Genomic DNA, 144,179 nt, shown 5'->3' with positions numbered 1-144,179 from the left:
TATTGTGTAGAGGTCTTATTCTGTGAATAATAAGCACTGAGACAAACGCTAAAATGGTGTCCTAACTTATTGCAGTATGTACAGACTGTGTTGAATTGTGGGCATGCATAACGATTTGAGCAATACATACCACAGCCATGGCATTTCTGTTGGAGGTGAGGTGGCACTGGTAGTCGTGGTCGCCGTGGATACTGTGTCTGAGGGTGTGGGTACTGTTGGCTCTGGAATGCAGGTCGAGGCAGCTGCGTGGACAGGTTCATTGGAGGAGCAGCCATCGGCGGTGGACTGACTGACTGAGTTTAGTTTTACGCCGCTTTTAGCAATATTCCAGCAATATCACGGCGGGGGGACACCAGAAATGGGCTTAACACATTGTGCCCATGTGGGGAATCGAACCAGGGTATTCGGCGTGACGAGCAAACGCTTTAACCACTAGGCTACCCCACCGCCCCCCCATCGGCGGTGGAGGCTGGTTGGGAGGCAGCAGTTGCTGCAGCTGTTGTTGTGGAGGCTGTCTTCGTCTCTGCACTGGAGGTCTGTGGAAATCTTGCTGTCCAGTAGCTGCTGTGACTGCGTCAGCCTGCAGAGGTGCAAGCCGTTGCCTTGGTTATCAAGGTGGCAACCAAATTCGTGAGCTGGTCCACCTTTGCTGCAATATTGACATCAGCTGAATTAGCTGTCAAGGATTTTTCAGCCAATGTTGCCTGATGCCTTACTTCCTGTAAGGTGGTCGGTTCTTTATTGTAGACAATCTGTCGTATTTCCGAACGAAGCCCATTTACTGCTATTGCCACGACAACGGAGGTAGGGAGGCTGAGGTGTGTCGTAGCAGCTTGAACTTTGGTAACGTAGCTACTGACAGTCTCGTTAGTAGCTTGGGCCATCTGCAGCACACTCACGTCAAACGCAGTTTGAGAGGAGAAGCGTTGGTCAAATGACGCCTTTATTCGAGGGAGGTTATTTCGATCTCCGTCAGGTAGCTCACGATACCAGAGTTTAGCTTCTCCTTCAAGATAAAATGGTAACAGTTGGCATTTCCGTTCATCATTGAAGGAGTAAAAGTTTGAAAAGTTTAGAAAGTACTGCCACCAATTCTGGCCATTTGCAGTTCCAGAGAACCCCTCGAGTTTCACATGTGGCATACTTGCCATAATTGTGTTGACAGGCGGATTTATTGTTGCTCTTGTTGTTGATGGTGCCGACGTAGCTGCAGGTGTCGACGAAGTTGCTGCGGTCGTTGGGATGACAGCTGGAGACACGAGGATAGGTGATGATTGTGAAACCGAAACGGGACTGAGCAGGCTGGTCAGCAAGGACCTTGGCTCTGGCCTCTCAGCTTCTGTCTGTAGTTACTGGGTGTTGCGCCGGTCATCTAGGATTTCCTCCACCATTTATAATAACCTGGGTCTTATAGCAACCTTTTTAGGGTTTATATTTGGTCTAGGATAATTATAATACCTAGAATTTGTTGTCGGGCAATTAGCTTGGGACCGCAACACCTTCATATAACCAAGAGAAGCATCGATTAGTGGCCAGTGTTTATTTGGTGCAATTCATGAGTCTAATACCCCGAATAAAGGCCGTTATATATAACAACGATGCTCTCAGAGTTCGTGATATGGTCGCGCGTTCAATGGTCACTTCTTTAAACAATACTTACAAATGCTGCTAATCTACACTGCTGACTATCTAAATCTTAAGATTACCTCGTAGCTTTGAAAGACTTGAGAGTGCAGAAATGACCAAAATTACCTAACAGTTTTCTCGGAGAGCGTGTTATCATAGAGTAATGTTTACTTCTCTCTCCGGACATGTCGTCTTAACATTTAGTACATAAGGCTTATCAAGAAAACTTGGGAATGGAGACAAGCGTATATCGATACTGACAGATTATAGACTTGGGCCGGACCATGCACGTAGTCTTAAAGCTTAAGACATAATGTTAATTATCTTACAACTTGGAAAATGAAGATCAACACTAACTGAGACAGCGTTTAGTATTCTCGTTATTGAATAAAATATACAAAATGTCCTGTTTAGTCCTATTTTATAAAGTCACAATTATTTATATAAGATTGAGGAAAATATGACGTATTTTAGAACTATGATAGAAGCTTCAGTAAGTGACCTGCTGCGTCCAGGAACTGAATAGGTGATCTTCTTCCACTTTGAAGTTGTTGTCTCAGTTGGTTGAGACGCTGGTCAAGATCTCTGTAAGCTCGTGACTGTGGCCGAGTTGTTGCACTGGTCAATCTGAAGGCGAGTGATCTTGTTGGTGGATTCAATCTTCTTGATAGCTGTTATGAATTCATAAATGTTCGGATGGTGCTTTCTCACAAGTTTTTTCAGACCATTATGGAAGCCTTCCAGGTGATTGTTTGTTCTGGGACCAGTGTTGTTGTGTTGATTCCAGAGACATGGTGGAAATCTTGCATCAAAGTCAACCCAGGTGCTGCTGACGTAGTCGTTAAACTGTGTGATGCCAACTGCTTCTGGACTCTGGTTCAGTACATTTACCCAGACATCTTGCACTTGGTCGAGGGGGAGGAGGGGGAAGGGTTGCTGCTCTTCGGACATGTGACTGGACTGCTGGAATTGTCTTGTAGGAAGGAGCTAGACCTCTTCCAGATACCTGACGCCAAAGAGCTTGTGTGAAGTGGAAGAAACATCCACGGACATCTGCATTGGGGAACACTGTCTCAACAGCACCAATAGCAGCTACTTCAAAGTCGGTCTGGATAACCTCAGGTGACAAGTTCACTCCCAGTGTAGTAGCAACTAAGTCCTTCAGGTGTGTGAAGAGCCTGGTGTAGGTTACTCTGGTCTTGTTTGGCAGAAGGGAAATCGCCATGGGGTACATCTTGCCTTCTACCATGCTGTGGATAACATATACCTGGTGACATAGAGAGGGACTGCTTCAGCAATAATGTCCAACATCTCAGTTGTGAACAGGAGAAGTATGTCATCAATGCCGTCAGCCACCATTAGGAACTGCCTGCCATCTGCTGTCTCAGTCCTTTTGTCCGCCAGGTCAACCTCAAAAAGTGTCTTTGGGATGGAAGGAAGAACCTTGGAGCGCTGACGGTAAAGTCCGGACTTGACACTGTTGAAAGGTGATGTAGTTGCTGCAGCTCCTTCCATAGACTGTATCTCATCATTGTAGATCTGCTGGACTGGGTCAATCTTCTCTCGTAATAATTAATATTTGTTTATAATCACAAACTGTTGTAAGTATGTCACTGCTACTTTTGATCTTCATAACCTTAATCCTTCAGCCAATTGTTTATATAAACACTGGTTATAAGCTGACTCCGTTTAAAGACAATGATATATTTATCTTGTTACTCATACATTGTGAAACTGACCTTCCTGATCCTTGTGATCTTCATAGCCTTAATCCTTCATCCAATTGCTTAAATAAAAACTGATTATAAGCGGACTCCATTTAAAGACAATGATATACTCATACAAAATGAAACTGACCTTCCTGAATTCCACTCTGTCAAGTCCATTCTCTCAGTAGGGGTGCATTTTCTATTCCCTATTCGCCTACATGTTTTCTGTAGGCGAAATGGGATGTAGGCGAAATGGGACTCAACCCCTAAGCGCACGTAAAATCTCTAATTCATCGTCATCGGTTGTATGGTCACTTATAGCTTGATAACGGTGTAAGAATCTTTGCAATAAACAAGAATTTGTTATGCAAAAGTTGTATGCTCCATCAATAACCGACTCGCCAGCTTCTAGAATGCCCAACAAACAATGAATCTGAGGAACAAGGATAGAGAACCAATACACAATGCTGAGCAAGTGTACTCCCAAATATAACATGTGTTAAATGGACAGAGAAACCGGATATTCAAACGAGGTGAGCTGGGGTGAAATTGGGTTTAACGTCGTGCTTGAGAATATTTCCCTCATATGACGACGTTCATGCATGTGTATGTGTATGTGCGGCTGCCTGTACTAGCCCAGACTTAATGTATATGTCAGGGTAGAGACTGCGATCTGGTAGAATCGAAGATTCTACCAGTAGAGATTGCGATCGGAGTCTCTACCAGTAGAGATTGCGATCAGAGTCTCTACTGGTAGAATCTCCGATCCTACTAGTAGAAATTGCAATCGTAGTCTCTACTGGTAGAGACTACAATTATATGGAATAACCTATGCAAAGAAGTGCAAGCTTATGCAAGCAAGTATAATAAGTGGGGATAATGTTTTCCTATTATTTGCGAGTTATAATTGAACTTATTTATTGTTATCTTGTTAACTTTATTTGTTAAGTTTGTTTTGGAGTAAGGTATTTTGTTTTGGTTTTTTGAGTGGAGTCCAAATTTGGCAGCTTGGTCTCATGATGTAACTAGTGTTACAAACCATTTTTATTTTTAGGGCTCCTTTGCCTTTAGGCAGGAGACCTATTGTATTCGTTCGTGTTTTTATTATTATTATTATTATTATTATTTATTCTTCCGCCGTATTTTGTAACAGAGCTACAGAGAGCACCGCTGGACAGAATGCCTTGAAAAAAATCACCCAGATGCCCACCGAGGTGTACATATCGCGCTTTAAAATCTGTAGGCTGTAGGCCCAATAGCAAAGGGCAGATAATTCAAAATTAATTCAAAAATTTCAAACGCAAATGCAAATATCTCCAAAACTAATGCTCCAATGTTTGCCAAAGTTCTGGAGCAGATGCGCAATCAAAATGCCTACAATTTCGCCTGGACGGCTCAAGTCGCTAAAATGCACCGTTTGGACGCTATTTGGGATTTAAGTTTTTGGTGATGTTTTTCAGCAAAATCCTGACTGCATACCTCCCAAAATGTGCTGCACTAAAACTACAAGGGCTACGGCTTTCAAACGTTGCATACTTTGTGTCTATGCATGTTTCTACACAGTAGCATCGTCAAATGTGCCTATGTTTATATGATGGCCGCCATATTGGACGCTACTTTTCGGCAAAAGTTGTCTTCAAAAACTTTCACAGGCTTCTTTGCCATTTTGTGCCAAACCAAACTTAGCACATACAACATTTTAAGCGCTTGTTCTGAAGTGGCCTTTGGTTGTTGAACATTTTCTGTTCTTGGTCCTATGTCAAAAGTCACGTGATGCGGCGGCCATATTGGATTGAAGATGTTTCTCGGAAATGTGCAGATTTTGTAGGGTAGGCATTTTTCGCAAGCCATAACTCTAAACGTATGAACTGCAGAACGCTGTAAATGTGCAGATATACAACATATACCTCAATTATTAATGCCCATAAGCTATGTTGCGATATCTTGATTAGTTACGGATATCTAGATGTTTGCTTCTGTTGTTTATTTTGTACTAAAATGTATTTTCAAAAAATCGCAGCAACATTACTATTTCACCTATGCAGCTAGCATCTGGCAGTACGTAGTAACTTGGTATGTTGAACATTTTTTGTTCTTGGGTTCATGTCAAAATGTGCATTGCTTGGCGGCCATATTGGATTTCGTCAGATTCTGATGATACTACATTATAAACAGCATAGCTGCTCGAGTTCTGCACAGAAGGCAGTAAAACCTGGCAGTATGCATCAACATAAGATGCTTAACAGTTCGTGTTCTTACATGCATGTACAAAATTGGATCGTTTGTCGGCCATAAGGCATTGAAAATTGCACAAATGCATTATGTGTCCTACAATCAAAATGCCTACCATTTCGCCTGGACGGCTCAAGTCGCTAAAATGCACCGTTTGGACACTTGAGACGGTGCGTCTGATAGCTGAAGGCCTGACGATTCCAGAACACTAATTGTTTTGAACGTAGACCCAAGGACAACGGAGCTACAGCCTGCCAAAGAGCGAACTATTCCTTCTCCGGAACTTCTTAAAAGGTACATGACCCCGCGCCGACCAGGGGTCAAGTTTTCCTGTCCGCGGAGCTCATGTTTTCCAGCTTTAATCACCCGTATCTCGGAAACCAACCCTCCGATTTCGACCAAAATTGGGATGTGCATTTATGCCGCCGGTGTCAGTTGTGGGTACCAGTTGCAGCAACATAGCTTCAAAGACAACGGAGGGACAAGTAATATTCTATTTTCCTCACCACAGTTGCTAATCTTGATTGGTTCTCTACTGTGGGCTATGGAAATTGTCAGTGTATATGTCTATGGTTTGCTGATCATTTTTTATTCTAAGGTACATGTTAAAAATATCACCGTTTCGTGGTTAGAGGCAGCCCTGAAAATCCTACAAATCCACTCACTCGCTCGCCGACTTTGTGATGTCTGGAATGTGTCATAACTTTCTCGGAGATTTACGACACGGCAGATTGCCCGTGCAAAGCATGCGACAGTCTGAAGGAAAGCGCAGGGACGATATCTGCTATAAAGAGACTACCACTGCAAAGCGTGGTCCACGTGCGGATATGGGAGACGATGTCAATTTCAATTGACAATGACAAGAGCTAGCGCTACACAACATTAAAATACACTGCAGTAGAGGTGCTTTTAGCTGGAAATTGTATCTACACTCACCCGAAAATAAACGTGCAATTACCCATACCATACAACACAATCCTTTGTTTCTAACCCTGAAAACATAAGAATTCAAAGTTTACCACTGAAGTATTTTTCATTACTGACAATGATATGATCCATATCAGCTATAACCTTTACTGCTTTCGACATCAGGTACCAAATGTTTAGAAATTATCCAAGCCAAGGAGCCCTCAAGGTTGCCCGCAACTTTAATTTATTTTGATATTGTTTACAGTGAGGTGTTAAATGTTTGTTATCAAAGTCTCAGTTAAAATTAGGAAGTTCATTCAGATGTATTTTAAAACTTATGATCAGTAATTGTATTAAAAAAAACTGCTTTCCAACGAGGTGGGGAAATGACCAGGTGGGGATATGGCAGATGGGGTAATGACCTGCTGGGGAATTGCCCTACACCTATCCTCCCAAAATGCCGACATGCCAAGACACCTAAAACTACTAAGTTTAATGTTTGCCAGGTAACTGCTCAGTTGATCTTGCTTGTAATCAGTTTGTAATGTACATATATGTATATATTGTAATATGATCTCTCAAGTCACATTTGTATTTTTAGTCCTTAATATATCTGTAGAAGCGGAAACAGTCTAGTGTTATATCTGAATAAAATGCATAGTACTGTTCAGAAAAAGTGTCTTTGTTGTTTACCCACAGATCACTCAGAGTTTCTACCAGTTGAAGACGATTGCAGCCTCTACTAGTAGGATCGGAGTTTCTACCAGGTGAATTGGAAAATGTACTGGTAGAATCTCCGATTCAACCAGTAGAGACTACGATTACAATCTCTACTAGTAGGATCGGAGATTCTACCAGTAGAGACTCCGATCGCAGTCTCTACTGGTAGAGACTCCATTCGCAATCTCTACTGGTAGAATCTCCGATTCTACCAGATCGCAGTCTCTACCCTGACATATACGCGACTATAAAGAGTAACACTATCGCTCAACATCATATTATGCACTCGAACAAACTACATCGTATCTCTTCAGAGAGTTCAGGTAAACGAAGAGGTGGTAACAAACTTGTTAACTATAACGTGAAACCTAACACAGCGTATCACTGGGCCCGATGATGTACCATTTACGCTGTATTTTCTGTTTTATATGCAGAAGTTAAGATTACCGTGTGTATTTTTTATTAAAGTAAGCCGGAAACGCACGTTTTTCTTCCATGATTGAATCGATTAAAAGATATCCCATAATATAAATCAAACGATTTTTATATAATTATTGGATTAAACTGTTACTTGATCAGAAACAATATATACCAATACCGAGATATTTTAAGTGCAGCTTTTAGTAACACGTTGAAACAACTGACTGTTATTGAATGAAAAGAAAAAAGAAAACCGACAGAAGATATATGTACTATATCAGGCAGTTACCTTGTTCGGGGAATGTAGACGTCAATATCATCATAAAGGAACACTATCTCAAACATCTGGAGCTATGCCACGTAGGGCTGCGACGGGTAGCTCGGATATCCGGGACGGGTGGGTACAGTTGGACCCGGGTACCCGTTTCAATACCCTGACCCGTTATGATCATGTGACTAAGATATTTAACAATGTAATGTTATTCTTTCATGATTAATAGGTGGCATTATCTTTGAAGATTTAGACGTAATTGTGCAGTCACCTGTTTTGAATATACTACATGGTTAAGATATTGAAAAATGGAACTCGAAATTGTAGCCTTCGAGCTGAAGAATATATTGCCATTTCTTACACATTTGATGTCAGGAATTAACATAACGGGTATCTGGGTAGGGTAGGGTAAGAGGGTGTGGGGTACCCGTGTAGAAAATTTGGACTCGTCCCAGCCCCAATGCCATGCACCGTGTTCGATGTCAGGTTTCTATGCAACTGTACATATGCATATATGTTGTAACAACACATATCACGCCAAAATACGGGTCTATTCATTCTGCTTGAATATATCTGAACTCTGCGTTTCACAAAGCCACCGTGCAAGATGGCAAAGAGTCGGTACCAAAGCGTCACCAATCAGCATATTTTCGGTTAATCCTTTGATCGATGCTTCTCAACAGACCATTTCTCTGTACCAGTAGCCTATTAAATTCATTAACTGAACACCAAGCGAATATACGGGGGCGCGGTGGGCGAATATTGACAGAATAAATCTCCTTGCTATTGTAACATCATCCTCAAAATTGCCTGACATACCAAATCTCCCCAAAGATGCATATTCTTCCTTGACATGTTACAAGAGTTTGCTGTAAACAGTGGATTTTCCAACTTTGTAGAAGCTGCTAGTTGTGTCACAGCCAGTTAGTGTGTGAGCTGCAGGCAAACTCTGACAGACATCATATGTCCCACTGTTACAGCTATGGTACTGATGGTAACGTACCTCCGTCTGTTGGTGGACTGTGTGTTGTGTCCAGCTTCCATATATACAGATGATCTAAGCATGGCATTATTTGTATAGTACAGGAGAAGTACCATGACATCTGTGTCGTCACTTCGAATATCGATACGGTCATATCGCTCTGAAAAGTGAATTGCATGCAGCACCATCCTTGTATCGGCTTCCTCGTGGGGAACTGAATAGGTCCGTGAGATCGGACACACTGTTTTCATTGATACATTTTGAAATACAACCATCAACAAATCCACCAGCAATGATGAGTTCCTGTCCTCTGAGAAGAAATTCTTTTCTTAGCAGAATATATTCTGAAACAAAAACTGCTAAGCTTGCCTTGTTAGCAGAATTCTTTAGGAATTTTCTGTAGTTTGGAACTGTACGGCCACCTTTTACATCAAACGTGGCTCCTGACTCATCTCCACGTCTTTGTCGCTCCAACTGTTTGAGTCAATTTGGGCTGTCATATCTATCAAACACAATGGCAATGGTGCCAACACCAAGACTGCTATCAAGAATTACCTTCAACCGTCGAAGAATGCAATGTCCTAAGTCATCAAAGGTTGTGAACTGTGTGTCTTTCAAGGTTTGCAAGAGTGCCATGCCATCAACTACATAAGCTGTGCTGGGACCTGTGTTCAAGCTGTGAACTTCATCACATGTAGCTTCAAGTTTCTTTGCTAGATCAGATTTGGTGCATTTCCTCATCGTGCCATCATCATGGAAAAGGGAAGGTGGGACTGCTGCAAGTTCATGTTTAAGGACAGATTCCAAACTGACATCTCTCTGCTTCGATACAACCAGCAGTCAACGAAAAAGCACCTCAGAATCCACCATAAACCTGTCAGTCTTCTTAGTTGGCAAGCCTTTGCGTATCTCTGAAAATGTCAGTACTTTCATGCGAGGTTCCGGATCCCAGAAACTCTTGTTCTTAGTTTCTTTAACGAGGCACTTTGCTGGGATATCCTGGTGTTTCTTCTTGCCTTTATCCAAGAAGCCATTCAAACTTTTACTTACCTCAACTGAGGCAACCTGTCCAGTGGCAATAATGATCAATTCTGAAGGCACAGTCAGTAGGTCAAATGGATTTTGATATTGAGAAGCAGCCTCCATGATCTTGGTAACATCCTGTTCATCCCTGACAAGCCTTGCATTTCCAAGTTCCTCATGTGGCTTATCAGTCCTGCTCCGATCACTACACAGAGACTTAAACGATTCAGCGTATTCTGCAGTGATATGCCTTGTCTTTAACCATCGGATAAGAGCACCTTTGCGTAGTGTCAGACCAATAACTCCTCCTTTGCTTTTGCCATCCCTGTTGATGGTTTGTTCCAGGGCTTGATCTGTTGCCACACTATTGAAGCTGTGCCTTGAAGATCTTCGTATGACAAACCCACCTCCATCCAAGTGTCTGTAGGCTGGCAGATCATTGTCTTTCAAGTTGTTCATGTCTGCTACATACGTTGGAACAAACTTGGCATATGTGTGTCTACCTGCAGCCACCAACCAGGGAATAGTTTCACATACAATATTCAGATGAAGACTGAAGTTTGCTTCACGCTCTGCCCTAAGTAAGCGCAGAAGTATATCTCCTCCATCCAAGAAAGTGTCCCAGTAGGAGAACTAGGAAAATAGTTTTGATGAGTGTATCAAGGTGTTGATACTGAAGTTCATTTGATATCTTGATTGCTGAATCATGATCTTTTGTAGCAAATGCACCTTGCAGTTCCTTCAATTTTTGGGCAAGAATGGAAGCCTCTAAAGTGCGTCCTTGTTCTTGAAGCCATGACTCCATTGCCACAAGCAACATACGGAATAGAGCTTCATGTACCAACTTCAAGACTCGAAGTCCTCTTGCATATTCCTTTCCCTGCAGCATCTTACGGGCTGTGTTGCCTGCATAGACATCAAAGTCTGTCAATAAAGACAGAAGGCCTCCATCACAATAGAGATGGCCGAGGCTAACAATAAAAGCCATTGTGAGATGCATGCCTCCAACTCTCATGGTTACTAGTACTTTTTTGTACAAGGCAGGAGGTTTTGCCCACAGGATTTCCTGTGCCTTCGAGTAGATGGCCATGTCAACAGTTACAAGTATATGGCCTTGGCCTAGTTTCTCAGCCAGCTAAACTAACTTCAGTAGTACAGTGTATATTGTGGAGAGATCTGTAGGAGATGCCTGAATAAAGGGAAGATATCTCACGGATGCAACAGGTGAACTTTCCTCTGATATAAAAGAATTGAACCCGGTCCAGGATGGAATATGCTGAGATTGCCCTTCTTCTTTTCTCACACGAGCTAGCTTCCATATCATGTCCTTGTTCTGGGCACTAGCATAGGCAGTGGAAGTCGAATAAGCCTCAGTAGTAGAATTGTCAGCCACTGGATTGGGCTGAGGACGTTGTGCTGGTTTGGTATACCTGAAACAAAGTAAGAAAATTCATTTACCTTAGATAATGCTACTCATGTATCTACGTCAGTGCAGTATGTCTACTACTGGGCTCATCTTTGGTCCTACTTAGAACTGAATACAGACTCTCATGAACCAGTATAGTTGGTTGACAATATTACTCCAAACAATGTTGTTTCTTGTTCATATCACATTGTATTTATGAAATTTACATTGCATGTAACTGATAGTTACATGATCAGATTGAAAAGAGTACATGATACTTACCACAATGTATACAACTAAATTTATTTATTTATTTTGGTTTCTATTCCCAAATAATTCATAACATACCTTGCCAATGGAACTTCATTGTCATCATGCTGGATGGACTTTTGAGTGACACGAGGAATTGGAGATTCCACTAATATTCCTGTTTCTCCCCTCTGAAACACTACCGCAGCCATGGCATGGGTGGTTGATTTTCCATCAAGGGTCTCTTAATTTTGATCAAAGTTATCAATTGCTGCATCAATTTGAAGGTTATGATCACTTGACAACTGGAGACCTCTAGGCACATACATAGTTTGATCCTGTTGATCAAGAGCGACCGAGGTAAGAAATCGCCGAACTTCATCATAGGATACACAGTGACCCAGTGAATGGAGTTTATTTATGAGCAGCTTACTCCCAAATTCATGATGTACGTACACACCAATGCCCAAAGTCATAGGTGTTCTTACATGCCTAGATTTTGAGATGATGTCATGACAAATTGCAAGTGCTGCAAGATCATTCTTTGAAACATTTGCATCACCACAATCTGAAATGTGTTTGTATGATTTTCCGTTGGTAACCCACATTACAAAATCATATAGTAAATTGGGAACAAATTTGGCACATGACAACATATTTAGTTGAGTACATGGTTCATAATACAAATTTGAGTCACAAATGCTTGACATCTGGTATCTCAATAACTTGGCTGCAGAATGAAGGATCTGTCTTTCATCAATCTCAGATAGTCCATATGTTGGTGTAAGATCACAAAGATCTTCAGCATCATCAATGAAATACTGTTCTTGCGATTAAGATGCTTTTCGTAGAGCATCACCCACAGAGACTGTACTGGAGACCAATAAGTCTGAATGTCCATGGCGTTCAATGAAAACAAGTTTTTCTCCAAAATATAGACTTAATTTCTCTGTCAGTTTCCATGAATACACCTCAACTTGCATTCCCAAATTAGACAAATTATTTTCAAATTCCATCCTTACTTGAGATAATGTTTTTACAGATTTACTCCTGGAAAGTATTGTTTCTTGAATGTTAGACACAAGTTGCTAAAGGCCTTGTCATATTCTGAGTCTCCCTTGTCATGGTCAAACTTTCTCCTTGCTGCTGTAATGTTTCGTTCTGAGATGTATGCAGCATAACAAGAACGGTGGTACTTTGCATCGAAGGCAAACAAGTCAGAATAGGTTGTCATACGTAGAATATCCGTTTCATCATTTCTAGCAATAGCTGCAGCCAATACCTTTTCATGTGTACTCTGCCCTGTTCCTGTGGCAATCTGTGTTAGTTTCTCAGCTTTTTTTCCACCCTTTGCTACAAATGAAGCAATGTTGCCGGATGTTAAAGGTCACATAAACCCTAGGGGGTAAAAATACATAAATCACTAACTGGCATCGTTATAAATGAAACCCCGTCATTAAAACTACTCATTTCGACCTTTAATTGACTTAAATCGACCTTTTTGACAACAATGCACAATTCACACCCGCGAACGAAATTTCAACCAATCAGAGCGGCGCGCCTCTGTGACGTCATATGAGGAATAGCTTTGAGGGCCGATGCAGAATTCATCTACATTTTAGGGGGTAAATTATCTTGTTTACAGGCTTGTATAAACCTGAAATCGAAACAATTGTTGTGGAAATGAAAGCTATATGTTCTCACAATCTACTGTCATTTAATTTTGTCTCCTGCTTTGCCTAGTTTCCGAGTTACAACTTGTTTTCATAGACGATTCTGTCAAAATCGATTGGTGTCGTTAGGCCCTATTTGTATAATGACTGATCCAAATTGATCCCATTTCTGTGTTTTTTTACCTCGATATTTGATCATGTCATGTAAAAATCTGTTTGTATTCTCAAAACAGTGTCGGCCCATAAGTTTTCACATGCAATACAGCAATTAATACTCCCTTGTTGTAATCCGTGTTAGGTGGTATAAACCTACAAATGTTATTTGTCAACATTCACTTGATGGTCAGTTAATGAATTTATAACAGGTATAATTAGTGGTAACACACTTAGATTACCCGACAAAGATTCCCATTTGGCATTTCTTGTGTCTGGAGTAAATATTCAACATTATAAACATCGATCAAAGGATTAACCGATAACACGCTGATTGATTAATTACTTTGATCTTACACATCGGAATTGTCAAAAGGTACTGTTTATGTATGTAGATTTACTAATCTATACTGAATACACTCTGTCGTGTCGGTGTCTGCGTAAAAACAACGTCCTTCTTTCAAAGGATTAACCGGCAATACGGGAAGGGGAGGCGATGACGGAAAAGAGGAGTTAACCACGCTATGACGTCACAGTGTCTGACATAGGAAAAAAGGCGCTGACTCACCATCTCTGTGACATCACACACAAATGGCGACCATAAGAATCCGAGTGCGTCCGTCAAATAATCTCCACCTCACCGTTAGCGTGTCATTAAATTTTGAAGGAGGCTAGGGAATGTCGTACAGTCTATGTAAAGCTCTCTACAATACTAGACCGCAAGACATACCTAGACACTCTTAATCACGCGTCTGTGTAAAGCTCTCTACAATACAAGATGGTGATATTCTACATAAAAACAAATCTGTGAGGTAGAAAAAGCATTACGGAGTGTTACGTTCTTTACCTCATATAGTAAATCCCAAACAGGGAACAATTTTTGAAAAAGAGGTCTGTAAATGTCGTGCTGTCGATGTAAAGCTCTCTACAATACAAGACATCAAAACAAATGCATCAAGACGCTCAATAACACGCCCTCCGGTTTATGTAAAGCTCCCTACAATACATCACGGGAAGGCGGTTATATTCTACCATCGAGTCGGACAGTCTATGTAAAGCTCTCTACAATACAAGACCGTAAGAACATCGTATTCTTCATTGTTTAAAACCATCCCCACCAAAAATGTATCCACGAGGTAGACATCGTCAACACTTTTCTTTTATAAAACACAACAGAGACAAGTAAACAACATTTCACAAATTTTATTCCTAAATATGCTTAGATTACATTGTATTACTCACAATTCAGCTCTCAGTTCACAAATAAGTCCTCGTATCACTGTCGAATTTGAAGGGACACGTAATTTTCAGGAATGAGCACAATGGGTTAAACCTGTGATGTTCAAAGTCGATATCATCCTCGGCACACCATTTCCACAATCGTAATCCACACCAGGCACACGCGACCTTGTCCGAAACACCGGTATAATAAAACCCTCTCCGGGCTAGCTGTCTACCCTTCTGAACCAGCTGTTTGGGCCAGTCCTTAAAAGTAGCCATTCTGTCGTAGCCACATAACATCGTTTCATGGCAGTAGTTCTGACTTAAATCGATCAGCAGCTTTCTGTGCACCACCGATGGTTGTTTCCCACAGGTGTCGTGCCCACGTTGAAGATGATACTTACCATCCAGAGTTACACCGTCTTCGTATACATAGTCCGATAAAGTCACGGGCTGCTTCCTCGCGTCTGTATCATCCTCATAGCAATTGGACAATTGACCCCTTTCTCCATCCTTCTGGTATTTAAGAGTATCGTAGTACTGAGACATTGTTGCTATGGTGAGTGGACACAACCTCACTCTTCGGCTGTTGGGCTCTAACTGACTATCTCGCGGTCAGTCAGTCAGGGGTAGCGACATGTGTGACCCCCGATGGTTGTTTCCCACAGGTGTAGTGCCCACGTTGTAGATGATATTTACCATCCAGCGATACACTGTCTTCGTATACATAGTCCGATAAAGTCACTGGCTGCTTCCTCGCGTCGGTATCATCATCATAGCAATCGGGCAATTGACCCCTTTCTCCATCCTTCTGGTGCTTAAGGGTATCGTAGCACTGAGACATCTTTGCTATAGTGAGTGGACACTCGAAAATATACAACCTCGCTCTCCGGCTGTCGGGCTCTAACTGACTTCGTGCTTGACATATCTGGGAGGTCAGTCAGTCAGGGGTAACGACGTGCGTGACATCATCGTCAGCCCCCCGAGGGCACACGTTGCTCCACATCAAGGCGATAAACACCCGTACACTATCGTCAAAGCCTCGGGGCGTATCTCGCCACTCTCTCTCTCAAACAACCACAAACAAAATGTTTACAAACACATACAATTTAATATATATATATATATATATATATATATATATATGTCCATTACCACACAGGTGGGGACTCGTCGTCCCACCTCTGGGAGTTCTCGTGGAACCTGGGGTGGTCATCCTCCGTGTCCACGTAGAGTGGCGGTGGCGAATCTGGGAGGGTGGAGGCTCTTACATCGTCAGGGGTGGTGGACAATCGCATGGACACCATAGGATCGTTGGGACACCGTCTGGCGTAGTGTCCCTTTTCCCCGCACTTGTAACACACTGCCCCAGGGCAGTTAGGGGACCAATGATCGGCGCTCCCACATCTGAAACACTGGCCATAGCTGGGGGTGGTGGAATTGCCGGGTGTACGTGGGATGATGGCGGTGGGCGCTTTAGCGTCGACGGTCCTCGCAGGGCTGGTCATCACCCCGCCGCCTAGTGTGGGGCAGTTTCTTTGATAATGCCCCTTCATATTGCATACCGTACAGGGTTGGGGACACTGCATCCCCCAATGTCCTGAACCCCCGCACCTGTTCCCGCACACCGTCTTCGGGCAGTGCTCAAAAAGATGGTCGCTGGATCCCGGACATTTCCAGCAATGCTTACGCGCACCAACACACGGAGTAGGAACAGCACTAGCAGTGGTGTTCATAATGTTGGAAGCCATGTCGAGTGGTAGAGACAGGGAGTGAGTCTGTTAAAAAAAGATGTGTTGTCAATCCACGTGCGAACAGCAAGCAGAACTATTCTGTACGGGGTACGTGTGCTTATATACCCGTATACGCAGAAGAGGGGAGGATTATCTCGTACGTGGTAGTCAGAAAACACGAGAGTCGTCACCTAGTTGACGCGTTAAGTGATGAGAAAACTGCTGTAATGTTTCGTTCTGAGATGTATGCAGCATAACAAGAACGGTGGTACTTTGCATCGAAGGCAAGCAAGTCAGAATAGGTTGTCATACGTAGAATATCCGTTTCATCATTTCTAGCAATAGCTGCAGCCAATACCTTTTCATGTGTACTCTGCCCTGTTCCTGTGGCAATCTGTGTTAGTTTCTCAGCTTTTTTCCACCCTTTGCTACAAATGAAGCAATGTTGCCGGATGCTAAAGGTCACATAAACCCTAGGGGTTAAAAATACATAAATCACTAACTGGCATCGTTATAAATGAAACCCCGTCATTAAAACTACTCATTTCGACCTTTAATTGACTTAAATCGACCTTTTTGACAACAATGCACAATTCACACCCGCGAACGAAATTTCAACCAATCAGAGCGGCGCGCCTCTGTGACGTCATATGAGGAATAGCTTTGAGGGCCGATGCAGAATTCATCTACATTTTAGGGGGTAAATTATCTTGTTTACAGGCTTGTATAAACCTGAAATCGAAACAATTGTTGTGGAAAATGAAAGCTATATGTTCTCACAATCTACTGTCATTTAATTTTGTCTCCTGCTTTGCCTAGTTTCCGAGTTACAACTTGTTTTCATAGACGATTCTGTCAAAATCGATTGGTGTCGTTAGGCCCTATTTGTATAATGACTGATCCAAATTGATCCCATTTCTGTGTTTTTTTACCTCGATATTTGATCATGTCATGTAAAAATCTGTTTGTATTCTCAAAACAGTGTCGGCCCATAAGTTTTCACATGCAATACAGCAATTAATACTCCCTTGTTGTAATCCGTGTTAGGTGGTATAAACCTACAAATGTTATTTGTCAACATTCACTTGATGGTCAGTTAATGAATTTATAACAGGTATAATATAGTGGTAACACACTTAGATTACCCGACAAAGATTCCCATTTGGCATTTCTTGTGTCTGGAGTAAATATTCAACATTATAAACATCGATCAAAGGATTAACCGATAACACGCTGATTGATTAATTACTTTGATCTTACACATCGGAATTGTCAAAAGGTACTGTTTATGTATGTAGATTTACTAATCTATACTGAATACACTCTGTCGTGTCGGTGTCTGCGTAAAAACAACGTCCTTCTTTCAAAGGATTAACCGCAATATCTGGAAGGGGAGGCGATGACGGAAAAGAGGAGTTAACTGACGCTATGACGCCACAGTGTCTGGCGTAGGAAAAAGGCGCTGACTCACCATCTCTGTGACATCACACACAAATGGCGCACCATAAGAACTGAAAAGGCCCGTCAAATAATCTCCACCTCACCGTTAGCGTGTCATTAAATTTTGAAGGAGGCTAGGAATGTCGTACAGTCTATGTAAAGCTCTCTACAATACTAGACCAAGAAGACATGCCTAGACACTCTTAATCACGCGTCTGTGTAAAGCTCTCTACAATACAAGATGGTGATATTCTACATAAAAACAAATCTGTGAGGTAGAAAAAGCATTACGGAGTGTTACGTTCTTTACCTCATATAGTAAATCCCAAACAGGGAACAATTTTTGAAAAAGAGGTCTGTAAATGTCATGCTGTCGATGTAAAGCTCTCTACAATACAAGACATCAAAACAAATGCATCAAGACGCTCAATAACACGCCCTCCGGTTTATGTAAAGCTCCCTACAATACATCACGGGAAGGCGGTTATATTCTACCATCGAATGTCGGACAGTCTATGTAAAGCTCTCTACAATACAAGACCGTAAGAACATCGTATTCTTCATTGTTTAAAACCATCCCCCCAAAAAATGTATCCACGAGGTAGACATCGTCAACACTTTTCTTTTATAAAACACAACAGAGACAAGTAAACAACATTTCACAAATTTTATTCCTAAATATGCTTAGATTACATTGTATTACTCACAATTCAGCTCTCAGTTCACAAATAAGTCCTCGTATCACTGTCGAATTTGAAGGGACACGTAATTTTCAGGAATGAGCACGATGGTCTAAACCTGTGATGTTCAAAGTCTATGTCATCCTCGGCACACCATTTCCACAATCGTAATCCACACCAGGCACACGCGACAGCACCACCACACGCTCGACGCACATTTACTATCTATCGTCATGTCTCGACAGCCGAGCGGTGGGGTGTACCAGGACGACGACGACATGTTTCAAATCAATTACGCCCTCACTAACGCCCTGTCGCACGTCATGGTAGCCCTCCGACACAGCATGGGCTCCTCCAAACCAACCCCTCAACGACAACACGAAAGAGACGCCACACCCCAGACAGACCGTTCCATGAACGGAGAACCCGCCACCACCACCACCAACAACACCCACCAACACCGGCACGAAAACCCACCGGCACCCACCACCACCACCACCACCAACACCATGGCCGACCACCCAGACTCGAAGCGATCGACACCCACGTGTCGCGAGAAGAAAAGGAAGAAGACGAACGGCGGCATAACGACAGCTGCCAACGAGAAGAAAACACCCTCGAAGAAACAAAAGACGGCGCCTTCTTCTCCTCCTGAAGAAGAAGAAGAAACAACTGTCGAACTCGACGGTGAATTACAGAGGCTCGTGGCTGAGCTGATGGGGGGTAGCGACGAGTGACAGCGCATCCTCCCCATGACGAAATAAACGAACGGACCGTGTGGTCCGTGGAAATGTAAAACCCATTATTTCTGTCGTTATTTTCACACGTCTCTCTCTCTCTCTCTGTTTTAACGCAGGGAAAAACAACAACAAACAAACAGCTATGGACTCGTTATAAAAGCATCACAGAAGCGCTTTTATACTCTAAATGTCTTCGGTTCATTGACGCCATTCTTCTGTGGAAATAGATATATCTAAAATTGTCGCTTTGCCGGCTAGAAATTGTCTAAGATCAATTATAGGTAGGTTTTCTTTCATACAAACGGAAACACGTTTTGTTGCCGAAAGGCGTAGCTGATTCCGCATACACCCAGTATCCGTTAGGTTCGCACCCGTCGCGTTTACGATTGTCTCGAGGGGTACCGTTCTGGACGAATGTGGTAAAGTTACCGAAACCAACGCGCAGCACATGATAACTAGAGTAGTCGCCAATAGCACGAGGACAGAGACGCACTCACGCTTTAATGGCGATTTTCGTCTCAGCGTGGAAGTTTCCCGTTTTTATCCATGGTCTTCATTCTCGAATAAACGCGATGAGAGTTTGTAGCAGCGGTTAGCAGGATTGTTTGGACACAACACTAATACGCGTTCAACGACACTACGCGAATCGTTCCAAACACTGACCATTCACACTTCCTTCCCCCCCTCTATATATATGCACGCACCCCCTGCGTAGAGAGAGAGAGAGCGTTGTCACGTCCTCCGCCCTATAGACATGGCTGGCTATCGCGCACCAGGACAGGAACGGTTAGTAGACAGAACTCATTTCCAGTTCCCTAAGATATTCCGACTCTTAATAGGAGGTCCTAGAGGGCCGGGTAAAACCACATTCGTAAAGCACATGCTAGAAAACGATATATCGATGGTCCGTGGCCCTTACTACAAAAGCTACCCGACATCGTAGTGTGGGTGTATAGCGAAATGCAGCCTATATACGACGCTATAAAAAACATGGGCGAGGGGAGGTATTGAAATTCATTTCGTCAAGAAGATTAGCGATGACGTACAAGGCTACGTAGGCGCTTCCAAGCATAACTGGCTAGTGATTGACGACGCTATGGTGATTTGACCCGGAGGACAAAAAAGAGCTACTTAGATGGTTCGTTAAAAGGTCCCACCACGGACAGACCAGCATTCTATACTTACAACAGAACATTTTTGCGCGGACACCGTTCCACAGAACAATCAGCTTAAATTGCAAGCACGTGGTTGTGTACAAGAACCCTCGGGATAGAAGCCAGATAGAACATTTAGCTAGACAGATATTCCCGGGTCAATCGGGATTTATAAGAGATGTCTACGCCCATGCTACGTCACAACCCCACACCTATATAATGCTGGATTTAACGCCGAGCACACCCGACGAGTTTAGAGTGCGTGGTCACCAGTTTAACAGGGAACACGGGGAAATAGACGTATACCAGCCTAAGCAAAAGTGAATAATATGGATTGCCTCAATGATAAGGGTTGCGTGTCGGGGAAAGAAATGCTCCGCGGACGACGGGAGGTTGTCGCCACGAACACCGCAGACGAAGACAGTAGTAGTAGTAGTAGTAGTGGTAGTAGTAGTAGCAGCTATGACGACTATTCTTCGACATCTCCCGACGGATACAGCGACGGCTCTAGTATGACCGATGACGATGCGACGACCAGTTCTTCTTCTTCTTCTTCTGCATCGTCTGGGGACGACGAGGATATTGACACGCTATGGTATTGCCACGACGATGTAGGCGCTTACAACGACGGCGAGAGTAGCAGCGACGATACCGGGGATGATGTACCAGCCACGAGAAGTCGAGGGGGACTCCCTTCTGTCACGTTCACCTCGAACAAGGGTGGACGACGTGATGACACTACGGGCTCTGTTATCCCTCCGATACCGCCACCCGAGCGTATTTTGAAAAGGAAATAAATAATCATAAATATAACGGTCATGCGTTTTAGTCGTGATTTGGCGGATATCCCCCAGCGTAGTGCGACATCCCCTCGGGCAAAATTGATGGACAATAAGAGAGGACGGTAAGCCGACCCGACGGAGGACGACGGCTATTAAGAGAAACGGTATTGCCAAAGACGATTCGTCCAACAGGGTAAAAGCTAACGCGGACATTCTACATTACTTATGTAGGGTTTCAAGCGCTGTCAGATCGCGGTTAGTTCAGTGCTTACCCAGAGAAGTCATCGACGCGTTTAGCGAGACTGCCGTTAACGTGTATTCCGGCAATCTGCCTATGACTGATGACCAGAGGCGCCGATTAAATTGTAAGAAAAGAGCTCTTCATACCCTATGTCAGAGACACAGGGTTTCGCAGGCTGGTAAGAGGAAAATACTGGCGCAAAAGGGTGGTATATTACCTCTGTTATTACCCCTTTTAGCACCAGTCGTAACAAAGCTTGTATCGAGCGTGGTAGGGTCTTTTACCGGCTCTAAATACCATACCATGCCTTCCTCCTTTACCAAAATGGTCGTGTTACCACAGACAGCGATTCCGCCAGCGTAGATTCCTCTCTCGACACGCATCGACTGAGTCTCGGACGGAATACTCTCCTCTTCGGGAAACGCTCTTTACTGAATGAAAGGCGGGAAAATTTAGACGACTTGAGAAATGTGGCGTCGACACCGAAAATCCCGATGATAGGACGTTATCGGTACCGATTAAACTACACGAGAAAATGGCGCTATAATGCTCTATTGGAAGACGCTCTAGATTTACAATCGAGAGCCCGCCGCGGAGGGTTTAGTCAAGAGTGGAGGAGACCATGCGCTTTTCCCCGAGGACGGATAAATGATAACGGGACTAGCACCGCTGACGACCGTGGTTCGCTACAGAAGTAAAACCGCCGGGTTTAGATGCAACGCTTAAGGTTTTGTTCGATTTACCTAAAAAGTACAGACAAGATGCTAAACATATTACCGACTTCATTAAAAGTGATAATGATCTGGAAGTGTCTGACGAGGGAACTTTGAGCTATAAGGGATCGTCTCTGGGGATGATTCGTTGCGCGACGTATTACACGAATTGACTAAAAGAAAAGGTAGCGGGAGCAAATACAACGAAGTAGCGGGTTTCCTGTTGTCGAGAATGGCGGAATCTGGAGCGAGCACTACTGGTATAAAAAACGCGATGTAACGCGCCGAAGGGAGCAATAGTACCGGAGGTCACGAAAGAAGAAATGGGGTAATGAGGAAAGTAAGAGCTCGAACGATCTCGCTGGGAGGAAAAGAGGGTCGGTGCGAAAGGGGGCACCGACCGACAGCGAGTGGGAAACCTATTAAACCTTACTGGTTGAAATGGTTGAAACGTGTTTATTACAATGTGACGAGAGGTTTTGATTCGTGCTTGGGTCTCTTAAGAAAATTGTCAGAGGCTAAGGAGCGTAAGGGTACCGTCAAACCTACCCCGCGCGGGTAACCGCTTTGGTTAAAGAGACAACCCGCGTACAGTCTACATAGACCCCACCCCACCAAGCGCTTTCCCAGAACACCTTATTCTGCCACCGTGTGTAGAAAAGATGAATTGTGGCAGGCTGACTTGTCGGACGTGTCACGTATCAGTAAAGTCAACGATGGTTACAAATTCATATTATGCGTGATTGACGTGTTTAGCAGATATGCGTTTGCCGGACCGCTCGAGGATAAAAAAGCTAAAACCGTGACGGATGGTTTCAAAAGGGTCTTGGCCCGGGCTAAGCTTCGTATGTTTCTTAGCTTAATGACTGATAAAGGTAGCGAATTTGTCAACAGTACTTTTAGACATCACGTTGAGAAGGTTCCGAGGAAATCGTTTTATACTAGTCAAAAGGACGACGTGAAATGCGCTGTCGTGGAAAGATTTCAGAGAACCCTAAAGACCCACTTATGGAGATATTTTACCACGGTATCGCAACCTCGGTACGTGGGGGTGTTGCCTAAAATATTGAAAAAGCTTACAATAACGCTTACTACACTACCATCGGATGTAAGCCTAGCGACGTGGTAACCATCCGTGACGAGCTCGGGGTGTGGGATCACGCGCGCAGACAACAGCCACGGGCAAAATACTCTGAACGCAAAACGTTATCTTCATCCGAACGCGAACAATACCTACTGCCAGATACACCCGTGAGGATTTCTACGAGAAAAGGGAATTTAGATAAAGGGTATGAGAGAAATATTTTACGTTGTCAACAAAGTTAGACATAGGAAACCGCCAGCCTATAAAATACGCGACTACAATAGAAATGCTATAAAAGGAACATTTTATTGGGACGAGTTACAAGTCGTATCAGAGCCGGAGGCGTACGAAGTAGATAGTGTAGTGAAGAGAAGGATCAATAAGGCTACCGGTAAAAGAGAGCTGTTAATTCGATGGAAGGGATACCCGGCCAAAGAATTCGACCAATGGCTACCAGAAAGTAACGTGGTAAGGACATCTTCAAAAAGGGCTTGACGCGCGTGAGGAAGCTACCACTACACACCATTCTGTTATGCGTACTGGTCGTATGCTACTTGTCTCTGAGAGGTACTACCCCGCCCGATCTAGCTGAGGATATAAAGAAGGTGGAGGAACCGTTGTTTGAATTACTTAAAATATCGCTGTCTACGCGCACGGTTCATACTTCACCGAACGTCAGCGTATGGGAGAACGACACTGTACATTATGAGTAATGGTGCGAAACCGTCAGATTTTTACCTTACCCTACCTAGCGATGCCAGCCCAGAAACTCGACCGGATAATGTGCAGCACACGTACACCGTAGATTTACCATACCCTCTGAAGGTCCCCGTCCCCGTGCGTGAGAGAGTGTATAAGAAGGGTAGGGTGGTCAAGGATAAATGCGGTTTAGAAACCAAATTTCTGGGACAGATAATGCTACCGCAAAGGAATTATACGATGGCGAGACTCTTAGATACCATGAATAGCTCCATCAACGAGCGGTTGCAAGCGTGGCGTGAAGAATATCATAAACATACTAATGCAGGGGGTGGTGTGGAAATCGACATAGAATTGACGCCTAAAGAGACCTGTAAATATTTGTACTCCCGAGACGATTTAGTTTACATGGCCTTGGGCTTTGAGGAGAGCGATTTCGTGGGGGTCGATGTTGACGAGGTGAGACATGTTTTAGGTAAATGTGGTCCTTGATTCGACGTGTCGCCCTACCTGGCTTCTATGTTGGGTTTCACTACCACCGTGCCCGAGGCTGTGGGCGACGACCGTGTATGCATACTGGACCCCAGAACGACTCCCGTAGCCGATACGTGCTCCAATTTCTCCAAAGAACAGCTTTTCCATAACATGTACGTCTATTCGGACATTATCGACGACCAGATCGTCGGTCACACGTTGACACCTCTGCTGACGTTGATACCCGTCAAAAAGAAAATGATGAAAGATGTAGTATACGTCAGTGAAATAAATCCTATACAATATTTGTCTTTAAAATTTGACGAGATTCGTTCTGTGACTATTCTTATAAGAGACGATCGCGGACGACCCGTGTCATTTGTTGGCGGTCGGTCGGTGGTGATACTCCATTTTAAAAGCGAGGGGTGACATACTAACGATGTACGGTAGTCATGGGAGTCACATACCGGTGTACGTCGGTAGACATTACGGACAGGGTGGTGCTGGTCTCGGAAATATATTAGGCGCTATAGGTAGAATAGGAATGCCTCTGCTAAAGTCGATGGGTAAAGTATTACTGAGGGAGGGTGCCAAAGCTGCCGCGGGTGTTGTGGGCGACGTCGTCACGGGTAGTGCAAAAGCGTCAGAAAGTATAAGACGGCGTGGTAGTAGGGCTTAAAAAGCACAATGTCGGGCGTTTTGGGACCATTCCCGACAGGGACGCCGAACAGTAAGCGCGAGGCCCGAATTAGCACGGGTACTCAGACACCGATAAAACGTAGGAAAAAACAGAGGATTTCTACGGGTTGGCGTGGGACGTGGCGCCTTGTTGAAAAGAAAGAAGCGAGGGAGAAAGGTTAAGAGAAGCTTGGTATTCTAGTAGAGATTTAACGTGGTTTCAGATTATGATGTCGGGAATATGGATCACGTGCAATGTGGTAAAAGTGAGCTGGATTTATTTTCGCTACCGGGCATGGTTTCCACGATGACAGATTCACACTGGACCAAATATAGTCCCGTTACGGGTCTCGGACAATTGGACGGTACCATAAGGTTTGATATCAATAACCCTATAAACAGCTACGTAGACCTGGCCGAATGTTACCTGAGAATTGTATGCGAATTTAAGACGGCGGATGGTCGCGCTACCGTCGCTGACAATGTGGTGGGCGAGGATGGTCAGATGGTGACTAGACACAGAGACGTGTGCACACCAGTGACAAACACTCAACATTCTCTATTTCGTGAGGTAAGGGTGATAGCTGGGACTAACGAGTTAGAATTAACGGACAGCCTTGGTACATACCCGTACAGAGCGTTTATCGAGACCCTACTGAGTTGCGATCAATCGCAAATAGACAGCAACCTGGTAGCGCAGAATTTCATTAAAGATAAGGCGGGTCGTTTCAATAACTTCACTCTAGGACAGGGGAATTCTAACCCGGGTTTCGAGGAACGACGACGCAAATGCGTCCCCAGTAGACCCGTGAGAGCTTCGCCGGAAATTACACTCTGATTTGGTTATGCAGCATAGATATCTCATAGATGGTATTGCCTTTAAAATTGAACTGATAGGTAGTCCGCGATAATTTCTACATGCTACACGGTAGCACAGACCAGGCTGGTACTGCGCATACCCGGCTATGCTTGCCACATACTATCGGCCGAAGTTTCATGTGAGACAGGTAAATGTAGCACCCGCCATTAGAGACAGTCATATCAGGGTTTGACGCATGGTAGCACTGTAAAGTATCCTATAGCCCAAGTGAAAACCACGGCACACCTAAATCCCTCAAGGCTTGAGAGAATATAATTCTGAACACTTAATAATGGGTCATATCCCTAAAAGAATAGTACTCGGTCTCGTCGACAATCTAATCCTTTGGCGGGGTTTCAATAAAAATCCTTTTAATTTCCAACCTTTGCATTGACTGAAATAAGCGTAAAGTGAACGGTCAGGAGGTAGGTAAAGATGTCATACCGTCAATTTCGAGCCCGACTCTACGCGAATGTATCAGACATACCTGGAGCTGTTTAGAAATATGGGTGGCCTTGGGAGAAATTCCACGCACACAGTGACTCTGGAAGAATTTTTAGACGGTACTACGTTGTTTGTGTTCGATTTAACGCACGATTTGGGTGCCGACATGTCACACGTGTATCCGAAGAGCTCTGGTAAGGTTGGCATAGAATTGAAATTTTCACAGCCAACGCCCCGAGCCTTGACGCTGGTGTGCTATAGAGAGCTGGACAGTATCATAGAATTTGACCACTTTAGAAATGCTACTATACACTGATGTAGACGAGGGACGGGTTACACATCCTTCTAAAATGTTGTACGGACGAGATTTACAATGGTTTGGACATAACGACCCTTTTCTTAAAAACTACTACAGTGGTATCAGCAGTAGGGATACTTTGGAAGAGGTGTGTGGTAATAAAATACGCAATATTATGCTTAGCGGGGTGAAAAGATTGAAATATCCCATCCTGTCTATTTGCAACACGGACAAGAAGAGTGAGCCGGGCAGTCACTGGTTCCCGTTAAGTATAGAAGCACCCGGTAGATTACACATACACGACTCGTACGGGATAGATTACACGCGAATTTGGGTCGAATTTCACGATTTTGTGTCAAAATATGGTCGTTTGCAATATACCTACAATAGAGTCCGCGTGCAGAGTCTATCGTCTGTAGCTTGCGGACACCATAGCCTATATTTCAGTAGCTGTCGTTCTAGGGGTATTTCCAACGACGAGATAGTGAAACATTACAGTCAAAAGAACACGCTTAAGAACGACTCGATGGTTTTCAGATGGTACGATGATAGTGTGAAACGTATGCTCGAAACATTCTAAATAGGCGCGGGAGTAAGGTTGTGTATTCTTAGTGGATTCTGTTTTGATTAACGGTGGCAGAGACCCGCGCGTGTTTGCTCCGACACGCTCGTATAACGAAGCGTGGTGTACGGGTCCTTAGTGCCTCGGGGTGTGGATTGGCGTGTGCCCCCCGGGGATTGACGATGCTGTCACCCCACCGTCGCTAACCTGACAGCTCGGCCTCCCACGGAGGGATTGACGATGATGTCACGCACGTCGTTACCCCATGACTGACTGACCTGTCCACAACCATCGGTAGTGCATAGAAAGCTGCTGGTCGATTTAAGTCAGAACTACTGTCACCAAACGATGTTATGTGGCTACGACAGAATGGCTACTTTTCAGCTGGTTCAGAAGGGTAGACAGCTAGCCCGGAGAGGGTTTTATTATACCGGTGTTTCGGACAAGGTCGCGTGTGCCTGGTGTGGATTACGATTGTGGAAATGGTGTGCCGAGGATGATATCGACTTTGAACATCACAGGTTTAGACCATCGTGCTCATTCCTGAAAATTACGTGTCCCTTCAAATTCGACAGTGATACGAGGACTTATTTGTGAACTGAGAGCTGAATTGTGAGTTATACAATGTAATCTAAGCATATTTAGGAATAAAATTTGTGAAATGTTGTTTACTTGTCTCTGTTGTGTTTTATAAAAGAAAAGTGTTGACGATGTGTACCTCGTGGGTACATTTTTTGGGGGGATGGTTTTAAACAATGAAGAATACGATGCTCGTGCGGTCTTGTATTGTAGAGAGCTTAACATAGACTGTCCGACTCGATGGTAGAATATAACCGCCTTCCCGTGATGTATTGTAGACAGCTTTGCATAAACCGTAGGGTGTGTTATTGAGCGTCTTGATACATTTGTTTTGCTGCCTTGTATTGTAGAGAGCTTTACACCGACAGCACGACATTTACAGACCTCTTTTTCAAAAATTGTTCCCTGTTTGGGGTTTACTATACGAGGTAAAGAACGTAACACTCCGTAATGCTTTTTCTACCTCACAGATTTGTTTTTATGTAGAATATCACCGTCTTGTATTGTAGAGAGCTTTACACAGACGCGTGATTAAGAGTGTCTAGGTATGTCTTGCGGTCTAGTATTGTAGAGAGCTTTACACAGACGCGTGATTAAGAGTGTCTAGGTATGTCTTGTGGTCTAGTATTGTAGAGAGCTTTATATAGACTGTACGACATTCCCTAGCCACCTTCAAAATTTAATGGTATGCTAACGGTGAGGTGGAGATTATTTGACGGACGCACTCGGATTCTTATGGTCGCCATTTGTGTGTGTGTGATGTCACAGAGATTGTGAGTCAGCGCCTTTTTTCCTACGTCAGACACTGTGACGTCATAGCGTGGTTAGCTCCTCTTTTCCGTCATCGCCTCCCCGTGACGTCATGATGGTGGGTCTTTTTCCTACGTCACGGGATGGTCAACGTCATAGTGGTGGCGAGTCTTTTTTCCGACGTCACGGGGCGGTCAACGTGACGTCATGGTGGTGGCGAGTCTTTTTCCGACGTCACGAGGAGGTCAACACCTCCCCGTGACGTTATGGTGGTGGCGAGTCTTTTTCCGACGTCACGGGGAGGTCAACACCTCCCCGTGACGTCATGGTGTTGGGCCAGCGCTTCCCCGAGGGCATATTACGTCACCTCGGAAAAGCGCTGGCCCCTTACTACTACCATCGCCCGACCCCTAGGAGCAATTGACGACAAAGCAACGATTCGGCATGTCGTCGTTGATGTCGAGAAATCATCAAAATGATGAGCGTGCTACACATTTTTTATACAACTAACTGAACATCGTTCCTCATATGACGTCACTGCAGTGCTCTGGCGACAGAGTTACGTAACCTGTGTGTGGTTTCGTTGGCGGGCGAGAGGGAAGCAGGCGACTTTTTGGCCACTTTTAATCGCTCGGTATTAATTAACCACAAGTTTTTAAAGAATAAATTTGGTGTTCCGCATAAGACTAAAGTACTGTCGGAAATGCTAGAAAAATGCTTTTTGACTTTTATTTAAAATTCAGATGTATTACAGTTACTTAAATAACAAATATCACTTCAAGAAACATCTACCTAATGTAGACCGAGAGAATAAATTTTGAGACATGCCCTAAAATGTGTTTTTACTGATGAAAATACCAAAAACTTAGATAAATAAGGGGTAGTGGGACGTTATTTGATACAAACATTAATTGCCTGTGTTACGTCATCAGCATCCACGGTATCAACAGGTGAGCACACGCTCGTACGAGGGGTCATCTCAATAGATGTTTTCTGCAAAATGTTGAATATGTGTACGTATAGTATACGTATCGGTTAAGTAAGGGATCATTTGTGTATGTGTGTTTGTTTTGAAATAAAAGTACGAATTACTGTACATTGGAAAGAGTCCAATCACTAGTGTTATCTTATCGATTGATTGTAGAAATGTGCAACGTTTTAATAAATGTTTTGCATGTCAACAGTATATTTCATTGAAAACATATGGATGTAATTCGGTCAGTTTAATCTAGTTGTGAACATTGGCCAAAGATTTAACGAAGTCACTGGTGTAGCTTCTTTAGAATATGTATATTTTTCTTCTCATAAAGTTTGTAGACCGCCCGTCTAAGCACTCCGTTGTCAAAGTTGTCAAGGATGGTTTTACGTCCCGGTTTTGCATTTGAGACGGTCCCTGTCTTGTCTGATTTGTTTACAATATTGTAACTTGTTGGTAAGACATGCCAACGGCTCTACAAGTTCTGTAATAAACCCTTTCTAAACTAATGAAAGGTTTACCTCTGTCTTTTTTAAGCAGAAAAAAAACTATAAACCTTTGCAACAATCGACTGTAAATCGTTGGCCATAGTGGACGCTGTGATAAAGATATGCATGCATGACGGGAAACTTATTTATCAAGACTTAACATTTCTGATAATATTTCTTCAATAAAGAAACGATGATTAAGTAAAGTAACACAAACATTGAATATTTATGTATTTAGGAAAAACGTTAATTCATATTTTTACACCACCTGTATTATTAGCATAAATGTAAAGACTATTTCAGATTTCTGTTGTTGAAAATATTAAGTTGCTGTTTTGGTACCAAATTCTCTCCTGTAAAGTGCCCTTTAAATGCATGGGAATGTTAAATCGATTGAAATAAAATTTAGGTAGACAATAGACGAGTTGATATATTGACAACATAGTACATTTATTACCTTTATAAAGATATTACGGCTAAAAAGCATTTTTCTAGCATTTCCGACAGTACTTTAACCACAAATCTTTCATATGTAATGGTTAAAAGAGTAACAAAAAACAAAGTTTATTGGTTCTTTAAATGATGATGTGTCATTTCTGCTTAAGCGGGTGTTGTTGTATATGGATTCATCAGACTGTGTGTTGTCAGATATTTGACTGTTGTCTACATGTTCATGCTTCAAATTGGATTTGCTGGAATACGATGCTCGACAAGACTTGTGAAAAGCAACTTCAATAGTCCCTGTTAAAATATCATCTTTGAATGGCAATAGATGATGATAGGCTTCATCCAGACGTACTTCAGAAGCTGTAAACAATGCTTGCAGTCCATCTACTGTGGGTTTTCTTACAATATTTGATGCCTCTTTCCCTTTTTCAGCAAGCTGTCTATGACAGAGAATACAATGTCCTATATCTGGTGGGACTGGGCGGATTCTTTTGGTAGGTGGTGCCAAATCCATCCTTATATTGTTTACACAATAATGAGCATCATAGTCCAACTTACATTGATGACTCTCAACAAACATTGCCAAATTTAGTAATAATGAAGCGCCCATAAAATCTTGGGTGAAACTTTATGAATGGACAGTGTTTTTGCGAATGGTTGTTTGACCTAGTCACAGTTGGTAATGGTAACATACCTTCAAATGAATTAATGCCCTCTACATGTGCTATCATATGAGTGTAAACAGGGGTTTCTGTGTCATTCTGAAAATTATTTATGATAAATGAAGGGGCGGTGACCGGGTGTAAAAACCTTGGAGTCAACTTTGTGTGCAGACTCTTTCAGTGTTGTCACATCCTTGTGCACTTAAAAGAACCCACGAATCCGTTGGTATATGACCAGATGGTGGCCACATGAATACGTGCAAACACCTAGTTACGGGTACAGCAACGTGCAGTAAACTTGGACAAAGTACTGTGACTATGTGTCCCAGTCCACCCAGCTGTGAATGGGTACCTCGTTAGGAGGAGAAAACCACAATAACTCGGTGCGCCTAGTTGCAGCAAGAGTTGTATACACCCCAGGGAGTTGAGATTCATAATGCGATGTGCCGTTGAAATTGACATCCAATGACCGAGGGAAAAATACCAGCGCGTTGAGCATGCACCAGTTGCGTGGATATGTGCGCTATATAAATATACTATATTAATAATAATATAATAATATAGTTACAAGTGAGTACACAGAAGTTAGGTATATATACCAGGAGGGAGTAGTAGTAATAGTTGTACTGTATGCAATTTGCCTGAAAGATACAATCTTTGTACGAACAAATCTGTGGCGATTTTTTTTAACGCAAAATAATTATGTTTGCAAAATATTTTTCATATTTTAATTGGAAATGTAATATTCTACATCTCTGCGTAATTTCAGTAGGTAGATCCAGTGCTGCGTGATCACTTTTTTTTACTACGTTTACAGTACTGTTCAGCACTGTTATAAATGTGCGTCAGAAAAATGACTCGGCACGCAGAGGGTTAATTGATTTCTTGAACACGGAAGTTGAACGTACACGAAGCCGTATGGCTACAAGCTAGTGAACATTAACTGAGTAGTCGCGAAGAGCTATGACAGTGTCAACGGGAGATCAGGCTGGGATCATAATCTGTATCGTGATGGGTATGTACCATTCATTTGGAGATACTGGGAACAGACTAATCAATCACCGTTTCAGTCAAAACGGAGCCGACGATTTGTCCTATATATGTACTGTGCTCAGTAGGCGATTAGCAAAACGCACCAATGACTGACTGACTGACAGTCAAAGTTATCTGTCAGGTTAACAACACATATTAAAATCTACAGTAGCTACTCTCATAGCACCACATCATGCTCTGAAGGTGAGATTTGTGAACATGTAAACAAACAACTGATTTGCTACATGTCAAAATCAGAACAATGCTCCCCAACTTTTGCTTTTGTCTGAAATTTCCTCTTTGTTGACTAGAACTGGAAATATAATTTCTGGCAGGTGTCTAGACAAAAATTCCAAGCTGGATGATTTGTAAATCTATTAAGTTTCAAACTTATTTGATATAGCTAATTGAAACATGGTTAAAAGAGACAGATCTGAGTGATTTTAACAGATACTCAAAGGATGGTGGGGAAACTTTTGTTAAGTGGACCCAAGTTTTGGATAGTGGTATTTAATTTACTAGAAAAACTTCATAAGGTTTCACAGAAAGACCTGTTACATTCATGTGTATATATTCATCCAAAGTCATCAACCTGGTATGATAACCTTTTAAATCAATGTGAAAACAGTATATTACTGTTACAAGAAGGTATGTTGTATATTCCATCTAACTGTGAGGGCTTGAGTCTTATCATCGGGGGTAATTTTAACTCAAGAACTGATATGCTACCTTATTTTGTTGAAGTATAATCCTTGATTAAACCACTAGGGAAAGTTATGTCCATTGTTCTTGGAAGTGTTTTATTAGCAGAAACGAATAACTGCACTAGGACAATTATTTCTATTCAAAAACATTAAAATTGTACTCATTTTGATAATCTTCATCATGCCTAATACATTACACGTGTATTAAATAAGTATGCCCTCATGGTGTAAGCCGTTAATTACCCTCACTATGGTAGTTATTTAAAAATACTCTGCTTGGGCTATAGCCCTCGCAGAGTTTATTTAAACAACTACCTTGTAAGGGTGATTAACCTATACATATTTGAAATATGGGATTTCTGTGGATTCCACTATAATCTGTATTATGCTGTATTCTTGACATTCATGGTATGAATGGAAGATACATATCATGTGTTGGGGATTTTATAGGACATCAAGGTGCTAATGTGATTGATTATATAATATGTTCATCTGAGTTATTTGATTCTGTAGTAGTTTAGACATACACCTATGCTCTGAGTATTCACATTTTCCTCTCAAAATGGAATTACATACATTACAAGAACAGATTGAAAGTGGTCAAATTATTAAACTATAACTTTGGATGTAACTTATTATCAGGTAAAGTATTTATTTGCTTGAAATGGTAGCAGATACTGAACTCATTACCATAGATTTAATTAGCTTTATTACTAAAGCCTAATGTAAGGCAGCATCAGATATGATGAGAAACAAAGCATATCATCAGTGGTATGATAGTTGCAGTGAGTTATTAAAACAAATAAAGATGTTTGGTGTTTAAATATATTTAAAAGGAAACAAGACTTGGTTTCATTAAAGATTATCAGTGGACCCAGAATCAGTAGACTGACACATGTAGAATAAAGAATGCTGAATATATTTTAAGAATAAACAACAACACAAATTCTTGAGAAAAACATGAATAATTCAAAAGTATTTTGATCAACTCATAAAAAGCTCTACTTGTACATAGTGAGAATGATAGGAGTATTGAAAATTGGTCTTAACAAATTATCATCATTTTGTTTTAAATTTTGAAATGTGAGTAACTTTTTTCTATTTTAGAGACAAACGATATGAAACCTTTTTCCAGAGTTGTTCTGATGTTTTCATTACATTCTGCTTTGAAATAAATGTTGAATGTTTCATCATGAACCGATTTGGAGTTAGATTGCAATTGATTGGTATCATTTTGACCCAAACAGACTGTATAGTCTATGATCAACAATGATAGACTAACTGGCCATCTTCTTTTTAACATTAGCTTTATTCTTGTGATTATGGCATTATGTTTCAAGATAAAACAATATGTAAAATCAGATGCCAGAAAATTCAGTGTGAAACAAAGAAACAACGAAATGTTGTTATTTATAGCACAACCCCTTTCACAAACCACTTAGTTTTTAATATTGTTTTATCTGCTGTCATAACATAGGTGTCTCACAATAAAGACTGGCACATCAGATCTGATTCCTCATTTAACATATGACTTTATCTGCGGATCAGTCTGTCAATACATCTTTCCAGAATATTGTATATGTTGCTAAAATGCCACAGAAATCATGACCATTTGCTGGATAGCAAGAGCTGCCCTTGCCCAATGTACACAATGTTTGTGTATTTAACAAACTAACAAACAGTTTATTTCTTTTTACTGGCTGTGTTGTGAACATTTTTCCAGAAAGTGTATTTCAGTGCCTGCATCCTCAAGCATATCCAAACTAACATGGCTGAACAGCGGCGACAGATATGGCGCGAGATGCAGCACTTTCAAAATGCACATTTGTCTTTAAAGGTCACATGCAACATAACACACAACTTTGCAGATTCTGATACTTTTCGATATGGAATTACAGATACAAATCATCAAAACAGCAAATTCAACGTATAAAGTTGAAAAAAAAGCTCGATGAAACACCCACACACACACACACCCACACCCGAAATCGGAGTTCAAACAATACACTAAATTCACCCTGAATTTGGGGGGAAAAAGTGGTATCAACAGCGCTGGGCTGCGCTCATAGCGAATGCACAGTGAATAGATTTGCTCAGCTTGGAAGCAGGATGTCTGGTTCTTCTTACCTAGTCACTTTCTTAGTTCGATACTTAAAAGCAATGTCATTATTTAGCATTGACAGAATTTCTAACTGTGATAAAGATATGTCTTTGTCACAGACAAAACTCAATGTGTGTTTTATTGACACCTATGTGTCTGCCTGCCTGTCTGCTAATGATAATATGCAACTTCGATCACTGACCACATGCAATTTGAACTTAACACCAATCAGGCTATACACCATAAACAAAACACATTGATTTATGGCTCGTGCACTTGAGTTCTGTCTTTGTCACATTATGTAATTACACAGACAGGCAGGCGTGATACTTGTACACATGACAAGTTATGTCTGTTGATTGCAAAATGTTATAAACAAAAAATTGCATGTATTTACAACACCCAACATCTCTACATGTACACACACAATGAGCCGTGAGGGCATCGGAAAATGAACCAGCCAGTGAAAGTGTTCGTTACACTTGAGAGCACACCCACCCGCTCTAACTGGGTTCGGTATCCCGGGAGCTTCGTTTCAAGTACAAAATATTGCACTTTTGATTTGCGATTTTACGCTTATAATTTTGTTTATACGTTTTTTCATAATCGGCAAATTATATTATATGTCATGAATAAGTGATAATTGTGTTTTAATTATGTTTGATTTTTGGTTACATGTGACCTTTAAGTAAATGACCTTTGCCAACAAGAGGAATTGTTTGTTTCTCTTTTCAGCCAATGTGGCACTGATGCTCTTCTCAGTTTGAATCCTGTAGGTTCATTTTCAAGACAAAGGAACTATGCCCATACGTATGCAGCTGAAAGGAAATGTGTTTGATGTCATGGGGCTTTGTTATAGATATATAGCATTTGGGGATATTACACGAGTAGGTCATGTTTGTTTTTTAAACAGGTCACATACGTTCATTTCAGAGTTTCAGATAGGCATAAAGCAAAAAAAATAGAAAAACAAATCCATTAGTTAGATTACAATGAGCAATCAATTTGTCTTTTTTTTTACCAGCTAATCCTTTGAACAAAGTATGTTGTTTTTAGATATGCACTTCAGACCATGGTGTATTCTGTCTCCTTGTATAAACCAACATATATAAAAATCCTCTGTGCATGACAACAGTGAATTATATCAATCAACATATATCAGTTAATTCTTTCATCAACCTCTTGGTCTTTTATTGTTAAAAAGCCTTGGCATCGAAAAAAACATCTGAAGTTATATTAGATAACAATACATGCCTATGTATCAAGAATCTTTTCTTATGTAAAAGTGAGTGAGTTAAAATTTTACATCGCATCGGCAATATTACAGCCATATAGCGATGAAAACAAGGTAATCAATTTAAATAGCTGTCGACAAAGGACAGTAAAACAACTAGAATATCACAGATATAAATGTAAAACTAGTAATTAAATCTAAAACATTTTAACTATAGAGGACAATACAATATATAAATAGGCTATAGATCGCCAACAACTGAAGGTAGATCACCATACTAGGGCCCATGGGGACTTACAGTACCTTTGCTACCTGCATGGACCCTAGTTGGATTTACACCATCCCTTCAGCCGCTGGCGATTGTAGGAAATGTTTAGCCAACTTTAAAAGAACATAAATACTACGTTTTAAAAATCAGGTAAATTTAAATTTACTTTGAAAGTTTCGGGACTTACGTACCCTCTCAGGAGGACAATAATTTTACAGTACTTTAACCCCCTTTGAGGGTACAGCCACTCACAATCTAAGTTACTAATATATACTACCAACCTTTACAATATAGCTATTTACAAAATACGTTACTCAAAATTCATCAAATAAATCAATCAATCTTTTAAAAAAACAATAATTAAATGAAAATTAACATTTGTAAAAAGATCCTTCATTGTTTTTACATTGAAATATTTATCCCTTATGATGGAGAATTCAACACAGTCAAGCAGGACATGCTTGAATGTGGTTCTCTCATCACAAGGGATACAAAACGGAGGATCTTCACCTTTTACAGGTATTTATGAGTATAACGCATATGACCAATGCGACATCGTCGCATAATGACCTCCTCAAATCTGGACTGACAACCCAAGTAGGTGTAACCAATATAAGGTTTTATTTCATGTAATTTATTGATTCCTGCCTGGGTGTCCCACTTCTTCTGCATCACATCACGGATGTAGGTTCTAATGCTAGCTTTGCAATCAGAGTATGGAATAAGAAGTGGTGTCACAGATTTATTGAGTGCAGCCTTGGCAGCAAGATCGGCCAGTGTGTTCCCGGAAATGCCTACGTGGCAGGGTAACCAACAGAAGACGATGTCGTATTAGCCAGTAGCAAGATCATTATATAATTCAATAATTTCGAGTAAAAGAGGATGTTTGGAAGAAATTTTTTTAATAGCCTGAAGGCAAGAAAGAGAATCAGAAAAGATTATGTATCGTTTATATTTAGGGTGCTTATTGATATATCTTAAGGCTGTTAATATGGCGTCAGCTTCTGCTGTGAAAATAGAACTGTTATCAGGCAATCGAGAAGATACTGTTTTGGAGCCAATGACAGTGGCACAAGCTACTGCGCCACCATCTTTGGACCCATCGGTAAATAAGGATTTGTATGTGGTATATTTATTTCTTAATTGACTAAATTCTTGTTTATACTGTAATTCATTAGTTTCTGATTTTTTTAAATGTGGTTAATGTTAGGCCAACGTGTGGTCTAACCAATTGCCAAGGAGGAGAAGAAAGCAAACGGGAAGGAGATATGTTTTCTAGCTCAATGCCAGCAGCAGAAAGGCAAGGTTTGACTCTTAGTCACATAGGCGAAATGAGAGAAGACTTTTTAGTGTATAGATCCTCATAAAGAGGATTAAAAACACAGTTAAATGCAGGGTTTGACTCATTAGAATACAGTATTGTTACATACTGTAAGGATAATTTTATACGTCTTTGTGTAAGAGATGGCTCATCAGCCTCGACGTAGAGACTGTCAACAGGAGAGGTTCTAAAGGACCCAAGACAAAGTCTTAGATCTTGGTGGATAGAATCTAATAGTTTTAGGTTGCTCTTGCAGGCTCCACCATAAACGATGGAATCATAATCAAGTTTGGAATGGACCAGTGATCGATATAGATGTGATTCAGGTGTCATCATTGCTTTTGCAGACTCCACCATAAACGATGGAATCATAATCAAGTTTGGAACGGACCAGTGATCGATATAGATGTAGGAGGGTAGCTTGATCCCCTCCCCACTTAGAATTGGAAACGATTTTCAACAGGCATTCAGGCACCTTCAGGCATTTAGTTTTAAGGGATTTAATATGTGGTAGAAACGTTAAGTGTGAGTAAAAAATAATACCCAAGAACTGGGCCTCCTTCAGAACTTTGATGGGCGTGCCATTTAGAGATAGTTCAGGGTCTTTATGCGGTTTGTATTTACCACAGAAATGTATACAATTAGTTTTGGATTTAGAAAATTTAAAGCCGTTTTCATGACACCATTTATTTATTTATTTTGTTTAAACACAACTGCAGTTGCCATTCAACAGTATGCATATTTAAGTCGATTATTTATCATGCGTTCCATGGTTTTGCAAACGCAGCTAGTTAGTGAAATCGGCCTATAATTGGAAGGATCAGTATGATCACGTCCAGGTTTAGTTATGGGCACAATTATAGCATCATGCCACGACGAAGGAAAGTGTCCAGATTTCCAAATATCATTAAAAAATATGTAAGAGCGTCTCTAAACATGATTCTGGTAAATGCTTCAGGAGTTGATAATGTATGTTATCAGCTCCTGAAGCAGTATCATGAGCCTGGTCAAGAGCAGAATGAAGCTTGTGTTTCGAAAGGATTTCGTTGTAATCTTCCCCATTATCTGAATTGAAATTAATAGATTTCTTTTCTTGCTGTTTTTGATATTTTTGGAATGCAGGTACATAATTAGAAGAGGAAGAATGTTTGGCCATCGTCACCAAGTTTATTTGCAATATCTGATTTATTGGTTAATAATTGGTTCCCATCTTTTAGATGGTGAATGATAGATTTAGTGCCCTTACCTTTGATTTTCTGGATCATATTCCACACCTTTGATATCGGTGTGTGCGAATTAATTTTTGATACATAATTTCGCTAAGATTGGCGTTACTTTGCTTGAAAGTACGTCATGATTTGGCGTTTAAAATTTTAAATTTGTCCACATTGTGGACCATAGGATGGCGATGGAAATAGCCTTTTCAAAATTCCATCGTGATGATGGAGGAACATCAGATGGATTCACAGGTTTCAGTATTGTTGGGAAATGGTCACTTCCACAGAGGCCGTCGTGGACTGACCATTCGAATTCACTCTGTAGGATTGAGTCAGTAATAGACAAATCAAGAACTGAATATGTTCCTGTGCCAGGATGTAAATACGTAGTTGAGCCGTCATTATAAATGCATAAATCATTATTTGAAATGAAATCCTCCAGGAATTAACCTTTGGTGTTTGTATTAGTGCCACCCCAGAGCGGGTTATGGCCATTTAAATCATCCATGATTAAACAGGGTGTAGGTAGTTGATCATAAAGAGCTTGTATATCAGAAAGTTGAACAGCTGATGATCCATGTCCTCAAGGGAGCCAAACGTATTATAAAGTTTGACCTGGTTATTCGACCCCTTTGGGGCTCTGTTACTTTGATTTTTTTTGTTTTCATAGTTTGGTTTGGATTGATTTTTCACTGTTACTTTCACACTTTTGTCAGATAATTTAGATGGTTGCTTCTGAGATGAGGATGTGTCTTTCTCAGAAGGTGCCTTGGACTGGATGATGGTTTAGGAAGGCATGGTTTGTGCACTTGAAGTCACCGTTTGAGGTCTCGCTTGAATTTCAGCATCTACCAAGGTTGGAGCAGAAGTCCTAGCCCATGTATAGTCGGTTTGGCAACCTACTGAAGTATATGAAACATGTTTTGATGTAGAGGCCTGAACCGAAGCAGAAACAGTGGCAGCATAACTTGGACCTGAATGTTCTTGAGCAAGAACAATCTGTTTTGCTTCAAAGAATGACACGTTTCGCTCATGCTTCACTCGCGAAATTTTTGATTGCAACCCGCGCAGTTGACACAAACAGGTGTTTTGTCACAAAGGTTACTGTCTGCCCATGTTCCAGCACATCGATGACATGCAGCCATTTGTTTGCAAGACTTGGCCCTGTGACCATACTTCTGACAAGTATAACATCTTAAAGGATTTGGAATAAAAGTATCCACCCTCAAGTTGCAATAACCTGCTTTAAGTGATTGTGGGTGAACTGGCAGATAAAAAGTGAATAAATAGGTATTTGTTTTGAAGGTTTCATTATTCTTTTTTAGCCGTGAATCGTTTGACATGAGTTACTCCTTGAGAGTGCAATTCGGTAACGATTTCAATTTCGCTCATGTCTGATGTGCAACGTCCATTATCACGGACGATGCTTTTGCTGCTATTTAATGTCCTGTGAGGGGACACCTCCACAGGAACATTTGCTAAAGATGTTGTTTTCAGAAGAATGTTGGATTGTATTTGTTTCCTGCATTCGATTAGCAGGGAGCCAGATCGCAACTTTTTTATTTCTTTAACGTCTCTGGCCAAACCTTCGATGCCCTTCGCAACAGCAAAGGGATTCAATTTAACAGAGCCACCATTGGGGGCACACATAACTACAACACGAGGCCAATTGTCACGGTTGATGATATTTTCTTGAGCTTCATCCTCTGAAGACAACGAATCAGATGATTCGTGTGAGCGTTTTTTGAGTGGGGGTGCCATGGTTAAAGTATATATAATTCACCCTCCTAGCTTGCCACCCACCATGGAGTGTCAACAAGGGACGATGCCTTATGTCTGTGGGTCTCCAGCAGACGGCACCAAGGATACTAGGAGGGTATACTCAAGCAGAACATATCTTGAAAAGATAAATTCTACCAGATTGGCCCATAAGCCACCGCCTTCTGGGCATAAGACTCTAGGCAAATGAAATAGGTCATATGTCAAAATCAAGTAATGTATTATAGACAAAAAGCACCGAGACCTAAAGTCAATAAATACAGTTCAAAAGAGAATTTGTACAAATACAAAGAATGCACAGGGCTCGACATGACCAGCCGATTGATTGAATCGGGCCCATTCAACCACCCGTCTAGGTGAAGTAAGGGGCGAAGTGGTGTGTTGGGCAGAGGAACACTGTTCCATGAACCAGTGCCCTCAACCACAAGACTCCTGTCCTTCACCGACACAGGGGTGCAACCCACGGCAAACAGGGTGCCCAATTCGCCCTAAGGCCAGCAATGGGGTGCTGTGGACCAAATATACCTCCGGGTCCATACGGGGGGTTGAAGAGCGCATAGCGTTACCCAGCACCCACCACAAGGAGGTGGCTCTTCATGGGTGCCTCTTATGTAAAAAAAGGATTAAAAACAACAACAAACTATTATTTTCAGTTAACAGATAATGATTAAAGACTAAAAGTAATTAAGAAATGGGAAGAAGAGATCTTAATCAATATAAACTGGCTTAATATATTTATTAAACCAATCAAAACCACATTAGACCCCAAGCTAAGATGGATGCAATTCAGGCTGCTTCAGTTTTTTGATCAAAATGAATATTGTTAAAACCAATATATGTACTTTCTGTGGGGCAGAACCTGAATCATTACTTCATCTGTTCTGGAATTGTAGAGCAAGCAAAAACTTTAGGCAAAAATTCTCATATTGGCTGAAGCTGAACTGTGTACTCACAGGTACTTAATATCTTCACTGTGAGTTGATCCATATTTGGTGTTCTATAACCAGGATATTTAGAGTTGAAAACATTATATACATTTCATAAAGATTTAGGGAAATTTTGAAGTCAAGTTAAGAAGGGTCAATGCACTGGGAAAGTGCAATGACCAAGCTAACCAAATTCTTATTGATTCACTTTTCTTTGGGAATAACAATTTCTCTGAATTGACCTAAATGAGGAGGAAAGGTTCAATCTCGTGTCTCTGCACAATAAGGTGGATGGACATTCGGGATTTACATGGTCAGTTTGTCGATAAAGGGGCATGCATAGGATCTGAAATGATTTGATTAAGTATCTTCTGGCGCCTACCAGTCTGAAATATTAGTTAGATATTTGTTAGATATGTCAATGTTTGGTTGATGGATGGCTTAAAGCTAATTACCGGTAACAATGTCATTTTATGACTGGAAGAATTTGATGGTACCAAATAAAGTCTCGGAAAGGGACTAATGAAAGTAACTAATTATTAAGATGGGATACGAGTCATTTTTGTATGACGTTGGACATTATTTCGGGGGGAGGAGCCAAAATTGTCAGACATTCAATTTTGTCACAAGTCGAGGGAGCAGAGCGCAATTCTTGGCCCCACCGTTGACTAGCGAGGTTCTCTCTGTATATTGAGAGAATAGCTCAGATGAATTGATAGTATTAAGAGTTCTAACAGAAACCAACAAGTTCTTCCAGGAAGTTTGTGAACAAATGTTGTGTGTAATCCAGGAGAACTAGGTAGTTTCTGAGGACCTTTGTGCAAGAATTCATTCAAAAATAAACAGGACTTGAACACCATATTGGACTTGTATTTGACTATTCATATGAGCTACATCATCCCCGGAACAAGAGTAGATAGACAGATTGCCTAGGGAGAAGGGTATAACACCCTCAGGTAACACAAGACTCATGATGAAAGCAAGGAATTCCACATCTATTTTAAGCATGCCAAGGTTGTTGGACAGAATCTGAAATTTGAGGTTGACTTTGCTGATGGCAATATACTGCTGGACGGTACAGTGATGGAAGTAAACCAGGTGAAGTCCTTCACCAAGTATGCCCAGAGTCGGTCTTTTGTGGAGAAGCTTTCTGAGAAGCCATTGCATTGTGTGTACATGCAGTGTGTGGAACAGAATAGCAATCCCACCGACTCCTTCGCCTGGATGAAGTTAGCTGGTCTTAAATGTGAAACTGAGGGCTTCCTTTTTGCTATTCAGGACCAGTCATTTCCCACTCGTAATCGCCAAAATGTGATTCTTAAAGAAAAGAAAATATCAGTATGAAATGTCGACTATGTAATGAATGTACAGAGACTGTCCAACACCTTGTCAATGGATGCCCTTCCTTGTCACAAACAGCATATCTGAAACGACATGATGGCATGGCTCGATGCTTCTTTTTTTCTCCGCCATGTCTGTGGCTTTGACTCCGAGGTCCATCCATGGTATGACCCTGAACATGTCCAGGAAATGATGCTTTCAAACTTTTATGGAATAGGCCCATATACAGCCTCAGAAGAATTCCCGCCAACAAACCTGCTCTTATCCTTTTTGATAAAGCCAATGAATATATTTATATCATTGAATTTTCTGTCCCTTTTTGACAGCAATGTGATTAGCAAGATTCAGGAAATCATGACTAGTATGCGGACCTTGCCTCTGAAATGTCTCGCTTGCATCCCAAGTACACTGTCGTCAGGCTCCCCATTGTTCTTGGTGCCCTTGGTTTGGTACCTCCTGATCTCTTGGCGCAGATCAGGAGGGTGCCCGGGGTTCCCCACCAGGAGCACAGCCCTTCAGACACTCTGGGTAATGCAGAAGGCTGCTGTGTTGGGGAGCCTTCATATTCTCCAGAAAGTTCTTGGTGGGTTCGACCAGGCACTGTTTCCTGGGAGAAGTCCCATTCGCTGTCTGGGCTGCGTGTAGAGGGGGCGAGGGCCCTGAGCTGAAGATGCCAGGATCATCTTTAATCCGTAAAGCACAGCAATAGTTTATGTAGTGTAGTAGATTATGTTCGGGCGTTTCTGTGTCGTTGTAATGTGTACATTTGTCTGTTTTTTATTTTATTTTATGTAGTTTTGAATTTAATTTTGTGTCTTTGTAGGTTATCAAATTTTTTTTATAACCATTTGGAATTTTGATATGTTGACAGTAATTAGGTGGTGGGTATAGTTTTGCTTGATTAGCCCTTGGGAATTAGGCTGAATACAGAGGTAATGTTCACGTAGTTGTCATTTACAAATTTCTTATGGCAATAACTGTGTGAGCATGGCATTGTCTTATTGAAATGATATTCTGTTGGAGGAATTGTAGTACAACAGTTCACAAAACCTCATCAATGTCAATAACTTCTGAGCTGTGAGATTCCTATTAATAAAACCCAGATCAGATCCCTACAATTGCCTCCCCCAAATCCCCATCTCCACTTCCTGAATGCAACGATGTGTGTATGTTCACCATGCCTCCTATGGACCCATCACGTTTGATGAGCTGAAACTTGTTTTCTTCACTGAAGAGTATCCATTGCCAATTTCGCTGATGCCACTGACGAAAAGTCCTGCAACACAGAAATGTTGATGTTCAAGTTTCAGTGTCATGTCCTTGAATGACCAGGAGGCTAGAGTTGTCTGGACAATGTAATTCTGGTGATTGGATGACCAAGCCTGTTTGTGGTGGATGAAGTCACTAAAAAATGATTATTTTCCTCTGGGGTTGGGACCTTTTGTGTGTCTGCTGTTTGGCCAGTCTGGCAATAGTGCACTTCACACATCCGATATTTCATGCAATATCATAATGTGTTGCCCAAAGTCTTGGTCAAAAGGATGGTAGTGTAGAAATGTTTTTTATACTTGATTATCATATTGGTAGTTTTCTGTACACCTTGTAAGTTTTAGTGAATAAATAAATAGTGAAGTTCATTTGATAAAAGCATAACACATGGTTTTCTTCTCAGTTGTGTAAATCATAATATGTGTTGATGAGCATATGGTGGTGAATGCATATAGATAAAAATGTGGGTGGTGCTTCTTTTGCCCATGAGTTTACAACACTCTAAATGACTCACTAAATAATAAATAAAATACAAACAAACAATTACAAGAACTTAGATGTGAAATCCCCCGAGAACTAAGATGAGCACAGTTAACCATAAACTTCTTGGCATCAAACCTCCTCAAAACCCATAATCAAACCATCATAAGACCAAACTTCAAGCAATTTTAACCCCAATATTGCCATGCCTGATAAACATGTTTAAACACAACCTAAAACAAAACACCAACCCATCCAATTCACACTTGAACTAAAAGCCCCTCAGACTCAGCTCAGATTAGGAACACTATCCGTGTCCGTGAGACACTTTGCTGATTCAGCATTCCACCTGTTGCATTTGGGTTAAAATCTGTACATCAATCTCTGTGAAAAAAATGTGCTATATGTATCATGAACGTGCATCAGATATGCGATGTATTTATTAAAAATGCCACGTATTTACTTATGTGAATCATGTAAAAAAACTGTCAACTGAGTTTGTTGATGAGTGCTTCAAATATGGAAATAAATTGATAAAAAATATAAACTGTTGTCGTCTTCTCATTAGGTGTCCTCTCATCCGCATAATCCGGATTATGCTTTACTAACAACTCGTTCATCCTTCATTGTCCTCGTAATCCCTTATTATTGGCAAAATCAAACTAGTCTCAGCGCCCAGATATTTTTTTTCCACTCAACCGTAAAGTTTGGTCCAAGCAACTGAAACAAAAACATAAACAATCCACCTAAACTAATAAACCAAGTTAACTGTTTGGCAGAAAACATGCAGACCAAACAGCCAAAGCAGCAATGGTCACTAGAAATTTCAATCCGAAACACACTAAACAGCCTTGAACTTGTAGTCAAATTGTGGAAGGCTGGAGTCAATACCATGAGCAGATTGTGGACCAAACAAATTTGCAATAAGTACAATGTCTGATCTTTCATTTAGGTCACGCTGAAAACATTAGCACAGACTGAACAGCCCTTTTAAACAAGGCACTATATTCTATTTTCCTTCCAGGTCATGGTAAAAGGTGGGGTAACTGTGGTCTGAGGCCACCTCTTGTACAAATGGTATGCAGTTATACCCAGATTTACTTGAATTATTTGTGGACGATGTTGTTCTTTTCCTCTTATTCAGTAACTGGTCTTCAAGAAAAAATTGATATTTTCGAATGCTATTGTGACTCTTGGTCACTATTAGTTAACATACAAAAAACAAAGATAATAGTTTTTAAAAATGGTAGAAAACTTTCAAAAATGGAAACACTTGTCTATAAACGCTCCTTAACGCAAAATACTGCCTCATACAATTATTTACGTCTGTCATTCACAAGATGCCTTTTTTAGCAAGGATCTGTAGACAATCTAGCTTTTAAGATCAAGAAAATACTAATGTCTGTCCAAAGACGTCTCTTAAGCTTTGAATCTCTATCTAATGATATGTACTTTAAAGTATTTGATAATAAAATATTACCTATACATGTATTCATGTTAAGCCATGAAATATGAGGGCCTTGTCTATTTAGTTGTATAGAAAATGTATATTTTTTTGCATTAAAACGTTTTCTTGATGAAAGAAAATCAGTACCAACTAATTTTGTCTGAGGGGAATGAGGCAGATTTCCAATGTTTGTATAGTTAAGCATTCTATTTCTCATTGGTTAAAAGTTTTACCCATGCAATCATGTCGCATCGAAATCATATAAAATGCTACATACTGGTAACCTTGATTAAAATGCTAGTGAAACTAGAAACAAAAGTAACTGGGCTAATCTGTTAAAACTCACACTTAATAAATTAGGACTTGGTTCTGCATGGATTGAACAAGGGGTTGGAAACAAAGCCATATTCCTATCACTTGTACATCAGAGATGTAAAAACTGTTTCCAACATAACTAGAGCGCCTACTTAAAACTAAGTTTATGAGAACATCATTAGCCCAGTTCAATTGTTATTATGATTTTGTTTTACAAATTTCATGAATGTGAAAATAAAAATACTGTAGTGGTATTGTTGCTGAACATGAATATCACGTTCATTTGGTATGTGATATATTATTAAAGTTGGGGTGGTGGGGTAGCCTAGGGGTTAAAGTGTGCACTTGTCACACTGAAGACCCAGGTTTGATTTCCCACACGGATACTGAACCGTTTGTATTTTGTCAATGCCAACCAGACAGGAACCTATTATGTAACAAAGCTTTGGTCATTGACCATGCAGTACAGAAAAATAATACAGGAACAGGAAAAGGATTATATTCTCATAAATCATACAAAATGATATAGAGACCATACATATATTTTGATACAATGCAATACCCTGTGGTGTCTGAGTGGGAACAAATCCTGTCTCCTTTAACAATGAACTGTTATTGACAGGAAACATCTCACATATAAATATAAATGTATAACTAGAACAGGGATAGTACAATTTTCCTTAAACTGGACAGTTTCTGTATCAAAGGATGATAGTTAGATTTCATAGGGGAAATATATTTTGCAATCTGAGGGTTAGTACAAAAAATAGTAGGGAGTTACTCTCTCTTACATCATCAAGAGCTGTACACGATAAAATACGGAATTTGTTCCATTTAACATGATGGAACCAAATTTTACATATCTTTTTACGTCTATACTAGACCATCTGCCGGTTTCAACTGGTAATCAATGATTGCATGATTTGTCAACCAAATATGTTGTTTCAATGGGAGGCTGATTAAATAAGGTTCTAAGTTGCTTTTGCCATTAAATAAAAATTCCCAAGTATAAATATTCTCATACAACTTCAATTTCCTCATCAAAAAGATTAAAACTACATTTGTTTTTTAACATAGCCTTTTGGCAAGATTACAAGGTAGGTTTTTTCTAAGTTAACTTTAAGTTTCCACAATGTACAGTATGTTGAGAATTTGTCTAAACTTAATTGTAAATCTTCCGATAATAAAACTGTCATCTGCATACAATAGTGCTAATACAGGCCAAACTGTTACTCAATAAAACAATTTACAATACCAAGTCCATTCATATTATGTTCACATAAAAAGTTTCAAGGTCATTAATACAAAGAGCAAGTAAAAAAGGGATAAATGTTCTTCCTGTCTAATGCCAATATTACAGTGGGAGAGAGGCAAAGTAGAATTACCCTGCTTTACACAGGATTTAAATTGTTGATACATGTTGTAATTTATATGAAAACACTTGCTGATCATATTACATTTAAAGGTCACATGCAACGTAAAAGACAACTTTGCAGATTCTGATCCCTTTCGGTATGGACTTACCGAAACAAATCGTCAAAAATGCAAATTCAACTTATAAAGTTGAAAAATAACGCGATGAAAAAAACCGCGCGAAATCGGAGTTCAAACGTTTCACTAATTTTCCCCCGACTTTTCTGGGGTTTCAACAGCTGGGCTGCGCTCATAGCACGTGCGCAGTGAAATAGGTTCGCACAGCTTGGAAGCGGGTTGTCGGGTGAATACTCGGTGAAGGCTTTGGTGTGAGCTATTTTTCTAATGTTTTGTTGATATCTCACAGGCGCGAGCTTTTTATATGTTATGACAGTAAATTAACTGTTTATATCATTTCATTTGTCTATTTCACCACACTTTCTTCTTACCGAGTCACTTTCTCAGTTCGATACTTAAAAGCAATGTCATTATTTAGCGTTGTACAGAATTTCTAACTGTGATATAGATATGTCGTTGTCACAGACAAAACTCAACGTCTTGTTTTATTGACACCTGTGTATCTGCCTGCCTGTCTGACAATATTCAATACACAGCTGCTATCACTGACCACATGCAACTTGAACTTAACACCAATCAGGCTATACACCATAAACAAAATGCATTGATTTATGGCCCGAGTTCGGTCTCTGTCACATTATGTAATTACACAGACAGGCAGGTGTGATACTTGAACACATGACATGTTATGATGTCTGTTGATTGCAAAATGTTATACACAAAAAATGAGCATGTATTTACAAAACCCAACATCTCTATATATACACACACAATGACCCGTGAAGGCATCTGCAAATGAACCAGCCGTTACACTTGAGTGCACACCCACCCGCTCTGACTGGGTTCGGTATCCCGGCTGCTTCATTTCTTGGGAAGTAAACCGAAGTACACAATTTTGCACTTTTGATTTGCGATTGTATGCTTATAATTTTGTTTATATGTTTTTTCATTACCAGCAATGTATATTATATGTCATGAATAAGTGATAATTGTGTTTTAATTATGTTGATTTTTTGGTTGCATGTGACCTTTAATCATTTCAACTTATGAACCATTTCTCCAGATAGTTTCAAAGGCCAGACTAAAATCTATGAGGTGAGGTGAAATGTGACAATATTTCGCTCATAAGATGATGTGCATGTGTGTGCATGTTTGACTGCTTAGCTGGTTTTATAGTGCTAGCTCACTGCGATACCATGCCGCAGTTAAGCATGAATACCCCACTCACACACATTATACTGACTCCGAGACGACCAGTCCATTAATGCCGAGTGCCAGGCCGGGACCAACAAATACCAAATCTTAACGTCTTTTTGTATGACGTGGATGGGGATCAAACCCACGACCTTCCGCTCTACAGGTGGACGCTCTAACCACTACACCATGGAGGCAGTTGTAAAATCTATAAAAGCACAGCACAGTTTTTTTTAATGAAGACTTATTGAGATTGGTATCAATGGATTATGTGGAATTATATCCTGTTTTTAATAGTAGAAAAATACAAGGGTTTCAAGGTTTGGGTGTTATTTAGTGGGCTTAGGAGTTCTTATAGTGTTGGGTTGTTTTTGGTTTGTTGTTTAGTATACATATAAATAAGAGATTTCAGTAAATTAACATGAACAAAACACATATACAACTTAAGCAAACCATAATCTGAGAACAAAATCAAATGATTATAAAAAAAATCCTTCAAAAGTGGCAAATTAACAACCAAAATTCAAATTTTAATGTAAAAACATCTACTCCAAAAGTCACTTAAGAAGCTAAAAATAGACCATAAATATAAAACTATAGACAAGCGATAACAAAATTACAAACAGGTTTCAGAGAATTAACAAACATGTCCTGCTACACTGCACACACACTACAAGCAACACAGAATACATCACATCCCAATTGCGTAGATCAATGCTCATACTGTTTATCACTGGATTGTTTACATAACTGACTTTTGAGACAGTGAGGCAGCTGCAGTATCAAGAACAGAAAGCAACCATTTTACATGCAGCTGAACAAGGCTGAAGGCAAGAGCTGAAATTGGTTTTGGAGTCTCAATTACATGTATTAGAAGTGGTCTTATGCTTACTGTAAAAGGCAACTAACTGGATTGATTGGTCACCTCCCTGACTTGGTTGACAAATGTCATTGTATCAAAATTGTGTAGATCAATGCTCATGGTGTTGATCAGTTGATTTTCTGGTCCAAACTCGACTATAACAGACCGCTGCCATATAGCTGGAATATTGCTGAGTGAGGCGTAATACAACAAACAAACAAACTTTATCCTGCAAACTGAACTGGCCATAGTCTTGTTAAAACATTCAGTGGATATTTGTCTGTTTGATTCAACATGAGCAGGATGAATTGCAGTGGGATAAAACTAAAAATCGGGAATAGTCTATTGAATGCCAATACAGTACATGGCAGTCTATATTGTGTATCTGCTGTCTGTTAACGTTTTATACCTATCACTGGAAGAAAGTTTGTATGCAGATAGCATGTTGTTATGTGTCCATGTTGACACTTTAACCGAGGAAGGCACAATGGCCACAATACAACAAAAGAGACACTTCTTGTTTTACATTAACACTTGTTGACTGTTATGGCTGCCTTATTCACAGCTTCGAAACTTAAGCAAAATGTAATGTTTGGAATAATATTACATGTTGTTTAAAGGCTAGGTTGCACCTGAATTATTCTGCTATGGTTAGTTTTATTTGTGTGTCAGTATAAAGAGCTTGTCATTATTATCATGTACATTGGTATTATGAAATACCATGCAGACAGTCTTATTATGTTGTAACTGTTTTGGTTTTAGAGACTAATAGTGTATATTTAGTGTGGTCATGACTACAATTTGTTTGGTTTTTCCCTGATGTAATCATAATATTTTGCAGAATTGTTTCTAGTCAGGAAATGTGCAGCAGTATTTTGCATTTTGTGTACTAGTTTGGAATAATATCTTTATTTGACCAGTAGGTAAGTTCTCTGACTGTAGATACATCGTAGTAGTGGCTTAAGTCGCTGACATTTGATACAATAGATGCTCCCTGGCTGTTAAAAGTTTACTGCGAAGCGGCATGAGGACCCGATGGTCAAAAAGGAGTTTGTTGAGAGCAAATATATATTGAATGTTGAAGTATCCGAGACGGTCGAGATGCACTCTTCAGGTACAAATGTCACTCTTATAATATATCCATGTTTGTATGTGTATTATACTATTTTCAGAGTATTTTTGCAATTACAGGAATGTTCAATTATTTGGTCACGCAAAACTGTATCCTATTTTCGTGGTAATGGTGCTACTCTGATACATTGTGTTTTGTAACTATATAGCAGATTTCTGTTATAATGTCAGGATTTTAGAGTCAGTTTGTAGTTTTAGAATCAATATTAAGTCAACATGTTCAGTGTTAATTATGGAATTTACTATCTGTAGTTTTGCTAGACTTTTTCAAAGTTTCGTGAAACTTGGGAGCAGTCATTGCATGACAGTGTCATGTATTGTGAACTTATTGCTGTAGTTTCATTATAATGGGATATTCACAAATGTTGTTTCATGAAAATAAGTGCTAAATATAAGTTGCTACATTGTATCATTCTGTTATTTCAGAACCTGGAAGTAAACATCCTTGTTAGAGGAATATCTCGACCAGTGTTTTATGGTTCTTTCTATATGATTCCTACCATGTAAGAACCCAACTTTAAAAGATCTGTTAATCCAGAAATAGACAAATTCTTCTAAACACAGTTTTATTTAATGCAGGTATAGTATCAGGTGAGTAATGTTCGGTCCTGTATCATGAATGACACTCTATATAACTAGATATATGCTCTCCACATCGTTAGTTACTTCTCTCTACAGGTGTTGTATCAGGTGCACCCAGTGCCAGTCCAGTGTTGTCTGCAGTGTCTGACACAGCCAGGTTCAGCTGGGAGATTCCACAGGGAGGTCTGGAGACAGGCCGTATTTTCTTTGCTGTCAGTCCTGCTGGTACTGCTGCGTTCATAGTGTTTGAAGATGGGTCATTCGAGATAGTCCCCAGTTACAGCGACAGACTGGTGTACCAGGGGAACAGAGCAGACAGGAATGTCACGTTCACCCTCAGCAACATCCAGACATCAGATGCAGGGACATACACGTGTGGGAATGGAGCGACCACTGATGTGATACAGGACTGTGGACAGGAGCTTGTTGTCCTGGGTGAGTGGCTACTTGATCAGTTGTTATATGAATTAAGTTTATTCCTGTTTATATTTCACACACATATTCAGATGAAAAATATATAAGTATACCTCAACAGGAATTTCTTTCAATAAAAAAGCCTCCAGACTAATTTTATTGAAGTATAGCTATTTGTCCAGGACTTTAAACCATTAGCAACAAACACAGACAAATAACTTTAGGGTTAAGTGACTTTATAGGAACACATCCTCTTCAAAGTGACAGGGATACCTGGGGATCTTCAGTCATTGTGACTGTAGTGTTCTTCAGACTAATTTGTGTGACTAGTTCTGCAAGCTGCATTTTACTCTATGCTGTCCTTACATTTAGCAGTTTGATCTTCAATCTCAGTGCAATCAGCTCAGCAGATCATCTGTAACCAGGGATGATTAAAGTGACCACAACCCAATCTTAGGGGGTAAATACATGTACACTAAATTTGATGGAAGTAAAGTATACTTGGTGATGACCAAAGCACTTTTCTGAATCTTGCAAGAGTCACCTAATCTCCTGTAGAATTTTCACTGTTTCTAACCTCAATGAATGGTCAGTCCACAATGACCTTTGTGGGTTTTTAGTACCATTTCACAACTATCATTTCAAAAGTAAAACTAAACTCCTGGACCCAGTTGTATCAACGCGTAATTATGTAATCATCAATTAAACACTAATCATTGATTAAATTCTTAATGTTTGATTAGTTAATGAAGTGTTTATATACGGTTGTATAAACCCTTATTTAAACACCCATTAACTAAGTATGCCTCTAACAAAGGTCCCGTCATTAAACCATGATTAACTTAGGGGAATCCCCTAATTATTATCCATGATGCATTGCAGGTAAACACTCATCTATAGTCTGCAGGGCGGTGGGGTAGCCTAGTGGTTAAAGCGTTGGCTCGTCACGCCGAAGACCCGGGTTCGATTCCCCACATGGGCACAATGTGTTAAGCCCATTTCTGGTGTCCCCAGCCGTGATATTGCTGGAATATTGCTAAAAGCGGCGTAAAACTAAACTCAATCAATCAATCAGTCTGCATAATGGCTGCCATCAGAAATCGCAGTAAAACTTTGAAAGTTGTGAAATACAGGCCTAGTTGAAGATCATATCAGTGTGTTAAACAGCAAACTGACTAACTCCATTACTAATGACAAAAAGAAGCAGATATGGGACAAAATAATGTCTGAGCTCAATAGCATTGGGGTAAGTGATAGAACGTCCAAAGAAATCAATATAAAATGGAACAACATGTTTCAAAATGCAAATAAAAAGTGTTTTCAGACAGAATATGGTCTACTACACTAAGTGTGTCAATTTCTTATGTAAATATTATTCAAACAATCAAAAACTTTCAAAGAATATAGAATGTATACCCTATATCCACGTATGATATGATATTGAACAAAACTAAATGTAGATACTGAAGTCAGTTTCATGAAAAAGTATCTGAACTATAATGCATAAAATACATCATCATAATACTGACAGTGTAATCAGAAGGATAGGGGCGATTGTGTTTACTCTTGTTCAGCCGACCTTCACCTCAAAGAAATTGCCTAATATGTGCAACAAGGTTGACGTATGACATCACTACCGCTGACCGATTTCTTACAAAATGGCGACTTCGCTGACAAGGGTACACAGGATTTAGGGATGACTCTTCCCTTGATTCAGGGATCATTTGTACATAAATATGTGATGTAAGTAATCAGAATTATTCTGACTCTCTGTGTATAGTTATATGTTTTTATAGTTTTCATTGGATAAATAAGAGAAAAAGCCAGAAATGCTGAAAATTACCGTTGTCGTTCTGCGTTATTTTGCATCAGTCATGGCGTCACGCTGCACGGAAACCTTGATAAATTCTTATGAATTATCAAATCTTTGCATTGTATCTGTTTTTAATTTCCTATTTAATAATAATAATAGTGAATTTATATAGCGCATTAATCCATGCTCAATGCATGCTCTAAGCGCACAAATGTTATTATGAGTCATTCTAGAAAAGCACTATTAAATAAGTAGGTCTTTAGCTCAGATTGGAAGGAGGCAAGAGATGAAGACTGTCTGAGATTGACTGGGAGATCGTTCCATTCCTTTGCTGCACTGAAAGCAAAGGAACGTTGTCCATAGTTCACAGATTTGACAGATGGAACTTGCAACAGGAGCTTGTTTTCTGACCGCAGTGATCGAGCTGGTTTGTACTCTGTGATCAAATCACACAGATATTGTGGAGCATCTTCAGACAGGCATCGATACACATGACACAAGATCTTATAGCTGATTCTCTGTTGGATGGGCAGCCAGTGTAGGTCATGTAAGATGGGGGTGATATGGTCGTACTTCCTGCAGCTGGAGACTACCGTATCCGAGCAGCTGTATTCTGGATGTGCTGTAGTTTGTTGGTAACAGACTTGGGTGCACCGGCAAGGAGGCTGTTACAGTAATCAATCCTAGATGTTACCAGGGTGAGAATCAGGATGATAAGAGGTTCTTGGGTCAGGTACTTTCTGATGTTGCTGATATTCCTCAGCTGGAAAGAGCAAACTCGGGAGATGTGGCTGACATGTTGCTTCATGGACAGTTCTGAGTCCAAAACAACACCCAAGTTCTTCACAGAACGAGTGACATCAATACTTGAGCTTCCGATCTGAACTACGGTGAGACCTCACTGGGTACATCTTGCAGATGGGCCTATTAGCATGCACTCTGTCTTGTCATCGTTAAGCTTGAGTTTATTGATGTTCATCCATTTCTTGGCACGATACCCTTTCCATGCATATTCTAAAGATATTGAGCCATTGCAAGCAAAGAATGGACGGCTGGGTGTCGGACAATTCCAGAAAATGCTACGAAGTGTAAAATTGGATTTTATCTTTGTTTACATTTCAAACAAGTGCAATCTTTCGAGTACAATGTTTGTTTTCACCCCAATATCTTTCGTTTCAATTCATCTAGGCAGTTGGTATTGGTGACAAAGACCATTTGTAATTTCATTCCAAAATTTATAGGGAATTCAGTGGTGTATTTCTCGCAGCTGAATATGAAATATACGTGATGTAATTGGTGTCTCAATACCGCCTTCGCGAAACGTGATTTTGTAAACAGTATCCAATATATGGAAAACGACTTCATCGCGCTTGTGTAAGTGTATTTTCAAAACATCCCAACCGATTCTAGGTTCATCGGCAACGCTTTCAGAATTATCATTAGTGATTTTATGAAAACTGATATCAGTGATCATTACTATGCTATTTTTGAAATTCTATATTCCCAGTATTTGTCAAATTTTCACATTTCAAAACTTACAGCAAATAACTCTGTGAATCGCGATTACATATTGTGTAAAAATGGCTACCTGCTCGAATTTCTATCTATTTTGAAAGATTATTTTAAGCACTTTAGTTTTGTCTGATTTAATAGTGGATGGTATCAAGAAACAGGGAATTTCCTGCAGAATTCAAAACTGTGAAGTAAATTTGTATATAAATATGTGATATATTTAGAATTTTATTGAACTTCAAAGTGAGGGTTAAAGAGGAAGGACATATATGTCCCTGTGGCACCCGGTGGGGGTTAATTAATCCGTTCACGAAAATGTTTCTCTTTTCTCCGACGTCCAAGTTGATGGAACATTATGTCGTCTGCCATGTTGATACAGCTAATGACGAGTTAATGATACCCCTAATCATAGTTTAATTAACAATTAAAGCTTTATTAAAGTTTGATACAACCGGGTCCTGAGCATCTTTGTTTAAGATTTGGCACAGGGATGAAAGGGAGAGGCTCCAAATATGGTGTTCTGGTGAGACATTCTTAACTGATAAATCTGATATGGGAAATATGCTAGGAGAAACCTTTGCTAAACATTCTTCCTCATCAATTTATACACAAAAAGTTGAAAAATATACCTGATTGTTTCTTAGAAACACTGTTTATTAGGTTTTATCATTTCCGGACAACAGGAAATTTCCTTTCATCAAGGCGAAATGCTCACACTTTCAATTATGGATAAATATCACTTACTAGCTGTGTTTTTAAGACAATGGAAAGAATGGTCAATAACAGATTAACATGGTACTTAGAAGCTAATAAACCGACCATTTGGTTAGATTGGAGACGCTTGATAAGACACTGTATCATGATAATTTTTACAAATCCTCCACCTCCATTACATCATTGCCGACATTGCCTTCAATTCTTTTAGGCTGCATTCACACTAAGAACTGAACTTTAAGATTTTCAACAGAATTTTTTTCACTTTCATTACAGGTCATTAGATTCTAGAAATAAAAAGGTCTTTCCTCTTTGTGGTACGGTCAGCATCCTCCATATAGCTATTCCCCTCTGTCATGTGGTTGAGTAGTTTGTTCTCAGGTAATAGAAGTACATGTAGTATATTTTGGTTGTACATGTCATTACTTATTGGGATTCAGTGTTTATGGTGAGTTTTCCTGTCTACTCCTCTTTATCCATGTTAGTAGCATAGTACCTGGACATCCTCGTGCATTCTGTAGAAAATGCAGAGATGTCATCAATACAAAGGACACATACTCCTGTTAGGGGACCTCTGTTGTTCTTCTCTGACAACTGGACACCTATTATGTCCGATCAGTGAATTGTGGACATTGTTTCACACTGGTGCAATAGTCTATGCACTTCAGGGCTGGAAGGAACATCCACTCAATTCCTCTGACCCCAGTGAGAACACCACAGTGTCAGAAACCTTCACTGATGATGGAAATCTCTGGGTTAATTGCCTTGAAAGTGAAATATATTCATGTGAACTTAAAGGGGAAATCATGTTTTTTTCATGGAATTTTTTAATCAGTTGATATCAATGTTTGAAAACATACACTTCATTTTTCTTACAGTGAAAGTAGTCCAGTTTAGGCAGTATGAGCGTTTTGTATATGTTGATAAGTGTGTGTTTGTCGGCACCCCAGTTTGTGCCGCTGATGGCTCTCATTAAGTTGAGATCTTTTTGACAAGAATTGACCAGGTTGTGAATGTGGGGTGTCCATGTCATATGTTGGTCAAACGTTATTCCTAGGAATTTTGCTTCCTTTTTTAATTCAATTTTTTGGTTATTTAGGTGCAGTTTGGGTGTAAAATTTTGCATTCGTTGTGTTTTGAAGAGTATGCCCACGTTTTTTTTAACGTTAATGAGAAACCCCCACTGTTGGGCATTTTGTAGAGACTTGTTTGATAGAAGTGGAGGAAGTCCAGAAAGAAATATCGTCGGCAAATTTTGCTTTTGAAATTTCAGGCCATTTATCTGGGAATATGTCGTTGATCATGAAATTAAAAAGTGTTGGTGATAATATGCTGCCCTGGGGGGTCCCATGTTCTAGGGGATGGGGGTCCGAGAGGGTGTTGTGAGATTTGAGGATTATCTGTCTATTATTAAGGAAAGAGTGAATGAAATTTAGAATTCTGCCATTAATGGCATATTTTTGGAGTTTTTGTATGAGGCCGTTTTGCCAAACCATATCAAATGCTTTACTAAAGTCGATGAAGATGGCCATAGTGTATTGTTTTTGTGCATGGGCTACCTTGATGTCTTGTTCCAAATGTAAAATATGGTCTAAAGTTTGACTGTTTGGAGTAAAGCTGCTCTGGTCCTCCTTAATTAGATTTTTAGTATATATGAGGTGTTTGAGCCTGTTGTTAATAATGCTTTCTAAAGTTTTACATAGATGAGAGGTGAGGGAGATAGGGCGATAAGAATCAGGCTCATTTCTAGGTTTCCCTGGTTTGAGAACTGGCACCACCTTGGCTGTTTTCCGTGTGTTTGGGATAGTACCTGAGGTCCAGATATGATTAAAGAGGGAAAGTGTTAAGTTTTGCATGTTAGGTGTTAATTTGTTGAGTATAGTGTATGTAATGGTATCTGGACCCGGGGCTGACACTGTCTGTTTGTTTCTGAGAGCAGACTGGAGTTCGTGTATATTTATTGTTTTGTTTATAGGTAGATCTGTGTGTGGTGGTTGTGGGGTGTATGGGGGCTGTATGGGGGCTGCTTTTTCATGGTGTTTTGAAAAGAAGGTGGGTAGTTGGTGGAGCTACTGACGGCCGAGAGGTGGGCAGCATTAGCTCTGTCTTTATTTGTGGCTAGGTCTGGAAGGTTTGGGTAAATAGTTTTTTAGGAAATGCCCTTAATGGCATTAAATTTTTTCCACATAGTTCTAGAGTTTCGATTTGTTAGCTTAAGGGTGGAACAGAATTGTTTCCAATGGTCATTTTTTGCTGCCTCCATTAATTTCTTAGTTTTATTTCTGAGTTGTTTTGCCAAATGTAATTTCGAACGGTCCCTCTTGGATTGATTAAGGGCCTTTTTTCTTGCCTTTCTGGCGTTGATGATTTCTGTTCTCCACCAAGGGACTGTTTTTGGTGCAGGGTTATATCGAAAAGTTGGAATGCATTTTTCTGAGATGTCAATTATGGTACTAGTGAGGTTTGTGTTGAAAGTGTTTATGTCTGTGTTGAAAATGGCTGTGGTGTCTATTTGTTTACAAAGTGTTGAGAATTTGTTCCATTTTGCTTTTTTAATGTTGAATCTTAGTTCTGTGGGTGGTTGTGGTGGGTGTGGTGTGGGTGGGTATGTGTGATGTGATTGTGATTTTGATGGGGCAGTGGTCACTGCCCCAGGTGTCATTGTGGACCTCCCATATACAAGATTGTGTAAGTTTAGGTGTAGTGAGTGTAATATCTATTGCTGTGGGTGAATGTAGGTGGGAGAGTGGGTATCTTGTAGGTTGGTTGTTGTTTAGTGTGCTTAGGTTGTGTTTGTCTAGCCAGTCAGAAAGACGAGTCCCATTAGTGTCGGTGAAAGGTCTTGTGCCCCACAATGGATGGTGAGCGTTGAAGTCTCCGAGGATGATGGTATATGGGCTTATGAATTTGGATAGTATTTCTAAATCAGTAGTAGGGATTTTGTGGGTGGGTCTTCTATATACGTTTATGATGGTAAATTCTTTATTATTAAGTTTTGTTTTAATAGCCAGGACTTCTAGATCTTGGGTGGGGATGTCGAAAGTGGTATAATTTAATTGCTCTGTTATAAAGAAGCCCAGGCCTCCGGCAGGGGGGCCTGGGATATTTACTGGCCGAGGTCTATCTTTCCAAATGAAAATATAGCCTGGTATTTTGAAGGCATTTTTAGGTGATAGTTTGGTTTCTTGCAGAGCGATTATTTGGGGGGAGATTTTATTTTGGGCGATGAGTGCCTTAAGCTCATGCCCGTGTACTCGGAGTCCATTGCAGTTCCACTGTAATATAGCCATGGTTGCAGTAATTTGTAGCAGTAGATTACCGGTAATAAAGGCCATGGGTTGGGGCATAATTTGCAATAGGTTGTTAGTGGTTGGAGAGGTTTAAGAAAGGTTTTTGATGGCGATAAGGAGGCTGGCTAGACCCTTGTGGTAGAGTTTGAGTTTGTGGGCGAGGGTATGTAGTTTCTTAGCTGTGGGATCTTTGAGTAGAATGGCTGCAGATATGAATTCTATGAGCTTGTTGAGGTTTGGATTTAATTTTTGTGGTGTGAGCGTTAGGTTGGGTTTGTGTGGGGGAGCAGTGTGTTTTCTGGCTGTGTGGAGGTGAGGTTGGATAGCTTGGGTGGTGGGTGGTTTGTGGGCTTGGGGGTGGGTGGGGCAGTGTTAGGGGGGGTTTGGGGATGGGGTGGGTGTGGGTAGGAGTGGTTGTTTAGGTTTGGTGGGTTTTGTGCATGGTTGGGTGGGTGCAGGGGGTTAGTTTTTGTGGGTGTGGTGGGTGGGTAGGTTTGGAGGGGGTAGGATGGAACGTGGTTTGGGGGGTTTAGAGGGGGAGGGGCTGAGGATGGAGCTGGATGTGGTATTAGCAGATGGAGTGGAGGAAGACACTGAGAGGAGAGAGTGATATGCAAGTGGTATGCGTGCTGGTTTCGGCAGGTCGGTGTGTTTTATGTGTTTGTTTAGTTTGAGGATGTGGTTTTGCTTGATGGGGCATGTATTTTGTGTTGAAGTGTGTCCGTATGTGTCACAGTGAATGCAGTATTTTTGCCTTGAACATTCTTCTACTGTGTGGCTGTCCGACCCGCATTTGGGACATAACATTGGTGATTTGCAAGTGTTGGTTGTGTGTGTATAAGAGAAACAGTATCTGCATTGTTGTGGGTTTTTCCTGATGGGATGTACTTTGTATGATAGCGCTCCAAATGTGATATGAGTGGGTAGTGTGGTGGTGTCGAAGGTTAGGAAGGTTGTTTGGGTGTTTGAGTTGTACATGGTGTGTTGCTTGTTATTGATTGTGCGGTATTGGGTGATTTTAGGTTGTGTTGGGATAGTGTTTGCAATGTCTATGTAGTTTTCTATATCTGTTTGTGATTCCCTGGCATCAATGTGGATTACCCCCTGTATAGATGATTGCCATCATGGCAGCTGCCAGCTTATTTGTTTGCCATCGATGAGTGAGTGTTTGGTGGTGTTAGTGAGGGATTGTTTATCTGGAAATGTAATTTTGAACCCCCGGCCACAATTGTTAATGTATTTGTATTGGATATGTTGTTGTTGGAGGCATAGAGCGAATTTGTTGATGGAGTAGGTGTGGTTAAGAGGTGTGTGTGAGTTGATGGCGAAAGCTAAGAGAATGTGTTTGATAGGTTGGGGTTGGGGGGGTGTTTCTTGGGCACATTGTTTTTTGTTAGATTGGGTGTTTTCGTTTGGTGAGATATGTGGTCTTTTGGCTGTTTTGGAGGGTTTGGTTTGAGTGTTTGGAGATTGGGGGGGTGTGTGTGGCAGGGATTGGTTGTGGTTTGGAGGTCAGGAAGGATAGTTTCTAGGTCGATTCCGAAGTTTATTGGTATTGGGTCAACTGAGTGGGGGGATGTAAGTGGCGGGAAATCTTTGGTAGGGGTTGAGAAAAGGATGAGTTGGGGTAGGGGAGGCCATGATGCGTGGCGGGGGTGGGGGGAGATAGGGGTGTAAAGTTGGTTTGTGGGCTGTGGTGGGTGGTTTGGGTATGTACACAATATATAGGTATGATGTACACAATATGATAGGGTGGCCGCGGCCAGCGGCCGGTGGGGTAAGGGTGACCGGTCGCTTTGCTGATGTGGGTGTCTGAGGTTGAGAGGAGGAGGGTAGATTGGGTGTAGGCTTGATGAGTTTGGATGAAGGGTATCGATGATCAGTGTGGGGCGTAGGCGAGACCAGTAAGTCCAGCTCCAATGACATATGATAAGTGAATGTGGACATCGCAAACAACATTTCACATCCCTTATATACTGTACATTAAAACAACAGTACACAGAGAAGAGAACATAACAAAATTGCACATTGAACAGGAAGCCTGAGAGTAGCCACTTATTAAGGCTTTGTTAAAACAACAAATCTTATCAACATAGATATAAAGTGACTTTGATCTCAAACCTATTACAGTAATTTGCATTATTAAGCAACAAACCACTTTAATTAATAAAATAACAAAACAAAATAGTGAACATATTCTTTTGACGACACTGAGCAGGAAATGTGGGCCATCCCATTCACTGAATGAGGGGTGGATGAGTTGCCATCCTCAATTACTGTAGGCGAAATGGGATGTAGGCGAAATGGGAACATCCCTTTCAGGGTGGTGGCAAAACGAGGATAAACCAAATTATCTCACAGGAGATACAAGCCTGGCTCCTCAGCTGTTCCTAGATCTTGGAGACTGTCACTCTCCTTTATCAATGATACGTTTGGGACAAGTTTGACCAATGGAGAAGACAAAGAAGATTAGGAGATACCTATCTTTATTGCTTCAGAAGTAATCCTATCCATGAGAGGTGCTGAGCAGTAGAGAACTTCGGGAAACACCTCTCATAATAAATTCGGTGGCTGCTTATGCTAGCAATCAGCATTGCCATCTAGAGGATAAAACATGATGTAAGTAATACCCATGGTCAAATGCAGCTTGTTATTTGACAGGAAAACCCACACCACCTGACCTTACAGTGTCAACTACACCTGTCTACAACCAGCGAGTGACCTTGACCTGCAGCTCCCCCCTCTACTACTGTCCCAGCTGACCATGGCCTGACCATGACCTACAGCTGGCAGCGTGACAACTATGACATCACAGTTACCTCCCCCTGGTTCCACCTACACCTTCACAGTGAGTTCCCGGGACAGTCACAGTTACAGATGTAGAGCGAGAGAAAGTCAGGGTCTGGAGTCCGAGTGGAGCCAGGTGTACAACATGGAGCCACAATGTGAGTACAGCAAATTTATTGTTTTGTTTTGTAGGAAAAAAATGAAGATTTTGAAAATTGTACGAGACATAAGTATCTGGTAAAAGTTGTATTAGAATAATGAAAGAATTGTGAAGAGTGTACAGTCAGTACTTCAGTATGACAGTAGGTGCTATAACTAACTCCATGCTTCTGTTTGTCAATTGCCACTACTGGCTTCCATTGTATGTACTTTATAGCTCTCTGCTCCCTAGTTTTCATTCACCTGAGGAAAGAGTAAGGGTCTATTCCAAAATGTTGTATTTTTCCTTATCCTGACTTTATCCCCCCTTTCCCTCCAATGGCTCAGTGGAAACATCTGTCCATCTGTTCCAACAGTCAAAATGTACACATCCAAACAGGGCCCTTGCCTCCATTTCCAAACAAACTTAACTTGGGTCAAAAGCGATTCTCCACAGCTTTTGTACCCTGCAATGTCTTCTCAAACTACAGACTCATTTCCTGTTATGTCTGAAAAGCAGTCAGCGTCATCTTCTGATCATAAATCTCAGTCGGGTTCAAAGTCTCAATTGTCATCTACTATTCAACAAACTGGTAAAGCCAAAAATAAACCTAAGCCTGATTCCTCAAAAGCACAAAGTGGAGGACCCCCAAAGGGTCAGAAAACAGAATTCAGTTATACAACAAATATGGATCTCTTGATGATATGGGCTTGACTGAAACCGTCCATTCTAGGGCACACAGCTTGTCGCCCACCAAACAAGTGCGGGACAGATAAACCATAAATCCCCCCAAGAGATAGATTATCAGAATAATACATGTATCATACAGTGGAATTGCAGGGGACTAAAGACTAATTTCAATGAATTGCAACTATTAGTCCAGGATTTTACACCGTCAGCAATCTGTCTACAGGAGACATATTTAAAACAGACGGATACTTTTGACCTACGCCATTTCAATGCGTATCATTATTTTTCACCTCCGGGTGATTGGGCCACTGGCGGACCTTCCATCCTTATCAAACAGAATATTATCCATAGCCCTGTTACACTTAATACTGGTCTACAGGCTATTGCTGTTCGACTCACTTTTCATGTGTATACTCACATTATGCTCTTTGTATATCTCACCGTCTTCAGGTCGTCAGAAGAGTGAACTTCAAAATCTATATGACCAAATCCCAAAACCCGGTATTAAATGATTTAAATGGCCACAACCCACTCTGGGGTGGTGCAAATACTAATGCTAAAGGTAAACTATTGGATGAGTTCTGTTCAGATAATGATTTATGCTTATATAATGACGGTTCCAACACCTATTTACATCCTGGCACGGTAACTTATTCAGCTCTAGATCTATGAATTACAGACCCAGACCTATTGAATGAATTTGAATGGTCAATCCACAATGATCTCTGTGGAAGTGACCATTTCCCAACAGTATTAAAGCCTGTGAAGCCATCTGATAATACCCCATCCTCAAGATGGAACTTTAAAAAAGCTAACTGGAATTTATATCAAACTCTATGTTGTAACAGACTTAAACCTTCAAGCAAAATAAACGTCAATCCTGGCGAAATTATGTATCAAAAGCAAAATAAACGTCAATCCTGGCGAAATTATGTATCAAAAGCAAAATAAACGTCAATCCTGGCGAAATTATGTATCAAAAATAAATCATGAATGCTGATATCAAAGGTATGGAATATGATCCAGAAAAAAAAGGTAAGGGTGCTCAATCTAGCATTAAGCATCTTAAAGATGGAGACGAATTAATTAACTAGTAAATCTGATATAACAAATAAACTTCGAGAAACTTTGGCCAAACACTCTTCCTCATCGAATTATCTACCTCAATTCCAAAAATATAAAAAACAACAGGAAAAGAAAACTATTAATTTCAATTCAGATAATGGGGAAGATTTACAATGAACTATTTTCTATTCATGAGCTTCATACTGCTCTTGACCAGGCTCATGATACTGCTATAGGGGCTGATAACATACATTATCAGCGGTATGGATAACATACATTATCAGCTTCTGAAGCACTTACTGGAATCATGTTTAGAGATCCTCTTAAACATTTTTTGATGATATTTGTACATTTGGAAAATTTCCTGCTTCTTGACACGATGCTATTATTGTTCCCATCCCTAAACCTGGACATGATACTGATCCTTCCAAATATCGACTGATCTCACTAACTAGCTGCGTTTGCAAGACCATGGAACGCATGATAAATAATTGACTTGTTTGGTACTTGGAAACCATGTATATACTACTTGGTATTTTGCTTGGGGGGTAACATTGTGCCGTACGGCACGATCAATAATTCCACTCTAACAAACCCTCTCCCTGGCCCATCTCTCAAGTAGTACAAGTTAGGCTCGTCGGCTTTCATGTCCACTTTATCTATGTTGTAAGTTTTGACTGACCATATAGGATCGGTGGCTCGCTTACGGCTATCACCCTCGTGTTCCCCCCGGCTGGTATAGATACCTAACTAGGGCCCTATCTGGTATCTGTTTCTCCTTCCCACGCAATGGAGCAGCCGACTCTGCCACTATTGATTTTAGTTTGATAGCGTCTACCGGTTTCTTGCCGGTGAGACGGGTGGCTTCATGGTTGATTGCTGACACCACCTTGGGTAACCTCGCTACCCATTCAGTTGATCGTTTTCCCGGGGTTGCCATCTCCCTCGCATACTGATGGCCGAATAAACGCTCAGCCAAAGTCCTATTGAATCTCTCAACTATGGCTTGGCTGCGATGGGCTCCAGCCGTGCCACGCCTGACCTTTGTATCGTGTTTGTCTAACAGGTGTGACACGACACCCATGAACTCCCGCCCGGGGTCAACTTGCAGCTCTGTTGGCCACGTCAGCGGGCTGCGTTTGTATATGCGTTCGAATCCTCTGGCTACCTGGGCCGAATCTTTCGCAGTCAAGGGTTCGGCTTCCTTGTAGCGACTGGCTACATCCACTACGGTTAAGGCATACTTGTACCTCTTGTCGTGGGGTAGGAATAGGAGGTCTGCCTGGTGAAGGCTATTGGGAATGTTAATACCAAACTTCCTTCTAGGCACGTAGCGTGGTGGCGGCAAATAGATCTGCCAAAGTGCTTGTTTTTCAAGCCACGCTTTGGCCTCCTCCGGCGGTACTCGCGCCATTTTAGCCAGTTTATCTACAGCGCTAGCTCCTTTCCAGTACCCACACAGACTATAGTAAATAGCCTCAAACTTTCTCTGATTCCGTGACATGTCGCCCCGACAGGGTATTTATATATACATCTATGTTCTTGGTTCAATTTTCTCATGCCCGTACGCGTACGTGTTTATCCCATCAATAGCTATCCAACGTTTAGTGTCCATCGGTGACCGGGACGTCTTGTTTATAGTCAGTCCGTATATCCTATGGCCATCACTTCTAAGTGTGTTCATTTTATGTCTAAAGGTACGGGTCTTGAACAGGGCTTCCTTGAATCTGGCGTGTTTGATGTGTTGTTTAACCACGTGCTTCTTAACACCCTTAGCCTTCGGATCTCACCATTGTCGGCCTTCAGTATGGAATACATCTTAGGCCTCAAACCTATGTACTTTCGGCTATGGGCGTGCCAGCACACTCGTCCTTCATCTTACCTAGGACCTTTTTATTTACTGTGCTGTGTATGGCATGGTCCTTGGGGTAGTCGCTGGTGTCGCACAAATCGAGGTGTTTTTCATGTCCTCATTACCGTCCTCGGTTGAATCTCCATCAGCAGGGAATCCGTGTCAGTGTACAGCACTTCACACCTGTCGTCGTTACTGTTTCTTAAGCTCGTTGTAGTAAAAGTCGTACATCAGGTGTTTGGATAAATCGAGGATGCTCATCCCCACGTAAACAGGCCGGTTGAATTTTATGTGGCTTTTCTTCATGTGTAGGGCAACTAGGTCATCGGTGAATATCTTGCTACGGTTGAATGCCGGACTGGCTATCAGTCTCCTGAGCTTGTCTTCCTCATTCGACCGAACCAGCTTCACGGTCACGGGTTTCCTCAGGTTCTCCATAGTCTTACCAAACACCCAGTTGTTCATGAGCTTGTAGAGATTTTTCTCAAAGTCACTGGTGGCCAACTTTCGGAGGTCTATGTTCATTCTGATGTAGGGCTCCATCCATGGGCTCTGGTTGAACACGAGCACCCTGTGTATTTTAGTCAGCCTCATACCCAACGACAGGTACAGCTGTAGGTTGCGATAGTGAACGATGTACTTGGTCTTATTCATTAAGTTGGGCACGAGTTTTTCAACGTCTGCCACCCGCCCACCTAATAAGTTATGTTGGTACTCAGACATCCAGTCTGGGTTAACCCTCATACGTTCGGGGGCCAGGGGGTAACTGTTGTGTGATATGTGTAATGCCTTGGGGTATTCTAAGTCAACCTCGAGGATATAACCTTTGTTTGAATCTGGTGCGATGCTCATAACATCAATGGGTGACGCCCATTCAAACCCCCCTGTGGGTAGATACTGGCTCATGACCCAGCCGTACAGGTTGTTGGCGTCGAGGTAGAGAATATGATTGGTTGGCTTGCTCGGGTCGTAGCCCTTCACGTATTGATTATTTGCTTTCGCGTATCGCTTGGTTGCCATGGAGATCCCGCCTCGCAAGCCTTTCTCAATGAATAGGTGCATGTCATAATCTGTGAGTAATTCTAACTTAACTCCGGTCTTTTTAAGCAAGGCATCCCACGACAGACCTGGGCTGGTGTAATACCATGCAGGGTCGAGTTTATACTGCTTGAAACATGTCCGCCTAAACGTCTCAAATACGTCGGCTAACAGTAGTACATCTGTCCTCAAGTACAGGTCGTGATAGTCACCCAGATTCTTACACCCCAGTTTATTCCATACATTAATAGCGTGTGAGTAATCGTCTTGGGATATTGCCGAGTCTGTCAGATTGCTGTAAAATTCTCTGATGGGGGGTAGTCTGGTCTCGGCGACTTGGCCCAACCATCCATGTACTCATAGGGGTACACACCCTTCCTCATCAGCAGGGGTCTAGTCTCGGCGTCTGTGTATCGATCGGTAATAGAGAAGGTATCGTTGGCCTTGACCAGACTGTTGAGTGACGACAGTAGGAACTGAACCGAGTCAATGAACCTAAGGCCGTTTAAACTGAAGGAGATGTATCTCTCCATGTTGTTGGGGATACACGTTATATTGCCATCGATTTTCGCGATGGCCTGCATGATTAAGTGAGAGTCGTACCCTCTCAAGTTGTGAAAGACCACGGGGATGTTTATTGTCTTAAGAATGATTCTAAGCTTGAGGTTACACGCGCTGTGAGCGGCTCCTCTATACTTACCTGTTACGTGACAGTGATCTCTCACGGAATCACCATTCAGTGGTGAGTCACACACGTGGAAGTTAGTGCTACAGGCGTGAGCTAGCCGGTCGGCTTATCTACAGCGCTAGCTCCTTTCCAGTACCCACGCGGGCTATAGTAAATAGCCTCAAACTTTCTATACAGTGCATTCCTAATAATTTTTTCTTCCTCCTGCAAACACTTTAGAAACCTTTCAGCCGCGTCAGGACCCCTATACACTACCGGAGCTTTCGTTTTCCTATCACACCTGACGACCACGTATCCAAACCCACAGGCCTCATGCTCCTGTGTTTTCTGTGTGAAGCTCTCACCTGTGGGAGTACCCCCAACAGCCCCGCCGGCGGCAGCCTCAACAGGTTTGACCAAGGCTTCAAAGTCGGCGTATATGATATAAGGCACAGACATTTGGTTCTTGTGGTTACCGAATTTTAGGATATTGTCACCTTCCTTAGGCATGTCGACTCGTATAGCCGTCTGCCCCCACACCTTGGCAATCCTCCCGGTGGGATTCTAATAAATCAGCTCGTGTGAAGCCATGTAGGCACCGTTAAGCAGAAGTGGGTCTTTTCTCTGTGTGCCGATTGGTCATACAACAGCCTGCTAAAGTGTTTTATCCACGCGTAGTGGTACTTGTCACCTCGCTGGATCATGAATATATTGATAACGCGAGGGGGGGTTTTGGGGTTCCCCCAACGGACTGACTCTGTGCACTATTGTTGTGTTACCTTCGTGCCCAAAGACATTTATAGCTAGATTATTCTGTTTTTCTATTTTAGTTATCTGGGCTATGGGGGTGGGTTCGTCTATACCATCCCAGTTGAGCCCATCGTCTTGGGGATAGCTAGAAAGCCTGTCTGAATGAGTGTCAGCTGGAAACAAGGCTGACCTGATAGCTACCCTCAGGCAATCGTCTCCTCTATTCTTGACGTTGACCATGGCATGTTTTTTCTATAGTAGGGGGGCAAGTCTAGGTATGACCCGCCTCTGAACGGCACGTAGTTAGCTATGTCTAGATAGACATTATCGATTTTATCTACAGCCCACCCGGACCCAATGTGTGTGTAGCGTTCTAGGTATTCTCGTATCTGCTGAAAACTGGTATCGATTGATGCGTCTATGGTCTCTATATGGGTCACGACCTCTTGTTTACCTCAGAAGTAAGGCTGAACGTACTCAGTGACCCCTCCCCCCACTTGCTTATCGAGCGACATTTTCATTGTGATCTGAAATTTGATACTTCCCAGACTGTTTAGTTCCTGGTTGACCTTATCAGCTATCAAAGGCTTGATATCTGTGATGTCTATATTCCTATCAACATGCATGCGCCAGCCTATCAAATAGTTGCCTACAGCGCGCTCAGTGCGCACAAACTGTAGGTCAAGAGCTCTATTCTGCCGTAATAGTTCTACAAGCTGTGGTTTCCTCGTATGGGAATATCCCCCTAACCCCAAATTACGTGCCTCAGCTTTCAGTTGTTTTACAGTGGGAGGTTACGCTATGGGGGCATGTGATAACAATGCGATTAACCCGGCTCTCCCCAGGTTTGAATAACCCGTGAGCCCAAGCTGTTTTGCCTGAGCTTTTAATTGTTTTACCGTAGGAGGGGCTTCTAAACCTAGTAATCTCAACAAGGCTGCCTTCCTTTGAGAATACCCGACAACACCTCTCTGCCTGGCGACCCGCTTAAGTTCACCAACAGTACCCATAGTTGCGTACACACCTAAGAAGATCAATCTCTAATTGGACCACAGTAAAGGGAGGTAACTCCTCCAACCTTGATAAAAAATATAGTGAGGCGCTCATAAAATCACTAGATGGGCCGTTTCGACCCAGTACTCACACTGTTGGACATAGTATTCCTTGAAGTTGTGCATGTATTCCTGTATACTTGTAAAACAATTTATCTGGTATTGAGTCGGGATGTCCCGCCCACATGTGAAGGGGCGAGTATACTTAACCCCCTCCTTAATCCATGCCACTTCCAATATGACCTGAAATCTAAAGCGTCCCCATAAGTTCAGTTCATCTTTGAGAATGTTTTTGACCAGAGATTCGATACCGGGTATACTTTCCCTGGGGTCAATTTCCACAAACATAGTTATACCTAGGTGTTTACAGGCTCTAATTGGGTCACTACACTGCTATCCTGAGAAGTCGCCTACGTTCTTTTATGTAGGCCTTTTTATTCTCGTAGATGAGATGATGTCTGACTACGTTCGCCCCGTGAGCTTTACATAGGCAGTAGTGCCCTTTAACCCCTATACCACACACAGAACACGTGTAGTTAGGACTTCCCATGTGGAAACAACAGTACCCCTCAGTCCTGCATCTCCTATCACAGGCTTCTTTCTTCCCCATAAGTATGTACTCGCATCGGTATGGAGCAGGTCTCATGTTTAGCATACTTATATGAGTACTTAGTCTAATTGTTTCGCAACCAACGCAGTCACTGCTATACCCAGCGCTATGAAGACCAGTTCACGGTCCATTTGCCCCTTGGATGGTGTGTAGTACTGAGCGAGTGTGGGTTTATTGAGTGGTTGCAACCATTTACCAGTTAGTAAGTAGTATTCTCTCGCTGCATCGTCGACATCGTGGAATGTTTGAACAGCATGGTTTTCACGCCTGAGTTGTTCGTTAATGTAATCGATCCTCTGGAGGCGTTTTTTAGCGTACTCCGATTGTGCGGCCTGTAATTTCTCAATAGCGAGGTTATGTCGCTTCCTTTCTTCCTGTATTTCAGCTGCGTGTGACTCTCGTAGTTTCGAGAAGAGGAAATTACTCCCGGAAAATGCTAGGGCATTTACTAACGCCCCGACGACCATCATGGTAATCGTAGCCATCCTATATTTACTTCATAATATTTTCAGGTAGTATCCCTTGTTTTACTAGGATGTCTTTTGTAGCCATCGCCATACCAAGGTTCATTATGAGCATACCCATATCCTGCAGGTTGAAAGCTAGCTTGATAGTTGGTTGTTTAAGCACCATTTTGGTCAACCGAGCGTATCCTACGGCTAGACTGGCGACCACGGTGGCGTGGTATGCGTCGTTGACGAACGTTTTCCCCTCAGACATTATGTATATGATATAAAAATACTAAATTATAACATGATATGTGGGTCGACCTCTAATTGTGGGGGTTTCTCCCCGGGAGGGTTTCCCTCACTGTGTGAGTTTCCCTCCCCGGGATCCCTGGGATCCCTGTGTCGTGTATATAACCATGAGAGAGCCACGGCAGCAGTTACGCCTACAACCAACAATAGTCGAGCCGAGTGAGTCACTGTGATAATTTTATGTTGGTTACACCACTGTTTTTTACCGGCAGCTACTCTTCTGCCTGGTGACTGTGGGTTTCCCCAATGTGGGGGGTGGGGTCTCCTCTGAAGGGGTCTGGGGTGGGGTTTCCTCCAGTTGTGGTGTCTCTACCGTATTTGTGGTACAGCTGGCAGCTGATAGAGCTCAAGGCGTGTTCGATAAAAGGGTCTTTCTCAAGGTCTTCCCACAGGTAAAGTCGGCGCTCCGGGGGGATGGGAAGGAAGTATGACGCAATACCAGTGTATATCTGGGTCATAGCCGATCCTATTGTCTTTGTCATCTCTGCCCCGAGCCGGGACTCGTATCTAGCGTACAGTTTATCGATTTCTTCAGCTGACATTTTGTGAATTTTATCGGGAGTGTAGTCTCCAAAGTAATGTTTGGCTTTGCCGCCAACAGCCAACGCCACCAGTTTCTCTCGCTTATCATCGTCCACTGGCACCAACAGTTGCTCTAGCAATTCCTCACACTCCATCTTATAATGTGATAAGTAAGTTTTAGTTTTAACTATATAATATACGATATAGGCGAAACACAGAGAAATGAAGGTTAAGTTGCACACGACAAACACTTCAAATACCATAGCTATAACTGATATGTGCTAAGTTTTACTTAGCATTGCTTAGCTTTGCTTAGCTTTGCTTAGCATTTGCTTAGCATTTGCTTAGCTTTACTTAGCATTGCTTAGCTAAAACACCCTATAGGCCACGGGTTGGTCGGTCTTGAGCACGAGCTTAGCATGTTTAGTTTCAGCGAGCTGTTTCTTCACACGTTCCCGTTCTAATTTGCTCATCACATCGTTCTCTCTGAAACACTCTTCGAACGAATCCCTGTCCTTGCAGTGAAATAAGGCCACCCATCGCGTCTGCTCCCTGAGGTCTTTCAACACCGAGTTGAACTTCTGCGTTAGCACCCAGACGCTGTGATTTGCATGCCGGCCAGAGAAGGCCAGGTACGATAGCATATCTCTCTTTTCAATCTCGGGGTTGAAAAACTTCTCGCTGTCCCTCCGGAACGGCTCGTAATCCTCCACGGGGACAACCAGGATACCTTTCATCGATCGCGCTGGCACGTTCAGGTTGATATTCCACACAGTGTCGCTCTTATCTCGCACGACTGATCTATGCCTAAGTATGCGGTCGTACAGGATAGCCATCTTCCCCGAGTACTGACTTCGAACCTGCCTGACCAGCTACGGGCTAGTGACCATGTCGAACTCCAGAGAGATGTTGTCTATAGCGTAACTGGCCTCATCGCCGTTCGGCGTACGCACTACTTTGCTGTAGTCGTTAAACGTGAGCTTGTATTCAAGCCTATCACCCAGCGCGGCCTGGTAAAACGGCGTGTGTCCCGTGAGCAACTCAAAGTCGAGCGGCACGCAGAACCTGTTCCCGTAGGCTTGGGCGATGGCCTTTACACCGTCCGATATCTTGTCTAACTGGTCTTGCATGAAGCCATACCCCATACGCAACCGAGTCGATTTGCTGATACCTTGGTACACGTCATTGACGCGTTCTCCCTCGCTTTTCCAGAGGTCCCCGTAACAGTGAAACACGTCGCTGTCGTCGATGCTCAACACCTCGTTACCGCTGATCTTGATGGTGGTTTTCTTGATGATAGCTCGACCTACGTTCCGCACTAGCTCACGTTTGTCGTTGGTGGAGGTCAACGTGAGGTTGAACGCCAGTCGAACCGTGCCTGGTACAATGAGGTCATTCTCGCCAAGGTTTGGGAATCTAACCAGCAGCGTTTGGTTCTGGTCTATCTTGCTGGGATTGTTGGTGATGGTCACCGACTGGCGCATGGCTCTGGCCCCTAGAGGCTCTCTTGATCTTCTGAAAGGATCTAGTTTTCTACCGTACATTGTTATATAAATGAAATATATAAGTTTTAATACTAAATAATGGCTGAGTACATACCTATGGATGATATGTGGGATTATAGTGCCCAGGCATTCGAGGATGAAACCTCATTCACGCAAGGCAACGAACTCGTGAAGCAGGCCGTCAACGGGTTTTATGATGGCTTACAAGGGGATAAAAATTACGTAGAGCCGTGGGGGCGAGACTATTCCAAGTTTTTTGTTGATGGCAATGGCACGCTGCGACTGAGGGGTCGCCCGGAGATCGATCTCATGAATAAGCGCACGAAAGAACCGCTTGCCTTATCAACACTCGGCAGTTGCCATGGGGGTGACTTTATCCGCGATGAACTAGGCTTCATAGATTACGGGGTCGCACGGCCTAAAGCCCTTCACAAGGAGGTTGTTCAAGATCTGCAAGACGTCAGGGGCGCCACAACGGATCAAGACATGACTGATAACATTGAAAAGCTGTTGAATTTACCGTTCGGGAACTACGGGGGCTGGACAAGGCCATGCAAACCATTCGCGGACATCTCGTGAACAACACGGCCAAACTGGACGCGATAGACGACCACATCGCCCATGAAAAGGCCAAACTCGGTGAAACTGAGGATGAGTCTCTGAAAGCCACCATCGAGGAACGAATACGTAATTTGGAAGAGGAAAGGAAGACCCAGCTGGAAACGGCATCCTCCTTCCGAGACCAGCTTCGATCCCAGGTCAGCCGTGCGCGGGAAACTGTTGATCGAGTCCTCTACCAGGACACCACGCTAGCTGACAGGATTCGGATACTGTTTCGGGAGCAAGGGATCACCATCGCCAGCATTCTGACTGCATTGGGCTTCATCATATCAACCCTGGTGGTGTCATTGATGCCTGCCGGCGGCGGTGGTGGGGGTACCCCCACGCCTGCACCAAGTGGTGGGGGCGTCAAATCCTGGATAAAAAAACTCGGGGAGGCCCTGGCTAGACTGGCTGGTAAGGCCGCCGAAGCCCTACCCGGCATCCTGGGTAGCATCGTCTCGTGGTTGCTGGGTGCTTTGGCTAAAACTGCCACGTGGCTTAGTCAAACCCTGTGGGCAGCCATTGTCGCCGTGGCGGGTTTGGTGTACGTAGCGGCTAAGGAATTTTTAACCAAATGAGCCCCAAAGCTACCCCACCAACCACCAGGGCTGTTTTACGATCGATGTGCTGCTGTGTGTGTGACCCCACAGGGGGTGTGTGTTGAACCCTAGGCTCCGGGGGTGGCGCCACTATACCCGTTTCACCGGTCGTGGGTGGTGGGACGTGGGGGACGTTGACATCGAGGTTGACGCCCAACTTTTGGTCCGCCGTGGCTATGAGTATTTCGTTGTTGTAGCCCACCACTTTTTTTACTGTCAGTTGCATATCGCTCGGAGCCATGTACAGTCCCACGTCGAACACGTAGTCGACTTTCGACCTGGCATATTCCAACATGTCTTGGTAGCGTTTGATGGCACTTGGGAGATCAACTGGAGCATTGATAGCATCCTCAACGTTGACAACGAACTGTTTCTGAGCGTCGTAAGCAGTCCCCTTACCAAGGATGTTGGAACGCGTTTGCGTCTGCGCACCCAACAGCGCCCACACGTACGTTCGAATCGAGTCGTTCAATCTGGTGACACCGGCACGAGTAAACCCTTTCAACACCACCTTTAAAGTTCATACGGGCATCCCTCCATTCATTACTCGACAAAGCAAAGTCCTGACGTAGTACATCTCGTTTCAGTAAATCATCACTGACTTCTTTCACGGGTCGCCCCCCATCATATGGAATACCCAACCCATGGTTCGGCCCCGGCAAACGCCAATCCGTCTTCGGGTTAAGTTCGAATTCGTTGCAAATACGTTCGTAGGCCCGTCTATCGTACTGGTTGTTTACTGCGTCCCACGCCTTGTCCTGTGGGAGTGGAGCGCTGATCTCTTTAAGGATACGCCTGACCTGATAGTACACGTGGAACGTGAACACAGACTGACTCAGCGGTCCACGCCGAGTGTCGGTCAATGCCACACCACACCCTGTTGTAGCGCACCACACAGCGAAGTTGAGTTGATTCTGCTGTTGTTGAACCAAGCGTGGACTGCCTTGACGTTAGTCACCGAAAGCTTATACAGGCCGAACACATCTAAAAGCTGGGAGTCGAAATACATCCCATCAGCGACCGCGATCTTCATGGGTGAGAAATCTACGTCCAGTTTAGGGTAAAACACTCCAGGGGAATACATTTTAAAACTATTATATAATAAGCATATATACTCTAACATGTACATAACACTTCCAGGAATAACGAGCGACGAGGCCGTTCAGCTGACGCACGCGATCGATAATACGTCGGGTCAACTCGAAGTCGCACTCTGCGATATCACCTACCTACCGCAATGGACTAACATCAACGCCAGCAACAATAAGCTGTTCGTCAGTGGAGCTCGCAGTCAGATAACTGACGGCTACTACAGCGTGTGCTCGCTAAGCGACGAGGTCTTCAAGTCCCTGGGAGCCGAACTCAAGATGAACGACTCAAACGGCACAGTGGTGTTAATCAACAGCGGAAGAAACTCCTTGAGGCTTGGCGGCCATTAGCGAGGACACTTTCGGTATGTCGCCTGGCGAGATAAAACCAACAACAACCGTCACAGGCGAAGTTACCGACCTAGTACCGTACCGAGGCTGTACATTCATCTCGGTCAGGTGAGCAAAGCGTGCAACATTCAAGGGGTCACCCTTCCACTACACTGAGAGCAGTGCGGTTAAAACGGAGAAATACAACGGCGGTAGAACCGAGTCGTTTTCCCCGCGGCAGTATAAGAGGTTGACTCAGGGCAACATACCTGAGCTGATAATATCGGTGTTAGATATAAATCATAATCCCGTGAATATAGGATACCTCAGCTTAACGCTTCACATAAAATGACCAGCGAACAAGGGCCGGGGTGAAAAATGCATCAATGTGGGGATCTCCGACCTCGGGGACACCGCAGCGGATCGACGCTCCCGGAGTAGATGGTAAATTGTACGCCTTGCAACTGAAAAACAACATTTACAAACGCGTTGAAGTCCCCTCCGGTGGAGCCCTAGGTGATATAGTAGATACCTCAAGATCGGTCGTCATTACTAAGTACACCCTAGTCAACACCGGGGATGATAAATGGATAATATACCCATCGTTCGGGGGTAAACTGTTCGACTTAGACGATGTTGAGAGCACTACCGTCGCCCGAAACAAGCCATATCGCTTTTCGTCTTCACGAAGATGACAAATGGGTGTTGTTACCCGATAAAGACGACTGGTTTCTCAATATTAGGCTCGGCTCCCCTTACGTGTTCACGGATAACAAAGACAACCACCTAAACAAAGTCGTGAACAACGGAACCCTACTCGTGGCTTACGTCCCGACTCAGAGACGTAGCGTAGCCATCAGCCCAGTCGCCAGTATGGCAACCCACATGCTATCGAGTAAACCGGGAATGCAAAACGTGACATTGCAGTTGGTGTCTGAATTCGAAGGCGTGATCACCATCCTGGAGAGTCCAACGGTGAACTCAGCACTGATCATCAAAGTCTACCTAGGGGAACCATCACGGGGTGATGTCGAGATCGTGAAGGGGATCAAACTCGGGTGGGCGAAACGACACCAGTATCACGTTTGCACAGTTTACGTGCTGGTGGGTGTCGGCTCCAACACCAGTCTGCAGGGTGTCACCATGATCGTGGAAAACACGATATCACTAACCAAGATCTTCCTACCTGACAACATACACTTCATTGGGGTGAAGTTCACCCTGAACTATTATCAGAAAACCAGTTGGAAACTATATCGTAGTAGTATTATAGCAATGACCAGTCATCGTCCCAACACTATGCTTAATGACCTAGGGGACACGGAGGGATTTGACCAGCCTGGTGAGGAAGACACCTTATACATCCTGCACTTCAAAGACAACGTGATTAGGCGGGTGTCGTTATCAGATTTTAAAGAGCCTGAATGGGTAGTCAACTTAACCCTCACCTCACCTTATATCTCATTAAAGGAACAAAGTCATATCTCTGAAATTAAGAATAGCGGTATCTTGCCTGGGTGTTTCATTCCGGGGCCTAATACAAGGATGATACTAAGGCCGGTTTTACCCAATATGTTACAGTCATTCCACGGGGACGAGTTAAGGTATGACTGCTATGGGCACATAGGGATTCCGGCTATGGTGCCAGGCTCCACACTTATCATAGAAGTCCATCTCGAAAGAGTTAATAGTAATAATATGAAACAACAACTTTTACCCGGGGTGATAGTATACTGGAATCCCCAGAACCATGGTAAACGTTACCGTATCATCATACAACCGGACCCCTCAACGGGTTCTATAACCCCCTCAATAAACCCCTCCTATGGGGCTATTGTGGATGCAGAGTTACCTATTAAATTCTCACCTATAGTAGTATATACAATGGGGGTTCTGGATCACTTTCAACAAAAGCCTCTGCAAAGCCTTATTTCACAAGTAAGGCTTTGGTCGGGCCCTTAGCTCTTGCTACCATTACCCCTACTATGAAAAAGTTTGGGACGAAAGCAGGATGCGAACGCACCTCACAATCACGCTACCGGGGGCATGGGTGAAGTAACGGGTCTATCCTGGGATTGCATCATCCAATACTGGGCTGGGTCTAACGTGCCGCTATGACACTATGCCATATTTACCTCGATGAAACAGTTTAATGTGAATCGCCTATGATCTCTTTGGTGTTTGTAATAAAGGCTTGCTGGGCTTTTTTCACCCCTTGTTCTATGTACTTTTTTTTCTCGTCCTCACTGATAGCAGACTTACGAGACTTGGATCGAATCTCTTGTTTCATTTTGTTATATTTTGTGAGTTCAGAGAGGATTGAACTAAACTCCTCCTCCGAGATCTTACTGTCAGTGAGTGCAGTGGAAATACGCTCACTTACTGTGTTCAGCTTTGCTTCGGCCAGAACCCTGATCTCATCGTGTTTCAATACCTTACGATGAAGTCTGCGTGATGCCAACTTAAGCGCCAACCCTAACACCCCTGCCACCCCAGCTGTTATTTCGATACCTAGTACTATAGGTGCAGCCACGATGGTAGCTAACAACCCAACACCTGCCGCCCCCAGTCCCAGCCCCATCCACGATATTGAAAGCTCTATGGTACTTTTTACATAGTGCTTTAGGCATGTCGCGGTCTTGTTCTAGTTGGCGTTTTACATCACATAACTGCCTCAAGCGGAACCCGTCTACGGTTTCCAGGGTCTTCGCTACTTCCTCTACGACTGGGTACAGGCCCATCCTATAATATATATTACAAAAGATATTTTAATTGGGTTTCATTTAACCTTCGGTTAATGTACTTAAAGCTGCAAATACTTAGATTAGCGTGCACGTAAAAAAACGGGGTCTTAGCTCTAAGTCCATTAAAGAGACGAACCCCATCAAGGCTTGCTAAAGGTCTGTTTCCTGATACCTTAGTAATACGGCAACGTTTGTTCTTACACCTGGCTTCCCAAGTTATGATCATATCGTCCATAATGTAAAGAGGCTGCCCAGGCGGGGGATCTCCGAGATAGACGTCTATGATGAATGTGTAGTCTCCCACGAGAGGTAGAAGATGATCTTGGTAAATGTGTAATTTGATCTCTATCTTCACCTTCCCTATGGAAGTTAATATGTTACCTGTGGAGTCAACTGATATTAAGCTGATATCTACACTAGACTCCGGAATGAACGATCCTATAATTATGCCGTTGTTCTTAATCTCGGAGATCTTGATATCATTTCCTTTAAAGGAGATATAAGGTGTGGTGAGGGTCATGTTGATTAACCATTCAGGCTCTTTAAAATCTGATAACAACACCCGCCTATACACGTTGTCTTTGAAGTGCAGGATGTATAAGGTGTCTTCCTCACCAAGCTGATCGAATCCCTCCGTGTCCCCTAGGTCGTTAAGTATAGCGTTGGGACGATGACTGGTCATTGCTATAATACTATTACGAGATAATTTCCAACTGGTTTTCTGATAATAGGTCAGGGGTGAACTTCACCCCCATGAAGTGTATGTTGTCGGGTAGGAAGATCTTGGTTAGTGATATCGTGTTTTCCACGATCACGGTGACACCCTGCAGACTGGTGTTGGAGCCGACACCCACCCGCACGTAAACTGTGCAAACGTGATACTGGTGCCGTTTCACCCACCCGAGTTTGATCCCCTTCACGATCTCGACATCATTCCCCGATGGTTCCCTAGGTAGACTTTGATGATCAGTGTTGAGTTAAGCCGGTAGACTCTCCAGTATCCTGACCACGCCTTCGAATTCAGACACCAACTGCAATGTCACGTTTTGCATTCCCGGTTTACCCGATAGCATATGGGCTGCCATACTGGCGACTGGGCTGATGGCTACGCTACGTCTCTGAGTCGGGACGTAAGCCACGAGCAGGGTTCCGTTGTTCACAAATTTGTTTAGGTGGTTGTCTTTGTTATCCGTGAACACGTAGGGGGAGCCGAGCCTAATATTGAGAAACCAGTCGTCTTTATCGGGTAACAACACCCACTTGTCATCTTCGGTGAAGACGGCATTATATGGTTTGTTTGAGGCGGCGGTAGTGCTCTCAACATCGTCTAAGTCGAACAGTTTACCCCCAAACGAGGGGTATATTATCCATTTATCATCCCCGGTGGTGACTAGGGTGTACCGAGTGTTGACTGTCGCTCTTGTGGTATCTACTATATCACCTAGGGCTCCACTGGAGGGGGGGGACTTCAACGCGTTTGTAAATGTTGTTTTTCAGTTGCAAGGCGTGCAATTTACCATCTACTCCGGGGCGTCGAATCAGCGTGTGTCCCCAAGGTCGGAGATCCCACATTGATGCATTTTTTCACCCCGGCCCTTGTCGCTGGTCATTTTATGTGAAGCGTTAAGCTGAGGTATCCTATATTCACGGGATTATGATTTATATCTAACACCGATATTATCAGCTCAGGTATGTTGCCCTGAGTCAACCTCTTATACTGCCGCGGGGAAAACAACTCAGTTCTACCGTCAATGTATTTCTCCGTTTTAACCGGCACTGCTCTCAGTATAGTGGAAGGGTGACCCCCTTGATTGTTGTACGTTGTGCTCACCTGACCGAGATGAATGTACAGCTCTCGGTACGGTACTAGGTCGGGTAACTTCATGCCTGTGACGGTTGTTGTTGGTTTTATCTCGTCAGGCTGCATACCGAGTGTCCTCGCCAATGGCCGGCCGAGCCTCAAGGAGTTTCTTCCGTTGTTGATTAACACCACTGTGCCGTTTGAGTCGTTCATCTTGAGTTCGGCTCCCAGGGGTTTGAAGACCTCATCGCTTAGCGAGCACACGCTGTAGTAGCCGTCAGTTATCTGACTGCGAGCTCCACTGACGAACAGCTTATTGTTGCTGGCGTTGATGTTAGTCCATCGTGGTAGGTAGGTGATATTTGCAGAGTGCGACTTGAGAGCTGACGGACGTATTATCGATCGGCGTCGCGTCAGCTGAGCGGCCTCGCCGCTCGTTATTCCTGGAAGTGTTATGTACATGTTAGAGTATATATGCTCATTATATAATAGTTTTAAAATGTACTCCCCTGGAGTGTTTTACCCTAAACTGGGCGTGAGATTTCACCATAGCCCATGAAGATAGCGGTTGCTGATGGGATGTATTTCAACGCCCAGCTTTTAGATGTGTTCAGCCTGTATAATTTTTCGACGACTAACGCTAAGGTAGTTCATGCTTGGATCAACAACCCGATGCAGTTCTGGCAGAATCAACTCAACTTCGCCGTGTGGTGCGCTACAACGGGATGTGGTGTGACATTGACCGACACTCGGCGTGGACCGCTGAGTCAGTCTGTGTTCACGTTCCACGTATACTACCAGGTCAGGCGTATCCTTAAAGAAATCAGCTCGGTCTCACAGGACAACGCATGGAATGCAGTAAACAACAAATGCGATAGGCGGGCCCTCTGACGTATTTACAACGAATTGAACTAAACCCGAAGAGCGGATTGGCGTTTGCGGGGCGAACCCATCGGGTTAGGTATCCCCATCGTTCACAACATGCCCCTCGTGGAAGCCAGCAAGAAGTTGAAAGAATGGGGTGGTGAAAGCGTATCACGAATGCTTACGTCACAACGAGCGAAAGTGGAGCGATGATCTCATGGCTTTACGACAACAGCAAGGATTACCGAGTCTGGAGGTTCGAGCAGGGGCAGCGGATGACTGGAAAAAGTTCATGTTGGACCGTCGAAGGGGTTCACTTTCGTGCGGGGTAATCAGGTTAAGCGACTTTCGATTGAGCGTGTGTGTGGTGTTGGGTGCGCCGAGGCATAACGCGTTCCAGTATTATCGGTAAGGGGACTGCTACGGCGCTCAGAAACAGTTAGATTGCCAGCGTTGAGGATGCTATCAATGCTCCAGTTGATCTCCCAGGTGCCATCAAACGCTACCAAGACGTGTTGGAATATGCCAGGTCGAAAGTCGACTACGTGTTCGACGTAGGGTTGTACATGGCTCCGAGCGATATGCAACTGAGAGTAAAAAAAGTGGTGGGCTACAACAACGAAATAGTCATAGCCACGGCGGGCCAAAAGTTGGGCGTCAACCTCGATGTCAACGTCCCCCATGTCCCACCAACCACGACCGGTGAAATGGGTATAGTGGCGCCACCACCGGAGCCTAGGGTTCAACCAACACCCCCGGTGGGGGTGAACCCACAATCCAATCAGCAGCACATCGATCGTAAAACAGCTATGGTGGTTGGCGGGGTCGCGGTCGAGTTGGGTCTTATTTGGTTAAAAATTCCTTAGCCGCTACGTACACCAGACCTGCCACGGCGACGATGGCTGCCCACAGGTTTTGACCGAGCCACGTGGCAGTTTTAGCCAGAACGCTCAGCAGCCACGAGACGATGCTACCCAGGATGCCGGGCAGGGCTTCGGCAGCCTTACCAGCCAGTTTAGCCAGGGCCTCCCCGAGTTTTTTTATCCAGTCTTTGACACCCCCACCACTTGGTGGTGTTGGTGTGGGCGTACCTCCACCACCGCCGCCGGCAGGCGTCAGTGACACCACCAGGGTTGATATGATGAAGCCCAATGCAGTCAGAATGCTGGCGATGGTGATCCCTTGCTCCCGGAACAGTATCCGAATCCTGTCAGCTAGCGTGGTGTCCTGGTAGAGGACTTCGATCAACAGTTTCAGCGCCTGCGGCTGACCTGGGATCGGCTGGTCTCGGAAGGAGGATGCCGTTTCCAGCTGGGTCTTCCTTTCCTCTTCCAAATTACGTATTCGTTCCTCGATGGTGGCTTTCAGAGACTCGTCCTCCGTTTCACCGTGTTTGACCTTTTCATAGGCGATGTGGTCGTCTATCGCGTCCAGTTTGGCTGTGTTGTTCACGAGATGTCCGCGAATGGTTTGCATGGCCTTGTCCAGCCCCCGTAGTTCCCGAACGGTAAATTCGAACCCGGGTAAGGGTTTGTTATGGTATGTGGCCAACAGCTTTTCAATGTTATCAGTCATGTCTTGATCTGATGTGGCGCCCCTGATGTCTTGCAGATCTTGAACGTCCTCCGGGCGAAGCTTAGACGGTGCGCCCCCGTAATCTATGAAGCCTAGTTCATCGCGGATAAAGTCACTCCCATGGCGACTGCCGAGTGTTGATAAGGCAAGCGGTTCTCTGGTGCGCTTATTCATGAGATCGATCTCCGGGCGACCCCTAAGTCACAGCGTGCCATTGTCATCAACAAAAAACTTGGAATAGTCTCGCCCCCACGGCTCTATGTAATTTCTATCCCCTTTTAAACCATCGTAAAACCCGTTGACGGCCTGCTTCACGAGTTCGTTACCTTGCGTGAATGAGGTTTCATCCTCGTCGAATGCCTGGGCACTATCATCCCACATATCATCCATAGGTATGTCCTCAGCCATTATTTAGTATTAAAACTTATATATTTCATTTATATAACAATGTACGGTAGAAAACTAGATCCTTTCAGAAGATCAAGAGAGCCTCTAGGGGCCAGAGCCGTGCGCCAACAATCCCAGCAAGATAGACCAGAATCAAACGCTGCTGGTTAGATTCCCAAACCTTGGTGAGAATGACCTCATTGTACCAGGCACGGTTCGACTGGCGTTCAACCTCACGTTGACCTCCACCAACGACAAACGTGAGCTAGTGCGGAACGTAGGCCGAGCCATCATCAAGAAAACCACCATCAAGATCAGCGGTAACGAGGTGCTGAGTATCGATGACAGCGACGTGTTTCACTGCTACGGGGATCTCTGGAAAAGCGAGGGAGAACGTGTCAATGACGTGTACCAGGGTATCAACAAATCGACCGGTTGCGCGTATTGGGTATGGCTTCCGCGCCAAGACCAGCTAGACAAGCTATCGAGCGGTGAAAAGGCCATCGCTCAAGCGTCGCGGAACCCGGTTCTGCGTGCCGCTCGACTTCGAGTTGCTCACGGGACACGCAGCGCCCGTTTTACCAGGCGGCGCTGGGTGATAGGCTTGAATCTGAGCTAACGTTAACGCGACTACAGCAAAGTAGATGCGTGCGCCCGAGCGGTGATGAGGCCAGTTACGCCATAGACAACATCTCTCTGGAGTTCGACATGGTCACTAGCCCGGAGCTGGTCAGGCAGGTTCGAAGCCAGTACTCTGGGAAGATGGCCATCCTGTACGATCGCATACTGAGGCATAGATGGGTCGTGCAAGATAATAGCGACACTGTGTGGAATATCAACCTGAACGTGCCGGCGTGATCGATGAAAGGTATCCTGGTCGTCCCCGTGGAGGATTACGAGCCGTTCCGGAGGGACAGCGAGAAGTTTTTCAACCCCGAGATTGAAAAGGTAGAAGTGACCATAGAGGGCGTGCCCAACCAGCTGTTCAGTCATGGTATGAGGCCATACCAGCAGTGGGATGAGATAAAAAAGCTACCGAGCAAACAACATTACATAACCAAGGACCTGGACCTATCCTCCGTGCAGATCGGTGAATACCTGACCACCAAGTACGCCCTATGGCTGGACATGCGATCCACGGATGACGATAAACTGCACGGTAGCGGGCGCCGCATAGATAACGGCAGCGAAGGGATAACAATCCAGATTACCAAGAAGGCTCAACCCGCTGGCAAGTTGAAATTATATCTGTACGTTATTATGGACGCGCAACTTAATATAGACAATGGGAGATTCGTGCAAGCCATCTACTAGGCCACTGCCTGCCAGCAAGCTATTGCTTGCTGATTTACCACGCGACCCACACTGCGCCATAGTGTGCGGGCAGACTGGCTGTGGGAAGACCGTGTTCGTGTTGGATATGTTGGAGGGGTACTACAAGGATGTGTTCGACAACATCGTTATCATGTGCCCTACTCTGGGCATGAATAAAACGTTCACGGAAAGACCTTGGGTGATGACGGACCCGGACGTACACAAAGTCGACCCGGGAACACACCTGCAGGACTGGTTGAAAGCTCTTCACGAGCCCAGGGAAGGTTGCCTGAGAAGCTGGCAGATGGATGTGGGGAAAAGTATAGATATCAGTGTCCTCAAACCCATGATTGTTAGTGAACTATATAAGGGGTGCTCGTTTACAATCATGGTAAAAGTAGGGTTTGATGTGCCATGGGCTGGGCACACTTGGAATTACTTTGATGGGGGGCGAGTAGATGTGCATGGGGATATAGATATACTTGTTGACGACTCGTTGCAAGTAATACAAAACACCCTACTATACTGCGCATGTTCCGGGTGGGTCGAGGGAATAATCGATAAGGTGTATCTAGATTTTTTACCTTTACGGCGGCCCAATTAGACATTGATCTTCTTAGGTGTGTACGCAACTATGACTACTGTTGGTGAACTTAAGCGGGTCGCCAGGCAGAGAGGTGTTATTGGGTATTCTCGAATGCGGAAGCCAGCCTTGTTGAGATTACTAGGTTTAGAAGCCCCTCCCACGGTAAAACAATTAAAAGCTCAAGCAAAACAGCTTGGATACACGGGTTATTCAAACCTGGGGAGAGCCGGGTTGATCGCATTGTTATCACATGCCCCCGTACCCACTGTAAAACAACTGAAAGCCGAGGCACGTGATTTGGGGTTAGGGGGATATTCCCGTATGAGGAAACCACAGCTTGTAGAACTATTACGGCAGAATAGAGCTATTGACCTACAGTTCGTGCGCACTGAGCGCGCTGTAGGCAACTATTTGAGAGGCTGGCGCATGCATGTTGATAGGAACATAGACATTACAGATATCAAGCCTCTGATCGCTGATAAAGTCAACCAGGAACTAAACAGTCTAGTAAGTATCAAATTTCAAATCACAGTGAAAATGTCGCTCGATAAGCAGGCAGGGGAAGGGGTCACTGAGTACGTTCAGCCTTACTTCCGAGGTAAACAGCAGGTCGTGACCCTTATAGAGACCATAGACGCATCAATCGATACTAGTTTTCAGCAGATACGAGAATACCTAGAACGCTACACACACTTGGGGTCCGGGTGGACTGTAGATAAAATCGATAATGTCTATCTAGACATAGCTAACTTCGCACGTGCCGTTCAGAGGCGGGTCATACCTAGACTTGCCCCTACTATAGGAAAAACATGCCATAGTCAGCGTCAGGAATAGAGGAGGCGATTGCTTGAGGTTAGCTATCAGGTCAGCCTTGTTTCCAGCTGACACTAATTGAACAGGCCTTCTAGTTATCCCCAAGGCGATGGGCTCAACTGGGATGGTATAGATGAACCAACCCCATATCCCAGATAACTAAAATGAAAAACAGAATAATCTAGCTATAAATGTCTTTGGGCACGAAGGTAACACAACAATAGTGCACAGAGTCAGCCCAGTGTTGGGGGGACAGGGGGGGAACCCCCCTCGCGTTATCAATATATTCATGATCCAGCGAGGTGACAAGTACCACTACACATGGATAAACACTTTAGCAGGCTGACCAATCGGCACACAGAGAAAAGACCCACTTCTGCGAGCGGTGCCTACATGGCTTCCTGCGAGCTGATTTATTAGAGTCCCACCGGAGGATTGCCAAGGTGTGGGGCAGAGCGGCTATCTGAATCGACATGCCTAAGGAAGGTGACAATATCCTAAAATTCGGTAACCACAAGAACCAAATGTCTGTGCCTTATATCATATCGCCCGACTTTGAAGCCTTGGTTAAACCTGTTGAGGCTGTTGGGGGTACCCCAACCACACTCAAAACACAGGAGCATGAAGCCTGTGGGTTTGGATACGTGGTCATCCGTTGTGATGGGGAAACGAAAGCTCCGGTAGTGTACAGGGGTCCCGGCGCCAGCTGCTGAAAGGTTTCTAAAGTGTTTGCAGGAGGAAGAAAAAATTATTAGGAATGCACTGTATAGGGTCGCTCCCATGCGTATGACCCAAGCCGACAGGCTAGCTCACGCCTGTAGCACTAACTGCCACGTGTGTGACTCACCACTTAACGGTGATTCGGTGAGAGATCACTGCCACGTAACCGGTAAGTATAGAGGTGCCGCTCACAGCGCGTGTAACCTCAAGCTTAGAATCATCCCTAAGACAATAAACATCCCCGTGGTCTTTCACAACTTGAGAGGGTACGACTCTCACTTAATCATGCAGGCCATCGCGAAAATCGAAGGCAATATAACGTGTATCCCCAACAACATAGAGAGATACATCTCCTTCAGCTTAAACGGCCTTAGGTTCATTGACTCAATTCAGTTTCTCCTGTCGTCACTAGACAGTCTGGTCAAGGCCAACGATACCTTCCCTCATCAGAGAATTTTACAGCAATCTGACAGACTCGGCAATATCCCAAGACGATTACTTGCACGCTATTAATGTATGGAATAAACTGGGTTGTAAGAACCTGGGTGACTATCACGACCTGTACTTGAGGACAGATGTACTGCTGTTAGCCGACGTGTTTGAGACGTTTAGGGGGACATGTTTCAAGCAGTATAAACTCGACCCCGCATGGTATTACACCAGCCCAGGTCTGTCGTGGGATGCCTTGCTTAAAAAGACCGGAGTTAAGTTAGAATTACTCACAGATTATGACATGCACCTATTCATTGAGAAAGGCTTGCGAGGCGGGATCTCCATGGCAATAAGCGATGCGCCGAAAGCAAATAATCAATACGTGAAGGGCTACGACCGAGCAAGCCAACCAATCACATTCTCTACCTCGCCAACAACCTGTGCGGCTGGGCCATGAGCCAGTATCTACCCACAGGGGATTGAATAAAGCGTCACAGGAGGTCGATGTTATGAGCATCGCACCAGATTCAAACAAAGGTTATATCCTCGAGGTTGACTTGGAATACCCCAGGCATTACATCACACAACAGCTACCCCTGGCCCCGAGCGTATGAGGGTTAACCCAGACTGGATGTCTGAGTACCAACATAACTTGTTAGGTGGGCGGGTGGCAGACGTTGAAAAACTTCGTGCCCAACTTAATGAATAAGACCAAGTACATCGTTCACTATCGCAACCTACAGCTGTACCTGTCGTTGGGTATGAGGCTGACCAAAATACACAGGGTGCTTGTGTTCGACCAGAGCCCATGGATGGATCCCTACATCAGAATGAACACAGACCTCCGAAAGCTTGCCACCAGTGACTTTGAGAAAAACCTCTACAAGCTCATGAACAACTCGGTGTTCGGTAAGACTATGGAGAACTTGAGGAAACGCGTGACCGTGAAGCTGGTTCGATCGAATGAGGAAGACAAGCTCAGGAGACTGATAGCCAGTCCGGCATTCAACCGTAGCAAGATATTCACCGATGACCTAGTTGCCCTACATGAAGAAAAGCCACATAAAATTCAACCGGCCTGTTTGCGTGGGGATGAGCATCCTCGATTTATCCAAACACCTGATGTACGACTTTTACTACAACGAGCTTAAGAAACAATACGGCGACAGGTGTGAAGTGCTGTACACTGACACGGATTCCCTGCTGATGGAGATTCGAACCGAGGGCGTGTAATGCGAGGACATGAAAAAACACCTCGATTTATGCGACACCAGCGACTACCCCAAGGACCATGCCATACACAGCACGGTAAATAAAAGGTCCTAGGTAAGATGAAGGATGAGTGTGCTGGCACGCCCATAGCCGAGTACATAGGTTTGAGGCCTAAGATGTACTCCATACTGAAAGCTGACAATGGTGAGATCCGGAAGGCTAAGGGTGTTAAGAAGTACGTGGTTAAACAACACATCAAACACGTCAGATTCAAGGAAGCCCTGTTCAAGACCCGTACCTTTAGACATAAAATGAACACACTTAGAAGTGATGGGCATAAGATATACGGACTTACTATAAACAAGACGTCCCTGTCGCCGATGGACACTAAACGTTGGATAGCTATTGATGGGATAAACACGTACCCGTACGGGCATGAGAAAATTGAACCAAAAGTTTGAGGCTATTTACTATAGCCCGCGTGGGTACTGGAAAGGAGCTAGCGCTGTAGATAAGCTGGCTAAAATGGCGCGAGTACCCCCGGAGGAGGCCAAAGCGTGGCTTGAAAAACAAGCCCTGTGGCAGATTTATTTACCGGCACCACGCTACGTGCCTAGAAGGAGGTTCGGTATTAACATACCTAATAGCGTTCACCAGGCAGATCTACTGTTCCTACCCCACGACAAGAGGTACAAGTATGCCTTAACCGTAGTGGACGTAGCCAGTCGCTACAAGGAAGCCGAACCCTTGACCGCGAAAGATTCTGCCCAGTTAGCCAGAGGATTCGAATGCATATACAAACGCAGCCCTCTGACGTGGCCAACAGAGCTGCAAGTTGACCCAGGGCGGGAGTTCATGGGTGACGTGTCACAACTGCTAGCCAAACACGATACAAAGGTCAGGCGTGCACGGCTGGAGCCCATCGCAGCCAAGCCATAGTTGAGAGATTTAATAGGACTTTGGCTGAGCGCTTATTCGGCCATCAGTATGCGAGGGAGATGGCAACCCCGGGAAAACGATCGACTGAATGGGTATCACGGCTCCCTAAGGTGGTGTCGGCAATCAACCATGAAACCACCCGGCTCACTGATAAGAAACCGTCAGACGCTATCAAACTAAAATCAATAGTTGCAGAGTCGGCTGCTCCATTGCGTGGAAAAGAGAAACAGATACCAGATAGGGCCCTAGTGAGGTATCTATACCAGCCGGGGGAACACGAGGGTGATAGCCGAAAGCGAGCCACCGATCCTATATGGTCAGTCAAAACTTACAACATAGATAAAGTGGACATGAAAGCAGACGAGCCTAACTTGTACTACTTGAGGGATGGGCCAGGTAGGGGGTTTGTAAGAGCGGAATTATTGATCGTACCGTACGGCACAGTGTTACCTCCAGTCAACACGGCATAGTGGTGCCCCAGGATAGACCCGTTACTTCACCCATGTCCCCGGTAGCTCAGTAGCGCGATTGTGAGGCATACATGTGCAGTTCGTATCCTGCTATCGTCCCAAACTTTTTCATAGTAGGGGTAATGGTAGCAAGAGCTAAGGGTCCGACCAAAGCCTTATCTGTGAAATAAGGCTTTGCAGAGGCTTTTGTTGAAAGTGATCCAGAACCCCCATTGTATATACTACTCCTATTCTCCTACATGAGGATTTAGACCTTATGAGCCTCAAGTACGTTGATCGACTGTTAACTGAAGCCCAATTAAAAAATATCTCATAAGATATATTATAGGCACACAGGATGGGGCTGTACCCAGTCGTAGAGGAAGTAGCGAAAACCCTGGAAACCGTAGACGGGTTCCGTTTGAGACAGTTATGTGATGTGAAACGCCAACTAGAACAAGACCGCGCCACGCGTAAAGCACTATGTAAGAAGTACCATAGAGCTTTCAATATCGTGGATGGGGCTGATACTGCCCTTATGGTAACCAGCATGGGGCTGGGAGCGGCAGGTGTTGGGTTGTTAGCTACCATCGTGGCTACCCCCGTAGTGCTAGGCATTGAAATAACAGCTGGGGTGGCAGGTGTTAGGGTTGGCGCTTAAGTTTGCATCCCGCAGACTGCATCATAAGGCATTGAAACGCGACAAGATCAGGGTTCTGGCCGAAGCAAAGCTGAACACAGTAAGTGAGCGTATTTCCACGGCACTCACTGACAGTAAGACCTGAGAGGAGGAGTTTCGTTCAATCCTCTCTGAACTCACAAAATATAACAAAATGAAACAAGAGATTCGATCCAAGTCTCGTAAGTCTGCTATCAGTGAGGACGAGAAAAAAAAGTACATAGAACAAGGGGTGAAAAAAGCCCAGCAAGCCTTTATTACAAACACCAAAGAGATCATAGGCGATTCACATTAAACTGTTTCATCGAGGTAAACGTGGTATAGAGGCATGATGATGCAATCCCAGGATAGACCCGTTAAACCGACATACTTCAACCATGTCCCCAGTAGCTCAGTCGGTTAAGTGGTGCGGCTGTGAGGTATACATGTGGCGTTCGTATCCCGCTGGCGTCTCAAACTTTTTTATAGTAGGGGTAATGGTAGCAAGAGCTAAGGGTCCGACCAAAGCCTTATTTCACAAATAAACCCCCATTGTATATACTACTAACCAATAACCTTATAACGGATATATAATGTAGTTTCTGTAAAAATAGAAGTACTATCGATCATTTAGTGCGTTTTAGAATCCTTTGTCAAAAATGCCATTATTCAAAAACAACATGCAGTATCGATCTTTTTCGATTTAGAAAAAGCATATGACACTACTTGGAAACATGGGATTTTAAGAGATTTATATGATTATGGATTGTGAGGCCCTTTGCCTCAATTCATTTCCAAGTTTTTAACTGGCAGGCAGTTTCAAGTCCGAGTGGGTTCTACCCTGTCTGATCATTACAATCAGGATCAGGGTGTCCCACAAGGCAGTATTTTGTATGTCACACTTTTTAGCATAAAGATAAATAGTTTGGCCAAGGTTTTAAATGATTCAATCAATAGGTCGCTGTTTGTGGATGATTTTTATATTTCTTGTCGAGGTAAAAATATGCATACTATTGAACAGCAAGTGCAATTGTGTTTAAACAAAATAAATAAATGGTGTCTTGAAAACGGCTTTAAATTTTCTAAGTCAAAAACTAATTGTATACACTTCTGCAGAAAATATAAGCCACATAAAGACCCAGAACTAAATTTAAATGTCAAAGAGGCCAAGTTCTTGGGTCTAATTTTCGACTCCTATTTATCTTTTCTGCCGCATATTAAATCCCTTGAAAATAAATGAAGACACTGGATTTATTGAAAGTAGTTTCTAATTCAAAGTGGGGAGGGGATCAAACTACCCTCCTACACCTATATAGGTCACTAGTCCGCTCCAAACTTGATTATGGCTCCATCGTATATGGTGGAGCCTGCAACAGCAACCTAAAACTATTAGATTCTATTCACCACCATGGCCTAAGACTTTGTCTTAGGTCTTTTAGAACTTCTCATGTCTCTATGTTGAGGCCGATGAACCATCACTTAACCAGCGTCATATAAAATTATCCTTACAGTAATATAACAAAACTATATTCTAACGAGTCTAACCCTGCATTTAACTGTGTTTTCAATCCTCTTTATGAGGATTTGTACAACAAAAAGCCTTCTCTTGTTCCGCCTCTTGGGCTAAGAATTAAACCATTCATTTCTGCTGCCGGCATTGAGCTGGAAAATATAGCCCCTTCCCGTTTCCTTTCTTCTCCTCCTTGGCAACTAGTGAGGCCTGAAGTTGACTTAACTCTAACAAAGTTTAGGAAATCTGAAACTAATGAATTACAATATAAACAAGAATATAATCAATTAAAAAATAAATATAATACATACAAATCCTTATTTACAGATGGGTCCAAGGATGGTGGCGCTGTGGCATGTGCCACTGTCATTGGATCCAGAACAATATCTTCTCGACTACCAAATAATAGCTCTAGTTTCAAAGCAGAAGCTAACGCCATATTAATAGCTCTTAAATATATTAATTAACATCGTAAATATAAACAATACATCATCTTTTCCGATGCTCTTTCGTGTCTTCAGGCTATTAAAAATCTTTCGTGTAAACATCCACTTTTATTAGAAATTATTGAATTGTATAATGAGCTTCCTACTGGCCAATGCGGCATCGTCTTTTATTGGCTACCCAGTCACGTTCGCATTTCTGGGAACACAATGACCGATCTTGCTTCTAAGGCAGCACTCAATAAATCTGTGACACCACTTCTTATTCCATATTCTGATTTCAAATCTATCATTAGAACCTACATCCGTAATCTGATGCAAAAGAAGTGGGACACCCAAGTAGGTATTAACAAATTACATGCAATAAAACCCTATATTGGTTACACCTACTTGGGTTGTCAATCCAGATTTGAAGAGGTCATCATGCGACGATGTCTCCTTGGCCACACCAGGTATACTCATGAATATTTGTTAAAAGGCGAAGATCCTCCGTTTTGCATCCCTTGTGATGAAAGAAACACGGTCAAGCATGTCCTGCTTGACTGCATTGATTTTTCCATCACAAGGGATAAATATTTTAATGTTAAAACAATTAAGGATCTTTTTTATAATGTTAATTATCATTTAATAAAGTAAATAGAATTATTGCATAAATTTTGAATAATATGTTTTGTAAATAGATAAAGGGTATTTTAAACATGGTAGTATGAATCAGCAAACTTAGATTCTTAGTGGCTGTATCCTCAAAAGGGGTTTAAGTATCGTAAAATTATTGTCCTCCTGAGAGGGTACATAAGTCCCAAACACTTTCCAAGTCAATTTCGCACAACCATACATTTTAATTGTAGTATTTCTGTTATGTTAACTTTCAGCTAAGTCTTCCTACATGGCCAGCGGCTGAAGGGATGGTGTAAATCCAGCTAGGGTCCATGCAGGTAGCAAAAGTAATGTAAGTCCCCATGGTTCCTAGTATGGTGATCTACCTTCAGTTGTTGGCGATCTATAGCCCGTGTTTTATATTGTATTATCTTCTTTAATTAAAATCTTTTAGTTTGACATGCTAGTTTTATGTTCATATATGTGATATTCTAGTATTTTTACTGTGCATCATCAGCAGGTTTTACTCTCCAAAATGTTTTAATTTTTAATTGTATAAATTGGTTTCGTCACGAGATGGCTAAGATATTGCCGATGTGATGTTAAATATGAACACACTCACTTAAACAACGAAAAGGGTATACATCATTGGATATACATTGATTGGAAGCCACTTATGACAACAATGATAGGAAAAAACGCACATCAAAGCAAGTACAGTGATTAGGAGCAACATTGGAAAACATGTACATTGAAAGCTTATTTTTCTATACACCAAGCATTCGGTACAAAAACACCCTGATCCCTGTTTATTTCAGGATGTTGATGGCCAAAATGTCAGTGTCATCCCAATTGATGGTATGGCTGGGATTTCTGATCATGTGTTCTGATAGGGCTGATTTCATGTCATAGTTCTTCACTCATGCTTTGTGTTCTAGTAGTACATACAGGCCTGCCTGTTTCACCTATGTAGGTGCTGACACATGTACGTTTCAATTTGTATACACATACTCTTGGGTTAGGGGTAGTTTTGCTGCTTCCTTTACCACTGGCTTTGAATAAAGATTTTAGGGTTTTGCCAGATCAGAAAGTAGTGTCAATGCTGGCAGTTTTGTTTAGAAGTCTACTCATGTGATGACCAACACAGGAAATGTTTATGCGGGAAGGGGATGGTTCAGGCTTAGTTGGAGCCTGATCTCGTTGTTCTAAGGTGGTCACATACAGCTACCTAATACACCACTGGATTCCAGCCTACCTTTGCGAACCCACCTACAACCATCTCGAACCAACCTACACCAGCCTTCATGAACCCATCTATCACTGCTTTCACAAACCATTTACAACATAGAGGTAACCAGGCATCAATCCACAGGCGTTCAATCAATCACAGCCGGACTTTGTTGCCAGTATTAGTCAATAAGTTATGATGGCTATCATAACAGTCAAATACGGATTTGGATAAACCCATGAATCAGTCAACTCCTATTCCATCTATCACCAACGATTTCATCTGTGAAGAGCCACCGGTCTCAGCTGATAATACACAAGACAATCTAAACTCTTCAATCCTGGAACTCCTAGCCTGGATCGCTGGTGGGCTCCTTATCACCTCTCCTTCACATAACTCTTTGCCATCAGACACATACCTTATTCAAGAGGAGGATATAGATACTTTGACGATCACACCCATCAAACCTGTTTTTCCAGTGGCAGATACGCCTGTAATCAGCATTCGCTAAAGCAACTAAGTCACAAGGCAAGCATACACCACTATTTAATCCTCAGAAGTTCCTTCTTCACAATATGGATGCCTTCCTTTAAGCGCCTGAAATCGATTAGGATTACGCATTGATTTATGACTAGCACATATAGAGTAGAAGACAGGAAACTAGCTCAGCTGGATACGACTACTTGCAGGGCATTCTTTGGTCTTACGCGCTCCAGAGCCATAAATGAAGCTATGCTCAACGACTTACAGAATCCTCAGACAGATAGATAACTCATGATTCTGTCAGCTATGGCGGCCCAGAAAAGAGACCAGGAATTTATTTCAGACCATCTGGCATCTACTTCAGCTGGACTTACCTTGCTACAGCGTCAAGGTCTCCTGTTATCTTGTCAATGGCCTGACATGTACACTAAGCCTCTCCTATGTAAACCTTGGGCTACTCCAACTATCTTCCACGGCGCTATTTGACAAGTGTCCAAGGAAGTTTCCAAGGACCAGATGCTAATCAAATCAGTCCAGATAATGAACACAATGTTTAAACAATCAGTCCAGTGAACTCAATTTTGATCTCGCTTCTTGGGCATTCAGCGTGCCAAAAGAATCTTTTCGTCTCTCAAGTGACATCTCTAGAGGACATTCTGCCAGAGTCTGCTTCTCAGGCAGCACCCACTCTGGTCGATGAAGTAGAGGTTCGGAAAGACTGGTCTCTTTCATCCCCAGCCGTTCCCATACAACCTTCAGTAGTGGGTGGATGTCTCGGACATTATTGGAAAATTTGGGAATACTAAAGGACGGTTATGTAACTCAGATCCTTTGCTAAGGCTAAAGGATTCAGCTGAACGCCAAGCCCCCCTTTGACCACGATTCCACTGGTATTCAAGTATTTCGATTTTCAGCTATCACAACTGTCAGAAGCAATCAACACTCTACTCATCAAGAGCGCAGTAGAAGTACTGAATAACTGATTTTTCTCCTCTAGCTTCGTCCCAAGATGCATTAGCCATTCCATGGGAGGGATTAGATGCGTATGAGTTTCCACTACCGGTCTACTACCAAAAGTTTTATACAAGATTGCTCAGGCCAAAGTCCTCTGACTGCTTTTGGTCGCGATCTACTGGCCTTCGAGAACGTGGTTCCTAGACCTAATAAAGCTCATAGGAGAGCCTACAACTCAACTACCGTACCTGCCTAGCCTACCAGTACATCCGGACATAAGGCAGCCTTATGCCATTCCACAAGGATTCGAATTACACGCATGGAGCGTATCATGCATTGTCTCCCCAGGCAAGGAATTCTACTGGAGAGCTAAAGCAGTTACCTTAGCACTCAGATGCTCAACTAGAAATCTTTATGATGACAAATGGAAGAGTTTCGACCAGTTAAATCCATTAAAGCCTCATACCCTCAAGTTTGCAGAATCCTTATGCTATATGAGAGCTACTAGACACTTAGACAATTAAAAGGATCAACTCTCTCTACCTACCTAGTGACCACTAGCTCAGTTCTCACTATGAACACAGGAGTAAAGCTCACCAAGGTTCCCGAACTCATTGCTTTATTGAGATCATTTAGACTTGAAGATCAGCAGATTAACTTTAAGGCTCCAGCGTGAGATCTCAATGTAGTTCTCCAACATCTTACCAGTGACGATTGCGAGCCTCTAATGTAAGGCAGTTTTGAGTTGCTAATTCAGAAGATGCTCTTCCTACTCGCACTAGCTACTAGAATGTCAGAAATACATGCCCTAGACTCAGGTCGAACAATGTTCGACTCCGGGGATCATCCAGCAGTTCATCTAGTCCTGCAATGCGAAGAATCAATTACCAGGACAACCGGATAGACAATTCATCTTCAGATCAGATGACACAAATTACCTTTCCTTATGGCCATCTACCTGCAGAGAACTACTGTGAGAAGGAGAAGGTCTCCAGAACAACATTTTCCTTCATGCTGAGAGCAGTAATCTTGAGGCCGAAGAAAACAGCAGGATTGGATCTGTCTAGAGCCTCCAACCCTCATGAATTGAGAGCCGTTGCATCCATGTAAGCCCTGCATAGCATCATGGGAGGATGCTTCTGGAGATTGTACTCTGTCTTTGTGAACCACTACCCAAGGGACATTGCCACAGAAGATGTATCCGGTATCCTCCAAGTTGGCCTGTTAGTTGTGGCACAGCAGTTGACAGTCCCAGCCAGATGATAGTTACTCACCTATAATCATGTGGACTCATAGAAGTCAGGTTACTGTTTCCTAACCATCGACAGAGTGTCCATGTTCCCTGTTTTACAAGATAAAGCAGCACAGGAGTAAAAGGATTCAGTTAAGAATACGACCTATTCTTAACATAAGGATGGAACCAAGATAAGAGAGAATCTAATTCCTTGCGTATCTTAAAATCCACAAAATCTTATGACACGCAGTGTCAGAAGAGTTTCAGACTGGAGGTCCCAAGGGGTGGATCGAACAGTGATCAGAATCCAAATAGGTGGCTGACCCACTGTCTATCCGTTGGATTCAAGCAATAACATATGCGTCAGGATAAGGAAAAATATGTAATTCTCATAGTCTCAGGGCCCTACCAACCGTGTCTGCTCTCCACTATTTGGCTTCGGTCAAAAATAGCTTGAGTGCTTTAATAGAGAGAGTGACAGGCAGCCCATAGTCATGTGGGATGCTGGTGCAAGGGGAAAGGGAAGAAGCCCAGTTGGGATTGGGATGAGCTATTTTTAAACTGTTCACTGGGGAACAAAAGGACAGAGGTTTCCATTACACCTTGGAAGGAAAGGGAACAAGCAATAAAGTATGAGTCATAAAAATGACATTATTATTATTATGTACAAATTGATGACCCCCCTACCTCCCCAGAACAAAATCCCTCCCCCCCAAAAAAAAAAAAAAAAAAAATCATCATCACCCCCCAGCCATAAATTATGAACGGTCCCTTAGGGTCAGAGATCTTAAACAGCAAACAAATACCCAACATAAATTGATTCTTTGATGGAATATGTTACTCTCTCTTCTCCAAATGCTTCATTTCATGATATTCCACCTGAGACTCAAATTTCAATGAGAGTTGACTGTTAGTGGGACTTATTTATAAGCTCCATGATGCAATAGTAGGTATGCCTCACAATTTACAATGCCAGCAACCTTTATCAGATGAGATGAGATTACAAATTGTATCTACTCGGGTTAATGAGCTGATATGAATGATCACCAGATACAAGAAATATGGATTTTAGAGGAATTGATTAATCAGTTATCAAGAAATGAAGGCAAATTATTATGTAGTGTTGAATCGGAAAAATCTGATACTAAGTTTATCAGTTCTGATGTTGACAGACTACATAACCATCGTGCCTTATATTCAGATACAAGGCAGAACCGAGTCACAAACTCTGATGACCGAAATATCTCAATTATTTGCCATGGGAGATTGGTACAACTACTGGATGGAAGTGAGAAATATTCAAGGAAACTGAACATGAAAGCCTTTTCGTTGAAGAGAGTATTGTAACTTCACAATGGACGTGACATCTTTTTTGGATGACCAAATTATGGGACACTCAAAACATCAGTCCAAACAAGATGTATGGAAATCCAGAACCGGATGTGAAAGCATACCAGTTGGATGCTGGACAGGGTTGTTTACTTATGTATTCCAACTTTCAGCTCTGGACGACAAAACTAACATGATGCATGATTATTCTGATAGCTCCAGTTTAGCCATGCAGACCGTGGTTTCCCAGACTATTATCTCTAATCACAGAAGACCAGCAGAGTACACCTTTTCTTGCTTGATACATTCATATGTTAACATGAAGGTGATTGATCAGAAGTGACGTCACACCTGGAAGTATAGTAATGGAAGTGAAGTCATAACCAGAAATGATGTAACAGGTTACAATAGAACTGGAAGTGATGTATTGATGTATTCTTGTGTATTATTCAACACCTTTCCAAACAGGAAATGTTTTGAGGGTCCTCATAACCCAGGTCAACATCAGCGTTAAAAATTCCCGCCTGCCTGACCGTCCTGAACAGTCTATTTTCATCTCTGACGGTCAAATTTCAAAAGGAGCCTGTCCGGTGGGTCTGGTAGATGTTTTTACCCCTAACAGTAGATATTTCATAATATCAGACAGGTTCTCTTGTCAGTTTGAGGTGTTTAAGGTATTATGATAATTATGTTAAACTATTTACGATTGGACAGTTAATTTTACAATAACCAATCACAACACATGTACTTTCAGTTTACCTAAATTCGGTGCATTGCCTGTTAGTGCTGTGTTGTTGCGATGCTTGCAAACAGTAAAGTATTCAGAAAACTGATTTTTGTTTTCATTGTTGAAAACCAGACAGGCAAGTTTGTATCTGGACTGGTAATTTTTTAAGTTACCAGTCCGGCTGTCTGGCTTGGAATTTTGGGAGTTTTAAACACTGTCAACATTACAATATCTGTCATATTGCAATCTGTTCAGAAACCTAAAAAAATTTATATAAAAACCTTAAACTACATCCAATATATTTTGTGTTAATCTGTAAAACATTATATCACTGAATAAAGGTGTGTTTCAGTACTTTGATATTCTGGTTTTCCTAAGTAGATGTAAATTAATGTATTGTTGAATTTATGTCACAACAAGATACCCACTGCAGAACATATACACCTGAAAAAAAGTAAAGCACCCCCAGTAATTTTCATGAAGTCGTATGTTTCAGCTAACATTAGTGGTGTGCACAGTATGTTGGTAAATCTGCATGTTTTTTTATGTAAGATCATGTCTTGAATACAAGGAAACACAAAAAAGGACAGTTTCCTTCAACATTTTAACAATGGATACAAAATCTTTTTTAAGGTAATAATGATACCTGTTACAAGAAAGGAGCTATAGAGAGGCTCATGCAACATTGAATGTATCAATCAATATCTAGTGTACTCTCCACATGCTCAGATAACTGCCTGTAACTTCCGTCACATACCTCCGTGTCAGCCGTCATATTCGTTGCAGAGGAAACTGTCCACATTCTTGGTGCAAACTCAAGCAAATTTAAAACAGGTGGTACACATACTTGTACCTGTCGCCGGATAAAGTCCCAAATTTCAGGTCTGCACTCATGGTGGACCACGGAAGGTGAGTCACTGCATTATTCTGAATGAAAGCTGACTCTGAACCAGAGCAATGTGGCCTAGAATTGTCATCCCTAAATGCAGATCTTGTAGCAAGAGGATGATTATCAAGATGAGGGAAAACAAATGGATCCAGCACTTCCTGGATATACTGATCAAACCTGGAAATTCCCACGTATTGTCACCAAGTCAGGTTTTAGTTATGAGAGACACATCCCCATGTTTTGATGGAACATCTACCAAAGGCAACTTTGGGTGGATTGTCTTTTGCTGCAATTGCTGTATTGGGCTGGCTCCAAACTCTCAAGCATTCATCAGATAAATTAAGAAGGAATCAGCTTTCAGCCAGCTTTCATCAGCGTTGCTGCAGTAAACACCAAGCCAAATGAGATTGTTGATGACGATTGTTCATTAGAGGACATTTGATGACCTTTCTAGTGTTGTACCCAGCTCTCTTTAGTCTCATAGTGACTCAGTGAAACTGTAACCATTGCTTGTGGTGAATAGTTGTCGTTGACTGAGCCTCAATTGTGCTATAACCAGGATATTTTATATTTTATAAATATTTAAGGAAAATTTGAAGTCAAGTTAAGAAGGGTGAATATACTGGGAAAGTGCATTGACCAAGCTAACCGAACTGTTATTGATTCACTTTTCTTGGGGGAATAACAATTTCTCTAAATTGACATAAATGAGGGTGAAAGGTTCAAACTGGTGTTTCTACACAAATTGGGCGGATGGACTTTTGGGATACAGATGGTCAGTTTGGTCAGTTTGTCAATAAAGGGGCATGCATAGGATCTGAAATGATTTGATTAAGTATCTACTAGTCTGAGATATTAGTTAGATATGTCATGGTTTGGTTGATGTATGGCTTAAGGATAATTAGCAATGTCATTTTATCACTGGAAGAAATTGATGGTACCAAATAAAGTCTCCGGAAGGGACTAATGAAAGTAACTAATTATTAAGATTGGATATGAGTCATTTCTGTAGGAGGTAGGACATCATTTCAGGGGGAGGAGCCAAAAATTGTGAAGAGAACCAAAACTTAGCTGACTGAGGGAGAGCAGAAACTCTGGGCACTGCCGTTGACTTGAGAGGTTCTCTCTGTATATTGAGAGAATGGCTCAGATGAAATTGTAACTTTAGGAGTTGTGAAAGAAACCGACAAGTTCTTCCAGGAGATTTGTGAATCTGTGTTGCATGTAAACCAGGAAAGCTAGGAAATATTTGAGGACCTTTGTGAAATAATCCATTACAAAATAAATGGACTTGAACACCATACTGGACTTATCTTTGATTATCCATCTAGCTACATCATCCCCAGAACCAGAGTGGCTAGACGGATTGCCTAGGGAATAAGGGTAGAATACCCCGACACCCTCAGGTAACAGAGCCCTGTCTTCATGATCTGATGTCATTCAGGTTCGTCCAGAAATTGGGCAATATGTCATCTCATTGGTTTCCCTGTATTTTCTAACCAAACAACTGACAACCAACATACCAGAGTTATGCATACCAATAATCTCTGGCTGTCTGATAATCTTCTTCATACCATCAAGTCAGAAAAATGATTGAATACTTTGCAAATTAGATAATGACATGTGGCACTTGCACAATCTGCACTTTTCGTGCTTCTGGACGCTTTTGACCAAGTACACTTGGAATAATTTCATCAATGAACATTGTTATCACATATATCACCATACAAAAGCCGAACTTGAACATAGCGGTAAACAAATTTAAGGCTGCTGAACTTTTTTCTACTTGTATATAATTGATGTCATGTGTAAATGTACGTCAGTTGCTCAATTTCTGTATAAGTTCAAGGTAACATTATATATTCCAGACGGTCCCTACCAGATCTCCCTGAACCCCTTCAACTCCTCCTACACTGTGAGAGAACACCAGGCTCTTCCATCTATCAATTGCTCCGCCCTCTGTAGACCCGGATGTACCTACAGGTGGTTACACAATGGAACAGCCTTCAGCAGTGGAGCCATGCTCCAGGGACAAGCTGACAGATCCAACACAGGCTCCTACAGATGTCAGCCTAATAATACACACGGGAGTAATGACAGTGTCACGGTCAGTGTTGATGTTCAGTGTAAGTATATAGTCTACACTGGTTACAGTGTTACAGTCAGTGTTGATGTTCAGTGTAAGTATATAGTGTACACTGGTGACAGTGTTATAGTCTGTTGATGTTCAGTGTCAGTATATAGTCTGCACTGGTGACAGTGTTACAGTCAGTGTTGATGTACAGTGTAAGTGTATGTGCAAGTCTGCATGTATACAAGTACCCCTAACTCTGGATAGGCAGCCTACATAGAAAGCCTAACAGATTTGGCAGTTCAAGATAACATTCTTCCTATATATTGGCTGTCTGCTATGCCCTTCATGCATTAAAGAATATTTTTACCCAGTTTTTAATTCTGATGGATATGGACATCACCAGAGTTCTAACCTTCATTCAGAGACCAAATACATGAGTGTGGTAGGTACAGGATAAATTGTGTTTTTTTTGTGGATTTATTTGTCACTTGCCTCAACAACAAGTCTTCATTGTATGTCAGTTCTGAATCAACAAATGAATGTATTGCACATGACTTCATGCCTGGAAACTCCTGCCTTCTCCAAGTCACTTTCCTCATCAGCCCTGTATGTCAACAGGGCAGACAATTTTGTCAGCATGGAATGCAACAAAAAATATAAAATGACGATGTTACTATACTCATATCTGTGGTAAGTTAATAAATTGATCATGGCACCATTGAATTACATGGATCAGCCTTATCTTCAGTACTTGACTCTTTCAAATTACCCAGATGTGAATAGATTGATGAGATCTCTCTTTCAACATAACCTTCCCTAGGGGTAATCTTATCAGCTGTCTGCTCTTTTTGGGAAACCATATGAAGCATTATCTCTTGCAGCCATGTTTTGAAAGAGTAGAAAGTCTGGAGATTCATGTGCTGGACTTCTCTGAAAGCTCCATCTCTGTCAGATCTCACCCAATTAGAGGCTATAGGACCACTGGGAGAGAAATATTACTTCATACCAGCTCCAAGTAAAACTGTGGATCAGATTGATTGTCACTCAAGTCTTATGTGGCAGCATCAGTGCCTCAGACACTGTGAGACACTGAAATTGACTTTCCATACCTTTTTTATGTGTTTTATGTGGCAATGTTATTCAACTTGTAACAATGATCTTCCAAGTATGGATGGGTACTCGGTGAGCTGCCATGTGCTATTTTTAGACTTGTACTATATTTTAGACAGAGTTCTGGTAGGTACTACATGGTACAACAACCCTATACTCTGACCCAGATAGTTGGAGAATCTTGTACAAGTACTTTGTATAAGGATATCACCAAGGCTACTGTCATGTACTGGCTTAGGTCCTTTTTTTCTGACAGCTTATTTGTTTACTCGTGTATTTGCTGACCCAACTGCCAAATGGGGTCTCACAACACTTTCCCTAATTTTCACTTAACATCCAAACTGACTTGCAAGGGATCTGTTCCTGATACCTCATTCAATAATTTCAAGTGTGTGTTTTTTAAAAAATTGGATGCTTGAGCGTCACACAAATGATGTCATGTCACCAGAAGCAATGTCATAAGAACTAAAAGTAATGTCATCACAAACGGGAGTGATATTATCAAATAAGTAGGCAATACTTTTTACAGTTGACTGTTTATTCACGATCGATAATAAATTATGAAGATCTGCATTGAGAATAAACATATCATGTATAACATGGATAATTAAATAACAAATAATCCTCTAATTATCAGAACCAAATGACGCCATAGACTTCTTGGTCAAGTCTTGGTCAGGTCAAGTATCCTAATACCTGAAACTGATACCTGAGAAACATATATCTTAATCAGAGTCCAGTTTTCAAATCTTTCTCTTAAAAGTTTCAGACAGTACTTGCTTTGGCTATGAGCTAACACTTTTTGTTGCACTTCATGAATTTCTCTTGTAACTGAACTTGAAAAAGGGTTTCTTGATCTCATTATTAAATAGATTTGTATACATAAGTCATTTAGGTGTAGATGAATAAGCAGTCAGCAATAAGGATAAGTTTATCATGATTACCTACACAATGGCAGACCATAGTCAGCTCTGATGTCAAAAGGCAGATCAGTGCAATGATAAGTAAGCTTTGAATAACATTGTAAACAGTTATTACATCATGTGAAAATATAAGAGGACTATAATCATGTTCAGGCATTATCAGTACCTGCTATCCTTTACCTTTAAATTTTATTCCACTCTTCATTTTCAGACCCAGCCACCATAAGCAGTTTTACCGTCAACTCTCACAGTGGCTCAGTGACAGTTAACATGTCTGACCCAGCTACCTTGAGCTGCAAGGTTGACAGTAATCCATGGTCAGTCATCAGGTTACTGAATGGAACTGAGGAGTTGACAAGGGCAGATAACTCCCTGACAGCAACATATAGACAGGAGTCAGCAGACTGTAGACAAAGAGGGAACTTCTCCTGTACTGCCACCAACAACATCGGGGGCACCTGTCACCCAGAGGGTGGAGTTGCTGGTTAAGTGTAAGTACTGTCCAATTCACCAACCATGACACAGCACAATCAGTACTTGCCCTGACTGCTTAAATTCATCACTTCAACTTGTCATCCCATGTGTATATTAAAGTTCTCTCTGCACTGTGGGTTGCATAATTTTGAAATACCATAGTATTGATAATTGTGGCTAATTGTATACATATGGACATAAACATGTGGCTCAGTGGGAGAAGACTATCAGTGTATGTAACCATTTCAGATCATTGTCATTCAGTTAAACCAGATATGAAAATAACAATCTGCTACGTATGGAGATAATAACAATGTATTTGTTATGTGATCATATGAGTGTTAAGTATGTAGTTTTTGACCTTTTCATCCATCAACACCTTGTTAGTAGAAAGCATTCTAGTGTTTGGTATGGGAACACTCATGAAGCATCCCATCCTAACTTAACTGATGATGGCATCTAGGTATGAACTCCCACATCTGACACATAAGATGATTAACTTGCTTCTGCGAGCTATTGTATTTCATCAAGTTAAAACCTGGTTTGGTGGTTAAGTAACTCATCTGTAAAATGTGATTTTCATAGTTCTTCAGCAATATGACTAAATTACAGGGACTGAAATTCTTTGATACATTGGAAACACAATGTTATTTACATCGGGAAAGTAAGATAAGTAATAGCCCACAGCAATGATTCTGCAATGAATGGACAAAATGTAGTACAGCTGATGAGGTTAACTGCTAATCACAAAGTGAGATTTCTTGTAATTATTATCATTTCTAGAAACACAGCTATTAAAGAGTAGACATCTTTGTTTAACATTTGGCAAGCTATTAGGTGACATTTCAGATTTCAGTCATCAGCAGCTCATTTTATTGATTTCGATGTGTCATGTGAAAGACCTGAAGATTTATACTTGAGATTAGATATAATCATCAGCCTGCTCAGGCAAGAAGGGGGGTATAGGGTGAAATAGAAGAAGATGAGTGAGGTTCACCCTCGAAAACTTGACATGGCTTGATCTCCTACACAAGGGTTGAGTTAAGTTGAGTTGAGTTTTACGTCACATCGGCATTATTCCAGCCATATAGTGACAAGATCAAGTCTGAATCAACAAGGATAGTTGATTCAAAGCTTGTTAAGCGGTGCCATGGAACAGAACTTTGGTCACACACACTACAGTTTGTTTGAGTCAGAAACAGACTGATGAATTACAAAATTGCCACATAAATATAAATAGTACACATGTTTATCATTTACTAATACCCAACAGCTTTCTTATATTTGAAAATTGTCCTGACTCCACCAAAAACGTTGTTTAAGAAACTATCATCATTGAAAACGCAAAAGTTGTTATCTGTCGCGGCAGGGTGAAACTGCAGAAACGGAACAGCCACTCATGGCGGAGAACATCTCAAAATCTATTCCGGGAGAGCTGTCGGTTCCTCGTCTGTCGTAGTGTCATAGTCACGACTGAAAGGGATGACAAGTGGTGCCACAGTTGCCTGTTGTAAGCCATCCCGAGACCATTAACCTTGTTCAATGACGTTAGCTACCTTGTTGACAATTTTGCCAAGTTTCAGTTGGTCGATTTCTGACTCAAACGGACTGTAATCTCAATCATGCATTTAATTTCCCAAGCTCTGAAATCTTTACTGGAAGAGATTGTCTGCAGAGGATGTTAACACTTTGCAAACAACTTGGCAGCAAAGCACATACACACCATGTTTGACTGACAGCTTGTAAAATCATCACCAAGTGCCAAGACATGCTCAATCTATAAATCTTTAAGATTGACAAATCTACTCTTCCTAATCACCTACCTGAAAGCAACAACATATATATACTAACAGAAAAAAGTAACTGTGCATAACATGAAACATATTTGAAAAGTTATAAAAATAACCCTAAATAAACATTGTATGTGGCATGTGCACTTTGTGCACAATGAACTTACTCTCTTTTCACATGCTTTTGCACATCTGAAGTTCACACACCTGACATTGAAAATTAATGAAGGACTGAGTACTCTCTAGTCTCTGAATGTTGTGGAAAATATGTTAATTTCAACCTAATCTGCGCATAGGTCATGGCATGGGGTGGGGGAATTGGCAGATGGTTGGTTATAGTAAAATTATGCGCGTTACCCTGAATTAAGTAACTCAAACAAATGTTCCCTTTAAATGTAGCCATGCCCTTCCGGTTCAAAACCCTGTGACATATAAACTGGAGCCCCCATTACCAACCCTGTTTAGTGTTTTTCTTAGTCATTGTATTTGCAGATATTCCTTGCTCTAATGTTGCCTTGGACAGTTGAAGTTAGAATGTATGAGATGCCATGACTGCACTAGGTTGTGACTTCAGGAGAACAAATGACATGCTAGGCAGGATAATGTGGGAGGGGAGTGTTTGTAAACAAAAGTTATGAAGTGGTTGGTAGTAGTTACTACTCTGCGCTGACTATAAACTGATTTAACTAAATGATGCTAAATCGCATTATGCAGTCACAGACTATTAATAAATAACGTTGAGATTTGTTGTCATCTGTTTTTGTGGAACCAAATGGTTGAGGATACTGATATGTTATTCCTTTTCACTACCTTTATTACATCTTATCTCGACATTGGTCAAAACCGGTCACATGCTGTAGGTATATTTTTTTATGTTGAACTGGACCACACACATCCCTAGTAACAACATACTGTCAAGAGTTATCTCTCTTGTTTGCACTGTTTGTAAACAAACACTCGATGATGACGCAATTTGGTATTGTAACGTTTCCTTTTGGAGTCAATACTCTCAAGAAATTCATGCCATCACTAAGCAAGAGTTGCAATCTATATACAGTGTACAAAAGTCACTCTATCCGTGACACTGGGTCCACACTATTGTCAAGGTGTCACTTTAGTGCAGCTCAGACTATGGCCGTCACTCACCACAACAATGTATCTTCTTTCTCTGTTTATGAGCGAGTTGGCGTTTCTGAGAAAGAACGTATTATGGGGACAGCCATCCAGAATAAACTGGCACAAATTCACCTTCTCTTCCCCCATCTTCTATTCGCCCCTGCCTTGATGCCAGCTAGTGTCTCAAATCATCTTCTTGCCCGGTTCTGCAGACCGCCAGGACACTTCCTAGCGATGATTATGACTGATGTGTTGACTTCCACCTGAGAGGGGTCAGTGACAGAAATGCTGTATATCCCAGGCCACAAATGCAACTTCTGTACCAGTGTACCATAAACAATCTCTGCATTCACTACAACAAGTGTCCAGGTATTGACATTTCACCTGTTGCAGAACATCGACACGTCTACAGTAACCACTCGCTTAGTGTACGAGGCTAGTGCATTCCAATACAGGTTATGCTGACCTAACCTCGATACCTGAATTGATGAAAGTTTCATGTTAACAGAGTTACAATTGCTTATGTTGTTAGATATGTGTTATATTAAAGAGTTCATGAAAGATAAAAAGTTTGACAATGAATCACAGTGTGGATTTCGAACGTTTGATTGCACAGTTCCTAAGGTGGAATATCTGCACGAGGTGACGTGATCTTTCAAATTTGTATAAGAAATCGCAGATTCACTACCGTTTTGCTTGATTTTCATAAATACTTTATTTCAGTCTAGAACCGTTGCACGGTACTAGACCAAACTGTTTGTGCTGAATGCAATGGTATGAACAAAAACATTGTATGTTCACAAATAAAAAAGTTATACAAATATAATCGGCCGCCATTTGATTGTCTCATTGTTTCAGTCCAGATTAAAGCATTTAGTAAGGGTGCTCGTCGAGATAAACTTGTTACCATGTGTTCGCGCGTTTGATATGGAGATTTATCATGTGTCCAAGAGAACGACCCATCTACAATAACATGATCCAAGAATCAAGAAGTACCAAAATCAAAGAAAGTCTGATTCTTTGAGGACATCAATCTTATCTGAGCAACATGCTTATAAGGAGGTTCTTCAACAATAACTGGATTCACTTATTGATGAGGTTAGTCAAGACTGAAATCAGAAATTCCAGTCATCCACAATGTTTCTAGCTGCTAGAGCCTATAAAAAGAGGAAAAATGTGTTCTTTGCAAGAGGAGATTTTTTGGGGGGTCAGTATTAGAAAGTTTGATAAACACATTAGCGTAACAACCTCAAGGATGATTTCAAAGGTAGAGGTTGACCTATTCCAAGTGGGAGAGAGAATCCGGGAAGATTGGTCAGTCAGGAGGATAAGATTCTGCACATGGATTGTCAGGCAATGAAGGCTATTTCCTCGCCTAACTAAGGCTGTGGTCTAAACACACAACACACCTAGCCTTAGACTACAGCTGTCAGTCAGACAGGGAGCAATGAAATACATGTATGTGCATTTAATGAAAGACGTTTCACATTAATAATTCAAATTAGCCGACTGAATGAAAAGTCTGTATTATCCCATGGAAATTAAACATCCTGCCACACTGTCCTTTACAGAAGAATAAATTGATGCTGACTGACAGGTCTCTGCAACTGAAAGTTTTCAGGACCTCATCAGGATCTTCTTACCACATTCCTCAGCTCCAGACTCTAAATTTAGTTTACCAGACCCTCATCTTCAAGTTGACATACAATCCATGAGTTGGAAGAGTTTAATTCTTATGCATTCACTCTGCCCTCTCTTAAACAGAGTCATCAAGAAGGTAATGATAACGATTGTTCTTCTCTCTGATGGCTAGGGCTTGGAAAAAAACTCTCAATTTGCTTGATGCAGTCTAATGATTCCCTCCAATTACACTTATAATAATAGTGTCATTTAGGCTTTTGTTTTTTCCAGATAGCTTCTATTCTTCCTCCTGATGGTATATCTATAGGTTCTCATTCAGTTTTAATCATCTGTCCAAGATGACAACCGTGCAAGGCCATGGCAGCAAAAGTACATTGTGTATCAGACTTACATGCCAGTTCTTCTCAATCATAGTCAGATTTGGAGTACTATTGTAGCCATGAATCAATAAGCAGAATCTTAACCCTGTGGGCACAGAATACTCCAAACTGACTCTTATCATAGTTGTGATAAGTCCAAGAGCTTTGAAAATCTTTGGCATAGAAGGCATAGAAAATGCTTCTTGTTTATCTTGCAAGATTACGGAAACAAAGATAAACTAAGGCTGTGGTCTAAACACACAACACCAGAGATGGAGCTTTCAGAGAAGTAAGATCACTTGAACCACATATGATTCCACAATAACAAGAAACTGTGTTAGAAGTAAACCAATTTAAATTTCTTTTCAAGAAAGACAGGTACTGTACTAATTCTTTGGTAATTCTTCTTTGTTTACTACTGTCAGCTATCTGGTGTTATCATATGCCAGATCCTACCTTCCCTCTTGTGTATTCTGGCTGTGAGTGAGTTTGGCTTTACGCCGCTTTTAGCAATAGCCATTCTGGCTGTGATGAAACAGAGGTAATAAAATTCAAACGAATTATCAAACAATAGCTATCAGTGTGAATAATTCAAAGAATACTACCTGGTTCATCACGATTAATCCATCCCACCTCCATCATATATCAGGCATCTATTTGGGAAAAGAAGGGAAGTATTCCCTGCCTTACCTATGACCTTTGGATGTTATCATAGCTCACATTGATGAGGAACATCTTTTGAAAATAATAAGAAAGCTAGTAGTCTTTGAATTAACTGTTTGATTGTTTTCTTGTGGGAAAAAATTGGGACATGCAGGGAAAAATGTGGATCAGGTTACATTGGATTTTGCATGTAGTCACATCTATGTGATAGATATGCATCCATGTCATGGTATTATGCTCTAGGTATGTGTTGTTGGAGAATTTGGATAAATTCTACTTGTAAGATGTACATATACAATATAAGTGAATTCGAACAGGTTCTCCTCGACTTGATGACTCAGTGTCTCAGCAACTCAAGTTCGCCGCTACACTGGGTGGTGACGTGACTGTGTCCGTGTCAGTCCTGGCCTACCCCCTTCCTACATTCACCTGGAGGAGATCCATCAGCACCAGCCAGGACCTCACTGGTTCCTCCAGCCCTGTCTCAGACATCTCAGTCACTGCCAGACTACACCTTACTAACCTCCAGCAACAGGACTTTGGGGACTATAATCTGACAGTGGACAATGGTGTGGGCGGGTCAGTGACATACACTGTCAGCATAGTGACTGAAGGTGAGAGTTGGATATAAAAAGTACATGATGTAATTGTCTAGATATATTCCTTACTAACCTCTGACAGCAGGATTTTGGTGACTGAAATCTAACAGGGGATAACAGAGTTGGCACGTCAATGGCATACACACTTGATATAAAGTGAGTTTATGAGATACATTATTCTATCTGGTCCAGCCTCAAAGATTACTTGAACCTACAGTAACAGCCCTTGAGGACACTGAACAATGCTACAGGCAAGTGAGTGGCATTCTGAGTGTCTGTGAGTTGGATGAATAAATTCAAGCTGGCCATGTATCATAGCTACATCTATACCAGGACTTCAGGGACTACAGTCTTACAGTGGGCAGTGGTATAGGCATGTCTGTAACTTACACATTGTATTAGTTCAATCTACCTGTAGTCATGTTTCATATCTACACATGGCTTTAATATGTTCTGTCAATGAGTGACGGAAGTAGTAGACAGAATGACAGTCCTGGATCAAGGTAGCTAAAGCTTTATTACATAGATAAAGCTTTAGTCGGATACCTTATTTTTACTGTAATTACCTGTACAGAAAGCCTTATTTCCTAAATAATGCTTTAATTGGATCAAGCTATGAAAACGTTTATTTGATCAAATATCCTCTATGTCGTGTTGACGGGAGGTAGCATTGTGTCATACGGTACGATTAATAATTCTTCTCTTACAAACCCCCTCCCTGGCCCATCCATCAAGTAGTACAAGGTAGGTTCGTCGGCTTTGATGTCAACTTTATCTATGTTGTAAGTTTTGACTGACCATATAGGATCAGTAGCTCGCTTCCGAAGCCCCCCTTCATGTTCTCCAGGTTGGTAGAGATACCTAACTAGGGCCCTGTCTGGTATCTGTTTCTCCTTCCCACGCAGGGCGCGGCCGACTCTGATATTATTGATTTCAATTTGATAGCGCCTGCCGCTTCTTACCAGTGAGTCGCGGATTTCATGATTTATGACAGACACCACCTTAGGGAGCCGCTCAACCCATTCCGCCGATCGCTTTCCTGGGTTGGTCATCTCTAGCGTACTGATACCCAAATAAACGCCGCCAAAGTCCTATTAAATCTCTCTACTATGGCTTGGCTATGATGGGCTCCAACCGCCTACACGCCTCACTCGTGACTTTGTGCTTAGTCAGCAACTGGCAATAATAACTCCCATAAACTCACGTCCGGGTCAACTTGAGCTCTGTTGGCCACGCTAGTGGACTGGCGTTTGTATATACGCCAATAGCTTGAGCTACCTGGGCAGAATCTTTCGTGGTCAATGGTTCAGCTTCCTTATACCGGCTGGCTACATCCACGATAGTCAGAGCATACTTGTAGGTTTTACGCCTCACCCTGTCGTGAGGTAGGAACAGCAGGTCGGCTTGGTGAACGCGTTATTAGGTATATTAATACCAAACTTCCTTCTAGGCACATAGCGTGGTGGTGGTAAATATATCTGCCAAAGTGCTTGTTTTCAAGCCATGTTTTGACCTCCTCCGGGATACTTTCGAAGTTATTTTAGCTAGCTTATCTACAGCGCCAGCTCCTTTCCAATATCCACGGGCTATAGTAAATATCTTCAAACTTTTCTGGTTCCGCGACATGTCGCCCGACAGGGTATTTATTTATACCTATGTTCTTGGTTCAATTTTCTCATGTCCATACGCGATACGCGTTTATCCCATCAATAGCTATCCAACGCTTTGGTATCCATAGGGATAATGATGTTTTATTTATAGTCAGCCCAGATATCCTATGCCCATCACTTCTAAGTGTGTTCATTTTATGTTTAAAGGTACGGGTTTTGAACAGGGCTTCCTTAAATCTGGTGTGTGTGATGTGTTGTTTAACAACGTATTTTTTGACGACTTTAGCCTTCCGGATCTCACTATTGTCGGCCTTCAAGATAGAGTACATCTTAGGTCTTAAACCGATGTATTCGCCGATGGGCGTACCAGCACACTCGCCCCTTCATCTTGCCGAGGACTTTTTTATTTACCGTGCGTGTATGGCATGATCCTTAGGGTAATCGCTGGTGTCGCACAAAATTGAGGTGTTTTGCCATGTCATCGCATTAACGCCCTCGGTGTGTATATTTAGCAACAAGGAATCTGTGTCAGTGTATAGCACTTCACACCTGTCATCGTGACTGTTTCTTCAGCTCGTTGTAATAAAAGTCATACATCAGGTGTTTGGATAAATCAAGGATGCTTATCCCAACGCGAAACAGGCCGGTTGAATATTATGTGACTTTTCTTCATGTGTATGGCAGCCAGGTCGCTATCGAATATCTTACTACGGTTGAATGCAGGGTTAGCGATCAGCTTCCTGAGTTTTTCCTCCTCATTCGACCGAACCAGCTTTACGCCCACCCGCTTTTCTCAGGTTTTCCATCGCCTTACCGAATACCCGAATTGTTCATGAGCTTATACAAGTTCTTTTCAAAGTCACTGGTGGCCAGCTTTAGCAGGTCCGTGGTTCATTCTGATGTAAGGCTCCATCCAAGGACTTTGGTCAAACTTCAGCACTCTGTGTGTATTTTGGTCAGTTTCATACCCAACGACAGGTACAGCTGCAGGTTGCGATGAATAGTGTACGATGTATTTGGTCTTATTCATTAAGTTAGGCACGAAGTTTTTCAACCACCACCCGCCTATCTAACAAGTTATGTTGGTATTCAGACATCCAGTCTGGGTTAACCCTCATAATGCTCGGGAGCCAGGGGTAGCTGTTGTGTGATGTGTGTAATGCCTTGGGATACTCCAAGTCAACTTCGAGGATATAACCTTTGTTCAATCCGGGATGATGCATAATATCAAAATCGGATGATACCCATTCAATCCCCTGTGGGTAGATACTGGCTCATAGCCCAGCCGCACAGGTTGTTGGCGCCGAGGTAGAGAATGTGATTGGTTGGTTTGCTAGGGTCGTAGCCATTCACGCATTGATTATTTGCTTTAGCGTATCGCTTGGTTGCCATGGAGATCCCACCTCGTAAACCTTTCTCAATGAACAGGTGCATGTCATAATCAGTAAGCAATTCCAACTTAACTCCGTCTTTTTAAGCAAGGCATCCCACGACAGACCTGGGCTGGTGTAATACCATGCTGGATCTAGTTTATACTGCTTGATACATGTCCTCCTAAATGTCTCAAATACGCCGGCTAATAGTAGTACATCCATCTTCAAGTACAGATCGTGATAGTCACCCAGGTTTTTACAACCAAGTTTATTCCATACATTAATAGCGCATTTGTGTAATCGCTCTTCAGATATTTCCGAAGTCGGTCAGATTGCTGTAAAATTCTCTGATGGGGTAGTCTGGTCTCGCTAACTTAGTCCAACTATCCATGTACTCATAGGGATACACACCCTTCCTCATAAGCAGGATCTAGTCTCGGCGCCTGTGTATCGATCGGGTAATAGGGAAGGTATCGCTGGCTTTAATCAGGCTGGCTAGTGACGACAATAGAAATTGACACGAGTCAATGAACCTAAGTCCGCCTAAGCTGAAAGAGAGATATTTCTCCATGTTGTTGGGAATGCACGCTATATTACCATCGATTTTCGCGATGGCCTGCATGATCAAGTGTGAGTCGCACTTCTCAAGTTGTGAAAGACAACGGGATGCTTATTGTCTTATGGTTGATTCTAAGTTTAAGATTACACGCTAGTGCGGCCTCTATACTTACCGGTTATGTGACAGTGATCTCTCACGAATCACCATTCAGTGGTGAGTCACACACGTGACAGTTAATGCTACGGGAGTGAGCTAACCTGTCGGCTTGGGTCATACACATGGGGCGATTCTATACAACGCTCCTAATAATTTCTTCTTCCTCCTGCAAACACTTTAGAAACCTTTCAACCGCGGCCAGACCCCTGTATACTCACGGAGATTTCGCTTTCACCGTCCACAACGATCTACTTATGTATCCAAATCCACATGCTTCATGCTCTTGTGTTTTGAGTGTGGTTGGGGTACCCCCAACAACCCCGCCTGTGGGTAGAGCATTGGGAGTACCCCCGCCGGTAATTGGTTTGACCAATGCTTCAAAGTCGGCGATAGATATAATATAAGGCACGCATATATTTGGTGCTTGTGGTTGTAGAATTTTAGGATATTGTCACCTTCCTCGGCATGTCGACGCCAGATAGCCAGTCTGTCCCACACCTTGGCAATACTCCTGGTGGGATTCTAATAAATCAGCTCGTATGAAGCCGTAGGCATCGCAGCACAAAAGTGTTTTTTCCATCGTGTTTCGACTGATCGTTGCAACAACCGACTGAAATGTTTTATCCACGTAGTGATACTTTTCACCTCGTTGGATCATGAATATATTGATAACACGCTTTCCCCAACAGTTGGGGTTTCCCCAACGCTGGGCTGAGCCTGTGTATTATTGTTGTATTGTCTTCGTGTCCAAAGACATTTATAGCTAGATTATTCTGTTTTTCTACTTTAGTGATCTGAGATATGGTGGTTGGTTCATCTATACCATCCCAGTTGAGTCCATCGCCTTGGGGATAACTAGAAGGCCTGTTCGAATTAGTGTCAGCTGGAAACAAGGCTGATCTGATAGCTAATCTCAAGCAATCGCTTTCCTCTATTCTTAACGTTGACTATGGCATGTTTTTCTTATAGTATGGAGGCAAGTCTAGGTATGACCCGCCTCTGAACGGCATCGTAGTTAGCTATGTCTAGATAGACAATATCGATTTTATCTACAGCCCACCCGATCCCAAGTGTGTGTAGCGCTCTAGGTATTCCTGTATCTGCTGAAAACTGGTATCGATCGATGCGTTTATAGTCTCTATCTGGGTCACGACCTTCTTGTATACCTCGGAAGTAAGGCTGAACGCATTCTCGGTAACATCCCCACATTCTTCTCGAAAGTGTCATTTTAACTGTGATTTGAAATTTGATACTTCCCAGACTGGCTAGTTCCTGTTTTATTTTATCATCTATCAGTGGCTTAATATCTGCAACATCTATGTTCCTATTAACATGCATGTGCCAGCCTCTTAAATACTTACTTACCTACAGCTTCAGTGCGCATTTAACTGTATAGTAGTCATAACTGTGTACACACATAATAACTAATGTCTAATTGGGCCACCCAGAAAATGATAAGGCGCCTATATATCCTCTCCGTCGCCCCAATCAACTATTTTTAGATTGGCTGTTTCGATCCAGTACTCGCATTGTTGGATAAAGTGTTCCTTGAAATTGATCATGTATTCGATATACTTGTAAAACAATCTATCTGGTGTTGAGTCGTGATGGTCCTCCCACATACGAAGGGACGAGTATACTTAACACCCTCTTTAATCCATACCACTTTCAATATTACCTGAAATCTGAAGCGCCTCCGTAAGTTTAGTTTATCTTTGAGTATGTTTTTACCCGAGATTCGATGTCTTCACTGGGATCAAGTTCCACAAACATATCTATATGTGTAAGTGTGTAATAATCTCTAATTGGGGCATAGTCAAAGGGAGGTAACTCCTCCAGCCTTACACTGCTATCTTGAGAAATCGCCACGCTCTTTTATGTAGGCCTTTTATTCTCGTAGATGAGGTGATGTCTGACTACGTCACTCGCGAGCTTTACATAGACAGTAGTGACCTCTATGCCACACACAGAACACGAGTAATTAGGACTTCCCATGTGGAAACAACAGTACCCATGAGTACCGTGATTCCCTACCACATGTCTCGGTCTTCCCCATAAGTATGTATTCGCATCGATACATGTTTAGCATACTTATATGTGTATTAGTCTAATTGTTTCACAACCAAAGCAGTCGCTATACCCAGCTTATGAAGGTCAGTTCACGGTCCATTTGCCCCTTGGATGGTGTGTAGTACTGAGCGAGTGTTGGCTTCTGTAGTGGCTCCAATCGCTTACCAGTTAATAAATAGTATTCTCTCGCCATGCTGCATTTACATCGTGGAATGTTTGAACGGCATGGTTTTCACGCCTGAGTTGTTCGTTAATGTAATCGATCCTCTGGAGGCGCTTGTTTAGCCGCACTCAGCCTGTGCTGTTTGTAATTTCTCAATAGCTTAGATCGTACGCTCTCTGCCTGTATTTCAGCCGCGTGTGACTCTCGTAGTTTTGAAAAGAGGAAATTACTCCCGGAAAATGCCAGGGCATTCACTAACGCACCACCGACCATCATAGCTATCGTGAGCCATCCTTATATTTATTTCATAATATCTTCAGGTATTATTCCTTGTTTTACTAGGATGTCTTTGTGGCCATCGCCATACCAAGGTTCATTATTAGCATACCCATATCCTGCAGGTTGAAATTCTAGCTTGATAGTCGGTTGTTTAAGCACCATTTTGGTCAACCGAAATGCGTATCCTACGGCTAGACTGGCGACCACTGTGGCGTGGTATGCGCCGCTGACTAACGCCCCTCAGACATTATGTATATGATATAAAAATATATATTTTATTGCATGATATGCGGGGTTGACCTTTAATTCGAGAGCTCTCTAGGATTGTGAGGGAGACCCTCACTGCGCCGTATATAACCACGAGATAGCCACGGCAGCAGTTGCGCGCATACAACCAACAATAATCGAGACGGGTGGGTCACCTTGATAATTTTATGTTGGTTACACCACCGCTTTTACCGGCAGCTACTCTCTTAGGATTCTTCTGCCTGGTGACTGTGGGAGGGTTCACCTCCAGTTCGAGGGTTCACCTCCAGTTGGGGTTTCCCCAACGTGGGGTCTCCACCGCTCTCTCTGAAGGGGTCTGGGTCTGTGCAGCATCCATCTATACTATTATTATTATTTTTCCTCTCAAATTGACAATGCTTTGTTGCGGATAATCGCCGCCGTGGCAGGGCTAACAACATACCGTATTTGTGGTACAGCTCGCAGCTAATAGAGCTCAAGGCGCGTTCGATAAAAGGGTCTTTCTCGAGGTCTTCCCACAGGTAAAGCCGGCGCCCGGGGATGGGAAGGAAGTATGACGCAATACCAGTGTATATCTGGGTCATAGCGATCCTATTGTTTTTGTCATCTCTGCGCCTAGTCTAGCCTCAGATTTAGCGTGACAGTTTATCGATTTCTTCGGGCTGACATTTTGTGAATTTTATCCGAGTGTACTCCCCAAAAGTAATGTTTGGCTTTGCCACCAACAGCCAACGCCACCAGTTTCTCTCGCTTATCATCATCCACCTGTGGTGATTGGGGTACCAACAGTTGCTCTAACAATTCCTCACACTCCATCTTATAATGTAACAAGTAAGTTTTAGTTTTAACTATATAATATACGATATAAGCGAAACACAGAGAAATAAAGGTTAAGTTGAACACGACAAACACTTCAAATGCCATAGCTATAACTAAATGCTAAGTATTTATACTAAGCATTGCTAAGCTTTGCTAAGCATTTACTAAGCATTGCTAAGCATTTACTAAGCATTGCTAAGCATTGCTAAGCTAAAACACACTATAGGCTACTGGTTGGTCTGTCTTAAGCACGAGCTTAGCGTGTTTAGTTTCAGCTAGCTGTTTCTTCACCCGTTCCCGTTCTAATTTACTCATCACATCGTTCTCTCGCAAACACTCCTCGAACGAATCCCTATCCTTGCAGTGAAATAAGGCAACCCATCGCCTGCTCTCGGAGGTCTTTCAACACCGAAGTTGAACTTCTGCGTTAGCACCCAGACGCTGTGCTTATGCGGTCGGCCGGAGAAGGCCAGGTACGATAGCATATCTCTTTTTGTTATCTCGCGATTAAGCATTGCAGTCGCCCAGTATGAACAGCGCCGACTTCTTTTAAATTTCATATGGTAAGCTTTCAACCAGTCCTGTAGACGTGGCCCGGATCGACTCTGTGTAACGCGTCGGGTCCGTCATCACCTGGTCTTTCCGTAATGCTTTTATTCATGCTCAGAGTAGGGCACATGATAACGATGTGGTCGAACACATCCCTGTAGTACCCTCCAACATATCCAATACGAAAACGGTCTTCCCACAGCCAGTCTGCCCGCACACTATGGCGCAGTGTGGGTCGCGGGGCAAATCAGTAGATGGCTTGCACGAATCTCCCATTATCTATATTAAGTTGCGCGTCCATAATTACGTACAGATATAATTTCAACTTGCCAGCTGGTTGAGCCTTCTTGGTAATCTGGATAGTAATCCCTTCGCTACCATTGTCTATGCGGCGTCCGCTACCGTGCAGTTTATCGTCATCCGTGGATCGCATGTCCAACCACAGAGCGTACTTGTTGGTTAAGTATTCACCGATTTGCATGGATGATAGGTCCAGGTCTTTGGCTATGTATGGATGTTTGCTCGGCAGCTTTTTTATCTCATCCCACTGCTGGTACGCCCTCATACCATGACTGAACAGCTGGTTGGGCACGTCCTCGATGGTCACTTCCACCTTTTCAATCTCGGGGTTGAAAAACTTCTCGCTGTCCCTCCGGAACGGCTCGTAATCCTCCACGGGGACGATCAGGATACCTTTCATCGATCGCGCCGCACGCTCAGGTTGATATTCCACACAGTGTCGCTCTTATCCCGCGATCGATGGATCTATGCCTCAGTATCGATCGCACAGGATGGCCACATTCCCCGAAGTACTGGTTTCGAACCTGCCTGGCCAGCTCGGGTTAGTGACCATGTCGAACTCCAGAGAGATGTTGTCTATGGTATAACTAGCCTCATCGCCGCTTCGGGCGACGCACTACTTTGCTGTAGTCGTTAAACGTGAGCTCGTGATTCAAGCCTATCACCCAGCGCGGCTTGGTAAAAGCGGCGCGCTGTTCCGTGGAGCAACTCGAAGTCGAAAGCAGCACGCAGAACCTGTTCCCGTGCGCTTTGAGCGATGGCCTTTTCACCGTCCGATAGCTTGTCTAACTGGTCTGCCGTGAAGGTATACCCAATCACGCAACCGGTCGATTTGCTGATGCCCTGGTACACATCATTGACGCCGTTCTCCTCCAGCGCTTCCAGAGGTCCCTGTAGCAGTGAAACACGCCGCTGTCGCCGATGCTCAACACCTCGTTACCGTGATCTTGATGGTGGTTTCTTGATGATAGCTCGACCTACGCCCGCGACTAGCTCACGCTTGTCGTTGTCGGAGGTCAACGTGAGGTTGAACGCCAGTCGAACAGTGCCTGGTACAATGAGGTCATTCGCTACCAAGGTTTGGAAATCTAACCAGCAGCGCTTTGATTCTGGTCTATCTTGCTGGGATTGTTGGTGATGGTCACCGACTGACGACGGCTTTGACACACCTAGTGGCTCTCTCGATCTTCTGAAAGGATCTAGTTTTCTACCGCATATTGTTATATAAATGAAATATATAAGTTTTAATACTAAATAATGGCTGAAGGTGGTTATGAGGAAATACCTATGGAGGATATGTGGGATGATAATATCCAGGATGAAACCTCGCTCCCTTAAGTACTGAACTTGTACAGTTGGCCGTCGATGATTATTACGACGCAGTTGAAAATAAAGACAACATCAAGCCGCTGGGGAGGGACTATTCCAAGTTTATGGTCGATAAGAAGGGCACGCTTGCGATTGAAGGCTTACCCGGTGGGCTGATATCATAAAAAGACGGAAACCATATGCTTTGTCAACACTCACAAGTCGCCCTGGTGGGAGTCAACTGCCCAGTGGGGAACTAGGCTTCATAGATTACGGTGGCGCACGACCTAAGCTTCCCCGAAGGTCGTCCAAGATCTGCAAGTAGCCAGGGCCAATACTGGGGATGCTAAAGAAACATCGGACAGTATCGGTAAAAATATTGGCTACGCATACCGCGACAAACCCTTGCCTGGGCTCGAATTTCCCCTGAGGGAACTGCGAGGTTTAGACGAAGCCTTGAAACATGTACGTGGAGAACTCGTTAACAACATGGGGAAACTGAACAAAGTCGATGAGCCGCATCGCCATGAAAAATAAAACTACGCCCGCAGACGATGATATATGAAACGCCGTGTCGAGGAGAGAATAAAAACTTGGAAGACGAGACGGACTCGGTTGGAATCTGCTTCCTCGAACCGGAAGCCCTCCGATCGCAGATCAGTCGAGTACGGAAACCATCGACGAAGTTCTAAATGAAGACACCACGCTTAGCTGACAGGATTCGGACCCTGTTCCGAGCAAGGGATCACCATCGCCAGCATTCTGACTGCACTGGGCTTCATCATATCAACCCTGGTGGTGTCACTGAGTGGGGGGCCCACACCCCCAAGTGGCGGCGGCCCAACACCCACAGGTGGTGTAAAAGAGTGGATAAAAAAACTAGGGGAGGCTCTGGCTAAACTGGCTGGTAAGGCTGCCGAAGCCCTACCCGGCATCCTGGGTAGCATTGTCTCGTGGTTGCTGAGCTCTGGCTAAAACTGCCACGCGGCTTAGTCAAACCTGTGGGCAGCCATCGCCGCCGTGGCGGGAGTCTGGTGTACGTAGCGGCTAAGGAATTTTTAACCAAATAAGTCCCAAAGCTACCCCACCAACCACCATAGCTGTTTTACGGTCGATGTGCTGTTGATTGGATTGTGGGGGTGACCCCACAGGGGGTGTTGGTTGAGTCCTAGGCTCCGGGGGTGGTGCCACTATACCCGTTTCACCGGTCTTGGGTGGTGGACGGGGGGCGTTGACATCGAGGTTGACGCTAACTTTTGACCTGCCGTGGCTATAACTATTTCGTTGTTGTAGCCCACCACTTTTTACTCTCAGTTGCATATCACTTTCGGAGCCATGTACAGTCCCACATCGAAGACGTGAGCTCGACTTCTCGACCTGGCATATTCCAACACGCCTTGGTAGCGCTTTGATGGCACTCGGAGATCAACTGGAGCATTAATAGCATCCTCAACGCTGACAACGAACTGTTTCTGGCGCCGTAAGCAGTCCCTTTGCCTAGGATATTGGAACGCTGCTTAAGCGCTCTGCGCACCCAACAGCCGCACACATACGTTCGAATCGAAGTCGTTTAACCTGATTACCCCGCACGAGTAAACCCTTTCGACGTGTCCAGCATGAACTTTTTCCAGTCATCCGCTGCCCCTGCTCGAACCTCCAGACTCTGTAATCCTTGCTGTTGTCGAAAGCCATGTAACGGTCATCCCACTCGCTTTGTTGTGATATGATATGACTTGTATCCCCATTCTTTCAACTTCTCGCTGGCTTCCACGAGGGCATATTGTGAACGATGGGGATACCCAACCCGTGGTTCGGTCCCGCAAACGCCAATCCGCCTTCGTGTTTAGTTCGAATTCATTGCAAATACGTTCAGAGGGCCCGTCTATCGTGACTGGTTGTTTACTGCATTCCACGCCTTTTCTTGTGGGAGCCGAGCTGATCTCTTTGAGGATACGTCTGACCTGGTAGTACACGTGAAACGTGAACACAGACTGACTCAGTGGGCCAAGCCGAAGTGTCGGTCAATGCCACACCACACCCCGTTGTAGCACACACACGGCGAAGTTGAGTTGATTCTGCCAGAACTGCATCGGGTTGTTGAACCAAGCGTGAACTACCTTAGCTTAGTCACCGAAAACTTATACTGACCGAACACATCTATGAACTGGGTGTCTAAATACAACCCATCAGCGACCACGATCTTCATGTGGGGAAATCTACGTCCAGTTTAGGGTAAAACACTCCAGGGGAGTACATTTTAAAACTATTATATAATGAGTTTATATACTCTAACATGTACATAACACTTCCAGGAATAACGAGCGGCGAGGCCGTTCAGCTGACGACGCGATCGATAACACGTCGGGTCAACTCGAAGTCGCGACTGTGCGATATCACCTACCTACCACGATGGACTAACATCAACGCTAGCAACAATAAACTGTTCAGTAGGTGGCTTAGCAACAAGATAATTGACGGTTACTACAGCTGCAGTGCTCTCTAAGCTTACGAGGTCTTCAAACCCCTGGGAGCCGAACTCAAGATGAACGACTCAAACGGTACAGTGGTGTTAATCAACAACGGAAGAAACTCCTTGAGGTTCGGGTCGACCACTGGCGAGGACACACTCGGTATACAGCCTGACGAGATAAAACCAACGACTACCGCCACAGGCACGAAGTTACCCGACCTAGTACCGCACCGAGAGCTGTGCATTCATCTCAGCCAGGTTAGCACAACGGACAACATTCAAGGGGTCACCCTTCCACTATACTGAGAGCCGCATCGGTGAAAACGGAGAAATACAACGACGGCAGAACCGAAGTCGCTTTTCACCGCTGCAGTATAAGAGGTTAACCCAGGGCAACATCCCTGAGCTGATAATATCGGTGTTAGATATAAATCATAATCTCGTGAATATAGGATACCTCAGCCGCAACGCTGCACATAAAATGACCAGCGCGCAAGGTCCTGGAATGAAGTTGAAAAATGCATCAATGTAGGGATCTCCGACCTCGGACACACGCCGATTCGACGACTCGGAGTAGATGGCAAATTGTACTTTGCAACTGAAAACAGCATTTACAAACGCTGTTGAAGTCCTCCGTGGTACTAGCAACCTAAGTGATATAGTAGATACCTCAAGAGCGGCAGTCAACACTAAGTACACCCTTGTCAACACCGGTGATAACTGGATGATATACCCATCGTTCGGGGCAAACTGTTCGACTTAACCGATGTTGAGAGCACTACCGTCACGCCTCTAAACAAACCATATAAGCGTCTTCACCGATGATGACAAGTGGGTGTTATTACCGGGTAAAGTCGACTGGTTTCTCAATATTAGGCTCGGCCCCCTACGTGTTCACGGATAACAAAGACAACCACCTAAACAAAGTCGTGGAACAACGGAACCCTGCTCGCGTGGCTTACATCCCGACTCAGAGAGCGAAGCGTGAAGTCATCAGCCCACTTTCGCCAATATGGCAGCCCACATGCTATCGAAGTAAAGCGGGCATGCAAAACGTGGTATTGCAGTTGGTGTCTGAATTCGAAGGCGTGGTCAGGATCCTGGTGAGTCTACCGGCGAACTCAACACTGATCATCCAAGTCTACCTAGGGGAACCATCGCGGGATGATGTAGAGATCGTGAAGGGGGTCAAACTCCGTTGGGGGAAACAACAACAGTATCACGTTTGCAACGTTTACGTGCGGGTGGGTGTCGACTCCAAAACCAGTCTGCAGGGTGTCACCGTGGTCGTGGAAGACATTATATCACTAACCAAGATCTTCCTACCCGATAACATACACTTCATGGGGGGTGAAGTGCACCCCTGAACTATTATCAGAAAACCAGTTGGAAATTATATCCTAATAGTATTATAGCAATGTCTTGGCTTCACCCCAACACTACACTTAGCGATTTAGGGGATACGGAGGGATTCGATCAACCTGGTGAGGAAGACACCTTATACATCCTGCACTTCAAAGACAACGTGTATAGGCGGGTGTCGTTATCGGATTTTAAAGAGCCTGAATGGTTAGTCAACTTAACCCTCACCTCACCTTATATCACATTAAAGGAACAAGGTTATATCTCTGAAATTAAGAATAGCGGTACCGCGCTAGGGTGTTTCGTTCCGGGACCAAATACAAAGATTATACTAAGACCGGTTTTACCTAATATGTTACTATCATTCATCGGGGGGTGAGTTACAGTATAAATGCTACAGAACCCGATCGGATATTCCAGTTGTGTCACCAGGCTCCACACTCATCATAGAAGTCTACATCACTAGAGTTAATAGTAATAATCTAGAACAACAACTTGTACCCGGGGTGATAGTACACTGGAATCCCCAGAACCGTAGTGAACGTCACCGCACCATCGTCATACAACCGGACCCCTCAACGGGTTCTATAACCCCCTCAATAATCCCCTCCGAGGGGGATAGTGTGGATGCAAAGTTACCTATTAACTTCTCCACTATTCTCCTACATGAGGATTCACACCTTATAAGTCTCAAGTACGTTGATCGAAGGTTAAATGAAACCCAATTAAAATATCTTTTGTAATATATATTATAGGATGGGACTGTACCCAGGCATAGATGAAGTAGCGAAGACCCTGGAAACCGTAGACGGGTTCCGCTTGAGACAGTTATGTGATGTAAAACGTCAACTAGAACAAGACCGCGATAAGCGGAAAGCACTATATAAGAAGTACCATAGAGCTTTCAATGCCGTGGACGGGACTGATACTACCCTTATGGCAGCCAGCATGGGCCTAGGGGTGGCAGGTGTTGGGTTGTTAGCTACCATCGTGGCCGCACCTATAGTGATGGGGCTCGAAATAACAGCTGGGGTGACAGGGGTGTTGGCGTTGGGGCTTAAGCTTGTATCCCGCAGACTGCATCGTAAAGCATTGAAACACGACGAAATCAGGGTTCTGGCCGAAGCAAAGCTGAACACGGTGAGTGAGCGTATTTCTACGGCACTCACTGACAACAAAATCTCGGAGGAGGAGTTTCGTTCAATCCTCTCTGAACTCACAAAATATGACAAAATGAAACAAGAGATTCGATCCAAGTCTCGTAAGTCTGCTATAAGCGAGGACGAGAAAAAAAAGTACATAGAACAAGGGGTGAAAAAGGCCCAGCAAGCTTTTATTACGAACACCAAAGAGATCCTAGGCGATTCACGTTAAACTGTTTCATTGAGGTCAACGTGACATAGCGGCACGTGGAAATAGATAAAACGAACTACTTGATGGATGGCCCCGGCAGGGGGTTTGTGAGAGAAGAATTATTAATCGTACCGTATGACACAATGCTACCTCCCGTCAACACGACATAGAGGATATTTGATCAAATAAACGTTTTCATAGCTTGATCCAACTAAAGCATTATTTAGGAAATAAGGCTTTCTGTACAGGTAATGACAGTAAAAATAAGGTATCCGACTAAAGCTTTATCTATGTAATAAAGCTTTAGCTACCTTGATCCAGGACTGTCATTCTGTCTACTACTGACGGATATTTTCCCTTATCTATTTTCAACACTGACTCTGTTAAGCATAGGGATTACTTAGGTACAATTATTTCAGAAATATTACCGTTACTAAATGTTCTTGAAAGTTATTTTTCCTAAATGTTCATCATTATCCACAAACCGCTTACATATATATCAAGCCAGGACAAAATCCTCCCGGACAAAATCCACCCCAAAATTGCAACCTAGGACAAAATCCACCCGGACAAAATCCACCCCGGACAAAATCCACCCCTAATAAAATCCACCCAAAGAAAAAAAAATGTTAAGTAGATGATCTCAAACTCATTTAAAATAAACAGGATGATCTCAAACTCATTAAAAAGTATGTTATATAAGTGTGAGACTACTTAATGATACATGAAAGAGGATTAAGTAGTGATCAAAATGTGACAAATGGAGAAACCTTTAATGTTTGAAACAACATCTAAGAACAACAGCCAATTAGGAAAACGTAAATGCTATCAAAACAATGCTTGAGAAAAACAACTTGATCAAAGATCAGGACACACTAAAACTTTTAACAATAGCAATTTGAGAAGGGTGGATTTTGTCCATTTTTTTGTTAAGAAGAGGTGGATTTTGTCCGGGGTGGCAATTTTGGGGTGGATTTTGTCCGGTCACCATCATCAGTATGTCAGTGATGTCATTTGGTCGCTTGATAATAAGTGGAGTACATGTAATTAGAGTGTTACATGACACCTGGGGTTTTGGGGTGTTATACCCTTCCACCCTAGGCAATCTGTCTAGCCACTCTGGTCCTGGGGATGATGTAACTAAGATGGATAGTCAAGGATAAGTCCGGGGTATGTTGTTCAAGTCCATTTATTTTGGAATGAATTCTTTCACAAAGGTCCTCAGATACTTCCTAGCTTTCCTAGTTTACATACAACACATATTCACAACTTCATGGAAGAACTTGTTGGTTTCTTGCCCAACTCCTAAAGTTACAATTTCGTCTCAGCTATTCTCTCAATATACAGAGAGAACCTCTCAAGTCAACGGTGGGGCCCTGCTCTCCTGCTCTCTCCCAGTCAGCTCAGTTTTGATTCTCTTCACAATTTTCTGGCTCCTCCCCCTGTAAATCAGTCCTACCCCATATAAAAATGACTCATAACCCATCTGACTAATAAGTTACTTTCATTAGTCCCCTTTCAACTGACTCATATTCCAGCTGCACCACTAACTATAATCATTTCCTCTCTTCCAAGACTTAATCGGTACCATCAATTTCTTCCATCATAAATGTACCTTATTAGTGAGCTTAAATCATTCGTGAAGCATTCAACTGAATAAAACTTCCGACTGTCAGGCCAGAGTTTGGTTAATCGAATCATTACGTGTGTCCCTTTTCTGATTCTTAGTATCTTAATTACTAGTAACTACCTAAATGGTATATGAGTCACCCGATCCACGTGTTCCACTCATCTCCCTTATTAGATTTGTTGTATGCAAGGGAAATGAATCGATATGAATCTGGTTACTCTGGTCAATGCACTTTCCAAGCACAATGACACTTCTTAACTGAACTTCAAATTTTCCTTAAATATTTACCAAATATATTTTCAGTTTTCAATCCTAAATATCCTGGTTATACATGCCCCTCCTGTTGTAGAGCATGTCCCATGCGACTGACGAATGACTTAAGCTCAGACCTACACACAAATAAGTTATCCATAACAATTATACATCAGTCATACAAACAAATTTACAATATCAAAGAGATAATTGAATAACTATGTATCTGAGGACCAGAAAACACAAAATTGAAATACAGGTGAATGTCTCAGATAGGATCTGTCTTAGGTTGTACCTATCTGAGAAGTGTAACAGTCATGTTATATCGAATAACGTTTTTAACAATTCTAATTGGAAGTAGTAGATGCAGACATTATAGGTACATGTATTACAAATCAAATCAAATATTGAAAGTTTGGATTCTTGAACATTTTCTTCTGTTTTTTTCTTTACAAATCATGATAGTTTTACAACACCATATTATACATCCAGATTATAAATGTACAAAGCATGCAACATCAGAATACAATATGGAATCATTTATACAGGAGGACACTAGTATGTCTGAGTTCACATAAGTTTGTAAAATAAATTAGTTCTTCAAAGTCACATCAGCTCTTAAAATAAAACTTGAAAGTCATCACAAAGTTCTCCTGTCCTGAAGGTACTGAAGGTGAAATTAACTTTATATCTTGTTTGTGTTACTGTTGAGCAAGGTGGTGGAGCAGAAAGACTACCTAACTCGTGAATAAGTATTGGATATTGTTCACTTCCATATATCAGTGGAAACAAAAATGAATAAAATTATGATTACAAATAAGCACCCATATATGAGATATGAAGTTCCTGATATCCATTGCATGTCCCCAATCAGAGTCCAGCTATTCATTAAGATAGGGTCAGTTGGGTATATGTAAATTATCTTATTCTCTTTTATTAACTTTATGGCTCTTGAAGACACTCTTTCGAATGACTTTTCTTGATAAAGTTGAGTGTTTCTGTCTTTGGACGTTACTGGTAACATCATAGAGACATAGTAGTATTGTAATGTCTGTACCTTAGAAGTTGTGACTATTTCTATCCAATGTATGCTTCTGTGTCTGTTCATACGTCAAGATTTCTCCCTTATAATGACTAAAGGTAGTACCCCAAAGAAACCCTTAGTTATCTAAAACACATATCGTCAGTGGTATTGAGTTCCACCTCGTCAGTAGTGTCATCATCACCTTAAGTGTGAAGATGAATGGTCCTTTTGAACATCAACAATCAAATACGCTCCTCATTTCAAATACTCTGTTCCTGCTCCTTATCATAAGGAGTCAATATCTCTCCCTAGTGAAGGAATATCCAACAATCCCAATTGGTCGTCACCAATGTACCATACAACATATCACTCTCCCACAAGGGATGTTTACCACATCAAATAGACTGAAGAACACTGCGCATTGCTCATACAGTCTCTGTTCATGAGAAAATAACATGCAGTACTCGTGGGTCAGTCAAATATTTTATATTAAAGGCCTTGTTAAACTGTTTCAATCATTTACTCTGTTCAGTCCCAGTCATAGGTAGTCATTCCTATGTTAATCTCTTACTTTGGTCTATCCAAATAGATTGTACGTCTTGTACTCATAAAACGCCTCTGACCAGGAAAATTTTTTTGTCTCCCATTGATGTAATTGGCCTCCGCTTACATTCCACGACCGATTTATAGGTCTTCACCCAGGCTACTTAGACAGATCGACACTCCGTCCTTCGTCCCGAATGAATTCATCGTTAGTCTTTCGACTGTCCTCATATTTCAGCAACCTGAGGTAGATGCCTATCTACCCCACACTAGAGAGTGTCAGTCATCTCTAGACTCTTTTGAGCTTTTCCGTTCACTAATGCAGTCCCTCTGCTTCATATAAAGGCGGTCTCTCTCCGCTACAAATTCATCAAGTCTCACTGGTGCGGTCTCTCTCCGCTAAAATGCTCTATGGCCATAGGCAGCTTATATCTCCGCTTTATATACATCAATTCTCATAGTGCAGGCATGTCCCTCTGCTTCATATTCATCAATTCTCACAAATGCGGTCTCTCCGCTTCATATACATCAATTCTCATAGGCTCGGGCATGTCCTCCGCGACTTTTCCATAAAAATTCTCATAACTTTTGGGTACCCATATAAGTTGACACGTGTCATGATAAAGTGGGACTTAAAATATATCTTACTATCTTATACTCAGAGTTTCAGGAACATTTTGAACAGGAGTCTTATTGTTCGGTATTTTGCTTCCATTTCACTTTTCCTTTCATTGTTTTTCTGATGTGGAAGTCTTCCACTATTTCTGCTGGGAGAAATTCCCATAGGACCTATTCACTTTCTGTGACACCTACGTACCGGACCTTGTACAATTTACCCTTGTAATCCAACATACATTCTCTAATGCTTCACTTTGTCTGTCCTCTGTTGCAGGACTGGTTCCCCCCAAAAATGATCCTTGCTAAGATTCATTGTATTTCCTACTTAACCCTTTTCGTCCCTAAAAACAACCTATTTTCGTTTGTCTGTCATGTCACTTACAGCAGACATTAAATTGTTAACATTAGATTCAGGTAAGGTATCTGGAAACATACCTGGGTTTGGGTAACTACACCTGTGGTACCACCTGTGATTTCCTGATCTAAATTATATCATCTATATCAATTGATGCACCTGGAACACCTGATGGTGTACCTGTGGACATACCTGAACACTCACCTATAGTCATGTGTCACCCGATGACTCACCTGTAGTCACATCACAAACAGGTACAGTGTGTACGTGTACATCATTAAACAATCTGACGTTGTCACCTACACCATTGACAGGGTACACAGATCGATGGGCCATCAATAGGTGAGCCAACCTGTAATGACAGGTCACTTTGTTTATCCAACATGGAGGCAAGTTACCATGTGTACCTGAGTGCATGGCCAAAACCATCCCAGGACATGTCATACAGTCTTCAACACTATAAGTAAAATAAACCTGACACTCGAGTCCTACTGTCAGTCAACTTGGAAAAAACTGTCACCTGTGTCGACTTGTATAATGTGTGTGCTGTTTCCAGTATTGGTCTCATTATACATATTATCAAAGACAACTTTCTCTGTTTCCCATATTCCTACCAAAGCAGGTATTTTAATTTCTCAACTGGTAGTGTTATCAGTCTAAATGATGCTATTTGATTTATAGGTGAAGTGATACCTCTAGTACCTAACACATGTAAAGATTTTGTAACAAACTCAATTGGTTCAATGACTCCTAATTAAGTGTCTGGGTTATTCACATAACATATAATAGTGTCTCTATACTGGACACTGGAATTAGCAAAATAAGCAATGAACTTTGTCTCTGCAAGTCCTTAAGTATAAATTACTGAGTCAATCCATTGCGACTTAAATCAATGGTAGTTTTCTGTCTCTTTAAGAAAAAATGTAAACCTAACAATGCATCAACAGATATGTTGAATGTACATGAAATGCTTGATCAATGCATGAGATATACCTAAAACATTTAACTGATTCCAACCTGCTCCAACCAATGTCCTTGCACCTTGTCTTGTAATAGGAAAATAGCTCTCATTCTTGTTAAATGAGAAAATATCTGATTTCATGCAGCTCAAACTTACACCTGAGTCTCATAGCACATTGCATGATTTCCCTAAATCTTAACCCTAATACCGCTATGGGATAGTCCCACACTACATGTCAAAATAACAACATCACTCAAATCAATATTCTTACTGTGATTTGGTTCTTGATCATCTACAATTGTAAATGTGTGCCTACGGCTCTTAATGGCATTATCATGAATGTGTGCGAATTCGTCAGGAGGCTCATACCCTCATTTAGCATCACACTGTGACTTTGGAGAAAGTTTGGCTCAGAAAAACAGAATCAGCTAATGTGGCAATCCTACCACATCGATAACATTGTAATATTCTAGCAAAGCACTCAGACATACTAAAATGTGTCCTACCATAACCTCTGCATATCCTCCTAGGATGTGGCATCTGCTACCATCCATATGGTTCATAGGGTCCATATGGTTCATATGGTCCATAGTACCCAGGTCTGTCTATGGACTTAGACCTCTGATACAGAGATCCTGGTTTCTGTCCCTGAGAGCTATAAAAGTTCTGTGTCCAACTAGGCTATTGAGGCTGAAATCCTGAATTGTCCCGAATGTCACTCTGGAATGTCACTCGGCACTTTGTTGTCTTCCATATGAATTGTCTCCATAGTCCTGTGCATCCTCCCTTGATGTCAAGGATAGTATGTGTCCCTTAAGATCCTCTATAACAGCCACAAGATTGTCTGAGGAGAGCTGACATGCTACCAAATGCAGCATCTGCCATCCTTGCACTCTGAAGTACCTGGTCTTTTGTATCGTGAGGCCTGGTTAAGATAAACTGCTTTATCTGAGGCTTGGAATTTCTGATTACAGCATCCTTAACAAAGTTGTCGTTAAGACGATCAAGACTCCTTGCCTCATGCTCAAGGTCTTGTAGGAAGTCCTCAAAGTTCTCAGAGTCTTTTGCTTCCTACTGTACAACTTATCTAACCTATCATAAATTTTCACAGAATTTTGCTTGTACCTAGCAAGAAAAGCAGCTTTTACTTCCTCCCAAGTATCATCCTCAAAATCTTTCGCCTCAAACCATTTAAAAGCTTTGCCATCTAACCACAAACTGAAAGCTTCTTTCTTACCCTCATCAGAATAATTGTTCAGAGAGGTAAACTTTTCATAACGCTTCAACCAGGCACTGGCCTTAGCTGATTCACTACCATCAAATTTCTCAAGATTGATGTGACCAAGGGCCAAAGTATTAGCCAATGTACAAACACTTCTGTCTAGTCTGTCTGGGTTATACCCACGATACTATGAAAAGAAACTAGACTGACCCTCTTTCTTAATTTGTGCTGCCGCACCCTCTTCTCTGTCATACGGCATTTTGATAGTAACAGTTGTATCTACAGTAGACTCAGCAAAACGATGTAACTCTTTCTGAGAAGTTGGTGAAATGAAGGATGCACCTCTGTCTCTAATAGGAGATCTAACAACTGGCTCAGTTAAAGTAGCAAAACTTGGTGAGAATGCTGGCAAATCAATAGAAGCATGAGCATAGTTAATGGGAGTAGAAAACTTAACTACTGTACCCTTATCATCAGATGACATGACGCGATATAACACATAATTGGTACAAACAATAGTAACAAGATAGATAAATGTCAGATTCAGAGTCTCACAGTACACAAACTAAACATTCAATGCACACTGAAGAAAGTTACTAATCACACAAGTAGGCTGCTGGGGGGGTCTGTCCCGCTGAAACTGTCCAACACCAGGAAATCAATAACACTGTAGTGGTAGTGACCACACTGTTCAGAAAATCAATAAGTCCCGGGGCCCACAGAGTTAATGTTCACTGTCAGGCGTGGAGAGGTCCTCACACGGTTGAAAGGCAAAATGCACCCTTTTCAGTAAATCAGGACATAACCTACCATGGATGGCAACAGTTTCTTCCAGGTCCACATAGCACATACCCATAGCAGGAGATGGAAACAGTTCACGTACCTCTCCTCATTAGTTGCAAGTCCAACAGAATCATAACTTTTCACACTCCATGAAAAAGCTTTTGAGCACGGTACAGAGAACTTAAAGCAAACTCCACCATGTATTACCTGGGTTTTTGGGGTGTTATACCCTTCCACCCTAGGCAATCTGTCTAACCACTCTGGTCCTGGGGATGATGTAGCTAAGATGGATAGTCAAGGATAAGTCCGGTATGGTGTTCAAGTCCTGTTTATTTCAGCATGTATTCTTTCACAAAGGTCCTCAGATACTTCCTAGCTTTCCTAGTTTACATACAACACATATTCACAACTTCATGGAAGAACTTGTTGGTTTCTTGCCCAACTCCTAAAGTTACAATTTCGTCTCAGCTATTCTCTCAATATACAGAGAGAACCTCTCAAGTCAACGGTGGGGCCCAGCTATCCCGCTCTCTCCCAGTCAGCTCAGTTTTGATTCTCTTCACAATTTTCTGGCTCCTCCCCCTGTAAATCAGTCCTACCCCATATAAAAATGACTCATAACCCATCTGACTAATAAGTTACTTTCATTAGTCCCTTTTCAACTGACTCATATTCCAGCTGCACCACTAACTATAATCATTTCCTCTCTTCCAAGACTTAATCGGTACCATCAATTTCTTCCATCATAAATGTACCTTATTAGTGAGCTTAAATCATTCGTGAAGCATTCAACCGAATAAAACTTCCGACTGTCAGGCGCCAGAGTTTGGTTAATCGAATCATTACTTGTGTCCCTTTTCTGATTCTTAGTATCTTAATTACTAGTAACTACCTAAATGGTATATGAGTCACCCGATCCACGTGTTCCACTCATCTCCCTTATTAGATTTGTTGTATGCAAGGGAAATGAATCGATATGAATCTGGTTACTCTGGTCAATGCACTTTCCAAGCACAATGACACTTCTTAACTGAACTTCAAATTTTCCTTAAATATTTACCAAATATATTTTCAGTTTTCAATCCTAAATACCCTGGTTATAATACACCTGACTGTAATGCAAATGTTGGCACATAAGAAATGTTGGCACATAAGAATGATAACCACTGTCACCGGAAGTAAATGCTGGTGACGTCTAATGCTAATGAAACCCCCAAGGGTCCACATAAATGAAATAACGAATGAACAAGTAGTAACCGGTCATATACACATGATTGATGCAAACATTGGCACATAGGGTGATAACTAATGTATGGTGAAATAAATGCTAGTGACGCTGAATGTGAATGAAACCCCAAAGGGGGGGCGACATGTGTTGGTACTATCTAGCTAGTTGACCTCCAACTGCCATCGCTTGTTGGGCCTGCCTTACCAAAGTCTGCAGTGTTCTAATATACCTAGTATAGCAAGCAGACGACCAACGACCCAGGACCTGAATCAAGTGGTCTGGGATATTGGAAGAAGCTGCTGTGGTTGCAGCACCTATGCTGAAAGAGTGTCCATTATAGGCTCTATCATTATAACCTGAATGATAATAGATTCTTCAGATGTCGTACAAAGTATGCCCTGTTCATAGCAATTCCCTGTGGCGTCAGGAACAGAGGATCCACAGGATGAAATCCATAATGTTTTCGCACACTGATGTAGTTCCACATTGCCTGTACTGGGCAAATCCTGTTGTTCGTTTTGTGAAGTACAATGTCGACCTCTTTTCGGAATGGATCAGTCTTTGATGATTTAAGTTTTAATGTCAATTGAGATTTCTCTGGATTGAAAGATATAGATTTGATACACAGATGGTATTGTGGATTGAATTTGTCACAAGTAAATTCTCCGCATCTGAGGAATCCGAAAAACGCACAACAACACGCCGTTTTTAACAGGGCATTGGTATAGGGGTTATAGATGCCATGGTCTAACACATTACATAGTCTAATGAGCACACCACTTGTAATAGGCATTCTAGTATTGGCGTATACACCTTGACTACGCTTGACTGCATTGATAATAGTTTGGAGGCGCAGAAGTGATCCTGAATTCCAAGGATTATCCAAGTACATGAACCGCACCCCACATAGGTATGATTTGATTGTGGAATAGCGTAAGCGTAGTCTTCTATAACAATATGCCACAAATTGTAACTATCCTCTGACATAGGAGGCAAGTGCCTTGTCCAGATAATACCACTGTTGTCCATGAAGGTGAGGAATGCTTGAAAACCTGACTGGTATACTTGGTAGGTTCTCTTGGACACCGTTGAAGCCCACAGTCTCGACAAATCCTCCGTTACCTCTGTGCGGGTGCTTGGAGTGGGGGATACATCAGTTCTCTGACACTGGGGCATGGCGTGGGTAGTCTTAGAGCTTGTGGAGCAAGTCTGCAGAAACGTGATTTCGCGATCAGATAGTATGACTAGTAACATAGTACATGAATTATGCATACATTAGAGTGGAACAATGGTACGATGTAAAAATATTGTATGCCATTATAAACTGCACTCCACACGTGGGAATAAATTGTAATATTGCATATAGTATGGCTAGTAACCTAGTTCATGAATTATGCATACCTTCGCATGGAACAAGAAGGTACGATGTAGAAATATAGTATGTCATTATAAACTGCACTCAATTGTCTCTGAGTTATAAATAAAGTATGAAAATGAGTAGGGCTGGGCATTATAACCGGTTTATAGGTATTTTCCGGTTCAGACTTGAAAACGATACGTATTGTGATACGCTGATCAGAACCGGTATTTTGACATGCATTCGGAAACCTTCGTAACACTCGAAAATCTTAGGATATTTTCGTTTTTTAAATTGTTCCTTTCTTTGTTTCATTTATGCCAAACATTATTTACGCTTTTATTTTGTCGTGATTAAAAGTTCATATTAAAGCCTAATCAAGCATAGTGATTTTGTTGTGGTTTTGCTTAATAAATCAAGCATTACTCGATTATAAGTAGTTTATTGTTAAAAATAATTCTTGTAACATAGTGCAATACATATCGGAATATATGCTTTCGCATCGCGATATATCACAATATGAAAATTCTCTGCAATACCCTACCCCCAAAAATAAGTAATAATGTGTGATGGTGTAATACTTAAATAATTTCTTGTTGAGCCGTACACATGGCTGGCATTGACATGTACCTGTTTGAATATGGTCTTGGCAACCAATGTGAAACTGTTTGTCAAAAAGCATGAAACACAACAATCACATGCAGCAAGTTACATGATCACATTAGCAATCACACATGTGTTGGAATGCAAGCACAAAGACACTGCTAAACATTAAAATACATCACAATTTAACAAAGTGACTCACAAATCAACAACCTGAGCTTGCAATGGGTTGGCTTGATGCTGACAATTCTTTGCAACAGTTGCACAAGCCATTGACTGTAGTCAGAATGGCACCATTGCAGATTGCCTAGGACTGGGGCACCTCACGATATGTCATACCAAGATGTCAGGTTTCAACCCCTATGCAACAGATTTGAGACTGCAACCCCACCAACTGACAGTTGTTCAGAGATAGTAAAGTGTCAGCAAAGACCATCATGTATCCAAGCATGATGATCATACACAGGACATATCCTGATTTCATTGTGCTCAATGTATACAATAGGCTCACAGACATGACCGATTCAACTAGAGGCAGTGGAACAGGAATGTTTTCAGTGATAAGTGACAATGTGCTTTGAGAATTGAGCAATTTGGAATGGGCTTTGACCATTGGCAAAAAATACTCCCAAACCATTACAATCTCAGTTGATTGTTGTCCAGGTCAATCTTAATGTCATACAGTGCTGGACACCATTAATAATAATACTTTCTCATTAGCAATGATGGATTCACATCAGAGTCCTCCCCAGGCACATCGTGATCACCGGAATGTTTTGGCAACATCATGTAGAATAATAATACATGTATATATATGCATCCAGTTGTACATAATCATTGTTGAAGGAATCAATCTCAAAAGCATGTGTCACAAGCAAAGAAATGGCCATGTTATAAAGAATGTACTGAAAAAAGTGTAAAAAAATAACATATTGAACAAGGAATGACAATGCAAAAACAGAAGTGAATACACAGTTTGAAGTGTGACATTGCAACAGTCAATCTCATTGACAGTGTTGCAGAAAAAATGAGAGTCAAAACTTGAAGTAAAAGTAATATGTTGAAATTCATTGGTGAGTTTATGCAAGGCAAAGTATATTATAACTTGTCTTCTATTAGGCCAAATGTTCAAGGTTCAGTGTGCACTGCATCTACACGGAGACATGAATGAACAGGACTATTCACGGTAACACAATACATATATTCATCACATTTTAACATTTACTTAAACTGAGAATAGAAGGGCATTTAGAGCAACTGCACAAACTTCTGTTAAATATTTGTTGAAAAATGTCTTTCAAGTGATACTTTAACTTATGTGGATATTTCTGTTTAGTTCTGTGAAAAGCTTTTAAACCTAAAATTTTATCTAAAAACTATCTTTATATGTCAAATCCCACTAATGCAGGACTACCAAGTAATTTGGAATGAAGAATGTGATTCCATAATTTGGGTGTCCATATGTTGCTTCTATTTTTTTAAAATGCTTGCTGCTACAGATATCTATCATATTTGTTATTATTATTATTTATTTCCAAAGGGTGCATGTAAGCCATCGGCCCATGGTTCCATTGTGTTGTGATATTTACTCACATATAGTACAAACATTGGAACACGTTTCACTATTTCAACATTAGTATTGGACGATAAGCTTAACTTATGAATTGTAGGGTTTACAAAACATATAAGTGGTATAAACTGTTTTCTAAGAGGACTGTAAACATTACATACAAGTAGAAAATGATATTCACTTTTGATATTACGTCGATTAGAGTTTACAAACCCTTGGATTTCTAGGAATATTACGATACCTTCTCGTTTTGATGTTTAAAGAATGAGGAGTACAACGAAAACGAGCCAAAACTGTTCAAGATTTAGTGATGACAAATATGGTTCAACAGTGAAAACAGTCTTAAACTGAGAATACGACCACATCTTAGAGCATCAGAGCAGAGTGCCAGTTCTGTTCATAAATGACTTTTAATCTAAATTCACATTCTGTCAGAAAAGGAACAGGGAAATCTACACTTTGGGCTTCCCAGATATAGCCAAAGCAATCAATATAGAGCAAAGATTTAGTTTTAGATGCCTAGTTAGTTACTATATCATATTGCAAACATAAGTCATGATATCATACTACCAGAAATATGTAATGTTGTTTGGTCCCTCTATGGAGTACCAATAACCCCTGTTTGATGAGTCTGGCCCATGCTCTGTTACTAGGACCTTTAGTGGCAGTATGTCTTATATTTCCAGGACCACCAAGTACCCCAACAAACATCAGTGTCTCCCCAGAAGGCCCTATAACTCTACATGTTTCCTGGAAGGAGGGGTTCACTGGTGGAGCTAACCAGACATTCACTGTAGAATACAGCACAGACGAGGAGAACTGGAAGACAGCAGGGAACTATACAGAGACAGGGAAATCCATCAATGATCTCAACTCTAACACACTGTACTATGTGAGGGTTGTCGCCTGGAACAAGTTTGGAAGCAGCAACTACACTGAACATGTGACTGGACGTACAGAGAAGAAACTTGATCGTAAGAACTTTAACGAGTGCATGAGAATTGTTTACATCAGACAACACTTGTATTTCAATTGATAGTGTTAAGTTAGACATTCCATCTCAAGGGCCAAATCATTCAACTATAACCTGTAGTGTTGATGTTCCTTTTGCTATTAGGGGGCCCAGGTCCCCTCTCCCAATTTTTATGGTTTTTTTTATATCAATGGTTATGATTTGAGACGTAGGGACCATTCGTAATTTATGGCTAGTGGGCGGTTGGTGTGGGTGTGGGTGTGGGTGTGGGTGTTGTGAGTGAGTGCATGCGTGTGTATCGAACAAAATGCAGTTCAGTGAGATATACGTTCAGGAAAATCTTATTTTTCAATTTCTTGTCTGTTTTGTGCCAAAAGAATTTCACATGTTATGTTGGATATAAAAACGAATGTGAAAGCCTTCTACCATGTATCAATGTAGAATGGAATTCTTATTGATTACATAGTTTCAGCGGACTCACAAACAGCCGTGATAGTTGGTGTTACAGTCTCAGTTTGTGTGCTTTTACTGGTTGCGATTGTGGCAGGTGGTCTTATGATTCGACACAGAAGGACAAAAGGTAAGTTATTCCAACCTGACTAACTCACAGTGTAATATGTACAACTGAATGAACAGCAAACATTTGTCAGTTCAGACAGCAATACAACTGTAAGGAAGCACTCCAGGTGCCAGTTCTGTCAAAACAGCTTCCTTGTCACTTTTTCTAATCTACCAGATTTCCCAATACTGGTTTTCAGTGTTACTCATTTTCACATCTAACAAAGTTGCTATATGGTCCTGTTATCAGTAGAGACCTCATCAAACTTGCGGTGCTTGGATGTTCCTGGCCTCTCTTTGAAAGATTCAGTTTCTGGAGGTTTCAGGCTGTTATACCTTTCCACCTCAACCGCTTAACCTGACCACTCCATTTTGTACCAATAGTATCTCAACTGGTTATGCATCATAATGTGATGAAATGTAGGCTACTCTAGCACTTCCCAACTGACAGATAAATAAACAGATTATTCAACAAAATATACTCACCATACTGAAGTTGAAAAAACTCAAGCTACTTGATGTCCTTTGGAGTAAGCCTAAAGTGGTCAAGTGTAAATGACTAGTCAGTGTTGCGCAGTGGAATTGAAAACTAAACTAACTAAAATTAAAGTATCGAAATATGCTATTTGGGGAACTGAACGTGACTCTTTTGATTAAACTGATGAAATAATTCAAACAATACAAATGGGGAACTAAACGTGAATCTCTTATAACAAATGCTAATGAGGCAAGAAACTTAATGTGATACCTTAAATTCTATTATCTACACTATCTTGCTCTATTGCAGCGTAACTCTACTATATACAGTATCTAGCTCTATAGCAGCTAGCTATATGGAACTTCTATTTCGATGCACTAATACATTCTTTATATCAGTCTATCTAAATCCTACTTTGACGAGCTGTCACCCAACTCAAGAAACAACCGAACTCAAGGGAAACCTGAACTCAACTGACGTCTAAACTCAATTATGTCTTAACCCAAGCATAACCTGTACACAACTGACCGATTTGACCGTTTCCCACGTGGTCAAGAGCACGTGGTCTGACCGCACGTGAAAAGTCATGCTTCTCAGGCACATCCTTCGATTGCTACCCACAATGATGGATGGTCGTGACCAACTTGTTTTTTAACACTGCCACCTAGTACGACTTTTGTTTGAACTTTTCTTGGTATACATATACCCATCTAGCGCTAGCTTGAAACCACCTTTATTTTTCCTAATAACCTCCATGATGCAGTGTGATATATCAGACTTGACCATCTAAAACCTCTTATATACAGGTGGGGAAGGATGATTTGATAATACATCATTAATTGATAAGCTACTCCAAACTTTAAAGAAGGAAGCAGGAAATCAGGAATTTAATTAAATAACAATAGCGCTGACCATCTTAATAAACACCATGTTCATTGACATGCCACAATGAGTACCTGCCCAACAAAATCAAACATAAGAGGAAGTGACCAATTTAAGCAAGTTCTCTGAAACAACATTTAGCAGATTTAATTCCATTGTTAATTCTTCCTGACGTGCATGGCTCAAGGGAATGAACTTGTTCCTGGCTCATTCAAGGAAAAGAGGAATCCAGAAATTGGAATTGGTCCCAAGGTTAAGAATGGAGACCAGTGACCCTTACAACAACAATGATGGGGAAGATTGTTAAAGATGACATAAATATCAAAAGCGGTGTCATAATAGAACGGATGTTGTAATACCGATAGATTTGTCAAAAGGGGGTGAGCAAGGAGTTGGTTTTTTGGATGATTTGATCAACATCTAAGTTCTTTATCTATTTAAACGGTTGAGTCCCTTATCGCCTACACCCATTCATTGATTGACGGTCCTTGGAGCTGGTCAAGCTGAACAAAGCCGCAGCATCTACTTGGAGTCACTCAATCGCCCGACCCTGACGTCGCCATTTTTTACTGATCATAGACATTCAGAATCAAAAAGTCTCGGCAAGGGCGCCTAGCCACCGGTTCTTCGGGCTCAGGCCCCTCCCCCAAACCGCAAGTATAACTTGCCTCTTGTAAATAACATCACCAAATTCATAATCTGTAAATACTAAATCTCACCAATTGTTTTGTAAATACTTCATCTTTGTTTCACCAATCTTATATGTTTGTCCTATTTATTTTGTATATAGTATATGTAATACAACCACACCCACACCCACTGCCCCCCAACTCCTCTCAACCCCACCCCACCCCCACCCCACCCCAAACATGTCTTCCCCACTACCCTCTACATCACTCTTTTCCACCCCAAACAAACACTTTCCACAACTCACCTCTCCAAACAATGTAAACCCCATACCTATAAACTTCGGGATAGATCTAGACCACCTACTCCCACCCCAACCCATGGAAATAGCCAAACCCCCTACCAACACCACCACCACCCACAAAAAAAACCAATACCCAACCAAACAAAAAACGCCCACACATCTCTCCCGAAGCAACCCAACAATCCAGCAAAAAAACATGTGACCAAGACACCCCACCGCAGCCACAACCAACCAAACACTTACTTCTAGCATTCGCTACAAACACCAACACACCCCTAAATCACACCTACTCTACAAACAAATTTGCCCTCTGCCTGAAAAAAACAACAAATCACTTACAAATACATAAACTTCTGTGGCAGAGGTTTCAAAGTAACATTCCCAGATGAACATTCACTCAACAACACACTTAAACACACATTAATTGACGGAAACACAATAAAATGGGAGAAACCGAGGTGGCAGACACAATCACAGGGGGTCATTCACATCGACAACAGGGAAACACAAACAGACATTCAAGAGTATATACACATTGCAAATTCCATCACAAACCAACCCAAAATCACAGACTACAAAACAATAAACACAAAACAACCATCCGCAAACAACCCCAATACCCAGATAACCTTCCTCACATTTCAATCAACCACCCTACCATTCTACATCACATTTGGCGCATTAAACTACAAAGTACACCCCATCCGTAAAAACCCAACACAATGTAAAAACTGCTTTCAATTCAATCACACAACAGACAACTGTAAAAACTATTCACTATGCCCAAAATGCGGGTCAGACATGCATGACATCACAGAATGCACCCACACTACATATTGCATACACTGTCAAATACAAGGACACTCTGCAAATCAAAACACCTGCCCCATAAAACAGACACAAATATTAAAAATCAACAAGCACCTCAAACAAACTGACCTGCCCAAACCTGCAACTTACATCCACAAAAATAATTACTCCCTACTATCACTATCGTCCTCCTCTCCTCAAACATCTCCTCTTCCACAAACACCTCCTCCCCTTCCTACCACCCCCACCTGCCCTACCAAATCCATAAACCCCGCCAACCTCCATCCCTACCTCCCTCCCAACCACCATCCCTCCCCAACATCCAAACCTCCCCAAACGCCCTAACCCACCCTTCCCCAAACCCAACCAAACCCAAACCCCAACCCACCACCAAGTACCCACCCCCAAATCCCCAACCCACCAAAACCACTACTCCCTCTTTTCCCAACCCCACCCCATCCAACCCACCCAAACAACCCGTTCCAAAACTGCCCCCCCCACCCACCAAACCCCAACCAACCACTCCCCACATCTTCCACCCCACCCCAACCCAACCCTCCTTCACGCTTCACCAAAACCCGGTCACTCCACCTAAAAAATCCACTACATCTGCCCCACAAACAAATCTCACACTCACCCCACAAAAAATAAACCACAATTTAAACCTCATTATTGAATTCATCACTGCAGCAATACTCATGAACAATCCCACACCCAAAAAATTACATAACATTGCACGCAGCAACAAAATATATCACAAGAGTCTAGCTAGTCTCATCATAGCAGTTAAATCCTCTCATAAAACAACCCACCACTAAGCTACCCTAGCAGCACTTAAACCCTCTCTTCAAAATTTCTGCCCCATCCATGGCTTATTATAATATCATATTCCAAATTACGCAGAGTCATGGCTCTGATACAATGGAATTGTAACGGCCTCCGAAGCAAACGGGCATGAGCTTAAGGCACTCATCGCTTAAAACAACCCCCTAAATAATATTCTTACAAGAAACAAAACTTTCACCAAAATTCGCCTTCAAAATCCCAGGCTACAATTATATCAGGAAAGATAGACCCGGCCAATAAATCTCCCAGGTCCGCCAGCAGGGGACTGGGAATATTCATTCAAATAAACTCAATTATTCAGAAATTGACATTCAAACTACTAACTTAGAAGTCCTGGCAATAAAAACTACAATAAATAATAAACTATTAACTTTCATAAATACCTACAGAAGACCCTCTATTAAACTTATACCCCAAGATTTAGACAATATCGCAAAATTCTTAACGCCCAACACCTTTATCCTCGGGGACCTAAACTCTCACCATCCATTATGGGGCACAAAACCCTATACTGATAATAACGGCTTTCTTCTAACTAACTGGCTAGACGACCACAACCTCGTCACACTAAACGACAATCAACCCACCAGATACCCTCTCTCCCACGCCCAATCTCCAACTGCAATAGATCTTACAATCACCACCCCTACATACTCAAAAGCTTGCCTATGGGAGGTACATGTAGACACATGGGGCAGTGACCACTGCCCCATAAAAATCACCATATCTTCACTACTTACACCAGAATCACATACAAACCCCCAAACTACCCCCACTTCTAGCGCCGAAATCAAATACAATATACACAAAGCAGACTGGAACAAATTCACCAAACTCTGCAATCAAATTGACCCATCAAACATTATAAACACCGACACAGAAACTTTTAATTCACAACTCACAAACACCATCATCAATATAACAAATACATGCATACCCACATTTCGGACCACTCAAGCACAAAAAACAGTCCCATGGTGGAGCCAAGACATTATTAACGCCAGAAAGGCAAGGAAAAAGGCCCTTAATAAATCAAAGAGGGACCGTTCAAAATTACATTTAGCTAAAAAACTCAGAAATAATACAAAACAATTAATCAAGGCAGCAAAAAAGGAACATTGGAGAAAATTTTGCTCAACCCTTAGGCTAAATCAACATAACTCGAGGAAAATGTGGAAAAAATTTAAAGCCATACAGGGAAATTCAAAATCCATAATTCAACCTAACCTTCCGAACCTCCCCACAAATAAAGATAAAGCTAATGCTGTTGCTGCCCACTTCTCGGACACTAGCAGCTCCACCAACTAAACACAAAACTTCCAAAACACCATTAAAAATCACCCACCCTACTCACCTGAACCACCCCACTCACATCTACCTATAAACAAAAACATAAACATACACGAACTTAAGGCAGCCTTAAAACATAAAAAAACAGCCTCAGCCCCTGGTCCAGATAACATTACATACACCATACTAAACAAACTTCCACCAAACATCCTAAACTTAACACTCACCCTATTCAACCATATCTGGACCACAGGAAACATACCATCTTCATGGAAAACAGCCAAGGTGGTACCAATCCTAAAGCCAGGGAAACCCATAAACTCCCCAGATTCATTTCGACCCATTTCCCTTACCTCACACCTATGTAAAACACTAGAGTCTATAATAAACAATAGACTAAAACACCAAATTCAATCCCATAACCTAATTAAGCAGGACCAGAG

The 144,179-nt window shown here is 42.3% G+C and overlaps 4 protein-coding genes across 7 annotated transcripts in view; all 4 read left to right on the top strand.

Annotated features, from left to right (window-relative positions):
• Window positions 1-20,669: 20,669 nt before the first annotated feature.
• LOC124280795 (suppressor protein SRP40-like) lies at window positions 20,670-21,137 on the top strand. Its single transcript, XM_046716773.1, has one exon. The coding sequence runs from the start codon at window positions 20,670-20,672 to the stop codon at window positions 21,135-21,137; it is 468 nt and encodes a 155-aa protein (XP_046572729.1).
• A 10,813-nt stretch (window positions 21,138-31,950) lies between these two features.
• On the top strand, window positions 31,951-104,011 carry LOC124280759. The gene is made up of 5 exons (XM_046716740.1): window positions 31,951-32,091; window positions 51,867-52,205; window positions 62,175-62,458; window positions 101,325-101,582; window positions 103,775-104,011. The coding sequence occupies exons 1-3, from the start codon at window positions 32,040-32,042 to the stop codon at window positions 62,273-62,275; spliced, it is 492 nt and encodes a 163-aa protein (XP_046572696.1). The 5' UTR covers window positions 31,951-32,039; the 3' UTR covers window positions 62,276-62,458; window positions 101,325-101,582; window positions 103,775-104,011.
• On the top strand, window positions 62,317-111,127 carry LOC124280787. The gene is made up of 5 exons (XM_046716762.1): window positions 62,317-62,458; window positions 101,325-101,522; window positions 103,775-104,047; window positions 109,924-110,220; window positions 111,111-111,127. Exons 1-5 carry the CDS (start codon window positions 62,317-62,319, stop codon window positions 111,125-111,127), a joined length of 927 nt encoding a protein of 308 aa, XP_046572718.1.
• A 26,708-nt stretch (window positions 111,128-137,835) lies between these two features.
• The window catches only part of LOC124280732, a 25,782-nt gene continuing 19,438 nt past the window's right edge, over window positions 137,836-144,179 (top strand). For 2 of the 4 annotated variants that reach the window (XM_046716732.1, XM_046716718.1), the window contains exons 1-2: window positions 137,836-137,942; window positions 138,414-138,521. The gene's annotated coding sequence lies outside the window, so the exon portion shown is untranslated. Of the gene's footprint in view, window positions 137,943-138,407; window positions 138,522-144,179 lie in introns of those variants that run through there. The other 2 variants (XM_046716729.1, XM_046716726.1) reach the window with 2 other exon arrangements.

The sequence above is a fragment of the Haliotis rubra genome, unplaced genomic scaffold, assembly GCF_003918875.1.
Source record: "Haliotis rubra isolate DU_JTF1 unplaced genomic scaffold, ASM391887v1 Scf1078, whole genome shotgun sequence".
NCBI lineage: Eukaryota > Metazoa > Mollusca > Gastropoda > Lepetellida > Haliotidae > Haliotis > Haliotis rubra.
Note: the sequence above shows the minus strand (reverse complement) of the source record. Positions and strands in the feature narration are given on the sequence as shown.

What these genes read in the sequence shown, in the direction of transcription:
- LOC124280787 (XM_046716762.1), top strand. Translation starts at nt 62,317, where the DNA reads ATGACATCACAGTTACCTCCCCCTGGTTCCACCTACACCTTCACAGTG. An exon ending in CAACACAGGCTCCTACAGAT is followed by an intron (nt 101,523 to 103,774) that starts GTCAGCCTAATA and finishes CTTCATTTTCAG; the next exon opens with ACCCAGCCACCATAAGCAGT. An exon ending in CCCAGAGGGTGGAGTTGCTG is followed by an intron (nt 104,048 to 109,923) that starts GTTAAGTGTAAG and finishes GAATTCGAACAG; the next exon opens with GTTCTCCTCGACTTGATGAC.
- LOC124280759 (XM_046716740.1), top strand. Translation starts at nt 32,040, where the DNA reads ATGACAGTGTCAACGGGAGATCAGGCTGGGATCATAATCTGTATCGTG. An exon ending in CATAATCTGTATCGTGATGG is followed by an intron (nt 32,092 to 51,866) that starts GTATGTACCATT and finishes TTCTCTCTACAG; the next exon opens with GTGTTGTATCAGGTGCACCC. An exon ending in ACAGGAGCTTGTTGTCCTGG is followed by an intron (nt 52,206 to 62,174) that starts GTGAGTGGCTAC and finishes GTTATTTGACAG; the next exon opens with GAAAACCCACACCACCTGAC.
- LOC124280795 (XM_046716773.1), top strand. Translation starts at nt 20,670, where the DNA reads ATGGATTGCCTCAATGATAAGGGTTGCGTGTCGGGGAAAGAAATGCTC.